The sequence below is a fragment of the Gigantopelta aegis genome, chromosome 2 (genome assembly GCF_016097555.1).
Source record: "Gigantopelta aegis isolate Gae_Host chromosome 2, Gae_host_genome, whole genome shotgun sequence".
NCBI lineage: Eukaryota > Metazoa > Mollusca > Gastropoda > Neomphalida > Peltospiridae > Gigantopelta > Gigantopelta aegis.
Window position 1 is genome coordinate 44,126,896 of NC_054700.1, and position 102,500 is coordinate 44,229,395.

At 38.0% G+C, this 102,500-nt stretch overlaps 2 protein-coding genes across 3 annotated transcripts in view; both read right to left on the reverse strand.

The window, feature by feature from the left end:
* Positions 1 to 33,152: 33,152 nt before the first annotated feature.
* On the reverse strand, positions 33,153 to 71,552 carry LOC121386105 (retinal homeobox protein Rx3-like). The gene is made up of 3 exons (XM_041516906.1): positions 70,464 to 71,552; positions 55,867 to 56,102; positions 33,153 to 35,839 (listed from the first exon to the last, which is right to left on the reverse strand). Exons 1-3 carry the CDS (start codon positions 70,678 to 70,680, stop codon positions 35,387 to 35,389), a joined length of 906 nt encoding a protein of 301 aa, XP_041372840.1. The 5' UTR covers positions 70,681 to 71,552; the 3' UTR covers positions 33,153 to 35,386.
* Positions 71,553 to 86,285: 14,733 nt separating this feature from the next.
* LOC121386114 (cyclin-O-like) overlaps positions 86,286 to 102,500 on the reverse strand; it is a 20,913-nt gene continuing 4,698 nt past the window's right edge. For both annotated transcript variants that reach the window (XM_041516915.1, XM_041516922.1), the window contains exons 3-5: positions 100,943 to 101,128; positions 96,721 to 96,917; positions 86,286 to 88,911 (exon numbers count right to left, since the gene is read on the reverse strand). In XM_041516915.1, the coding sequence (XP_041372849.1) occupies positions 88,629 to 88,911; positions 96,721 to 96,917; positions 100,943 to 101,128 (666 nt within the window). In that variant the 3' untranslated portion in view covers positions 86,286 to 88,628. The remainder of the gene's footprint in view (positions 88,912 to 96,720; positions 96,918 to 100,942; positions 101,129 to 102,500) is intronic.

Genomic DNA, 102,500 nt, shown 5'->3' on the forward strand with positions numbered 1-102,500 from the left:
TGGTGTATAGGTCGTACTAACGACGGTCGTTGTAACGAGGTCTGACTGTATATTATATAGTGAAATGTTAGTATTTCGTTATATACAGTATGGATACAATAATGTACGACATGTTTTGCATATACAGAGATGTTATTTAAAAATCCCTCAAACAAAACACATTTAGCTTTTTATCCGATTTAAATCTCTTTTCTTGTGTAAAATGGTTTTAATACTAAACTGGAATTTATGCCATGTTTGTAACGGAGCAAAAGAAATGGACAAGTACTACACGTACTTGTTTATATACTGTATTGAAACCTGAATGTAAATGAATGAATGAACGAATGTTTAACGACACCTCAGCAACCTGAATGTACACCATGTTTTATATAGATCATTTAGATTTGTATGTATGCCATGTATGCAACTGAGTAAAATAGATGTTTAAAGTTCAATAAACACTTTTGTATATTGTATAACAAGGGATCTTTTTATATATGCACATTCCCGAGAGACACTTTAAAAATGAGTGGAAGAGAAACCAAAATGGAATTGAACCACTTGAGTTCTTAACAACATTACCCATTTTAAACTTTATTGTCGTCCTTATATGCAATTAAGGTTCAAGCATGTTGTCCTGGGCATTCAGCTCGGCTATCTGGTCTGTGAAGAACAGTGGGTAACTATTAATTAGTAGTGAGAGTCACCCACTGACCCATTAGAACACAATCTAGCGCTCGCTTGATGCGCGGTCAGTCTGGGATCGATCCCCGTTGGTGGACCTATTGAGCTATTCCTCGTTCCAGACAGTGCACAACCCTGTCTGTGAGATGGTGCATATAAAAGATCTCTTGCTACTAATGGGAAAAACATGTGGTCTTTAAGACTATATGTCAGAATTACCAAATTTTCGACATCCAACAGCAGATGACTAATAAATTAACGTGCTCTAGTGGTGTCGGTAAAAAAAAAACTTTAACGTTTTTATCAATCTTGGTGGCAGCGGTTAACGGGATGTGAACACTAAACCCATCAGACCTCACGTCCATTGACAAAACCACTGCACCGTCGAAGCCAGTTTTGAATTCTTAAAACATTTTCTTTTAATGCGATGATTTAATTCAGTGTGTAGGGGAGAGGGGGTAAATGGGCGTTTATCGTGGTGGTAAACATCGGCCTATAATAGCCGCCATGTTTGTTTCATGTCGGTGATGTGACAGGTCCACAAAACTCGTTTTGTTTTCTGTTTGTTTTTATTGATTCTCCTTGCTGGTGACATAGAACGGAACCCATGTCCTGGCACACTGCAAGAAGTAGCACACTGGAATACAGATAGTATGAAGGTCGCCATTAGACAAATGAAGTTAACAATGCCGCACAAGGGAGATAATGTCGGAAACACGAATGAGAACATAATGGGAACTCTCCAGGAATTAAAACTACAAATGGCCTTGGACCAGGAAGTGCTATAAGTAGCGCTAAACCAAATAATTTCCGGCTGGGTCAAAGTTCGAGGTGCAACGAACTTTTGAGAAATTAATACCACAAGTCCTGTGATTGGTTATAAATGTGAGTGTGTTGGTTGTAAAAAAAAAAAAAAGGTTTCATCGGGGAAAAAATGTGTGCAATTTAATTTTATCTAGTACCACTGTGTCAAATAGCCTTATGCTTGGAACATGTATGGGGTACCTGTAAAAAAAAAGTACTAACATTTTGTGCGAAACTAGGGGTGTTATAAAAACATCTGGTTATACCGAAAATGAGCCATGGAAGGTACCATTTTCTTCAGTTAATACATTGATGTAGTGGTTGTAGTACTGACATTTATGGATCATAGTTTGGTTGATGTATTGCATATAGTGTTTTCAAACATAAAAGTTAAAAATGGTCGCCTATGGAATTTTTATTTGGTATAATCATACCATAATGGGAACTCTCCAGGAATTAAAACAACAAATGGTCTTGAACCAGGAAGTGCTAAACTGACAGCGTAAACAAACTGGATAAAAACTTCGATTACGTACTACACGTACTTGTACATAAATGTATACTGTATTGAAACCTAAATGTATACCATGTTTATATATATCATTTAAACTTTAACGTTTTTATCAATCTAGGTGGCAGCGGTTAACGGGATGCGAACACTGAACCCATCAGACCACACGTCTGCTAACAAAACCACTACACCATCGAAGCCGGTTTTGAATTCTTAAAACATATTCCTTTAATGCGTAAAAAAAATGCCATGGAAGGAATCATAAGGAAGAAATGGAAACAATTTCAGTTCATTTTGAGCGAAACCTTCACGCCAATGGCTCTCGTGGAGTCCTAGTTAGCGGCAAGAACATTACTTCCGCTGCGCCAGTAGTAGAAGTGGCGCGTTTCGCGCGCACAAGAGTCACTTGACGGGGGGCAATAATTGGGTGGACGGCAGACTGGCTTTACAATCGCCCTGAGCTGAACAGAATTTATTAAGTTTGTGATCCAAATAGCTTACCAATAATTACAGATGTGAGATGAATGAACACAGTCAATATCATGATGGTTAAATTGAAGAGACTGTCTTAATACAAGCACTGTTCTTCTTGAATCAACCCTCCAGTGACTCATTACCCAGACGTTGGGCAACTCGCGTTCTAGATGGCACCTCCAGCTACACGAGACAATGGCGACTCCCATATTGAATTACAGTGTAATGTCCCGCTAAATTGTCAATATTTACATTTAAATAGCGCTAATCACTATCTAAGCAGACCATTTTCTGTTGGAGAAATGAAGTTATTGGAGCGAAATTGGCCACTAACTTTATTAATCAAGTTTCTCACAAATATTTGCCGTAAGCCGAACAAATAACAATATCCGTCGATTCCCCCATTAACTACTCAGATCTCCTCCGGTGGAAATTTTCTAATAACGTGACTAAATTTTTTGGCCATTCGGAGCTAGTTACTGTAATTTTTCTGATGGCATTTGATTGATCTCGCGACGGAAGTGATTTTTTTCTTTGATCTAGGAAACCGGAGACGTCATCTGCCAATAATAAGTTGGGACTGGGAAAGGCCGGTGCTGGTGTGTGTGGGGAGTGGGGGGTGGGGTTGGAGTTGGGAGTTATGTTACCTACCTTATGCGATCAAACTCACTAGGATCGATCGTTAGCGTAGTCTGTTCTGAGTTCGCATCCCAATACCACCCAAAGCGTGTGTGTGTGGGGGGGGGGGGGGGGGGGGGGGGGCAGCTTAAAGGTGCAATATCAAAGTTATAAGTGCTATATTTTCCTGGGGGTTTTGGGGGCTTTTTTTACATTTAATTGTTATATATAATTACAACTAATCTATCTCACTCATAATGTCATCTACCAATAATACGTTTTGGCTGGACAAATGGGGGGGGGGGGGGGGGGGTCTGTTACTATATTCGATCAACCTCATTAGCATCGTTAGTCGGTTCCGAGTTCGCATCCCATCGTCGACCGTCACCAAAAGCGAGTTTTTACGGCTTAAAGGTGCAATATCAACGTTACAAGTGCCACATTTCCCTGTTTTTTATATTTAATATATATAAATGTAATTATAAATTATCAAATCCCACCCTTAGTCGAGAATATAGAAATTGTAATGTGCTTGTGTGCCGGGTGAACAGAGTCGCGCTCAGCTCGCTAGAAATCCTGTTTTAAAGGGACATTCCCGAGTTTGCTGCATTGTAAGATGTTTCCGACTGATAAAATAGTTCTACGATTACACTTACATATTAAATATATTTTCTTGTTTAGAATATCAGTGTCTGTATATCAATGGACAAAAATATATTTTAGGAATTAAAATGAATTTTAACCTATTACAAATATCAGAACGATCAGAAACATGTTTAATATACAGCTTAGACCCTAAGTGTTGTTTGCAAATGTTACGTTTAATTCCCATTCAAGCCTAGTTTTTTTCACATTGCATGAAAACAAACCCAAACCCGGACAGGTTTTATACATAATTCATAATCTGAAATGTACGAAGTTCACTTATTTCCATTTTACAAAAATCTCTGTATGTTTTGAATGCAGCTTCGTTCTTCTATAGCAACACTGTTTACTTGATGTATGTAGATACAGATGTGTAATTTAACATAAAAGCATGATTACAAAATCTTGTTAATAAAATCGATTGCTAAATAATAGTAATTTTTAAAGTGTCAACAATTAAATGTAATGAGCAACTTGTGCACATATGCATGTATATGTATGCAGATATCAGTTTATTTATTTACTTTTTTGTTCTTTTATTTCGTTCTTTCTTCTTTTATAGAAAGAAAGAAAGAAATGTTTTATTTAATGACGCACTCAACACATTTTATTTACGGTTATATGGCGTCAGACATATGGTTAAGGACCACACAGATTTTGAGAGGAAACCCGCTGTCGCCACTACATGGGCTACTCTTCCGATTAGCAGCAAGGGATCTTTTATTTGCGCTTCCCACAGGCAGGATAGCACAAACCATGGCCTTTGTTGAACCAGTTACGGATCACTGGTCGGTGCAAGTGGTTTACACCTGCCCATTGAGCCTTGCGGAGCACTCACTCGGGGTTTGGAGTCGGTATCTGGATTAAAAATCCCATGCCTCGACTGGGATCCGAACCCAGTACCTACCAGCCTGTAGACCGATGGTCTGCCACGACGCCACCGAGGCCGGTTTCTTTTATAGATTTAAACAAAATCATTTATTTTAATTTGTTGATAGTATTAAATGGTATACGTTCTACAAACAATACAAAACAGATAGTAATAGTGATCAGACAGTTTGCAATTACTAATTATGGCTTACTTGAATAATTAAAAAAACTATATATATAGTATGCATTGATACAATAATTATACCTATGGTTATGGGTATCTTTTCGTCAATAATTCAAATTTAAGAATAATAAATCTGGTCTTGAAAACTGATTCCCTCCCTGTAGTATACGTTCATAAATTTTTGATATCATTTAATAAACAATACAAAAATATCCATTGTCTTTCAATGAATGAAATCGGTATGGTTGTGAAAGAAACGTAAGTGAATAATTTCACGTTGGTAACATCATTTGTGCATATTTGTGGAAATGTAATCATGATTCCTGGACAATGTGTTAGCAATCGTAATCGATTACTTTCAATTTTTTTGTAATCGTTACATTATCAAGTAATCGTAATCGATTACTTTTGTCAAGTAATCGCCCCATCTGTCATTCGCCATTATGCAAGTAAGAGATTGCACCTTTAATGGGAAGGTATAAGGCCACTATACCGACGTCTTTCTCACTAACCACTGACAACTAACTCACTGTCCTGGACAGACAGCCCAGATAGTTGAGGTGTGTGCCCAGGACAGCGTGCCTGAACGTTAATTGGATATAAGCATGAAAATAAATTGAAATTAATAAACTAACCTACATACGCAAATTGTTATCGAGTCTCACATGGGTTATCATGCCACGATCTGGATAGATCAGGCCCTTATAATGGCCCCTATGGACAACCTAAGGAGACTTCTTAACACCAACTAGGTCCTAGTAACGAGCTATTCTCGGCAAACTAAGTTCCAAAACATATATAGCTTCCCTTTTTCCATTCGGTGGACCGATCAAAAATGCGCCAAATTTCCTTTTCTCTTTGGCATTAATCCTACGGGACATTCCAAACTCCTTAGCACCCAAACCAAACCTCCGCCTGCTACCAACCCCGGTCGGGGTGCTGGTGCTTACTTGCACCTGTCAGTGCAGGTGGTCCCTTCTCCCACCCATCCCAACCTTTCCTGTCCTGGACAGAGGAGCCGGCCGAGGCCGGCACCTGTGCCCATGACAGGCGTGCGCTAAAACAGCTTGCTCTGAATGTGCACGTTATACCATACCATACCATACCATACCATACCATACCATACCATACCATACCATACCATACCATACCATACCGTAGTAGTCGTTACTATGGTGTGCTGTGATGATACATGTTTGTGAATGTTGGTCACTTGGTGTTTATAATGCATATCACAATAATCACCGACAACCTAAAATCGACAAGCCACCCGCCATTAGGCAAATAACACAACGACAGGACTAATATCAAAATAAAATTATTTATAGTCGTAGACTCTAGTTTCAACCCCTGAACAAATCGACACTTAAGTTTAGTTAAATATACAAACCTGTAACACATTTGTATACAGTTACAATATAGACATGTTTTATTTAACGACGCACTCAACACATTCTATTTACAGTTATATGACGTCAGACATATGGTTAGGGACCATACAGATATTGAGAGAGGAAACCCGCTATCGCCACTTCATGAGCTATTCTTTCCGATTAGCAGCAAGGGATCTTTTATATGCACCATCCCACAGACAAGTTACTACATACCACGGCCTTTGATATACCAGTCGTGGTGCACTGGCTGGAAGTTACAATATAGAGAACTAAGAGTATGTGATGTTGAAACCGGGATTTAACCTTACCAATAGACTAGAGCTCGTCTATATAACCATTACTTCTCAGAGATAAGTGCGTTTCAAAATGCGAAAAAAAGTAATTTTATGGTGTTAAAAACACTAGGATGACAAGAAACAATTCGGATGTTTTGGAAGTGTCTGCTTACCACTGGTTAAACTAACTGACTACAGGTGGTTAGCGAGAGAAAGGAAAATCGGTGTAGCGGTCTTACATTTACGGGGGGGGGGGGGGGGGGGGGGGGGGGGGGGGGGGGGGGGGGGCTCAGTGGTAAAGCGTTCGCTTGATGCGCAGTCGGTCTAGGATCGATCCCCGTCGGTGGACCCATTGGGCTATTTCTCGTCCCAGCCAATACTCCACAACTGATGTAACAAAGGCCATGGTATGTACTACCCTGTCGGTGGGATGGTGCATATAAATGATCCCTTGCTGCTAATTGAAAAGAGTAGCCCATGAAGTGGCGACAGCGGGTTCCCTCTCTCAATATCTGTGTGGTCCTTAACCATATGTCTGACGCCATATAACCGTAAATAAAATGTGCTGAGTGCGTCGTTAAATAAAACAGTTCGTTCCTTCCTTTAAATTTACGGTATCAGGAAATGTTTGTCTTGTTTATAACGACACAACTAGAGCACACTGATTTATTAATCATCAGCTAATAATTTTATAATTTTGACATATAATCTTAGAGAGGTAACCCGCCACATTTTTTTATATTAGTAGCAATGGAATTTTTATATGCACCATTCCACAGATGAGATAGCACATACCACGACCTATAGTATACCAGTCGTGGTGCACTGGCTGGGGAAAGAAATAGCCCAATGAGCCCAGTGACGGGGATCGATCCTATACCGACCGCGCATCAGACGAGCGCCCGGGAAACGAGATAATATAGAAAAGTGTGTGATGTTAAGGAGAAGGGTAATTTTTGCATTTGCTCGAATCAATTACCATAATTTGACGCCCAATAGCCGATGTATTTTTTGTGCTGGGGTGTCGTTAAACATTCATTCATTCATTCATTCATTTTGCTCGAATCAAACTTCGGATGTATGTCAGCTGGCGATGTGTTACATCTTTAATGTATTTTGTTGCCATGCAGTAGACGGAAGTGAACTACAGCGATACCAATTCATTGACCTGCTTAGAAGCTAGTTTACCTTTCTGGGTATTCCTTACACGGATGGCCCTCTGCCAAACATAGCAATCTCAGTTAATTTCATTTCGTTTTAAGTTAACTTTAACTTCATGCTTATATCCAATTACGTTTAAAGTACGCTGTTCTTAGTACACATCTACGCTATCTGGGCTGTATTGTCCAGGACCACTGGGTTAATTGTTCTTTTTAATGGCTATTAAGAGAGATCAGTGTAGATGGTCGCTAAATCTCACAAAGTGTTGGTGCCAGTACCAGGATGCGAACCCAGTACCTACCAGACGTAGAACCGAAGGCTTAACGACTACACCGCATGACTGGTCGCTATCTCAATGCCAAATTATTCCATATACGATCTTTGGGTACGCTTTCAGTTTCCGTTGTTCGTTGTATTCTATTACATCGGTATCCAGACCTGGCAACCTTTAGTCAGCTGAAAGCAGGAGATGTGTGTTGAAAAAGCAGGAGATTTTGTAAAAAAAAAAAAACAGGAGATTTTTAAGCGCTAAATGCACACGATTTGACACCAAATCGCAAGTTTAAAAAACAAAAAACAGACTGTATCTTGAAATAACAGACGTTATTGAAAGGGGTATAGTATCCATCACCAGGGTACGAACCCTGAATTACCAGTCTTAGAGCCGATGGCTTAACCGCTGTGCCATAAAAAAAAACCCATTCACCTCGGATACTGGAAATACAGCGGTAGTCATCACCCAGTCACAAAAGGATCTTCTAACATGGACTTCTGATTTCGTCGACGTATAACTTGACCATCCACAGGATCACGAAGGTCATCTCTGGAGACGTCTACTGCTGTGTAGTGAAGCACCTCAGCTTGTGGTCGAGACATCTTCCCAACTACTCGTTCCAGAAAGAGATCGACTCACCTTAGATACCAATCTCCGGGCTTTAGGTACCACTAAACCAAATAACTTCCGGCTGGGTCAAAGTTCGAGGTGCACCGAACTTTTGATAGAGAAGTGAACACCCAAGTCCTGTGATTGGTGATAAATGTGAGTGTGGCAAAACATGTATGCAGTTTTATTTTATCTAGTACCACTGTGTCAAGTAGCCTTGTGCTTTAAGCATGTATGGAGTACCTGTAAAACAAAAACCGTACTCGATTTTTGTGCGGAACTAGGGTAGTCATAGACGCTACCCGTTGTCACAGAAATGAGCAGCTTGACCTCCAATTTTTTTCTGATTCACTTTAAAGGGACATGCCTGAGTTTGCTGCATTGTAAGATGTTTGCGACTAATAAAATAGTTCTACGATTAAACTTACATATTAAATATATTTTCTTGTTTAGAATATCAGTGTCTGTATATTCAATGTGTTCTGGTCTTAATATTTACAAGAAACGCAAACTGGATTTTGTCTTCAAATAATTTCGTACTTACGCAACAATATATTTTAGGAAATAAAATGAATATTAGAACGATCAGAAACACGTTTAATATACAGCCATTAATATTTTATGCAGAAAAATATATTTGATATGTAATTACAATCCTTAAAAAGTCTCTGTTAGTTGATAGCATCTTTAAAATTGCAGTGAACTCAGGGATGTCCCTTTAAGGGCGAGGGGTGGTAGTGTCGATTGATGCGCTGCAGGTAGGAGTTTTAGCCACATATGTTACTATTGTCGTCTATGGGATTTGATTTGGTAGTATACACCCTTTAGGCCTAGCTTCAACATTTTATGTTTATATTTTTATATAAACTGTCCGACACACTTTACTTTGCCATAGCTGTTTGGCTGAGCAAACAATCTTGTAAAAAAAAAGAGGAAAGAAATGTTTTATTTAACGACGCACTCAACACATTTTATTTACGGTTATATGGCGTCAGACATATGGTTAAGGACCACACAGATTTTGAGAGGAAACCCGCTGTCGCCACTATATGGGCTACTCTTCCGATTAGCAGCAAGGGATCTTTTATTTGCGCTTCCCACAGGCAGGATAGCACAAACCATGGCTTTAGTTGAACCAGTTATGGATCACTGGTCAGTGCAAGTGGTTTACACCTACCCATTGAGCCTTGCGGAGCACTCACTCAGGGTTTGGAGTCGGTATCTGGATTAAAAAACCCATGCCTCGACTGGGATCCGAACCCAGTACCTACCAGCCTGTATACCGATGGCCTACCACGACGCCACCGAGGCCGGTACAATCTTCTATTTTTGGCCACTAAATATTTTTTTCCAGACCACTGATCGCAGAGACTTTTAGTTTTAGGTTCTTATACTTATTTTCTAACTTGGTATTCCCAATTCCACTCACCTCAAACTTCACCCACCCTCAACCCCCCAACGCCTGCTCTGGACTCAATCACTAACATAGCCAGAGATTGGACCCAGGGTGGGCGTGCCTGAACCTTGAGAACCTTGAATAGGCACGTTAAGCAAGCAAGCATTAATAACCGTCGCTATCGTGATGCCACAGTATTCTATATATACAACGTTGACTACTCTGTACGCTTTCCATTTTCTGACACTCGTTCTTCCGTATTACATCTGTATCTTGAAATAACAGACGTTGGCTGGGGCCTCTCTTAATGCAAGTGGTAATTTGCTCTCTTGTTCCCTCCGTAATCACAACCACCAAATGAAATTAAAGCCAGCGCGAGGTTAGTCGAATTATATTCCTTTCTTCGCCATTTCAAGCCTCGTTTATGCTCCCTTCTTTGATAATTAGCAGTCACGACATTCGTTACCTTATTGATAATTTGCCATTGTTCTGCTTTTTTGCTACTTGCAATAACAGCGACGTGCTGTAACACAACATAATTGTTAAAATGGGATCCCCTTGGTAACGAGGACGCGACTGGAATCTTGAAAGAAAGCTGTCGTTTACACGTGTATTAAGTTAATTTATCAGCCGTAACACCTTTCCATATTACTCGCACGTCGCACGGTTTTGCAAAAATAATGTGCATGAGAAAATAACTGATATCATTCTTAAATCTGGTTATTCTGTATTCTTTTATATGAAATAGATTGATTTAACAAGACAACCTAATTTATATTTATTATTCTTTTTTTGTTCTTTTATGCAATGTTTTTTATGCCACTTTATTAAAAGATTATAATAGAGAGTAGCCATAGGTCAAACAATTCACCTGTAGTACTACTGTTGTGCATGAAATGAAAGGCGAAAAAAAACAAAAAAACCAACAACCAAACAACCAACGATAAAGGGTAATGGCATTTTAAAAATTCTTTGTTAACTAACATGGAATAAGTAAAATTTATTTTTTAAATTTAATATTAACACTATTCATATTATAAACAGATTTCAATAAAAATGAAATACACTTCATAATAAATAACCAACTTTTTCTGAAACTATTATTAATGGAAATAAGATGTAAAACAATATCGAATTCGGTATTTAAAAAGACAAGAAAAAAGTATGCTTTGTTAAAATATTAAAGAATGTGAAGAAACTGAAATAATGCCAAGATTGAATTGTTAGAACCAAGAAAACAGGAATTGGTAGATTTAAGACGAGAAAAACTGAAAGGTCGTTACGTCCGGGTAAAAGAGCCAGATTTAGCTCAATCAATACAGCACTCGCAGGATCGAACCTTCTTAGCGGACCATTATTTATTTTGCTTCAAAACCGGTGCCCACGTCTTGTATATCAAATACCATGGTATGTACTGTCATGTCTTTTGGGGGAAAGCGACTAATGGGAACATATAGCGGCTTTCCTCTGAATACTACTGTTCGTGTGAGAATGACCAAATGTTTGACATCCAACAGTGGATTATTTTAGGGACTATCCACCTAAAAGCTGTGGCCATTGAAAAGTGTTCACCGGTCTCGGTGGTGTTGTCGTTAAGCCATCGGACATAAGGCTGGTAGGTACAGGTTTCGCAGCCCAGTACCGGCTCCCACCCAGTGCGAGTTTTAGCGACTCAGTGGGTAGGTGTAAGACCACTACACCCTGTTCTCTCCCACTAACCACTAACATCAGACAACCCAGATAGCTGAGGTGTATGCCCAGGACAACGTGCTTGAACCTTAATTGGATACAGGCGCGAGAATATGTTGAAATGAAACTGAAAAGTGTTCGAAAATCATCGAATATTCATAATGGTGTTAGTGTTGTTGACATTGAAAGTCACAGCCCCAACAGTAATATGCAACAGTTAATATCACTATTCATGGGCTGAATAGAGAATATGTAAGATAGAAACAAAATGTACTCAAGTATTTTCAGCCCAAGAACAGGGTTTAAGGGTTCTAGGGTTTATCCCAGAAATAAATAGTACAGAGGTAAAAAAAAATTCAGGATAGATACGGGACATCATTAGTAATAACATATCAAAAGTCCCCAAGTTTCCGAGGTATGCTAACTTTACTACAGACGTAATGATATTATTATTGTCATGTTATCAGTTTACGGATAAAACCCATTATCGTTATCTACCTTAGCTAGTACATCCCGGTATCGGTTGCACATATTTGACATCTATTGCTTGTGACCCACCGCTAGATACTGACCCGTTATTAAATATTGTGCCCCTTACTCCAGATATCGTTGACACGAGTCTGCAATACATGTATGTTTACTTAACTTCATATTATAAAATGTATTATATATATTGTGGAAAAGAACCTTATTTATTGGTTGATAATGGATACTCTAATAATATGAGAGCGCACATAACATCAACATTTCTTTTAATGTGAACATTGGTTACACAAGGAGCATTTACACATTTAAAATCAGTTTTCTTCTTAAAGGAATTGATCAAGGCCTGAAACCTTTTTCGTTCATGGTCGTACAAATGATGCACCAGTTCCAGATCACCTCTGGTTCATCTTTAGTTACCGACCAGTCTGTCAAAGTTTAGTCATTTGTAAAACAAAAGCAAAGAAATTCTAACAAACAAATAATACATGGTTCTTGAAATTGTACGTAAAAAGCCCCAACCCTGTAACAATATACAGTCTTGGTTTTGTTTTGGACGCCGATACATAACCACTGTTAACATTTACACGAGCAGACGGCATGAAAAAAAAGAAGACGTTTAAAAAGAGAAATTAAGTTGTTGATGTTTTTCCTTTTATAGTGTCGTTTCGCTACTGTTCGTTTTGGAACATTTTGTGTGATAAAAAGAGAGAGAGAGAGAGAGAGACAGAGAGAGAGAGAGAGAGAGAGAGAGAGAGAGAGAGAGAGAGAGAGAGAGAGAGAGAGAGAGAGAGAGAGAGAGAGAGAGAGAGAGAGAGAGAGAGAGAGAGAGCCGCACTCCAAGCCATAAGCGTACGAGACAGGGACGGGGGAGGCAAATTCGGGCAAAAATTATACAAATATTCGGGCAAAATGTGCTAAACTAATATTTTTTTAATCATGTATTTCTATCATTCTTCCGTCAAAATTAGTTGTAATTCATGCAAAAATGAATAGTGAACCCTATGTAGCTGTTTGGTAGTAATGCTAATATGAATACACGTTGGTATTCAAATTCTGGCATTTTCGTTTGATTCAGACAAAAAACAGCGTGACCCCCCTCCCCCCCCCCCCCCCCCCCCCACCAAAATGGGAGTCCGCACGGCTATGCTTCAAACATCTGTGGATTCATCGTTTCAACCCCTAATTCACAATAATTCAACCCTGCATGTGTCAGCCCCATATCATAGTAGCCCTAGACTGTTTGTCCTATGTCCAGTCGTCCTCTACAAAATATTCCATTAGTCGTTGAAGTACCCTCTATTTTTCTGTTATTATTATTTTTTAACTTTTTACAGGTAATGACACTATCTATATAATGTAAAGACACGGTATTTTATAAACTGAAACTACGATTATATTTGTACATGCAGTCAATAGTAGTGCTAATATAAATAAATGTTGGGGTTTTTTTTTCTTCCACTTTCGTTTAATTCGGACAAAATCAGCCTTCCCTGCCCCTATAAAAAATAGCCTATGTTCGCTCACCCCACAACTCTGCTAAAATTCCTGCACACGTACGTGCAATCACACCTCTTGTATTTGTATTTTATAAGACGATTCATAGTGTTGTTGCCCCACACCCACCCCGCCAGTGTGAGAGCCCTTCACCCCAACGATTGATTGAAAAAACATTTTACTGTACACTGAACAAAACAATCGCCACAAGTTTGACAACTTATCAGACGACCTTTATAAAACCCTATCACCGCCAGTGGTCTGGGGCCAATTTCACAAAACATCGTAAGGTTACGTCTGCGACTAGCAGTTATACCGTCCATACGTTTGTTTACACGTGTTTGGCATCTATTTTACATGGAAAATTACATCATTACGGAAGATGGAGCATTGTAATGACAAAAGAAAATGAAATACGTGTACTTATAACTATATTTGTTCTCCCAAGTTCCCCATATAACAAAAAAATAGGCGTACCGTTTTTTACCGGCAATAATCGTCTAAGAAAATGTATATGAATATTTTCTATCAGTGTCATAACAGTGATAATATCAACCCCAACACATCCATATCAGGAGATTGTACAGCAGTGTGATTAAAGTCAGAAGTAGAATGTTTTGAGTGACAGAGAAGTTTAGGTGTTTGCGAAAGGTGAGGATGCCCTGCCCCACCGGTGGCACTCGTCATGAGACTTCTACCACAGCTGTCAAGTCTGCCACTTCATGAAGAAGCTTGGGGCGGGACGTAGCCCAGTGGTAAAGCGTTCGCTTGATGCGCTGTCGGTCTTGGATCGATCCCCGTCGGTGGGCCCATTGGGCTATTTCTCGCTCCAGCCAGTGCACCACGACTGGTATACCAAAAGCCGTGGTATGTATTATCCTGTCTGTGGGATGGTGCATATAAAAGATCCCTTGCTGCTAATCGAAAAGAGTAGCCCATGAAGTGGCGACAGCGGGTTTCCTCTCTCAATATATGTGTGGTCCTTAACCATATGTCCGACACCATATAACCGAAAATACTAGTAAAAATGTGTTGAGTGCGTCGTTAAATAAAACATTTCCTTCCTTCCTTCATAAAGAAGCTAAGGTTTTATTTCCTATATGCTCTTCCACTTCTTTCAGTATTTGAGTGACATTCCATGACTCGCTGTCGGAATTTTGTGATCATAAATAAAAATTCCAAAATGTTTTAATATAAAAGTATTCCCATTTTGTTTTGCACCACATGACCTCTCTACTGGTGTACCTAGTCCTGACCCGTAGGGTTGTAGTGATCTTATACAAGCAGACCTCTACACTGCGACCTATTTGGACCATTTTTTATATTTGGCGACAAAAAATTTCATACTATCACTGGTGTAGGAAGCGAGGGGGTGGGGGCAAGTGGACATATCCCCCCCCCCCCTTCTTGATCCAGTAGTAGCAGCGATGGTGTATATATACTTATATTTATATACATATATGTGTACCGCCCACCCCAAACACACACACTTTTTGGCACCTTCCTACGCCACTGTTATCTATACAGAAATACAAGTAGGGGTCTTCTGGTTCCTAGATGGAAAAGTTAATGGAGAGAGCTGGCAAATGATAAATGTGTATGTAGAGGGTGTTAAGCAAACTATTCTCGTTTTTTAATTTCCAGCTCCCAGACTATGTATTTATTTATTGCAAATTGAAGTCATAACGATGGTGCCAGGTCAGGTCAGGTCAGATCAGGTCAGGTCATAAGTTTTAACGTCTACATTCAGAGCAAGTTGTTGTAGCACACGCCTGTCATGGGCGCAGGTGTTGACTTTCGCCGGCTCCTTCGTCCATGACCCCGTTCCACGAAGCGATCTTAGCCCTAAGATCAACTTAAGTGCATAGGGTAGCTATGCGCCTAAGGTAGTCTTAGGGCTAAGGTTACGGAACGGGGCCCAGGTCAGAACGACGGTGCCATTATGTTCTCTCATTAAACCTTAGTAGAATGTTTGGTTGGATTCTTCCTTTAAAACTTTAGTATTCTTGTCATATATAGAAGTGTGTATAACAAACGTAGCTAAGATACTATGAGGTACTGACCCTTTTCGATGTTTGTCAGATGTTTCATGAGTAGATGTACACAAGACAGGTTTGTTTGCGGTCACTAGCCGAGGATATCACCAGTGTCCAACAAAACAACGAACTCTCCTCGTCATTCAAGGCCGAACTTGGTAGATTTGGATGTATGTTGCATACTGGAACCGGGAGGTGTGTGTGTGTGGGGGGGGGGGGGGGGGGGGGTATAGCCGCTTTAGTACTGTGGAAAATTCTCAAATTTGGGCAAAAACGATAGCGATATTGGGGCAAAATATGCTAACCTGAGATCTTTTTACCATGTTTTCCCATCATTCTACCCGCAAAATTAGTTGTAATCCATGTAAAAATGTGTAGTGATTCGTTTGTAAACCTATATAGCTGTTTGGCTAATATAAATAAATATTGTTATCTTGATTCGGGCATTTTCGTTTAATTCAAGAGGTTGGGAGGGGTATCAGATCCTATGACGTAAGTACATCAGGCGAGCGATCAACCCACTAAGCTAGATCCACCTTTCCACCAGTCTCAAGACCAACAAATCAACCATTGCATCTGTGTGATCCAAGTTGGACTAGATTATCTCAAGGAATAAAGATGCCTACGGTTAAAGGCGCAGAACCTAGTTTCAACCCGTAAAAAAGGACACTAAGTTTGGATAATCTACAAACCTGTAACACTTAAGTATTTTCTGTTGTTTCTTTTACGTTCATCGGGGTTTGAACAACAAAAACTATCTGCAAACTGTGTGAATCGGCGAATCCATTCACTTCACAGATAAATGAAGTGGATGGATGATTTATTATTATTATTATTATTATTATTATTATTATTATTATTATGTCTGGATAAATTTAATTATATCTGGATAACATTACAATGGAGTGAAACGAGAGTCGGTGAGGTTAAACCTGAGAAATACCCTCTCAAAATAGACTAAAGCTTGCCTCTGTAACCGTTACTTCTCAGGGGTACAAGCGTTTATAGAAGTATGAGCAGTATTATTTCTGATATTCCAAACATCTGGATGACTAGAACCACTTCAAGGTGTACGAAAATGGATATTCGAAATAACAGAATGTAAGTAATTTCCAACTTAAATTATTTAAAAAACACGATTCTAATAGTGAAAAAAAAATGTTGCAGTGTTTAAAACCTAGGGTCTGTCCCTTTAAGAATCACGTCAATTATACCTGTATGCTCAACTTCTCGTGACCACTGAAACAAATTGACGATTGAGTGGAAGCAATTTCCACTTGGCAACACAGTGTATGTATTGTATATAAGGCTGGTAGGTACTGGGTTCGCCTCCCGGTACCGGCTCCAACCCAGAGCGAGTCTGAAGACTCGGTGGGTAGATGTAAGGCCACTAAACCGACGTCTCTCTCACTAACCACTAACGAGTAACCCACTGTCCAGAACAGAGAGTCCACATAGCTGAGGTGTCTGCCCAGGACAGCGTGCTTGAACTTTAGTTGGATACAAGCTCGAAAAATATGTATAAAAGAAAGATAACGGTTTAGTCGCGTCGCGATTTGCTACACAAGTTTCAGAGATCGCTACACAATTTAAAACATTAAACAGTAGTTGGTAATCAATTTTCAGTTGACTAGAAATATCGCTATTTACGATTTTGAAAACAAAATGTCCCCTAGACGCTCCGTGACTTATGTGGAGATGGTATATGGTATATGGAAAATTACGAAGGTTGCCTTTAGAAATACAAGTAAAGTTACGAATGGTGTCATTTTGGAGTAAACTGGTTAAAGACGAAAATAAACGTAGTAGTATTTTATATAAATTAATGTTCTCTTTAAACAGTGGTGAAGGAAATCAATTTAAATGGTTGAAATTCATAAAAAGTATTTTCGATAACTCGGGAATGGGGTACATCTATACCAATCAAAATAATGATTTCAAATCGTATAAACAAGAATTAAAACAAAACCTCTGTGATCAATTTATACAACAGTGGTTCTCTTTTAGGGGTCAATTTTATACATTATTTAAAACAGAATTTTATTTCGAAACCTATTTGTCGAGATTATCATACCAAAATAGATGCTGGATAACTAAATTGTGTACATCAAATTTAAGATTACCAATCGAAACTGGCAGATGGTTTAACGTTCCTAGAGAAAATAGAATATGCAAACTTTGTAATTCCGATATTGGAGATGAATACCATTATTTATTTAACTGTAAAAATGATAATATTGAAAATATTAGAAGAAAATATATAAAACAATATTATAGAATTAATCCTAGCGTTTTTAAAATGAAAGGTATGCTGTCATTATGTAATGCACCATTATTAAAAAACCTAGCTATATTTATTAAAAGATTATCTTGTCTTGTGAACTGACGTTTCTCCGCGTATTTTAGCCATTTTGTTTGCATATCTTGTGTTCTGTTAATTATAGATACTTCTGTGTTGACGACGTCTCTTCTTGTCATGTATGTTAATTATAGATACTTCTGTGACGACGTCTCTTTTTGTCATGTATGTTAATTATAGATACTTCTGTGTTGACGACGTCTCTTCTTGTCATGTATGTTAATTATAGATACTTCTGTGTTGACGACGTCTCTTCTTGTCATGTATGTTAATTATAGATACTTCTGTGTTGACGACGTCTCTTCTTGTCATGTATGTTAATTATAGATACTTCTGTGTTGACGACGTCTCTTCTTGTCATGTATGTTAATTATAGATACTTCTGTGTTGAAGTCTCTTCTTGTCATGTATGTTAATTATAGATACTTCTGTGTTGAAGTCTCTTCTTGTCATGTATGTTAATTATAGATACTTCTGTGTTGGCGTCTCTTCTTGTCATGTATGTTAATTATAGATACTTCTGTGTTGGCGTCTCTTCTTGTCATGTATGTTAATTATAGATACTTCTGTGTTGACGACGTCTCTTCTTGTCATGTATGTTAATTATGTATTTGAGTGTCTGAGTGTTGTTTAATAAATCTTGAATGGTCATTGTATCATCGAACAAAGCTACGAGGTCAAATTCTTGAAAACAACAAACGTAGCATCTTTGGTCAACAACATTAGAGGTTTCCGGCAAAGGTATAGTAATAAATAAACATCCATACAAATATTATGTAACTTGTGGTGAAATTTATTTTAACAATTAAACCACGATCAAACATACGTTACTTTACACACAAATCTTTAAAGAAAACCACTTTAATAGCATAAATCCGTGCTTCAAGAGCCTATTTTAAATTTTTAAAGAAATATTGGTGATGTACTAAGCATACATGTTCATATAAATATAGTATGTCATATATCTCCGCCCTCTCTCCCCCCCTCCCCCCTCTCTCTCCCTCCCGCTCCCCCCCCCCTCCTCCCTCCCTCCCCCCCCCGCTCCCCCCCCCCCCCCCCCCCCTCCCCCTCCCCCCCTCCCCCCCCCCCCCCCCTCCCCCCCCCCTCCCCCCTCCCTCCCTCCCTCCCTCCCTCCCTCCCTCCCTCCCTCCTCCCTCCCTCTCCCTCTCTCCCCCTCCCTCCCTCTCTCTCCCTCTCTCCCTCTCTCTCTCTCTCTCTCTCTCTCTCTCTCTCTCTCTCTCTCTCTCTCTCTCTCTCTCTCTCTCTCTCTCTCTCTCTCTCTCTCTCTCTCTCTCTCTCTCTCTCTCTCTCTCTCTCTCTCTCTCTCTCTCTCTCTCTCTCTCTCTCTCTCTCTCTCTCTCTCTCGACTACCCCAAAGAATCCCTGTACCAAGTTTCAGAAATATCCAATCAAAATTCTCGGAACAAAATATACCATTTTAAATTTCTAATTTACAAAAAAACTAACTTATTTTGTAAATTAATTAAAAATATATTTCTTTAAAGCATTTCTCGCAGTGTTCTGGACGATTCCCCGGAGATTCCCTGCATCACGTTGCTAAACTGTTCACTAGAAACTCCAGGATGTCGATAAGGAACTTTTCAATGTTAAATTTCTCTCCTTTTGTTTTCATTAAAAATGGTTTAATAAATTATTATTTTTTATTAAATTTCTTAATGTTATTTATGGAAACTGCTCCAGAGAATTCCTGGATCAAGTTATATACAATAAAAACTGTAGATCATAGACGTCAAAGAAAATTTTACTGACGAGCTTTAACCGAAAACAAATAAACAAACAGAAAACAAGACAAAACAAAACAAACTTCTTTGGCAGGCCAATAGGAACGATATGAAGTGAAATGGCATACTTCAGGAGGGAGACAAGCATATTTTGGAGGGTTTATATATAGTATAGGTCATACAAAACGCTAATTTTTAATGACACTAAATTTAAAGAGACATACAACAGACTGTTCAAAAAAACTTTTATGCGATTGTTTTGTCTGTGATTAACTGAAGACACAACAATGGTGACATACTACTGAATAAAGCAAAATAATAACAAACAACAATAGTTAGTTAACATGCACATTACTCCCGGTACTGGTGTCGCGAAATATATTCGCCCCCCTAGAAAATCGCCGGCCTGCGATTCTATTTCGAAATAAAATCGCCCCCGGCGAATTTATTTCGAAATAGAATCGCCGGCCGGCGGATTTATTTCTCGCTCCCCTCCAAATATTTTCGCCCCTCCCCCCCCCCCCCTATATAATGTGTTATATATAGGGCGATGATCTATTTCTACCATAGTCCATACGCATACAAATTATGTGCTGTCTTTAATAGTCATCGAAAAAAGAGAGAAATATCCTTATTTATTACATATCCATTCAATCTTAGTATAGTAATAAAGACCATTCCGATCCGTGCAATTAAAAAATCTTTTATTGAACATATGTCCAATAAAAGCCTGAACTATTTTTGGGGGAATCCCCCATATTATTGTTTGAGAGTTAGCTCCCTTGAATGTTTATTATTATTTTATTAATTTTAAAATAAATAAATAAACTAAAGAAGGTATGTAATAAATACAGAACTTCACATACGTTTTTTTCGTTCCTATTTATTGCACTTGTTTATTGTGCGCAAGAATATATACCACTCGACCGCTACGCGGTCTCGTGCTATATATTATTCTTGCGCACAATAAACTCGTGCAATAAATAGGAACGAAAAAAAACGTATGTGAAGTTCTGTGTATATATTACACTTTTTGGAAACAGTTCTCAAGCGAATTATTCTCTAATTATACAACATTACATTAGAAGAATACCCTCTATTTTACCTTTAGTTTACACTGTCTATGATTATAATTAATTTCTATCTATAGTATAGAGACTATAGACGATATTTTATTTCTTTATTTCATTTGTGAATGCAGTGCCCCGATTTCCTCCATAAGGTATTCATACGTCATGCATTTTAAAACATTTCAGAAAGACATTAATCAATGGATATGATTTGAATAAAAACATATACTCTCCATCAAATATATAAAACTCGGATAATATGTTTCGCTTGTAGTGACGACTTCTATTGTAAACTGAATTATATAATTATAGGGGTCACTTTATTATCCATTATACAAGTGATTCTACTGATGTAGTGGCGTATATTTAGGAGAGTTTTGGGCTATCCTGGCAGTGTACTTATCTAATATGATGATGTATATACACACACAGGGTGAGCTTCTCTCGTTTCATTCTCCTGCTAGTGCACTATTATAATTTGCATAGTAGAGAAAGTTTGTTTTACTCCACCAGTAATATATTGGTCTACTATGATAATGTATTTAGCTCTCCGGTTAGTCTATATAATAAATAACTATGTGATAAATAGAATTTCACATCCGTGCTAATTTTATTACAGTGGGTGTGTCGGGGTGGGGTGGGGTGGGGTGGAGTGGATAGAGGATATATAGTGGGAACTAATAATTCCATACTTTCTCAGAAGCTCTTGGTATCGTATAACAACAAATGACATTATATTCAAATCAAACCATAAACATTTTATTTCAAATTAAGTATCCATCAGGGAACCAAAATGCAATACTTGCATAAAATATAGTAAATAAAGAGAACGAAAATACGAAGTTATGAAGTCCTATCATATAAACACGAGTCTTTTTTCTTCTTAGATGCACACGATTTTATCCATCGATTTTTTTTCTCAGTGACATATAATCGAATGCTCGCATCTTCCTGTCTTCAATACATTTTAAGATATGATTGCGCATATTGGCAATGTTATATTTCACTGAGGGAGACATATCCTGGGCCAACTGGAAGGCATTGGCTATTGCAAAGACCCCACAATCATTCCCATTCGGCTGAGGCTGAACATCTAGAACTGTCACTGTAAGTGACCCATCTGTGTTCAAACGATTCTTGAAAATTTCTTTCATTTGCCGTTTTATGTTGTCAGTAATGGGATGAGATGGAATGCTGTCAGCGAATTGAATTCCATCCTTACTCCCAGAAACAGTCACCCAGTGATCATGGTCATGTAAGATTTGCACAGTGGTATCCATTGGCTTGAATGCTGTCTGCTTCAGTAGTGTAGACTGATTTTGAATACCAGTAGACTCTGTGATGAGCATATGGCAAGCATCAATCACTCTGTCGCTCAACCATGCACCGTTGAGAATGTCGCATCGATCACTCTCGTTCAGTTTAAATTTTGGTACCCATTTCGACGACCTTTGTGGCAGCTCTTCTGTCCTGACAGATTTTGTTGCACTTTCAGGTTTGTTCCACCTCTTAAGATTCACGGCATTGTATTTGGTTTTCAGCACGGCATCACCCTTCTTCAATACGTAGAGTCCTTTCCCTAAAGTTTGCGTCACTGTATATGGCCCCTTGAATCGTGGTGCGAGTTTGTCTCCCTTCCTGGTATCTCGTCGACGGTTGACTATCGCCTCGTGATCGCCAATCTGGTAATTAAAATATATTAAATTTAGTAAGATGTAGTCATTGCAAACATTGATCATTTCGGTTGAACCCTGAGAAAGCCTACAGGCCTTGAATTTAACTTTTTACAGGTAGCCACCCGGGCTACCAGCTTATGCCTTTTGGTAGCACTGAAACAACATATTAAGTCGGTGATTTTAAAAATGCACTGGCTCAGACTGAAAATTCACTGACCCATAATATATTTTATCATTTGCATGTATACCAAAAATAATTTTTAAACTAATACAACTCAATACAAAATGTATCAGTTAATATACGTTTTGATAATATAATGCTCTTTTTTTACCAAGGAATATTTAAAAAAATATATTTTTTTAAGAAATGTTTCGGTTTTTTTTTTTTTAATTGTATAGTTTACGTATTACAGCACAATGCTTGTCTACGAAGCAACAAGGCATACCATAAATTAATTACCTCAAATATGGATCCTCTGTGCTTAATGTCGTATCGTTTCTTTTGTTTCTTCTGGGCATCTGATATGTTGTCCTGGGCGGTGTCACGATGCTTGGTCAGGTCTGCCAGCTGCTTCATTCTGGTGCCGACATCATCCATGTCCACATCACATGTTGCATCGTCTACCTGGTATTCTAGGTCGACGGGGAGTCGGGGCTTCTGACCATAAAGCAATTCAAATGGCAAATACTTTGTAGAACTCTGTTTGTTTGTACGGTAGGCGAAGGCTATGGCATGTATGTACTGATCCCAGTCGTTGCACTCATCGTTTACCAGCTTCATAAGTTGAGTAACCATGGTTTGATTAAATCGTTCTGTTAGACCATTTGTCTGAGGATGATATGCCGATGTCATTGTTTGGTCCATGTCCATGATATCGCACAACTCTCGCACTAGTTTATTGCAAAACTCCCGTCCTTGATCGTGCAGCAATACCTCGGTTGAGCCGTATCTGTATACCAAACTCAATAGAAAGGCATGGATACTCTCGGCAGATTTGTTTTCTAATGCTCCTACCTCGACCCATCTTGTCAGATACTCTGTTGCGACGATGACGTAACGCTTTCCGTCGGAGGTCTCCTTCAAGGGTCCTACAAGATCAATCCCCCACCTGTGAAACAGTCCTTTCACAGGAACAGGGTGAAGGGTGGCAACCTGCGGCTTATTACTTGCATTCGATCTCTGACATCTTTGGCACTGTTGACAAAATGTTTTGATATCTGCCGTCATCGTTTTCCACCAGAACCTGTCAGATAATTTCTTGATGGTCGCGTTTTGGCCAAAGTGACACCCTCCTATAAGGTGACTGTGAAGGGATTGCATTAAGGTCATTTTTTCTTCTTCTCCGATAACAACCTTCTGACGCTTTCCATTGTGTCCTATGTGGTACAGCGTACGGTCTTCAAGTGTAAACACCTTTGCCTTTTCTCGCAGACGTCGCTTTTGACTCTTGGTATAGTCTTCTGGATAGTAGGACGAAGCAAGATAGTTGATCAAAACCCGAGCAGCAGTGGAGTTCATATTGCGTAAGATAATTAGCTTCACATACAGCAGCAGCAAACGTTGGCAAAATTACATAAGAATGAGTGATGTATTGTGAATTTTTTTTTACCTTCCTTATATAGGAAAATATTAAATAAGTTTAGTTACACTGTATCAGTCATTATCCTTGATATTTTCTAATTACTACATTGTATATCTAACATCAAAGTGGACAGGAGTTTTCGTGGGTGTGAAATTGTATTTATTGTATCACGCTTTGGAGTCGGTACCTTTGATCTTACCCGTGGCGTATCCTATAGTTAAATGATGTGCGCGTCTAACCTATTTTTAACATTGTTTCAAAGTACTCTAGGAAGTCATGAATGAAAAATAACATAGTAATACAAATCCCATTGAACATAACTGAGACGTGAAATAGAACATTGCTTTTAAATGTAACAATGACACCGACATTGCACAACAATATAAATCGGTAAATGATTTATGTTTTAAAAAAACATTAAAACACAAAACATTCGGTCAGATGAAATCCAAAATTAACGGTAAACGAAAGTTCAAGGTTTAATTATTACACTTCAAACATTGTACATGTATTCAAATGTGATACTCATTTCCTCCTGTGGGTGTTAGAAACCATTCTTATAGTTCTCATTTTTAATATGTACTTTTAGTGCGCTACATCTGACCTTAAACAATACTCATGGAATTATACTTATACATGTACGCTGTAAAATATCATCTAAGAACATCATTTTAGTAGCGTTATAACAGATATAAAATGTTTAGCACCACCACATTAAGACAGGTGTTTACTGTTTGCAGAAAGGAAACAAACAATTCTTGAAGAAGTATCTAGCTATAAACTTTCATTATATTTGCTTACAAATATTTGACAATTCAAATGCATAATTAATAGGCTACATTATTCCAGTAACTGAAGTTGGATGTGTGCGTGTGTATGTGCGTGTGTTTATCTTTGCGAGGGTCTGTATCATATGTGTATATGTATGTATATGTGCGTGTCTATGTATGTGTGTGTGCGCGTGTGTGGCATGCTCACGTGTATAAAACATAACAGTGATATAAATATGTTCAACAATAATTTACCTGAATATTGTTCATTAAATGACAGAATAACTAAAAATGAGTAAGGGGCGAATATTTTATGGGGGTGATTCTATTTCGTGGGTTGGGGCGATTCTATTTCAAGGGGGGAGGTTTTATTACGAAATAGATTCGCCGGGGGGGCGAAAATGTTACGGGGGCGATTCTATTTCGTGACACCGGCACCAACCCAGAGCGAGTTTGAAAAAACAGTAGGTAGATGTAATGCCACTACACCGAAGTCTCTCTCACTAACAACTAACAAGTAACCCACTGTCCTGGACAGACAGTCCACATAGCTGAGGTGTCTGCCCAGGACAGCGTGCTTGATTTTAGTTGGATATAAGTTCGAAAATATCTATATGTATATGTAAGAAAGACAACGGTTTAGTCGCGTCGCCATTTGCTACACAAGTTTCAGAGATCGCTACACAATTTCAAAACATTAAACAGTAGTTGGTAATAAATTTTCAGTTGACTAGAGATATCGCTAATTACGATTTTGAAAACAAAATGTCCCCTAGACGCTCCGTGACTTATGTGGAATGGTCATTGTATCATCGATCAAAGCTACGAGGTCAAATTCTTGAAAACAACAAACGTAGCATCTTTGGTCAACAACATTAGAGGTGTCCGGCAAAGGTATAGTAATAAATAAACATCAATACAAATATTATGTAACTTGTGGTGAAATTTATTTTAACAATTAAACCACGATCAAACATATGTTACTTTACACACATTTTTAACATTACAGAACAAATCTTTAAAGAAAAGAAAAGAGCCTATTTTAATTTTTTAAAGAAATATTGGTGATGTACTAAGCATACAGGTTCATATAAATATAGTATGGGATATATCTCCGCTCTCTCTCTCTCTCTCTCTCTCTCTCTCTCTCTCTCTCTCTCTCTCTCTCTCTCTCTCTCTCTCTCTCTCTCTCTCTCTCTCTCTCTCACTCTCTCTCTCTCTCTCTCACAATCTCTCTCTCTCTCTCTCTCTCTCTCTCTCTCTCTCTCTCTCTCTCTCTCTCTCTCTCTCTCTCTCTCTCTCTCTCTCTCTCTCAATCGTTCTTTTTCCTAGTTTGTGGAGATTATCCCAAAGAATCCCTGTACCAAGTTTCAGAAATATCCAATCAAAATTCTAGGAAGAAAAATATACCATTTTAAATTTCTAATTAAAATGTGAGGGGTTTTTTGTAAATTAATTAAAAATATTTTTGTTAAAAAAGAGCATTTCTCGCAGTGTTCTGGACGATTCCGCGGAGAATCCGTAAATCAAGTTGCTAAACTATTCACTAGAAACTCTAGGACGTCGATTTTGAACTTTTCAATGTTACATTTCTTTTCTTCTTCTTTTTCACTAAAAATTGCTCAATAAATTATTATTCATTAAATCGCTTTCTGTTATTTATGGAGACTGCCCCAGAGAATTCCTGGATCAAGTTTCAAAATATAAAATCAAAACTGTAGATCATAGACGTCAAAGAAAATTTTACTGACGAACTCATATCGGAGCTTTAAAGGCATACTGTCACAGATTTAAGAACCTTAGTTCTCAAAAAATTTATAATAAATAAAAATTGCATTAATATTTGGAAACCAAATCTAGCTATCGCATTAACTGAACCACGATGGGGTGAAATCCATGTCAACCCTGTTGACAATATTAGTTTTTGAATTATAGACCATTGCCATAATTTAATTATTTTTACAAATATCATTAGTAAGTGGAGTATGGTTGCTACGTAGATGGTTGAATAAAGTACATTTAGGGACAAATCAAAATTATGTATTTTTAGGTAATACTTTGTTAGGCTATTTAATAGGTCTGTGGTCTGTGACAATATGCCTTTAACCGAAAAATCAAAAACAAACAGAAAGCAAAACAAAACAAACTTCTTTGGCAGGCCCATAGGAACGATATGAAGTGAAATGGCATACGTTATACTTCGGGAGGGAGACAAGCATATTTTGGAGGGTTTATATATAGTATAGGTCATACAAAACGCCAATTTGTAATGACACTAAATTTAAAGAGACATACAACAGATTGTTCCAAAAACCTTTTATGCGATTGTTTTGTCTGTGATTAACTAAAGACACAATAATGGTTACATGCTGTTGATTAAAGCAAAATCATGACAAACAATAGTTAGTTAGCATACACATTACTGCAATTTTCTACTAAATTCAAGATGTCTGTAAGCTGCATAACGACAGGATTCGTTATAAACATTATTTCAGCTGATCCTACACCTTAAAGGGACATTCCTGAGTTTGCTGCAATTTTTAAGATGTTATAGACTAACAGAGACTTTTTGACGACTGTAATTACATATCAAATATATTTTTCTGCATAAAATATTAGTGGCTGTATATTAAACGTAAATTTCATTTGATTTCCTAAAAAATATTTTTTTCGTACGTACGAAATTATTTCAAGACAAAATCCAGGTTGGGCTGGTTACAAACATTAAGACGACTAGAAACACATTGAATATACAGACAGTGATATTCTAAACAAGAAAATATATTTAATATGTAAGTTTAATCGTAGAAATTTGTTATTAGTCGGAAACATCTTACAGTGCAGCAAACTCGGGAATGTCCCTTTAAGCTTGTTCTTCTCGGGGTTTGTTAAAGTTCTATGTTGCTAATATGTCACTTATTTGGATTTCGCTAAATTTTAAGATCGCTAATATTTTACGATTTACAGTATATGTGTTGAGGCCTCAAATGGGATGGTACAGTCTCCCCCCCCCCCCCCCCACCCCTCTCATTCTCCCGTTTTCTACGGATCTGTTGAGGGATGGGTCACAGTTGTGTTGTTTTGGAAAGGTTCGCCGACATAGATTTAAATTCTGACATGGGGATGAGAAGTGAAGGTAAATTCTTATGCGTATGAAATGACACATTAACCCGATACAATACTATGGAAACAGAAGAATACGATGTATCAGAAGTATCTTTCATTTCATTTCAACTTATTTTTCGTGCTTATATATTAAGGTTCAAGCACGCTGTCCTGGGCATGCACCTCAGTTATCTGGGCTGTCTGTCCAGGACAGTGGGTTAGTTGTTAGTTGGTTAATGGTTAGTGAGAGAGAAGAGGATGTAGTGGCTTACACCTACCTACCCATTGAGCCCTTAAGAACCTGATCTGGGTTGGAGCAGGTACCGGGCTGCGAACCCTGTTCCTACCAGCCTGTAGTCCGATGGCTTAACCACGACGTCACCAAGGCCGGTTCAGAAGTATCTACGCTGACAGTATTTGGAATTGGGGAAATTGTTTAACGTGCACATTCAGAGCAAGCTGTTGTAGCGCACGCCTGTCCTGGGCACAGGTACCGTCCTTAGCCAGTTCCTTCGTCCAGAACAGGAAAGGGCTGGGGTGGGTGAATGAGGGACCGCCTGCAATGGCAGGTGCAAGGGAGCACCAGCAGTCCAACCGTAGTTGGTAACAGGCGGTGGGTGGTATGGTGCTATGTAATTTGGAATGTCCCGTAGGATTAAGCCAAAGGGAGCTGACAGTAATCATTCATTCATTCTTTATATTCGTGTTTATAAATCAATTAAGGTTCAAACACGCTGTCCTGGACACATACCTCAGCTACCAGGGTTGTCTATCCTGGGCAGTGGGTTGTATTAGTGGTTAGTGAGAGAGAAGTCGGTATAGTGACCTTAAACCAACCCACTGAATCTTTAAAACGCATTCTGGTGGCAAGCCGTTACCAAGATGCGAACCCAGTACCTACCAGCCTTAAATCCGATAGCTTAACCATAACAGACAGGCCAACCGCGACCTCGTCTCGTTATTTCTTTTCGGCTTATTTTCGTGCTCATGTCCAATTAAGTTTAAAGCACGCTGGCCTGGGCACACACCTCAGGTACCCGGGCTGTCTGTCCAGGACAGTGGGTTGGTGGTTTAGTTGTTAGTCGTTAAAACATGCTCTGGGTGTCCAATGGCTGAACCACGATACCACCGAGGCCGGTTTCTCGTTATATACTGAGGTTCAACAGAGCCTTGCCCCGTGTAGATATTTTGCTCTGATCCAAGTTGCAGTAACTAATTGGTGTTGGGGTGTGGGTGTGGGGGGGGGGGGGGGGGTCTTGGGGTTTGTTTGGGGGTGTGGCATTGCGGGTTGTTACTTTTTGTGTTACCAGAGTTTTTTTAACTGTTTTTTTTGTTTGTTTTGGGTGGGGGGTTTTTCAAATGGATGGGCAGGGTGTAGTAAATACATCGATCAGAGAAACAAAATTTGTTCTGTCTTGTGATGTTTTACAACTGTTAGGGTTGCTGTTGACAGTGGAAATGTTTTAAGGGGTGTGTGGGCCTTTTGGGTGAACGGTGGGTTTTTTGTTGTTGTTGTTCTAAATTATGCGTTAAAATTACCTTCAAGAAATTACGCAACATTTTCTATTTATTCTATTGTCTTGTTTAACGACACCACTAGAGCACATTGATTTATTAATAATCGGCTATTAGATGTCGAACATTTGGTATTCTTACATATAGTCTTAGAGAGAAAACCCGCTACATGTTTTTGTTTTTTTCCATTAGTAGCAAGGGATATTTTATATGCACCGTCTCATCGACAGGACTGCACAAACCACAGCCTTAAATTGATACCGGTATATACCGGTTGTGGTGCAACTAGACCGACCGCACAGCAGGCGAGTGTTTTACCACTGGTCCCGGTTGATAAGACTGTGCCGTTTTACAAGATACTTGCCTCGCATGAATATGAAAAGAAAGAAAGAAAGAAAGAAAGAAAGATTTTATTTAACGACGCACTCAACACATTTTATTTACTGTTATATGGCGTCAGACACATGGAAAGAAAGAAAGAAATGTTTTTTTAACGACGCACTCAACACATTTTATTTACGGTTATATGGCGTTGGACATATGGTTAAGGACCACACAGATATTGAGAGAGGAAACCCGCTGTCGCCACTTCATGGGCTACTCTTTTCGATTAGCAGCAAGGGATCTTTTATACGCACCATCCCACAGACAAGATAACACATACCACGGCCTTTGATATATATCAGTCGTGCTGCACTGGCTGGAATGAGAAATAGCCCAATGGGCCCACCGACGGGGATCGATCCCACACCAACCTCATGAATATGACGCCTACCAATATTATTATGGAGTCTCCATTGTAAACGTCGAGGTGTTGCTATTTCAAAACAAAAAATTAAAACACAAACGCCAAACAATTATTACATGTAAGATATTTACTAGTATGTAAAAGCAGACACGCTGTGAGGGTACAATACACAACATCCAAATAGTTATACTAGAAAGTCATACTCCATTAATAAGACATAATATTCTTCTTATTTTTATTTATTTATTTTTATTTGAACAAAGGAATCTGAGACAATAACTTCAATACAGAAAAGTGTTTTTTTTTTCTATATTTATGTAGGTAAATGGTATATTAGAGTTTTCAGCAATTTTCTACAAAGCTGGTCATAGCAGGGGTTACAATGTTAAAAAAATTGGAAAAAAAAAAGGAAACGCCTTTTCAGGAACGGAGACGTTTACAAACTTTTTTTTTTTTTTTTTTTTTTTTTCATTTATCTATGGCTCTATGCCTGAACGGTGATCGCAATACTAACTACTAAATGAAAAGACTGTGCGTCACATTCTGTTGCTCAGTGATATTATTCTGAGACCTACGTGGATTTGTACATAATGTATAGTACAAGTGAAATTAGATCTTACTGATTTCAGGTCTACGCCAGACGATCTAACCAAAGCCAAATTTACTTATATCTGAATTAATGGAGTTCCTCCAGCATTTCTCGCCTTTAACCTATTAGGGTAACTAAAGATATTTTGCCCTTAAGGAATTTGTTTCCTAAGAGTAAACGATAATAAAGTTAACGTTTGTTTAGTTTAACAACACCACTAGAGCACATTGATATATTAATCGTCGGATGTTGGATGTCAAACATTTAATAATTTTGACTCGTAGTCTGCAGAGGAAACCCGCTACATTTTTTTCACTAGCAACAAGGGATATTTATATGCCTTTTCCCAAAGACAAGACAGCACATACCACGGCCTTTGATATACCAGTTGCGGGACACTGGATTGGAAGGGGAAAAAACAATCAGAGAATGGGTCCACTGAGGAGGTTCGATCGTGAGATCCAAGCACCTCAGGCGAGCACTCTACCGACTGAGCTAGTTCCCGACCGTTGACGATAATATGCAATACATAAAAACAATATAACATGTTAAAAGTGTTTAATAGAGTCCGTATCATGTTAAAAGTGTTTAATAGAGTCCGTATCATGTTAAAAGTGTTTAATAGAGTCCGAACATGTTAAAAGTGTTTAATAGAATCAGAACATGTTAAAAGTGTTTAATAGAGTCCGTAACATACCCGACGTCTGGAGAGCAAAATACCTTTAATTAGCAAGGTTACCATTACCATTACCAATATTTATTTACATGCTCATATACCACTAAGCATGTCTGTCCCGGGCCTGGTCTCTGGATAGCCAGTGATCTGGTCCGGGACAGAAATATGTGAGGCAATTTTGAATCTTAATACCAAAATTTAAACTGAGGGACATTAATAATTTGTGCGCAATCCTAAAATTAAAAATTTCGTCTACTTCATTTAAATTTATCAATTTAGGCGCATTTTAGGCTGGGCTATCTAAATAAAAACCATTTAATTACTTAACCTTAAGCCCTTACTGGTTAGGGAAAAGGAGGTTGGTAGGAAAGGTTAGGGCTCCAATCACAGGAATTATTTAGTGGTAGATTAAGAGAGAGGCAGCACTCATATCGGTAACTTTGGTGTGGCCGGCCGAGGATCAGCAAGGGGAGGGGGGGAGGGGGGGGGCAGTCCCCCGGACATACCTAACTCACCCTACGGCCAAAACCGTCTACGCCTAAGCGTCCTACCCCTAACTTCCGGTGGTATACCCTCCCCCACCCAACACATCCCCAGTCGGTCAAACCGCGGTGCCCTCCACTCATGGGGCTCCTCATAATAGAATTGAATCCCTCGTAGCTGCCACTAGTAGAGTGACAGGCCACTAGGAGAGTGGCATAGTAGTATGCTTTAAATAGTAAAAGGAGGAAAGGTTCAAGAAAGTTTTGCGTCTGGCCGGCCGAAGGTGTGGAAACGCACTCAGGCTGATCACTTGAAATCGTGGAGCCTCGCTGTCACCTGCGAGAACAATAACGTTATGTCATTCACCAGACGCTGTCAATTAGCAAGGTAAACCATTATTTAAAAATAAATAAATATTAATATTTAAGATTTGTGATGTTTGTTATAAAAACTTTTAATAGAATCCGTAACATACACGAAGTTTTGAGAGCAAAATACCTTTAATTTGCAAGATAATCCATTTTTTTTAAATAAATAAATATTAATATTTAAGATGTGTGATGTTTCTTTTACATGACACAAGCATAAATGAAGCGAAAAACAAAACAAAAACAGAGTATAAAATGAATCCAAATGGTTTACTTGTCGTTTTTTCCGTGTAATTAAACTTTAAAAAATCCAAGTAATTATCTGCACCTCATGACTAATTATTTTCAAAAGCATTTCATCTTTTATATATAACAATTTAATAATATATTATGATATAAAACATCATATATATAATAATCGGTTTCCTTGCAAATTCAGTGGGTTTAAATCTAAGAATGGGTCTTTAAATTAACGCCAAGCAAGAAAAGGGCCGCAACTCTAATCAATGTTTAACAATTTTTAATTTAACATTTTCCAATACATATTTTATTTATTTTGCATATTAATCATTCAACATTAAATCCATCAATTTAATAAAATTATATCAATCTAATTAGAACTTTTAATGTTATCAGTAATGGAAACTGAATTTTATCAACACGAAATAGTACAAGAGTTCAGTCAAGGGACATAATCGACATTGCGTCCCTTGTCCGTAAATATCGTATTTTTTATAATTATTTTGAGAAACCTCTTTGTTTTTATTCAAACAAAATTATTGGAAAGGAAAGAAGATAAAATTCCACATAAAATAATACTTATCTGACACCGCGAGCATGCGCTTTAGTGTCCATTACAATTTACTTTGAATTTCTCATTAATTGTTTTATCTGTTTATCTGTTTATTGACTACAAAACCTATATTATAATGTTGACAAACTTCGATTTCCCAGCAGTCTTTTACAGTCTCTTTCCATGATTAAGATGACCATAATAAGCTGTAGTATGCACAAGTGTAATAAGGAATAAATCGTCCAGAAAATAGTCCATTGCCTCACAGCGACCGACCACAGCGCAAACTGTCGTCATAGCTCATTACAATTTACTTAGAATTTCTCATTAATTGTTTTATCTGTTTATCTGTTTATCCCAATTCTTTTAGCGCACCAGATTGTTTTTTGCCCGAATTAAACAAAAAATAGCCAAAACTGAATAACAACATTTATTCATATTAAGCATTATGACGAAACAGCTATACGGCGTTATAAACGAATCACTACCCCCTTTTTTACATGGATTGTAACTAATTTTTCGGATAGAATGATGGAAATATATGGTAGGCCTAAAACGGTATGACATTAGCACATTTTGCCCGAATATCTCTATTGTGTTTGCCCAAATCTGAGTACTTGCTCCAGCATTAGGGGGGCAGTTTCGTTTGTTGTTCAAGATATATTTAGTTAATAAACTGTGCTACCTACGACATCTTTTACACCACTAAAGAACCTGTAATATTCACGATTTAAACAGAGCCGGTTTATCCTAGTAGCACAGGTAGCACATGCTACGGGCCCCGCGCGTCAGGAGGACATTTATTGTACATTTATTTTTCCCAGGTCATTTTCCCCCTCTCCCCGAGGGGGTTGCAAAATATATATTCTGTTATTTGTGATACAGGCCCAGCGGATCCTTAAACCGGCTCTGGATTTAAAGTCTTGTCTTCCTTAAACGAACATAATAATAGGTAAAGTCACAATAGTTCCTTCTTCGTCCTGATTTAATAAGGTGTAACAAATGATGGAGCACAGGAATGAAAAACGAAAAACCCAAAGAAACAAAAAATACCCCCAAAAACCCCAACAAAACCCACGAAATTTGGAGGAAATGAAAGAAAAAACAACTTGATATGGCGTAGCTGTCGACGTCAACATCATAATAGATATATAAGACGACGGTAACGTCAACATTTAGTACAACGCCGGTGTCGGTATCGCTAGGTCATTCGTAACGTCATATTAAGGTCGTAGTTGTCAATAAGGGGCGGAATGTAGCTCAGTGGTTGCCCGAAGTACAACAGATTGTGATACTGTCGTAACTACTGAAGTAGTTTTTAAAAATAATTATTAAAGTTTCGTCTTTTATTTAAGACTTACTGTTGGATAACTTACCATTAATCAAGTTCGTATAAGTTCATATAACTTTAACATTGCAAAACATGTTACGCATAATAACGAATTTCTTTCATTAAAAATTTAAATTGCGACTGTACGGCGAATTGCAATACCAGTTATTTTTTTCAGTTTCGAACGCATTTTAAATTTATTACTCATGTTTATCTGTTGGCATATTTTTGTTGCTATAATTCTTAAATATAGGTCTATAATTGCTTTATTATTAGTTATAACTGTAAGTTATAATATATTTTTAAAATATTTTATTACCGTAGTTCAATCGCGGTGCCAAGATATTTAGTGAAATTATAGCTACGACAGTACCAATATCCGGTGTCGATCCTACATAGTGAGTGTGCCATAGGAACGACTGCCCGCCTCCGCCCCCTCCATGGAACTGTTGGTGTGTACCCATCCCAACCAGTACCTAACGACTGGTATATCGAAGGCCGCGCTGTCCGGTATATGGAAAATGCATATAAAACATCCCAAGGCAGTAGCGGATCCAGGGGGAGGGTCCAGAGGTTCGGACCCCCTCCCCCTTTTTGGAAACCGCACATAACCTTTAAGGAGAAGCGTGATTATATTAACTGTTCTAATTGCTTAAATAATATTTTTTTTTTTTAAATCACATTTGGACCCCCCCCCTTTCAGATTTGGACCCCCCCCTTTCAGAAATCCTGCATCCGCGCCTGCAAGTTAATATACTTGAAGATATAATCGCTTCATTTTAAAACATAAAATATAATAAATACTTTTGGTCATCATATACATAGCCTACATTTTGCAATTTTGATGGAGTCTCTTTATGTAGTATTTTCCCTACATCATTTTCAGCACTTTGTTACTGTACAGTTTCAGAGGATATCATATGTACGAACACTAATTAAAAACTGTTTTTGGCAATATTAATTTAACAACATTTTCAGCCAAATGAAATATTCTCACAAAAGATGACCCGGATGTTTCTTTTCTATCGTGTCCAAATGTTCTCGGGCTTTCATTCTGAGGGACGCAATACTTGTGTTCCTTGGGTCCGATTCGCATAATTTCGCCGTGATGGGGTTGAACATTCGAGAAAACGGATGAATTTTCGTGTTTATTGCACTATTTGCTGAGAAAGCAGGAGGAAAGAAGCCCGGATATGATGTCATGTTGGCTTGCGTGAACACGGGCGATAGTGACGTCAACGCTGACGTGAGTTGTTGCGTCACTGCATTGTTCATATTGCAGGCGTTGGCAATGGGTGGGGTGAGCCAGGGATCGAGGGGTAACGTTGACATCAGCGGACTCGGGTGGTGTTTGCTCACGGAGGCGGGAGGGTAGGATTCCGCCATTTTCCCTCCCTCCAGTTTCTCTTGTCTGCGCCATTTCGCTCGTCGATTCTGAAACCACACCTGTGGAAAATAAAAATATAATGTTATTTATTACAGCAGTTACAGCAATCTATGTATGTATGTATGTATGTATGTATGTATGTATGTATGTATGTGTGTGTGTGTGTGTGTGTGTGTGTGTATGTGTGGTGTATGTGTGTGTGTATGTGTGTGTATGTGTGTGTGTATGTGGTGTATGTGTGTGTATATGTGTGTGTGTGTGTGTGTGTGTGTGTGTGTGTGTGTGTGTGTGTGTGTGTGTGTGTGTGAATATATATTTGATTGATTGCATGCCTGTCCATGTATGTAATTCATAATATGTAATTCATATCCAAATAATTTTTAAAATTTGGCAATCAATAGTACTCATTTACTGCATATTATAGAGGAACAATAATGTTATAAGTAGTAGTACTGGTAGTAGTAGCAGCAGCAGCAGCAGCAGCAGCAGCAGCAGTAGTAGTAGTAGTAGTAGTGGTAGTGGTAGTGGTAGTGGTAGTGGTAGTGGTAGTGGTAGTGGTGGTGGTAGTGGTGGTGGTGGTGGTGGTGGTGGTGGTAGTAATGGTGGTGGTGGTGGTAGTAGTAGTAGTGGTGGTGGTGGTAGTAGTAGTAGTAGTAGTAGTAGTAGTAGTAGTAGTAGTAGTAGTGGTAGTTATAGTAGTAGTAGTAGCAGTAGTAGTAGTAGTAGTAGTAGTAGTAGTAGTAGTAGTAGTAGTAGTAGTAGTAGTGGTGGTAGTAGTAGTGGTAGTAGTAGTAGTGATAGTGGTAGTTATAGTAGTAGTAGTAGTAGTGGTGGTAGTGAGGATGGTAGTAGTAGTGGTGGTAGTAGTGAGGATGGTAGTAGTAGTAATAGTAGTAGTGGTAGTAGTAGTAGTAGTAGTAGTAGTAGTAGTAGTAGTAGTAGTAGTAGTAGTAGTAGCAGTAGTAGTAGTAGTGGTGGTGATAGTGGTGTTAGTGGTAGTTATAGTAGTAGTAGTAGTAGTAGTAGTAGTAGTAGTAGTGGTGGTGGTGGTAGTAGTAGTAGTAGTAGTAGTAGTGGTAGTAGTTGTAGTAGTAGTGGTGGTAGCAGTAGTGGTGGTGGTGGTGGTAGTGGTGGTGGTAGTAGTTGTTATTGTTATTGATTGTAGTAGTAGTAATAATGGTAGTAGTAGTAGTAGTAGTAGTAGTGGTAGTGGTAGTGGTGGTAGGGGTAGTAGTAGTAGTGGTGGTAGTAGTGGTAGTAGTAGTAGTAGTAGTAGTAGTAGTAGTAGTAGTAGTAGTAGTAGTAGTAGTAGTAGTGGTGGTGGTGGTGGGGGTAGTAGTAGTCGTAGTGGTAGTAGTAGTAGTCGTAGTAGTAGTAGCAGTAGTAGTAGTAGTAGTAGTAGTAGTAGTAGTAGTAGTAGTAGTAGTAGTAGTGATAGTGGTAGTAGTAGTAGTAGTAGTAGTAGTAGTAGTAGTAGTAGTAGTGGTAGTAGTAGTAGTAGTAGTAGTAGTAGTAGTAGTAGTAGTAGTAGTAGTAGTATAGTTTAGTAGTAGTACGTAGTAGTGGGGGTAACTGGTAGTAGCCCCAGTAGTACCCCAGTAGTAGTACACAGTAGTAGTGGTAGTAGTAGTAGTAGTAGTAGTAGTAGTAGTGGGCAGTAGTAGCGAGTAGTAGTAGTAGTAGTAGTAGTAGCCTGTAATAGTGGTAGTAGTAGTCTAGTAGTAGTAGTAGTAATCCACGTAGTAGTGGTAGTAGTAGTAGTAGCAGTAGTTTAGTAGTAGTAGTAGTAGTAGTAGTGGTGGTTAGTGAGGATTCGGTAGTAGTAGTGGTGGTAGTGAGGATGGTAGTAGTAGTACTAGTACATAGTGGTAGTAGTAGTAGCCTTTGTATCTTAGTAGTAAGTAGTAGTTCAAGACAGCAGTAGTAGTAGTTTGTGGTTGTGATAGTGGTGTTAGTGGTTTAGTTATAATAGTATTAGTAGTAGTAGTAGTAGTAGTAGTAGTAGTGGTGGTGGTTAAAGTAGTTAGTGTTGTAGTAGTTTCAGTTGTAGTTATATGTAGTAGTAGAAATGGTAGCAGTAGAACTTAAGGTGGTGGTAATGGTTTCGTGGTGGTGGTGGTCTCAGTAGTTATTGTTATGGGTAGATTAAGTAGTACACCGTAGTAATAATGGTAGTAGTAGTAGTCCTAGTAGTAGTAGTAGTAGTGGTGGTGGTGGTGGGGGTAGTAGTAGTCGTAGTCAACTAGTAGTAGTAGTAGTAGTCACTAGAGTAGTGGTAGTAGTAGTACTAATAGTAGTAGTAGTAGTAGTAGTAATAGTAGTAGTAGTATATTAATGTATATATTTTATGAACATAACGTACGAGACCGTGCGGGGACAACTGCCCCCCACCCCACCTGGTTGGAACGAACAAAAAACCCAATCAGTTGAATGGATCCACCGAGGTGGTTTCATGTAAGCAAGGGAATAAGTATAAAATAAATAACGGGGTAACTGAAAAACCTTTCATTTAATTTCAACTGATTTTCGTGCTTATATCCAATTATAGTTAAAGCAAGCTGTCCTGGGCACACACCTCAGCTATCTGGGCTGTCTGTCCAGGGCAGTGGGTTAATTGTTAATTGTGAGTGGTTAGTGGGAGAGAATAGGGTGAAGTGGCCTTACACCTACCCATCTGGGTGGGAGCCGGTATCGGGCTGCGAACCCTGTATCTACCAGCCTTATGTCCGATGGCTTAACCACGACGCCGGTAAAACCTTTCAGAAATATTTTCCAAGGTGATCATCAAATGTCGTGACCGGAACACTAACTCTTCCGAGGGTAGGCCGATCAGGAGGAGGCCTCTCATTGGTCACTTTTCCAAGAGGTGCTTCACCTGGTCAGGTGTGTTTAGAACAACAGGATGCACTGACATTTGGAAAAATCTTCGCTAATTTATGACTACGTAAAACATGTACTATTATCCAATATAGGGGAAAATTTTACATTTTGCTATTTAATTATTTCCACACAAGCTGAAATTTTTAAAATTGAAACTAAACTTAGAAAGATTTTATTTAAAAAAAAATGTTTTAAAGACCATGGTATCAAAATGTTCTTGAATATATTATAATTGCCTTTTTTTTTTTAAAGTATATATTTTATATTTCATATTTCTTTTGTAGAATATCTATAGCGGCCTTGTTGATTAATCTTTAAAATATAATATTTAATGCTGATTATATGGCAGTTTACAAATTAACTTTTTTTTTCATTAGTTATCATATCAAATGTAATAGTTCTTTTTCGGGCTTGAGTCACTGCAGTTTTCTTCAACATCCTGGTTTTCGTTTCTTTTCATAAATTATATTTCCTATATATTTATAAAATAAGTGCTGCAGTTGCTATGGTCCTAAGCTGAAAAATAGCCCAACAAAACAAACTAAAACAAAACAAAACAAAAACCCACGAAAAAATTATAAGCATTTGTAGATACAGACAGACAGACAGATATGTTTTTTTGTCTCATCTAACATAAGCAATCGAGAGAAGTTTATCACATCATACGAGTTGCGCATGCGCGACTAGTGTACTGTGATACGAAATTGAAAACTATATGATCCCGTCTTGAGACGAAATGATGATCCCGTAATTAGATAACAAAACACACACACACACACACACACACACACACACACACACACACACACACACACACACACACACACACACACACACGCACACACATACACACACAAACAACAACCCCACCCTGAAATGATCATGTAACGAAAAAATCAAGCGAAAAAAGCAAACATGAAAAAAAAAGTAGATTAATTTCGTCATACATGGTTAAGTATTAAAGTCAAGTATTACTAGAACGATAGTTGCAAATTATTTAACAGTGTTCTTTGCATGGTGGGATCTACTAAGTGTTGTAACTAGCAGCCAACGGTTCTATTAGTTGACACCCCCACCCCCAAATAAAAAATAACAATAATAATAATAAAAACAAACAAAAACCTAAGAGCGAAAAAAATTCGGAAAAGTAATCTTTTAATTGAGATATATTCTGTTTTTTCTAGATCCTATATTACTGTGTCATGGTTGTTCTTTTTTATTATTATTATTTGTTTTTGTCCCTACTCACATTTTCAATTAATACGGCCCTATGATTAAATATCTCCACTTTATACATCCCCGACCCTCACTCTATAATAATATCTGAAACAGTCCTTGGCCTGAAAAGTATATTTTGTTGAACGACACCACTAGAGCACATTGATTTATTAATCATGGGCTATTGGATGTCAAGTATTTGGTAATTTTGACGTATAGTCTTAGAGAGGAAACCCGATAAACTTGTTCAATTAGTAGCAAGGGATCTTTTATATGCACCACCCTACAGACAGGATGGCTCATACCACGGCCTTTGATATACCAGTTATGGTGCACCGACTGGAACCAGAAATAGCCCAATGGGCCCACCGTCGGGGATCGATCATAGACCGACCGCACATCAAGCGAGCGCTATGCCACTGGGCTACATCCCGCCCCTGTCCTTGGACTAATTACGATAGTTTGTGTACAAGTTAAAACTCCTGACAGTACGTCTCTGTACAACTTAAAATTCCTGACAGCAAGTCTCCCAAAGCAAGGGTTTAGTAATGAGGGATTTCAGTTTCTCCTTGGAACAGTCATCGCTCGACACGCAAAATCATTTTTGACCGATAGGTATCGAACCAGTCTATTCCCAGAAGCAGCCGACTTCCGGAATAATCCGCCCTAATAAGGCATTTACCCAAACGTCCAAAGTCATAAATTCGACCTAATGAGAATTAAACGAAGTGTACTTTAATTAATTTAATAACACGAGATTAAATTAGGAAGATCAGTTCGTCTCGGGACCTATTACCGAGCTGTCCCTCGTCCGACTCGAAGACAGACGTCAAGAGCCTTTAAGGTAAATCTCGGCAAATCTCGAAAACCTCTGGGATCTCGTCGGAGAAACATCTGTTTAATGTTGTTACTTTGCGCGAGAAGATAAAAGAATGATTTTGGCGTGAAATGGGATGGTTAAAAATGCGGATTGTGTAATGGATGGCTTAAACCGCGGTTGATTACACGGGTAGTTGTCATAGGTTAATTCGTTTTTATCATTTACAAAAATGGCAAAACAAAATTAATTTGGCTTTTCTTTCATTTCATTTGTTATTCAAATGTAGTGAATATAAATATTTATAAAACCTAGTCAAATTATCTGCCAATTCTAGTTTTAAATAGTAGATGGTCTGTATACAGAGTTGTAACAATGAATGAATAAATGAGTGACTGAGTGAGTGAGTGAGTGAGTGATTGAGTGATTGGGTGAGTGGGTGGGTGAGTGAGTGAGTGAGTGAGTGAGTGAGTGAGTGAGTGAAAGTGAGTGAGAGTGAGTGAGTGAGTGAGAATGTTTAACGACACCCCAGCAAGAAAAAATACATCGGCTATTGGGTGTCAAACTAAGGGGCCGTCCATAATTTTCAACATTTTTACGAGCGTACAAACCGTACACTTTTGCCCCCCCCCCCCCACCTTCCCCCTCCCCTAAAAGTGTACATCCCCAAATGAAAAATGTTGATCGACATTTTTCATTTTCAAAAAAAGCGTACGCTGGCCCCTTAATCCCCTCCCCCCCCCCCCCCCCCGCGTACACTCGTGAAAATGTTGAAAATTATGGATGGTCCTAAGGTAAATGCGAAAATGAAGTGATGATCAACATCAATGTAAAAATTCCGAAGTCAAATTAAAACAGTGTATAGAGCTGTGCCAAACTATAAATACGACAAGCATCGAGTACGTGTATGGATTATACAATAATTCTTCCACTCCCAGCCTGTACGACGAGTGCAATCGGATTAACAACTAATCGGTCGTAGGAGTTGTATACAACGAGAATCGAGTTGTAAGAACGCTCAGACTAGCAACTGGACAGTCGTAGAAGTCGTGAGATCGTCGAGTTGGCAACTCCGTCGTGAGAATTGGTAACTTGAAACTAGCATTAGACACCGAAAAGTCGTAGTTGAAAATGTGCTGAGGTGTCGTTAAACATTTTCGTTTCTAGTATCAGTAGTCTATTCCGTTGGTATGTTTTTCTTTTTGTACACATGAATATAAAAACCTCAACCTCATCATAACTTTCTACTTTGATTAAACCAAATTTTACGGCATGGAAATATTTCTACTTTTACTTATAAAAAAACCCGTTAAAGGTCATATGTCAAAAGTTGAAACTAAAACAATTCGTTATTTTCACATTTACATGTAATAAATAACTACAAATTAATCGATCCTCATAATAATCTTTCCATAATTAACTCTAGAATAATAATTTAAAAAAGTCTTGTACAGGAATATTGTTTGGCTAAATACAACATGGCCGCCATGTTTATTTCTTTTGTCGGCTGACCGCAAAGAATTCTGGATAAATTTAGTGTGTTGAATTTGAACGCATAAAACAGTGACGACACACTCTCAAGATTTCTCTTAAAATATTTTTGCTCTACTAGTAAATGTAATTATTTGGTTGTCATTCTTATAGGCACAGAGCTGTAGGTATAAACTTCATGTTTCAAAGAAAAATTTAATAAATAGTTTTGGCCGGAACCACCATTATTGCAACATGGACAGAGCACCTTTAACTGTTTGGTTTATGGCGGAGGTTTTTGTTGTTGTTTTTTTTGTTGTTTTTAGGGGGGGGGGGATGGGGGTGGGGGAGGGGGTATAAATAAATATTATGGCGTCGAACATCTGATTCAGAACCACGCATACAACTATGATCCAATGTACCAATGATCCGTTTGGCACTGTCGATGTGATGATCCATGATAAAAATCTATAATCAATAGTGTGAATAAAAAATGGCGACTGTAATTATTGTTCTTCCAGGTTAGATGTTGGAATTGTTACGATGCGATATAGGAATTTAATCTTACTGAACGCGTATCTGTTTACATAGCATGCTAGCACGTCATAATTTTCATATTCACGAATTATTTTTACAAAGCTTATGCGAGGATTCGAGTTGTTTTTTTGTTTTTTTTACTTATTTATGATAAATAAATGTAAAAAATATCGGAAAAAAGCATGTTATAGAATATAGTCCATGAGTCAGTGTGGTCGGTCGGTACCATCTGGGGAGACGAATGTTCATAGTGGCTTTTGTCAAGGCCTACATCCTTAGGGATGGAAAATTTATGATGGCATTGCAGGATTTACAGCTTTCTGTGTGTATCTACCCGTTTTGTGACCCTACCCTCATTTCCACGACAGTTATATTTTTACAGAATTGCTAAAGGGTAACTATATTAAAAGCATTGTAAAATACTTGTCAGAGTATTTAGGAATCCAAAACTTGGAGGACTGGAAGTTAATGGATTGGAGAATCAGATATGTTAACAATATTTAAATCCTTTGAGGATTAGGGTTTCATATAACACTTTTTCTGTAACGTTACAAATTATAGTTCACACAGTTTTATTTTTCAGTAGAAATTTGACATAGGCCTAACGTTTAGTTTTCTTGGAAGTGTTTCTATGTAACGACCCTTTTGATAACCCTACCCCGTTTACTGAGTATCCGCACCCGTCGTGAACTGTGTGAGTGTGGGTAATTTTTTGGCATGCTTCCATTTAAGAACTGTTCAAGCAAGCCTGTTGTGGGCAGAAAATCCATTAGGGTGGGGGGGGGGGCAGTGACATGAGGTGGAATGCCAAGAGAACTTTGGGGGAGGTTTGGAGGGGGATCGTAAAAAAATTAAAATTAATATATAATAAAATTATAACTATCGCAAAATTAGGGGGGGGCGGGCCCCTGCCCCCCCCCCCCCCCCAAATCCGTCTCTGGTGGGAACAACCTCTGACTTCGCCAGAGTTCTATCCATGACAGGGACGTTGTGAACTCGCTGGTTTCCGACACGTAATCACACCTTGTCCTGTTGCTGTGGAGACTTTTCACCGAGTTTTCGTGAACTCATATCAGCGACATCCCCACGACTTAAACTGTGATGACATTTTAAAGTCGCAGACCCCAGTTTCAAACAATGAACATGGACACTAAGTTTGGTTAATCTACATTGAAATTAGCACACAAGTACCCGTGAGAGACGATTTATCTTACGAGTTAGATAATTTTGAACAGAACAGAACTTTACTTCTCTCAGATCACCAAACGGCGGGATCGTAGGCTTGGGGTGGTAGTGGAGGGTCGGGGGGGTCGGAAGAACATCCCCCCCCCCCTCCACCTCCGCTGAAGCAAATAGTCCGCTTTCAGAACTAAAACATACAGGTTTATACATATGGAGTTTCTGGTGATGCAAAAACAAAATAATAAAAGGGTCCACTTGGTTCATATTCGAACCCCCCTGAACAGTGATACACTGAGGTGGTTTACAGACAATAGCTGATAAATTTGAAAGTGTTAGGTCTGTTGTAGTAGGCCTATCTGTTTATATATGTTGATCTTTCATGTGTGAAATAAGGACACTGAAATAAATAATGATATTCGTCACTTAAAGCAGTGTTGCAAAGAGGACATATTCTGTCTTGTCTTTCAGTGTTTTGCCATCGGCCAGTTTCAAATGGTAAATACTGATTACTAGTCCGGAATCGAATGTAGACAGTCCATAGTCCCCCTGGTCAATGAGTAAATAGGAACCATGAGGTGTAAAATAAATCGCCCCCAACGGGTAGGAGTGTATTATTCTATTTCTTACACACCCTTAAAAAGTAATTTTTAATACCTGTTGAAAGTGTTTTAGTTAATGACGTCATAGTCATAAATGACGCATTAAAATGACGTCGTCCGTTTATGGTTACTTGAGACACCTGTAACATATTTGGATAAAGTTACAATACCGGTAGAGTAAAACAAAAGTCGGTATCCTTGAAATGGGGAAATGTCCATAACAATAGATTATAACTCGAATCCATAACCGTTACTTCTCGGAGGTGCGTAAGTTTTTTTAAAACATGAGGAAAAAAAATAATTTTGTGGTATTAGAAACACCAGCATGCAACAGAAAAAGTTTGAATGTACGGTATTGGAATAATTTAAATTATCAGTTACGGCTAGGATCGATTCCGGTCGGTTGGCCCATTGGGCTATTTCTCGTTACAGCCAGTGCTCCACAACTGGTGTAACAAAGGCCGTGGTATGTACTGTCCTATCTGTGGGATGATGCATATAAAAGATCCCTTGCTGCTAATCGAAAAGAGTAGCCCATGAAGTGGCGACAGTGGGTTTCCTCTTTCAATATCTGTAATCTGCCATATAACCGTAAATAAAATGTGCTGAGTGCGTCGTTAAATAAAATCCTGGATCCGCATCTGCACGGAATTTTAAAAACTAGGATCTGTCACTTTAAAGGCATACTGTCACGGATTTAAGGATGTTATTTCTCTAAAAATGGATAATAAATAAAAATTACATTAATTGTTGGAAACCAAATCTAGCTGTTGCATCACCTTAACTGAACCACGATGGAGTGAAATCCATGCCAACTCTCTTGGCACATTTAGTTTTTGAATTATGGACCATTGCCATAATTCAATTATTTTTACAAAATATCATCAAGAAACGGAGTATGGTGGTTATGAAGATGGATGAATAAAGTATATTTAGGGACAAATCGAATAATTTTGTTCAGGTAATACTTTGTTAGGCCATTAAATAGGTCAGTGGTCTGTGGCAATATGCCTTTAACTGTGTAAAGAGAGAGTGGCCCGGGTTTACTTTCATTGTGAGATTTTTCCATCTAAATCATTTTAACAACTAACATGATGACATTACATATAATAACTATTCTGACACTAATTTGTTTGTTGTTGTTTTGTTGTTGTTGTTGTTTTTTTTTTGGGGGGGGGGTTGTGGGGTTGTTGTTGTTGTTGTTTTTGGCGGGGGGTCATGTTTAGAATATGAACATCAGTTTACTCATTGTGTTTCAAGTCGTTCTAATGTTTGTAAAAGCTGAAAATTCATTTTACTTTCTAAAATACATTGTTTTCTTGCTTGTAAAATTTTGAATACCGGTAGGTAAAAACCAGTTTGTGCTACTACATTTACATCAGGACACCTAAAACACTTAGCATGTACCGACACTGATCTTCTAAACAAGAACAAAAAGTTAAAAGAATGTTCGGTTTACCGACATCACTAGAGTTAAAGGATTTATTAATCATCGGTTCTTGGATGTCGAACATTTGGTAATTTTGACAGTCTTGCAGATGAAACCGCTATATTTTCCCCATTAGTAGTAAGAGTTTATTAACCACTAGAGCACAATGATTTAATGTCGAAGATAAGGTAATTTTGACATATAGTCTTGGAGAAAAAACCCGCTAAATGTTTACATTAATTGGTAGCATGGGATCTTTTATAATAATATTACGCACCATCTCACAGACAGGATAGCACATAACACGGCCTTTGATATGCCAGTCGTGGTGCACTGGTCTTCAGAGGAAACCAGCTACATTTTTTTATCAGCAGCAATTGGATTTTACATTCAGTTTCCATAGACATGACAACACATAAATAGGCCTTTGAAATGTCAGTCGTGGAGCGCTGGTTGGGATGGGAAATAACTCAATGACAGTATGAGTCCATCGAGGGAGTCCGATTCTACGGTTAAAAAATCGTGTTCTTAGCTCTTTACCATAATTTGGCACCCAATAGCCGATGTAGTTTTCAGGCTGGGGTGTCGTTAAACATTAATTCATTCATTCGTGTTCTTAGTTGAAAACAGTGTAACAGCGAACTCGAGATATCCTCAATAACAACTTTAACACTGTCGATAAGTAGGCGATCATAACAACTAAAAACAGATGACCGCGCATATTCAGAACAACAAACCAACTGGTTATTAACCTGGAAAGCAGTCGATGAGCTTTAGACAGTGCTTACGTTATTTCCAAAACACTTTTACTTTTCTTCTTACGTCAAACCAAACCGATTTTTTTTTTTTTTAATAAAAACCAGAACGTTTTATAGCAGGATGGGACGGACTATAAAATATACTGTTAAATAACCTTTATTCGTGGTGGTCTACTATTGGTTAATGTTTCGTCTTCACTTTAAAGGTTTTTCTTGTTGGGCAGTCACAGATCGTATTCATCTAGTATTTTGACGGCGATAAATATTGTTTAAACTTGATCTAGCATTGCATAGTTCTAGACCGGCCTCGGTGGCGTTGTGGTACGGCCACTCGTATTATTCTCAATGTATCAAATATATATATATATATATACTGAACAAAATAAGAAACTTCCGCTAACTTTGCTTGAACATAACTTGATGAAAACAAACCGGGGGAATAATTGTTATATATGCGTTTAAAGAGTGTTCCATGGTGCATCGTTTGGTGCAAAAATCATGGCCATAGGTTAACAGAAACTGGGAGAAAGTTTGACCAAGTGTGGTAGGGGTTATAAAAAAAAACACCCACTTAATAACGGGTATGGCCACCTCTTGAATTGACCACTGCAGTGCATCGCAGACGCATAGAATTGACTAAAGTGTTGATTTCTGCCTGTGGAATATTGTTCCATTCCTGAATGAGCGCTTGACGAAGTTCGTTGACGTTAGCGGGTGGGTTGGGACGACGCCTCAATCGTCTGTCCAGACTATCCCAGACATGCTCGATGGGATTGAGATCAGGACTTTTAGCGGGCAAGTCATCAATGAAATCAATGTTATTTGTCCTAAGAAAATTTACAGTGTCTCTAGCTGTATGAGAGGTGGCATTATCATGCTGAAATATCGAGATGTTGGCGTTATCATGGAACAGAGGAATGACGTGATGAGCGAGAATGTCATCGCGGTAACGTTGAGCATTTAAATTGCCATCAATGACGACTAGTGGTGAACGATAACCATGGGCAATGGCTGCCCAGACCATGACACAACCCCCACCCCCGAAACGATCTCGTTCAAGAACACAACAGTCAGCATAGCGTTCATTTCTCCTACGGTAGACGCGCACCCTGCCATCACCACGTTGTAAAGAAAATCTGGATTCATCCGAAAAAAGAACGGTATTCCAGCGTCGCCGTATCCAACGAGTGTGTACACGTGCCCAATTAAGACGATTTAGACGATGACGTTGCTTTATAACGCATCCGACGTAAGGACGTCGTGCATGTAAACCGTTCTCCCGCAGACGATTACGAACAGTTTGCCCACTGATTCGGTTATTATGAAGCCCATGTGTGTTAGCAGCAGTAGCAGTGGCAGTTTGGAATCGATTGCGCAAATGCGTGTTCATGATATAGCAGTCTTGACCACGCGTTGTAACACGCGGACGTCCACGACGTGGCAAGTCGTTGGTGCTTCTTGTCGTTCGAAATCTTACGCGAAGATTTCGTATTGCTCGACTAGAACTCCCAACATGCCTTGCAACGTCTTCTGTCGACATGCCAGCATCAAGCATGCCAATCGCCCGTTCGCTTAAATTATTGGGTATTCTTGGCATACTAAAAATGCTACAATGTAGAAAACGTTAATTTTTTTTACAAATTTTGAAGCGTTTTCGTTCACTTGACAACAATGTTAGTAAGACAACTAAAACAAATTGACCGAATACTACACGGGACATGTCGAACCATGCATGCACGTGCAAATTGAATTTCACGTTGTCGACGATTAACAGTGCAAAATTAATCGATAACATTCATGAATCCTGATAATACAGCTCAAGGCTAATACTACCTATATAATTTCATTATACAATGAATTCTTTAACACAACAAATACTATATGTACAAATCGGAAGTTTCTTTTTTTGTTTAGTATATGAAGTAAAATGAACTTTCATCTACTTCAAATATTAAGACGACCAGAAACACATTTAATACACAAACATTGATATTCTGAACAAGAAAATGTATTTAACGCGTAATATTGGTCGTTAAAAAAACCCTGTTATTCATGAACATTTTGCAACGGGAGAAAACTCAGAACAGGCCCTTTAAATAAACCAAGAAGACACTGGCTGTACACAGACGAATAATTAACAAAAAATAGGTTCGAACACAAGTATCATACAGTCTTTTTAGATGAATCTTTAGATGAGTCTAACGTTTTGTTGAAAAACACCACAGTTATAATATATAACTGATATTTTAGCTCATGGATAAATAACTAGCACGCGTAGACCTATACGTGCAAGATTTCGTATGCTGCTCTTGGAATTCGTAACGATCAAAAGGGGGGGGGGGGGTACTAAAATTTTTAAATATTTATTTTATTTTATTTTGTTTATTTATTTACCTTAATTTTAAGAACAAATTGTGATGACTCGATCTTTTCAGATTATTTGTACACATAAAACGTCTACCGGATAATATGGTTCCTACTAAAAATTGTTTACAATAAAATCAAGATGATCATCTATAGTTTTAGCCATTGTAACATATTCTCGCCAACAAAACCTTGTTTTAAAATATTACAGTGACAATGTATACCAGGCGTGGATCTGAAAGGCGTGTGTATGTGTGTGTGTATGTGTGTGTGAGTGCGTGCGTGTGTGTGTGTGTATGTGTGTGTGGGTAGGCGTGCGTGGGTGTGTATGTGTGTGTGTATGTGTGTGTGTGTATGTATGTGTGTGAGTGCGTGCGTGCGTGTATGTGTGTGTATATGTGCGTGTGCGTGCGTGTGTGTATGTGTGTATGTATGTGGGTGTGTGAGTGCGTGCGTGTGTGTGTGTATGTGGGTGGGTATGCGTGCGTGTGTGTATGTGTGTGTGTGTGTATGTGTGAGTGCGTGCGTGTATGTGTGTGTATGTGTGCGTGTGCGTGTGCGTGTGTGTGTGCGTGTGTGTGGGTATGTATGTGGGTATGTGTGCGTGTGTATGTGTGTGTGTGTGAGTGCGTGTGTGTGTATGTGTGTGTGTGAGTGCGTGTGTGTGTATGTGTGTGTGTATGCGTGTGTGTATGTGTGTATGTATGTGTGTGTATGTGTGGGTGGGTGGGTGTGTATATGTATGCAGGGGCGTGCGCAGGAAATATTGCGGGGGGGGGGGGGGCGAGGTGTCTGGGGCTATTCTGAAGTCTTTTCTGCGGCTAGCCGAGCTGCTTTCTGACCACATTTGTTTTCACCTTGAGCGGGGGGGGGGGTTTGGGGGCACGCGCCTGGTATGTATGTGTATGTGTATGTGTGGGTGTATGTGTGTGTATGTGTGTGGGGTGTGGGTGTGGGTGTGTATGTGTGTGGGTGTGTGTGGGTGTGTGACAGAGAGGTGTGTGTGTATGTGTGTGTATGTGTGTGTATGTGTGTGGGTGTGTGTGTATGTGTGTGGGTGTGTGTGGGTGTGTGTGGGTGTGTGTGTGTATATGTGTGTGTATGTGTGTGGGTGGGTGTGTATGTGTGTGTATGTGTGTGGGTGTGGGTGTGTGTGGGTGTGGGTGTGGGTGTGTGTGTGGGTGTATGTGTGTGGGTGTATGTGTGTGAGTGTGGGTGTATGTGTGGGTGTGTGTGTATGTGTATGTGTGTATGTGTGTGTGTGTATGTGTGTGTATGTGTGTGTGTGTGTGTATGTGTATGTGTGTATGTGTGTGGGTGTATGTGTGTGTATGTGTGTGTGTGGGTGTATCTGTGTGTATGTGTGTGTGTGTGTATGTGTGTATGTGTGTGTGTGTGCATGTGTGTGTGTGTATGTTTGTGTGTATGTGTGTGTATGTATGTGTGTATGTGTGTGTGTATGTCTATGTGTGTGTATGTGTGTATGTATGTATGTGTGTGTATGTGTGTGTGTGTATGTGTGTGTGTGTATGTGTGTGTATGTGTGTGTGTGTGTATGTGTGTATGTGTGTGTGGGTGTGGGTGTGGGTGTGGGTGTGGGTGTGGGTGGGTGTGGGTGTGGGTGTGGGTGTATGTTATTGGATGTCAAATTCTGACTCGTGGTCAACAGAAGAAACCCGCTACATTTTTCCTAATACAGCCATGGATCTATTATATGCACCTTCCCATAGACAGGAAAGCACATACCTTTGATATACCAGTCATGGTGCACTGGCCGGAACGAGAAATAGCCCAATGAGCCTACCGACGGGGATCGATCCCAGACCGACCGCGCATCAAGCGAGCGCTTTACCACTGGGCTACGTCCCGCCCTTGCACACCATTATTATGAGAGTTGGACACCCTTTCAATATTGCATAACCTAACAGTTAATACAGGTCTGATTCCAACGAAATAAAATAAAATGGGTAACTCTTTCCAATGGAACTCTATTCTGTATTTTCTTGAAACACAGCTATAATCCCATAAGCTGTTTTGTAGACATTTTAAACTACAAGCGTTCTTAGTTACGAATTAATTATTTTACCATTCTGTTTATTACAATGTTTTTTGTTTTTTTTATTCTCCTATTTTATTTTATTTTATTTCATTTTATTTTAAGTCATTGTCGATGTATACGAAGTTTTAAAACCATTCTACATACTTAAGTTCCCAAATGATCTAGTGGTTAGGATTCCGTGCTCTCACCGCGACGGCTGGGGTTCGATTCCTCGCTTGGGATAATAGTATTTTTAGGACAGGACGTAGTCCAGTGGTAAAACGGTGGAACCCAGCCAGTGCTCCACAAATGATGTAACAAAAGCCGTGGTATGTATTATTCTGTCTGTGGGGTGGTGCATATAAAAGATCCCAATGCTGCTAATCGGAAAGAAGTGGCGACAGCGGGTTTGCTCTCTCATTTCTATTAACTTTTTTACTAATTGCTATTTTCAAAATTCTGCCCATTTTCAACTCTACCCCCACCCCCCATCTTATCTAATTTCTTTTTGACCACCCGATCTAATCTAGCGACCAAATTTAATGAGTAGAATTTTCTTTATTAATTATATTAGAGATGCGCATCAAAATTTTAAAGGCCCACTATTTAATTTTTGGATGTAAATTTCAAAATTGTCCGCTTAATTTTTTTCTGTCCCGGGACAAGCCCCTGGCTATCCAGAGACAGGCCCCGGGACGGACATGCTCGAAACTCTAGTGGTATATTAGCATGTGGAAATTATTCGCACTCGCACTCGCACTCTCTCAATATCTGTGTGGTCCTTAACCATATGTTTGACGCCATATAACCGTAAATAAAACTGTGTTGAGTGCGTCTTTAAATAAAACATTTCCTTCCTTCCTTCCTTCCTTCCATCAGAGATGGGTGGGATCTACTTCAATCATCGTGCTGGGCGCTCATCTGAGATGCTACCATCGAAGGATTGAACCCCCTTCGGTGAAACAATGCTCGGTGTTTTGTCCCGTTATATCCAGTGCCCCATGACTGGTATACCAAAGGTCGTTGTGGTAAGTGCTGTCTTGTCCCTGTGGGAAGTGCATATAAAAGATTCCTTGCTGCTAAGGGGAACAATGGTAACGGGTTTCTTTTAAGACAATGTTTCAGAAAAATCACTTTTGACATCTCATAGCCGATGATTACAAACGTTATCAGTGTTCTCCAGCAGGTCCGTAGCCAGAATTTTGAGGGGGGTGGGGGGTCGTGTAGACTTATGGTGAGGCACGAGGGCGCGAAGCGTTGACGTCACCGGTAGAGGGGGGGGGTCGACCGACTCACCCCCGACACCCCACGCCCCTCATTGGCTACTGACCTGTCCAGTGGTGTCGTTAAACAAAACAAACGTGTAATTTCCATCAGAGAATCGATTGCTGAAGCCAATGTCATTGTCAATTAAAGGCATGCTCAGTTTCATTTAGGTGACATCTTAAGTCAAAATTACTATTGGCCAGTAAGCGCTTAAAAATACCCAACGGAATAACAGAACGACCAACCTAGGTGGTGTAGTGGTTAGGCCATTGGACTTAAGACTGGTAGGTACTGAGTTCGCACTCCGGTACTGGCTCCACTATAAGACCACTATATCGACTTCTCTGTCACTAACCCATTGTCCTGGACAGATGACCCAGCTAGAGAGGTGTGTGTATGTGTGTGACCTGGACAGCGTGCTTGAACCTTTTTTGAATATGAATGTTTAACGACACCCCAGCACAAACACACACATCGACTATTGGGTAAATATAAGCACGACACTAACTATAAATGAATGGGGGAAAAAAGTACGTCTCATCAATGTGCGATAATTTCTCACTGAGAAAATATGATTTTTATTTCCCCCGGTTATAAGTACCCACTGGGGTAATAAAATCGGTTACTTGTTTGGATTGCTAATGATATCATATCTATGGCAGATGGCTTTCTAAGTGAAACACTTGGCCGTGCACGGCTTTCACGGTCCTGGTCATTTTACGCATTTCCAACATCCTTTGTCCAATTTCCAATTCATCACTGAAGCCCAAAGATGTCGATTAAACCCATTTAAACGGTATATAGAGACGGACAACAAAACGTAAAGAAAGAGAAAGAGACTGGGCCGAGTTTGACAAATTGTCTCATTCTTTGAAGCGGCGCATCGTCATTCTTCGAACCTCGTTCTATCGGCTCCGCTTTTGTTGGCACTAAACCTTTTGATTAGCCAATTGGCTTCTTCAGCCTGGAGTCCCGCGCCACAGGAGAATGCATGTTCGATTGGAGATAATTGTTGACAGAGGGCGCTAATTCCATTGTGTGATTTAATGAGAAGCCAATCGGGTTGCCCATTGCTGACACTAAAATTTGCGAACGATAACCGGCGCTACACGATAACTACAAAGGGCATGACAGAGCTGAAATAATGTCGTTACAGGGCGAAAGAGTGGTGAAACGAATTTAATTTAGATTAAGTAATTCGCTAAAGAGAATGCGATGAGTAAATTACGGAATCAGAGAAAGTGGCTGATGGCTTGTCAGCGTTATTTTACACGCATGCGCCGCCATTTTCCCTCTCTTACGTCCATTAATGACACTTAACGTATTTTCGCTGTCCCCAGAACGGTCGGATTTGGTATATATCATAATAATTACGATGAGTGGAGCTGAGCTTTTTTTATATAGTTACATTAATAAACTTGTGAATAAAAATACTAATATCATGCCATTGATGTGTATTTAATTTAATTTAATCCGCTAGATACACACGCAAAATAATCAGCAAAACAAAACAAAATAGTCCGGGTAAAGTAAAGTAAATAATAAATGAATGTTAAAAAAGTAAAAGTTAGAGTATATAGATTTATTAATCATCGGCTATTTGATGTCAAACATTTGGTAATTTTTACACACTGTCTTTGACAGAAAACCCGTTACGTTTTTCCATTAATAGCTAGGGATATTTTGTACGCATCGTCCTGCAGACAGGATAAAAGATGCCATGGCTTTTGATATACCAGTCTGGTGCAGTGTCTGGGACGAGAACTAGAACAACGGGTCAACCTACTGGGATCGATCCTAGATATGACAGCGTGTCAGATCAGGAGAGCATGTGAACAGATTTGAATTTTTTGTTTTCATTCCTACCGACATTCCACGCATGGTATATCAAAACTATGGTATGTGCTGCTTTGTCCGTTAGTGCAACAACTACAAAACATCCTCTTAAACTGGTTGGCAATTCGTATGAGTGGTCTCTTTGGCGACAACGGGTTTCTTTTCTAATTGTTTAAAATAAGAGTCTCTGGTGGCATATTTCTGAAACCTAGTGGCCGTTCATCCGAAACAGAATATTATCATACGTTGTTAAATAAACGTTTCCCATATTTCCACTCCTATCCTCTTGTCCATACCACCAGGCCCACGATCTCCTCTAATATACCCCTGTATTTGTTTGACCAAATTATTTCCAATTCCCGATAATGTTATTTTTTTTAGTAAGACTGATAAACACACTTAGTACATCTTTAAAAGTCTAGCAGCTTACGTTTAAAGTATTTTTTTTTTTAATATTGTTGTCACGTGTTATTTAAGAAATCTAAAAACTAATTTTGGCATGAAATTTTGTTGTTTTTGTTTTGTTGTTTTTCTTTCTTGTTTTCGTTTTTGTTTGTGTGTTTGTTTATTTATTTTTATTTTTATTTTATTTTTTAATTGTTTTGGGTTTTTTTTTGTACACTATACTAGTTTCAAACTTTGGTGTCTACAACTGTATATTAAATAATAACATACTTTGACCATAGTTGTTTTTATTTATTTATTTATTTATTTATTTATTTTTACAGTAGTAGCTAGTCGAACTACCAGGTTACGGAATATTAATTTACTGGGAACAAATAGTAGTATTTTCACAAATAAACAAAGTCACAAATTATATTTCAACCAATCAAAGTTGCAGCTGATTTTGTACTCCGTAACTATCATGAACTTTGAAAAAAAAAATCAGGTCTTACAACACAGTTCACTTCACTTCATTGATCACGGTCCACTATAGTTCCTAATTGTGACATATGTTGTGGTTCACATATTCACTTCTAGTAAATGTAACCTGCAACATTTGTATGTTTAATAGTAAGCCTTCTCGCTGGGTTTTGCCCATGTTATTTTGTAATATTGTGCATTGACTTTTTGGGACATGGGTGTATAGCGGAAGAGACAACCGGAGTGAATCGGTTAATGAACCACCTGTTCGGACCAGTATTGCAGCCAGATGCGGTCATTTAGCAAAAACAGGAAATGTTCTCAATTTTGGAGTGAAAATAAATGCTTATATAGTGTATGTTCGCAATGATGTATGTTGTTAGTGCCAGCAAGAACCCGTTCTATTGCCAATTTTCATTTCAAGTTGGACAATTTAACATGGATTTCAGTGGCAGATGACATCTGTGTAGTGTGATCTCAGTATAATGCGGGCGGGACGTAGCCCAGTGGTAAAGCGCTCGCTCGATGCGCGGTCGGTCTGGGATCGTTCCCCGTCGGTGGATCCATTGGGTTATTTCTCGTTCCAGCCAGTGCACCACGACTGGTATATCAAAGGTCGTGATATGTACTAACCTGTCTGTGGGATGGTGAATATAAAAGAACCCTTGCTGCTAATCGAAAAGAGTAGCCCATGAAGTGGCGAAAGCGGGTTTCCTCTCTCAATATCTGTGTGGTCCTTAGCCATATGTCAACCGTAAATAAAATGTGTTGAGTGCGTCGTTAAATAAAACATTTCTTTCAGTACAGTGTAACCTAAACCCACGTTACCTGAACTCTGACCTCCGGCAGGTTTATCTTGATGGCCAGCTCCTCTCTGCTGTAAACATCCGGGTAGTGCGACTTCTCGAAGGCGCGCTCGAGCTCGTGCAGCTGGTACGTGGTGAACGTCGTCCTGTTGCGGCGGTGTTTCTTCTTGGCGCCGTCCTCCGAGTCGTCGTCATCGCAGATGTCGATCTCCTCCAGGTCCCCGTCCCCATGGTCGTCACACTTATGAGTCTTCTTTCCTGGTAAAACAAAGTCAGAGTTAGAGCTTGTTGTTGTTTTTGTGGGTAATAGTCAACTTGGTCCTCACAACAAAGTTAAAGCTAGAGTTAGAGTTTGTTGTTGTTTTTGTGGCTAACAGTCAACCTGGTCCTAACAACAAAGTTAAAGCTAGAGTTAGAGTTTGTTGTTGTTGTTGTGGCTAACAGTCAACATGTTCCCCACACGCGTGAGTCCTTTTTCCTAGTAAACAAAAGTTAAAGTTAGAGTTAGAATTTATTGTTGTGTTTGTGAGTAATAGTCGACCTGGTTCTCACAACAAAGTTAAAGTTAGAGTTTGTTGTTTTTTGTGGGTAATAGTCAACCTGGTCCTCACAACAAAGTTAAAGTTAGAGTTTGTTGTTGTTTTGTGTGGGTAATAGTCAAACTGGTTCTCAAAACAAAGTTAAAGTTAGAGTTTGAGTTTGTTGTTGTTTTTATGAGTAATAGTCAACCGGGTCCTCATACGTGTGAGTCTTTTTTCTTAGTAAAACAAAGTTAAAGTTAGAGTTTGTTGTTGTTTTTGTGAGTAATAGTCAAACTAGTTCTCACAACAGAATTAGATTTTGTTGTTGTTTTTGTGGCTAACAGTCAACCTGGTCCTCACAACAAAGTTATAGTTAGAGATAGAGTTTGTTGTTGTGTTTGTGGGTAATAGTCAACCTGGTCCTGACAAGAAAGTTAAAATTAAGAGTTTGTTGTTTTTGTGAGTAATAATCAACCTGGTCCTCACAACAAAGTTAAAGTTAGAGTTAGAGTGTGTTGTTGTTTTTGTGGCTAACAGTCAACCTAGTCCTCACACGCGTGAGTCCTTTTTCCTAGTAAACAAAAGTTAAAGTTCGAGTTCGTTTTTGTTTTTGTAGGTAATAGTCTACTGGTCCTCATACGTGTGGATTTTTTTTCCTGGTAAAACAAAGTTAAAGTTAGAGTTCGAGTTTGTTGTAGTTTTTGTGGGTTCCCGACACACTGGTCCTCACATTTGTCAGGCGTCTTCCTTGTTGAAACAAAGTTAAAGACAGACAGACACATTCTTTATTTACTTCTCACCTTGTGTACAGATTGAAATAAGAACAAGAGTTCAAGAGTAATAATACAATAATACAGTGGTAAAGGTACACAAGCCACTCCTACGGAGTTATGAGAGACTTTAAAACTATTAAAATACTATAAACAAATATTTACAAAGTATTGTATTTACAAGAAGTAAAACTAAAAACCCTAAAATATGTATATATGTATATGTATATATCTATATGTATATATCTATATGTATATAAAAAAATCTTTGACGACATAATAAAATAAGATGGCAACTTTTGGCTGTAATTTTAACAATTAGGCGTAGTAACAAAACATTCAGTGGTAAAACCATGTTTAAAAATTCTGTAAGTACGGAGTTTATTTTCTCCATTTTTGTTTTAGTAGACATGTCACGTTCCAAAACATTTATCCATTTAATTTTGAATCCATCTAATGCTTTTCTTTCCGTTTCTGTTATTGAAATTGGATTATTAAAATTGTTGCTATGATAAGTTCTTTATTTGCTTTGAGGTTTACAACTCATCAGCTGAATACATGACATAAATAATACAACATAGTTATATAAAAAATATCCATTGTATTATTAAAACACAGAGCATTAAATTTTCTGTGAAATCTATAATGTCAGTTTTTACAATGTGAACCTGATGTATTGTTCGACCATTCAAAAACTCTAAAATTCAGCTTATTAAAATTACGTTTCAGTGTTAGAGACAGTGAGTTAGATGGGTGCTGAGGAGGCAGACAGAGAGACAGACAGATACAGTGATAGGTAATTAGATGGATGGATGGATGGATGGATGGATGGATGGACGGACAGGCATTGGGGAGGAACAAATACAGAAAAAGAAAAAAGCAATAAATAAATAAATATATAACGGGATATATAACGGGATATATACAAGGTAAGAACACCTTTAGGAATGAACGAGAAACGTAATGGGTATCAAATAAATTCAGACGCACAAAATAGTGTGTATATAAAATATACAGAAACTATACGCCTTTATAAGAAAACATTCAACACGAATGTAATAATACACATACAGTTAAAGTCTATTTTGTTTAGAGCACATTGATTTATTAATTATAATGGTCATAGAGAGGGAAACCCGCTAAATTTGTCCATTAATAGCAAGGGATCTTTTATGTGCACTATCCCACAGACAGGATAGCACATACCATAGCCTTTGATGTACCAGTCTTGGTGCACTGGCTGCAATACATATAGAGTAGCATATACGATCCACGTCACTGGTTTTCATAATCGTAGCTGTACATCGTGGATTCGCCACTTGGAAAAAAAAAAAACGTTTTGTACATACAGAGCTGCATTACATACAAGACGCCATACGGGTAATCCGACGCGGCTTTGCCCCGCCCCTTCTATCCGGCGCGTGCACCCCGCTGCTCACCCCCAGGCCAAAAATGTTCCGTATTATGTTTTACACGAGTGGCAACTCGATCGTAGCTATAGCCGACCACTCGAGCACGAAATTCACGTTTATTTAACTATTTACCATCGTCTAATTTAATTACGACCATCATAGTGGAACTGTATTTGAGCATGTCCAATACTCCCAGCCCCCATTCAAGCGCAAGTAATTCGCTTCAATACCAGCGCTTAGAAAAAACTTAGACGGAATTATAACGTTTTTGTGGGCTATTGAATAGACACTAAAATCATTCTTAAACATACATAAAGGATCCCCGCGGCTGTGAAATTAGCTCGTGTTTGCCGGGTGACTATATATAATATTATACACATATATAAGCCGCCAATTCGGCTTAAAAATCTTCTCCTTTTTTTTTTCTTTTTTTTCTTCGTCCAACAGCCTATGGAAGGCCCCCATACCCTTGGGCAAGATCCCGCAATGAAGGAAAACATAGCATTGTATTTAAATTGAGAGCTGTATTTTGTGATGGTCGTTGAAATTAGGGTAATTAGGGGTATTGTTCATCTGACAAGTCTCCGTGAACAGTTTACAGTGTTTAAAATATTAAAAGAAATCTTGTGTAGATTCATGAAGAAGATGTGCGCCATCTGCTTGTCATGGTGTTACACGGATCAAGTTTCACATCTAATAAAAAATTGATGTCTTCATTTTGAAAAAGTATTAAATTGGATTTTTTTTTTTTTTTTAATGCTAATTTAATTCAGTGGCGGTTCACACATGTGTTTTGGGTGAGACGATTATCGCATTGCGTTACGAAATTTAACAGAAATTTATTACATAGAGATTATTATACGAGCTTGTGTGTCGTACTGGTTTTACGAAACGGGTGTCAGGATTTGTATTGCCAGAGCAAGAGCGAGGGTAATACATGATTCCTGACACGAGACTATATGTCAAAATTACCAAATGTTTGACATCCAATAGCCGATGATTAATAAATCAATGTGATCTAGTGGTGTCGTTAAAGAAAACAAACTTTTTTTCCGACACGTGTGTTAGGGATACGTGATCATGTGTTTAAATTTGTACACTATGAATATGATTTAAAAAAAAAAAAAAGTTCGTTTTGTTTTATGACACCACTAGAGTATATTGATTTTCTTTTTTAATCACCAGTTATAGGATGTTAAACATTTGATAATTCTGACATATAGTCTTAGAGGAAACCCGCAAAACAAAAATCATTAGCATCCGTGGATCATGTATATGCAACATCCCACAGACAGGATAGCACATACCACTATTTGATGTTAAAATTTGAAAATTCTGACATAATTTCATAGAAAAAAAACGCGCTACATTTGTTTGTATTAGCATGGATCCTTTATATGCACTATCCAAAAGACAAGACAACACATACCACGGTCTTTGATATACCAGTCGTGTGAACCAAATCACTAATTCATACCTCCATGAACTTCAGAAATTGTCATGTTCAGTTTTGTTCATTTGTGTAACTATTTCATCAATACAGTTATATCACGCGTCATTTTAGAAATAAGCCATGTATCAAAATAGAAACTTTATCATCAATACACAACGTAAAAATTATTTTAATAAACTAGTTTTGTTCTAAATTTTTGTGTTCTGCATTACATCATTTTTACGGTATTCAACTTCAAAAAGTGGAACTTTTTTCTTTTCTTTTTCTTTTTTAATGTGTGTGTGTGTGTGTGTGTGTGTGTGTGTGTGTGTGTGTGTGTGGGTGTTATTGTTGTTTTGTTTTGGTTCGGTTTTGGTTTTTTGCGGCGGAGGGTGGCGGTAATCACCTGATACAAGTATGCAATACCACATTTAAAAAAAAGAAGACACGAAATAAGCTCTGTATTGATAAGCCTATATATTCTAAAACAAAAATGTTTCTAAATCTTTATTACCCCCAGATCACTGGCAATGTCAAGGTTAGGGTGCCTTGAATCATCGTCTTACAATATACAACAATAATAAAATTATAACATGATTATGTGTACCTGTATAACGGTACGGTAAAGGTTTTATATTTCATATTATGTATATAAACAATATGTATGGGAGTTATATTCATTACATTTTTTATCATATACTGCACAACCATATTCGTATACATATATATACATACATACATACATACATACATACATACATACATACATACATACATACATACATACATACATACATACATACATACGCATTTTAAAATGATCTGAGGGTCAAGAATGATAGGTGAAACGAGCTTGCATAGGAGAAAAAAAAGGGGGGAACAGAGAGGAAGGGAAAAAACCCCATAAAGAAAGGTGAAACGAGCTTGCATTGGAGGAGAATATATATATATATATATATATATATATATATATATATATATATATATATATATATATTCTAATAATATTAAAATACAATAACAAACATTAAAAGAACAACATTTCATCATCGATCATAGGTTATAATCGGTTGGCACAAAACGATCAATTTTCAATTTTCGATTAAATTACCGGTTAGAATTATATGAACATAAGAAGGACTTGAATTATAAGGACCATATACCTGTTATTGTGTTCAACGGAATCTAGGCCTTACAAATAGCTAATTTTGCCTGTAATAAGTATTTAATATCTTTATTTATCTTTACGTGCACATAAAAACAAACACCACATCAAAATATTTGCTATTGTTGTTTTAATATTTAAATTCAGGCATTCCCTGCTTACTCGATTACCCAGCTCAGATCACTTAAAGAGACGAGTGGGAGATGTATAGAAATGTATAAAAATAAATAAATAAATAAATAAATAAATAAATAAATAAATAAATAAATAAATAAGTAATAAATAAATAAATAAATAAATAAATAAATAAATAAATAAATCATATATAGAGAAATGTATACAAATAAATAAATAAATAAATAAATAAATAAAAATAAATTAAATAAATAAATAAATAAATAAATAAATAGAAAGACAGACAGATATATAGGCTGATAAGTGGATAGATAAAATAAAATATCAACATAAAAACGAAATGATAACAACACAAACAAATAAACAATACATAATAATTAGTGTTGGAAACCGGTTGAATTTATTCCTTGATTATCAGTGGCATCAACCGACCAACTTTGGAGTATACAATCGATTAGAATTATATGAAAGTAAGAGGAACTTTAATTATAATGAGCAGGTACCCATCATCGTGTTCACTGGGAGGTGGTTACCACAAATACTTAATTTTTAATCTGAACGACAAAACTGTTATCCGCAAACGATAAATACATTCAGACAGCATTTTTTTGTAAAGAATAAAAGGCCCGAATATTAGCACAATACAGAGTCGAATGGGTAGATGGAAAAATAGCGATTGATTCTATGAATTTCTATCTAGTATCTCGTCTGTAGGAAATGTTTTTTAAAATTATATTACGATGCACTCAACAAATATTATTTACGGTCATATGGTGTCGGACATATGGTTAAGGACCACACAGATATTGAGAGAGGAAACCTGCTGTCGCCACTTCATGGGCTACTCTTTTGGATTAACAGCAAGGGAACTTTTATATGCACCATCCCACAGACAGGATAGTACATACCACGGCCTATTTTACAACAGTTATGTAGCATCGATTGGAATGAGAATTGGCCCGATGGGCTCACCGACGGGGATCGATCCTATGTAGACCGCATGTCAGGCAAGCGCTTTACCACTGACCTACGTCTCGGCCCTAGAAGACGAGAGTTCCGGTTTTAATTAATATGAAGTGATAATTAACACATACCACGGCCTTTGATATACCAGTCGTGGTGCACTGGCTGGAATCTCGTCTGTAGGAAAACAGCCAATCACGACCATACATTCTTCCTACACCACTCAAAAGAAGACTGCCACTCTCAGACAAATTTATTAAATCAAGCCTAGCACAGGACAGAGTTCATTGAAATAAATATATATGTGTGGACGTGCACTCATGACTTACTGTCAAAACAGTATTGATGTCAGGTGTTCGTGAAAGGTGAGTATACCCTGTCCCACCGGTGACACCCGTCATGAGTACTGTCACCACAGCTGTCTAGTCTGTCACTTCATCTAAAGCAATTTGTTTTAAAGTGCAAGAGTTTCACCAGCCACCTATTTGGTCAGTTATGCATCTTATTTAGTACATATAGCCCCCCAAATATCTACCATAAAACGTTTTGAATACCATTACAAGTCGTTGTTTAAAATGTGCATTCATAAAGTATCTTATAAGAAGCTGTGATATTTAGACACCAAAAGCTGGAGCAGAAGGTATATTGCTCGACATAAAGGGAAAATGTACTACAGCTTTTGTTTGGAGACCAGTGTCGCTTCAGATATTTCTAACGCGTGTGTGTAAAATCAGTGGAAGGTAATCTCTAATCTTGATATCATTGAATGATATAAGGTATATAGCGGAAAGTAAAGCTAGTTTTAGCCAAATTCCTTGGTTTTGACTTAACCAGGTTGGTAAGATATTCTTGTTCATATGCATACAGAAACAAATCGGCGAGTAGTGGAGCACAGCTGGTGTCCATGGTGATTCCTATTTCCTGTTTGTGTCAATCCCCAAATATAACATACATGTTGTCAATGAGGAAGTCCAGCATATCACATCTGTCTGTCTCGGTATACTTTAGTGTGGATTCACTCTCGGTCTTTACGAATTATCAAAATCCGTGAAAGATTGTTATTTATTATATAATATTTTGTGAAATATATTAAAATATCAGTGACGATAGCACATTTTAGAGTGAAATTTCACTATTTCACTCTAAAATGTGTTATCGTCACTGCAGAAAGTGTTATATTCACTGTAAGAAAGCCGTAACTATTTTGCTGCTGGCATTTTAAAAATAAAGGTAAATTATTATATAATAAATAGAATATTTCATGAAGTTTGCAATCATATCACACTCATCGCGCAAGCGCGACTCGTGAGATATGATTGCAAACATCACTCGATGAGATATAAATCATATTTGACAAAAAACATGAAATATCCTCTATGTATTTATATCTTCGTTCACCGTTCTTTGCAACAAATGCCCCGTTGATTAGGTAATAGATTTTCCTTTAAGTTTATTGTGGGGGATTGTTATGTGTAAGTGAAAAATCAAATGTTTTAACATCAGTTAACTTTGATCTGGGTTGAGCGTGAATGATTTCAAGAAACATTTTGCAGTCCTTGAGTATTCACGTGTGGTTTATTAATACCACTTGTATTGAAGACTTTTTGGCAATACCTAAAAAGGCCACCCTTGACATGGATAAAGGTCAATGTTTGAGACAAGGATTTGGTGGTGCATTAGCTGTACCCTGCGATGTATCTCTCTCGTGTTGTGCATTAGCTGTACCCTGCGATGTATCTCTCTCGTGTGGTGCATTAGCTGTACCCTGCGATGTATCTCTCTCGTGTGGTGCATTAGCTGTACCCTGCGATGTATCTCACTCGTGTGGTGCATTAGCTGTACCCTGCGATGTATCTCTCTCGTGTGGTGCATTAGCTGTACCCTGCGGTGTATCTCTCTCGTGTGGTGCATTAGCTGTACCCTGCGATGTATCTCTCTCGTGTGGTGCATTAGCTGTGCCCTGCGATGTATCTCTCTCGTGTGGTGCATTAGCTGTGCCCTGCGATGTATCTCTCTCGTGTGGTGCATTAGCTGTGCCCTGCGATGTATCTCTCTCGTGTGGTGCATTAGCTGTGCCCTGCGATGTATCTCTCTCGTGTGGTGCATTAGCTGTGCCCTGCGATGTATCTCTCTCGTGTGGTGCATTAGCTGTGCCCTGCGATGTATCTCTCTCGTGTGGTGCATTAGCTGTACCCTGCGATGTATCTCACTCGTGTGGTGCATTAGCTGTACCCTGCGATGTATCTCTCTCGTGTGGTGCATTAGCTGTACCCTGCGATGTATCTCTCTCGTGTGGTGCATTAGCTGTACCCTGCGATGTATCTCTCTCGTGTGGTGCATTAGCTGCACCCTGCGATGTATCTCTCTCGTGTGGTGCATTAGCTGCACCCTGCGATGTATCTCTCTCGTGTGGTGCATTAGCTGCACCCTGCGATGTATCTCTCGTGTGGTGCATTAGCTGCACCCTGCGATGTATCTCTCTCGTGTGGTGCATTAGCTGCACCCTGCGATGTATCTCTCTCGTGTGGTGCATTAGCTGCACCCTGCGATGTATCTCACTCGTGTGGTGCATTAGCTGCACCCTGCGATGTATCTCTCGCGTGTGGTGCATTAGCTGCACCCTGCGATGTATCTCTCGCGTGTGGTGCATTAGCTGTACCCTGCGATGTATCTCTCTCGTGTGGTGCATTAACTGTACCCTGCGATGTATCTCTCTCGTGTGGTGCATTAGCTGTACCCTGCGATGTATCTCTCTCGTATGGTGCATTAGCTGTACCCTGCGATGTATCTCACTCGTATGGTGCATTAGCTGTACCCTGCGATGTATCTCTCTCGTGTGGTGCATTAGCTGTACCCTGCGATGTATCTCTCTCGTATGGATCAATCTCTCTTATGAAGTTTTGGAATCCAGTGCAGGAGGAGCGGGGCATAGCCCAGTGGTAAAGCGTTCGCTTGATGCGCGGTCGCTCTAGGATCAATCCCCGTCGGTGGACCCATTTGGCTATTTCTCGTTCAAGCCAGAGCTCCACAACTGATGTAACAAAGGCCATGGTATGTACTATCCTGTCTGTGGGATGGTGCATATAAAAGATTCCTTGTTGCTAATCGAAAAGAGTAGCCCATGAAGTGGCGACAGCGGGTTTCCTTTCTCAATATCTGTGTGGTCCTTAACCATATGTCTGACGCCATATAACCGTAAATAAAATGTGATGAGTGCGTCCTTAAATAAAACATTTCCTTCCTTCCTTTCAATGCAGAAGGGAAATGCTTTGTCATCGGAGTTTAAGTTCCAGCCAAATGTACGAAGGTCAGATTCTTGGATTTACCACATAGTGGCCTTATATGTACCACTACTTGAATTATCAACCTCAAGTTAGTTTAGGAGACAATTAATATAATAGTTCTTACATATGATGGTTATCCTATTTGATGTGGGCACTACCACAAACTTCAATAACTTTATTGACTATAATATCTTCCTTTTGTTTCTTTATGTGCACATGAAAACAAACATGAAGACCAAAATATTTACATCACATTTAAAGGGACATACCCTAGTTTCAACCGTGAAAATTAACACTAAGTTTACTTAATCTACAATGTACGGAAATTGATCATATAAACAATAAAATCTAAGTAAAGTATGATTTAAGTTATCAAAAACGGTTATAATAGTCAAATTATGCGTTAGTGTTTAAAAACTAGGCTATGTCCCTTTAACCACACACAATAATTCTTAATAAAACAGGAAAACAACATATGCTGCTGTTTATAATGTAAGGACATAAAAATATTACAAATATATAAAGATGCCCGGGGGTGGGGCAATTTTTTTTTTTTTAAAGTTGGGAAAGAACCTCCGGATCCGTAAATTATTTGTTTTGTTTTTTTAATTATTATAATTCGTATTGGTCACTGTGGTATTTACAGCCATTTTGTTTCCTTGGAAGTTTGGGCATAAATGTTTTGTATTGCTATTAAAATTATTGAAATTAGCTTTACATGGCCAACTAAATTATAAAATGTGCGAAATAAAGCCTCGCCTACAATGTCTTCAATGATTATCAGTATACCCTTGCAATGCATTTTAAATTTCAATTCAACTTTTCAATATGACCACATTATATAAGATTAATATACAACAATGGGATATAAGAATTAATTTATTTATTACAGTTTGTAAAAATGTTAGTGCTATATAAAGAAAATTCTGCTTTCTTTAAATTTACAAAATTAATACTGACATATGAACATGGCCAAACATGAGTTAAATGTTATGTGAAACAAAAACAAATAATTATGTCTACGTTATGTAATGCACTAAAGTAATGTAAGAAATTGTATAAGCAAAATTAAATGTTTTATTTCATTTTTTATAAATACGTATTGCTTAATAAATCCATATTAGTTTACTCTTTATTAATATTCTTAGAGTGAAATATATGCTTAATTTCACTTATAATTTTGTGTTTTTTAAGTGTTCTTTTAAACTAGTAAACCTATATCATTTTACTGAACTGTGTTCGTACATTTTCATTAATTTTACATTAGACTCAAATCAGGTAATTCAAACCATAATACGTTTATTATAATACGTTAATTACAATACTTTTATTATATATTACTTTAAATTTTTTTATTTATTTGTTTTTCGTTGGTATATGATTTTACATATTTTTGTCATTAATTGTATTAATTTTATATATTTAAAGAAAAAGAAAAAAAGATGTTCAATGTTCTTTTACAAAATATTGAAGATTAATCAGTTCTTCTTGCCATCATGGCACTATCGTTTTAGCCTCGTACATAACAAATATATACACCAACAGATATATTTCCGGTAAATGATAAAAAAAATTAAAACATTTGATAATAGAAGTCTTTATTTACAACAAAAAACAAATTCTTAAATGTTTTATCCATATATTGTTGACATCACCAGGATCGAACCACCTCAACCATTGGGGTTTTTCTCGTTTCAACCAGTGCACCACAACTGGTCAAATGCCGTGGTATGTGTCTGTTGGAAAGTGCATTAAAATATTCATTGCTGTATTAGGAAAAATGTAGCGGGTTTCCTCTGATGACTACGTGTCAGAATTACCAAATGTTTGACATCCAATAGTCGATGATTAATTAATCAATGTTTTCTAGTGGTGTCATTAAAACAAAACAAACTTCAAACTCATAAGCAAAAGATTCGCCTGAACCAGTTTTCTACGATTGGTATATCAAAGGCCGTGGTATATGCTGTCCCGTCTGTGGGAAAAAATGCATATAATGGATCCATCGCGCTTAACAGAAACGTGGTTTTCCTCTAAAACTGTATACCACAATTATAAAATGTTTTACATCCTATAGTCGATGATTAATAAATCAATGAGCCCTACCTAGTGGTGTCGTTAAACAAAACAACCTTTGACGTTTCGTCTGGGAAAGACTGAACTTAAAATCAAGAGTGTAGCATTTAAACACACACAGCATTGTTCGTCTAACTTTAGTTATGCGTTTGTTATTGGATTTATTTTACGTTCAGTCTTTTCCTGGTGATCTTCAACCGGCCTCGGTGGCGTCGTGGTTAGGCCATCGGTCTACAGGCTGGTAGGTACTGGGTTCGGATCCCAGTCGAGGCATGGGATTTTTAATCCAGATACCGACTCCAAACCCTGAGTGAGTGCTCCGCAAGGCTCAATGGGTAGGTGTAAACCACTTGCACCAACCAGTGATCCATAACTGGTTCAACAAAGGCCATGGTTTGTGCTATCCTGCCTGTGGGAAGCGCAAATAAAAGATCCCTTGCTGCTAATCGGAAAGAGTAGTAGCCCATGTAGTGGCGACAGCGGATTTCCTCTCAAAATCTGTGTGGTCCTTAACCATATGTCTGACGCCATATAACCGTAAATAAAATGTGTTAAGTGCGTCGTTAAATAAAACATTTCTTTCTTTCTTTCTTTCCTGGTGATGTTAATATTATATTGACAAATCATAACAATAATCCAAATAATTCTTTGTTGATTAAGTGTAGATTGTACGAATGTGTCATGACAATCGCTGTAATTAACGGACCAACTTTGAACTTCGTGGTTCTTCGATTGTTTCAAATCTAAATTCTACAGATAAATAGTATTTAAAAGTAGTTTTGCATGTTTAATCAGCTGACTACGGGCAGTACGAATCAGATAGGATTATAATAGAATATAAAACTACAAGTTCTTCAAGAAATTGAACTTGTTCATAAAACAACGTGACAGCACAATAATGTCCGAGACACAACATACATTTGTTTGAATAAAATATTTTGGCTGCCCGGTATCCCTCTAAATTAAGATGTTTATTGTATGATGTATTGCAGGGTAATGCCAGTATATTATGTACAATTAAAGTAGCAGTAGCAGCAACAACAACAACTACAACAACAACAACAGCAACAGTAGTAGTAGTAGTAGTAGTAGTATGCTGGAATAATTCCTTCAAATGTTCTGAGTTTTATTTGTTTAGGAACACCGTACGGTTTGCTTAAAGGAACATTTCCGACTTGCTGCAATTTTTAAGATGTTATCGACTAACAGAGACTTTTTAACGATTGTAATTACATATCAAATATATTTTTCTGCATAAAATATTAGTGGCTGTATATTAAAGGTGTTTCTGATCATTCTAATATTTGTACTAGGTTAAATTTCATTTTATTTCCTAAAATATACTTTTTTCGTACGTATGAAATTAAAATATACTTTTTTCGTACGTATGAAATTATTTGAAGACAAAATCCAGTTTGGGATTCTTACAAATATTAAGACGACCAGAAACGCATTGAATATACAGACACTGATATTCGAAACAAGAAAATGTATTTAATATGTAAGTTTAATCGTAGAAATATTTTATTAGTCGGAAACATCTTACAATGAGCAAACTCGGGAATGTCCCTTTAAAAACTTCTAGTATTTACAGAATGCTGTGTATCATCTTAGGATTGCATATGTTTAGAAAATCGTCTACCACATAGAACTAACTAAGCGTGTAAAGAATTAAGTATACCCTTAGGATAAATTATCGCAAGAATACACACGCAAAGAAAACTATTTACAATTCAAAGGTGGCCTAGTGATATACCGTCAAGCTAGTTTACGAATAGACAAACAATATTTCACTCTGTTACCACATATGTTAAAAGTATGTTTTGTTTATCGACATCACATTAAATTGATTAATCATTAGCTGAAACATTTGGTAATTTTCATTCATAGCCTTAGAGGAAACCCGCTATTTTTCCATTAGCAGCAAGGGGTACTTTATATGCACTTCCCCCCACACAGAACAGCACATACCACGACCTGGTGCACTGTTTGGTACGGGGAAAACACCCAATCAGAGAACGGGTCCACTGACGTGGTTCGATCCTACGACGCAAGCACCTACGGCGAACGCTCTACTGACTGAGCTATAGTATTTCCCATCATTCTATAAAAATGTATTTTGTAAATAATTTCAGTTTCGTTTAACGTAAGAAGAAAAGTAAACGGGTTTTGGAAATAACAAAATAATACTATTTTTGTGTTCAATTTACAAATCAATCTCCTCAGAAATAAATAACTTGTAGTAAATTTCATAGTATGAAAAACGGCGTTTCTTGTGGGACGGACGGTAGATCCCCATGGCTTTTCCTGTACATTGCCAAATTAGTCAGTTGCTAATTTGTATATAAAACGGCAAATAAGATATTCGTCAAATTAACCACATTTTAATAAATTTCAAGGAAATATACTGCATTTGTCAAAACTGGCTAAACCAAAATGTGTTCCAGTGTGAGCCCTGGATCATCATCCTGCCATTGTCACAACATATAAAACGTTTTAAAGAGTTAGACCCGTGAAAATTAACACTAAGTTTAGTTAATCTATAAACCTATTAAAGTTACAATTGAGTGAAACGTCAGTCTGTGACTTTGAAATAGTCAAATACCCTAAAAAAAAAACTCGACTCCATACCTGTTACTGCTCAGACGCACGTGCGTTTTTAAAAATTTGAGAAATGCATCTTGTGATATTAAAAACACCAGGATGACCAAAAGCATGTACGGAAATTGATAATCTAAGCCATAAAATCTAAGTAAAGTATGACTTCAGTTATCAAAAACGGCTATTATAGTCAAAAATATGCCTTAGTGTTTAAAAACTAGGGTATATCCCTTTAACTCGAAAAAACAATGTCTACTTACTTGTCACGTTGTCTGTCTGTACGTGGTGTGGACCCGTCATCGTGCGCTCGTCAAATCGAAAGTTACTGTTACCCCCACAGTTCCTCTCTTGCGCTGTACTCAGACCCATAATCCTGTCCGCGATTCCTGGAGGATGACCACACCCTGCTTCGTCCTCTCCCCCTTGTCGCAGCCCGAGGATGGAGTCGATGTGGAAATTGGCCGTCGAGACACTCATAGATGTGCTGTTGTTACGGTCATTAAAACTACTCCACTCCAATTCCTTATACCAACTTGTTTAATTTCTCTTTAAAGCATCGTCTCATAAACACCTCAAACCACGTGATAGGGCCATTCTTTAAGCATTTAGGGGTGCATATCGGAGAAGACGGAAAACGACTTATCGCGGAGTTATCTCCCCTTGAGTCTTGGTGGATTAACTTCGAATGAGGTCCCGCATTCGTCTGATGCTGTGTTATTTAGGTTTTTTTAAGGGTTTTTTTTTTTTAAGGTTTTTTTTTTAAGCACACTCGATCATGCGGTAACCTTACTCCGTATTGTCAGTCGTCTAATTCGGTTTAATCTAATCCTAAGAAAGCGGGCGAGCGATGACAATATTTCTTGCTTCGGGGCCTCGTCTCCTGGGGAGCCCGGGTAAAGACTGCCTGACAATGCACGCGGTGCCTAACAAGGTGGGCGGGGCATCGGAAATTAATTGCTGATAAATAAGCTCTGTGAGAGCCAATCAAATCGCGGGTGATGTCCCAGCGTTGGACAGGCAAACAAGCGCGAGTAATTGCGAACAAAGGTCATGTCTGCCATTCCACTGCTTAGCGACACCATTACTGCTGAAACTGACAACCATTCACAAAAGTTTTTCAAACGAGAGGGCGCTCCGCTGCGCAAGCTGTCTAGTGCGCGCGCTCCGTGACGTTGCGGCCCACCGTGTCTTGACAGAGTAACTTCCCTCGGAAGCGGGGTTCTTTCTGCCTCCCTCTCTCCCTCTATCTCTCCCGTCAGAGCTGTTGATTATTTATACCTCGATGATCGCCTGTCAAGATTACTTTTGATTGTGGACATTCCGTGGAAATATGAGAAATTATTCCTGTCTGGTTGGCCTGGCGGCCTTCACACCTGATGTTAATGCGACGTTTTCAAAATAGACCGATTTGCACCTCAGTAAATATACACCGCGCCTTAATATAGTTCGTGCCACAGCACTGTATTTTTTTTTTTTTAAACCAACATGATACATCCACCAAGGAATCTCCGAGGTATGCCCAAGACAGTCGTGCTTGAAACTTAGTGGATGTAGGCACGAGTAAAATGGTTAATTGATTGATTGATTGACTGACTGACTGACTGACTGACAGACTTACTGACTGACTGACGGACTGATTGACTGATTGATTGATTGGAAACCATTTCTGGCCCGTAGGAACAGGGGTGCCAGTGGGAGGGGGGTCTGCGCCCACCGTTTTAAGACGAAAATTAGTACCATAGTTTTATCTTATAAAATAAAAAGAAACCCCCCAAAAAAATTTCACAACCAAAAATTACAACATAAAAACACAAAAATATGTCTTCCTAGATCTGGGAAATTCAGTTTGAGGTCACAGACAGGGTAGCACACGCCACGGACTTTGATATACCAGTCGTAGTGCACCGAGTGGGGAGAGTAATAGCCCAATGGATCCACCAACGGGGATCGATCTTAGACCGATCGTGCGTCAGGCGAGCGCTTCACCAATCATTATGAAGACGACAATCATTCCAATCATCGCATAACAAAGCCAAGGTAGTATTAATTTAATTAAGTTGAAGATAGATGACATCAAATTAGTGGCTCCTTGATACCAGTTACCTTACAACGAGTTGTTGGATTCCTTTTTAAGCAACACATTATTAGATAAACATTATGAAACGACCACAACAATATATATATTATTCTGTCTGTAACCAACCTACAGTTGTATCGTGGTATTTCTCGGAATCTCGTGTCATATACAATATAAACTTCTACGATTCCAAGACCTGAATTTACTGACATAGGAATACATCAGTTCATCAGCTTTTGTACTTGTTTTACAGTCAGAAGTACTTTGACACATCCACCGGGAAATTCGGAGGTTGTGCCTAAGACAGGCGTGCTTGAACCTTCAGTGAATATAAGATCATATTAAATAGTTGATTGATTGATTTATCAGAAGTCTACTTCCGCGAACTTATAAATAACTCATTATAGACATAGTAGATAATTGTAAGAAAAAAAAACAAAAAAACAACAACAACATTATTTTTGAAAATATGAGAATATCCATTATCTTATTCCTATATGTTCGACGGTGATGTAAGGTATCCTAGGCCTGTTTGTTGATACTATATGAAAATTTTGTTTTATATCTTAATTCTATACCGAGTTTAGAATGAAACCACACACAAACTGATGTTGATTCTAGACTGAAATCACATTCAGTTTGTATGTTTGTATAGACTGAAGACTCAAGACATTCGCATTATATCGTTTGACAGCACATTAGTCTGCGTTCAAGCCACATACTCGTAAACTGATGTTGATTCTAGATTCATTTCATTTTATTTGTTGTTAGGGTTCACCACCCCGTAACACGAAGAGTGGCGCTGACATGTATACATATAGTATATCAAACATTTGACATATAAAAGCAATCACGGTTATATAATGCATGAACAAAATATATACACAGTAAAACCATTAACCGTTACAAAATACCCATCGAGATCAAAGTACTTCACAGATAAATGTACTTACAGTCCATTTGTGCAGACATTTGGAATTTAACAAAATTGCCTTTTAAAATCTATTGGGATCATACCTGTGTTTTGGAGACAGATAATTAGTTCTTAGAACAGTGTATACATGTGTATATATATTATGTAAAGGATATATAAACATAAAATGTATTTCATCTTTAAATGTTCTAACATGAAACCATATAGAAGTTGACTATAGATTTAAATCATAGCCTCGACTGAGTTTTGATTCAAACAGTCTATAGATACTGACTGAATGTAGATTATAGATTCTCAATTTCACATCACATACAAATTATATCTAGAGTTTACAAATAAACTGCATTGATTTTAGTTATCCAAAACATATACATATTATCTGTAGAGAACAGTCAAACCATATACAGTTTATGTGTATAGAATAAAGTCAAATCACATACAGATTATGTGTAGAGAATAGAGTCAAACCACATAAAAAATATGTGTAGAGAATAGAGCCAAATTACATACAAAATATGTGTAGAGAATAGAGTCAAATCACATACAAGTTATGTGTAGAGAACAGTCAAATCACATACACATTATATGTAGAGAATAGAGTCAAATCACATACACATTATGTGTAGAGAACAGAGTCAAATCACAAATATCACATTCATATTGTATGTAGAGAACAGTCATATCCATACAAATCATGTGTAGATAACACAGTCAAACCACATACAAATTTTGTGTAGAGAACAGTCATATCACATACAGATTATGTGTAGATAACAGAGTCATATTACATACAAACTATGTGTAGAGAATAGAGTCAAAGAAAATACAAATTTCATTACATTCAAATTGGGTTGAGTTTATCTGGTTTTGTAATCTCGTCAGAACACGATATCTGGATGCGAACCCAGTACCTAGTAGCATTATTAAAGTCGATGGCTTTAACACTATGCCACCAAGGTGCATAATGACGGGTTTTGCTGTGAAGTGACGGCCATTATAATAATTAACTGTAACAGGGTGATCATCCAGATAGAGGTACACGTCTGCTAAACGTACACAATGGTCTCACACCAGACTTTGTGTTTACCAGTGCGCGTGGCTAGCCTCGTTGCGGTGTGTCACACGCCACGGCTGTCGTCTGGATAATTCGCCACCAGTCCTGCTGTATCTTGGTTAATGTTTTATAAACACAGAACTGTCTGAAGACAATAGTCTTCGATATTATCGGTCCTGGTGGGATTAAGATCAGAATGATATTCGATAGGGGCTAGAGTGTCTTGTGCAGACGTGTTGGTACACATTCGTAATGCGATACGAGTACGAATATTGCATGTGGATGATGTGATGTAAAACATGAGATTAAAAACCAAAACAATAATTAAAATAATATTTCCCCTTCTCTTTCTTCTTCTTCTATTTCTTCTTCTTCGTCATTATCTTCTACTACTTCTTCTGTTTCTTCTTCTTCTTCTTCTTCTTCTTCTTCTTCTCTTCTTCTTCTTCATCTTCATCTTCTTCTTCCTCGTCTTCGTCTTCGTCTTCTTCTTCATCATCATCTACTACTACTACTTATTCTTCTAGGGTTTGTTCTGCTTTTTCATTTCGTCTTCATCATCATCATAATCTACTATTTCTTCTTTCTTCTGCTTCATCTTCTTCTTCTTCTTCTTATTATTATTATTCCTCTTATTCTTCTATGTTTTCTTCTTCATCTTCTTCTGTTACTTGTACTCTACTACTTGTTCTTTTTGTTTCTTCTTCATCTTCTTCTGTTACTTGTACTCTACTACTTGTTCTTTTTGTTTCTTCTTCTTCTTCATCTTCTTCTGTTACTTGTACTCTACTACTTGTTCTTTTTGTTTTCTTCTTCATCTTCTTCTGTTACTTGTACTCTACTACTTGTTCTTTTTGTTTCTTCTTCATCTTCTTCTGTTACTTGTACTCTACTACTTGTTCTTTTTGTTTTCTTCTTCATCTTCTTCTGTTACTTGTACTCTACTACTTGTTCTTTTTGTTTTCTTCTTCATCTTCTTCTGTTACTTCTTCTACTCTTTTTGTTTCTTCTTCATCTTCTTCTGTTACTTGTACTCTACTACTTGTTCTTTTTGTTTACTTGTTCTTCATCTTCTTCTGTTACTTGTACTCTACTACTTGTTCTTTTTGTTTTCTTCTTCATCTTCTTCTGTTACTTGTACTCTACTACTTGTTCTTTTTGTTTCTTCTTCATCTTCTTCTGTTACTTGTACTCTACTACTTGTTCTTTTTGTTTTCTTCTTCATCTTCTTCTGTTACTTGTACTCTACTACTTGTTCTTTTTGTTTTCTTCTTCATCTTCTTCTGTTACTTGTACTCTACTACTTGTTCTTTTTGTTTTCTTCTTCATCTTCTTCTGTTACTTGTACTTACTTTGTTCTTTTTGTTTCTTCTTCATCTTCTTCTGTTACTTGTACTCTACTACTTGTTCTTTTTGTTTTCTTCTTCATCTTCTTCTGTTACTTGTACTCTACTACTTGTTCTTTTTGTTACTTGTTCATCTTCTACTACTTGTTCTTTACTTGTTTTTTTGTTTCTTCTTCATCTTCTTCTGTTACTTGTACTCTACTACTTGTTCTTTTTGTTTTCTTCTTCATCTTCTTCTGTTACTTGTACTCTACTACTTGTTCTTTTTGTTTTCTTCTTCATCTTCTTCTGTTACTTGTACTCTACTACTTGTTCTTTTTGTTTTCTTCTTCATCTTCTTCTGTTACTTGTACTCTACTACTTGTTCTTTTTGTTTCTTCTTCTATTGCTGCTGCTCCTGCTGCTGCTGCTTTTTCTTCTTCAAGTTATTCTGCTGGTTCTTCTTTTTCTGTTTCTTCTTCGTTTTTCTGCTGCTTCCCTTTTTGTTCTTTTCTCATTCTTGTTTCTTTCAGGAATATTATTATAAAAAATAATCGGGATTTTTTTTTATAGATGCCTATCAAAATTTCCTATATCAATATACGCATTTAAAAATTGAAATGGAGCATTACTAGAATCGATAAAACAAAATTTCTATTATTTCTGCATTATGGCCATCTTTACGAAAGCAGTTATCTCCCCATAAACGGTGTAACGTGACTGCTGCGATACGATTACTAGACCTGCTGAGTTTTATGTATATGATACACGTTTGATTGAAATTCCCGAGACAAAATGACAAAAATGTACTTTAAAAAAAAAAAAAAATTGTACATTTAGTGTAACATCTGTAATGCAATACCTATATATTTGGTGGAATTTGACAGAGAAGCAAGTTATTTGTGCAAAACATATCGGAGGGGTACAGTGATACAAACAGTATTCTTTACAATCTGAACGGCATAACCGTACTCCGATATCAATATCGTATCTCTGCACAACGCAGAGTCAAAATGATGTTTGGCAAAGTCGTGATTGCTTCCATGATCGACTATCAGGTGGTTCACTTTAAAGTAGTTATCACTTTCAAAATGTAACGATGGATTGTAAAGGAACTATCTTGAGCTATTAGCTATTTTGACACCTTGTGGGCCATTACGCGTATATGTATATGTATATGAATATGTATATCATATGTACATGAATATGTATATGTATATGTACATGAATATGTACATGAATATGTACATGAACATGTACATGTATATATATATATATATATATATATATATATATATATATATATATATATATATATGTGTGTGTGTGTGTGTGTGTGTGTGTGTGTGTGTGTGTGTGTGTGTGTGTGTATGTATATGTATATGTATATGTATATGTATATGTATATGTATATGTATATGTATATGTACATTAATACGTTACAAATACTTTATAATTCAATGATCCTTGGTATTGTCATACTGATCTGGGGCAATATAAAATCACTAACAAAAACTTTTCTCTTCTTACAGTAGTAGCTATAACCATCTTGTAATGAAATAAAACAAAAACATCATTCTTTGTTATAATATCATGGATTATAATAGAGATGAAATTGGATTATGAAAGAAATTAAGTTGCGCTCTTTTTCACATGTTTAGAAATCTGTTAGTGGAATGGTTTGAAGTGTTGTGTATCAAATATGAAAACAAAAGAAAACAATTTCATTAGGCTTATACACTCCAGGTATATATATTCCAAATGCAAAACAAAAATGGCCCTGTGACGGAACATGCACTTAATTTTGTTTTCGCCTGTGGCGATATAAATTGTTTTAGAGGGCCGTGTGCAGTTCCATTATGCACTTAAGCCAGATGGGCACTTTGTTACGTAATACCTTTGCGCGACGGTCGTCGAGCTCTCTCTAATACACACCCAGTCCAGTTGTGGAGGCCATTTGGCCAGTAGTTACGTAATACCTCTGCGAGTGCGGTTTTGACGACCGTGATTTTGGCGACTAGGCGCCAGCAAGTCTGGTGATCTAAGAAAAATATGCCGGCCTGGTCGCTGTGGAAAATTCACATGATACGTGAGGTGCCGCGTTGTACCCCAAGGCAATATTCGGCTTTTATGATATATAGCTAGGGTTTTAGAGATATTGGGGAGAAACATAGGAAGGCTGCAGGGGAAACGGACGTCGTCCACTGAACGAAATATATCAGTTCAGCCCGGACGTGGTAATTATATATTATTTCTGCTCTGTTGTATAACCTTGATGTGATTGATGTGACTTTTTTATTTTTATTTTAATACTGTATTATACCAATATTATTTAGACGGTGCTGCCGGTCATCTGACGCAGTATACTGTAGGCTCACTGTTCTAAATAATTATTAAGGCTTAGCCAGTCATCCTAGAGGACCTAGGTAAACTGTAGGTTATTGTCTTTATTGTGATAGGTACCAGTATTAATTCTGTGTTACAAGGTTACTGAATGAGTAGTTAAGGGTTAATTAAAAATTAACCAGTTAGGAATAGAGTTGTAATTCCTTTATTAATTAAGTTCCCCTGGCAGCGTTTCTCAATTATCACACGTTACTGAATGAGTAGTTAAGGGTTAATTAAAAATTAACCAGTTAGGAATAGAGTTAATTCCTTTATTAATTAAGTTCTCCTGGAAGCGTTTCTCAATTATCACACGTGTGGGTGTTGTGTCACGGTGAAGTGTTTAGCATATTGTGTAAACTAGACACCTAGAGATTAACTAATTAAGTGATCAGTTCTGGGTTGTTATTATTTGTTGTTGTTAATTAACTACTGCGGCAGTACATTTGTCAGCGTAGGTTAATACAGATTCCAAAGTGTATTGTGTTTTTGTTGTGTTTTCTAGTGAACTAAACGTGCTATAATAATATATACCTTATATAAGATCTTATCTCTGATCATACCTAGACGAGCCACGCGGGTATAACTGCCTGTTACAGAGAGATCTAATAGATATACAGTTAGGAGAGATATTTGGACAATCGTGTTTCATTCAGTTACGGGTATTATAGGATCCCCGTGACAGGCCCTATGGGGATAGTTACGTGGATTTGACCATATACATGCAAATATATTTGTATATACTAGTATAGGCATATTTAAAAAAAATTTATTTGAGTTGGTATGGGTTTAAAAGTTAAAGGGACATTCCTGAGTTTGCTGCAATTTTTAAGATGTTATCGACTAGCAGAGATTGTTTAAAGATTGTAATTACTTTACTACTGCTATTTCATGGGGATTTTTTCTAATACAATTTTTATGTTAACAAGTAGTGTGTGAAAACTATATTTTTACGAATTGCGAAGCAAGGAGTAACAAATATGGTTTTCACACATCACGAATTAACATAAAAATCCGTACTCGAAAAAAAAAACACCGTTTATTATACATATTTTTCCTAATATTGTTTTTGGGTTTTTTTACAATATATTTCGCTTTTTGTTAATATATTTCGTTTATCCTATCGAAAACACGTAACGCGATGATATATTTGTTCCATTGGTACCTTTGCAGAAAATGTGCTTGATCATGGACTTTTTAAAACAAACATAAATTAAAATTAGCTTTATTTAATTAATAATTATTTAATAATACCTGACAAAGCGATCCTCCCAAAATACCCTCAAAAACAAAAGGAATCGAACGCCAAGTTAAACTTTAACTTGCACTCAACAACAGGACATCGTGTCATCATTATTTAGCTTCGTATTCAATTTATTTTTACCGTAATTGCACTTGATATGAATTTTTTTACAATTGTTTAAATTATATTTTTTAATTTATTAAATACGATTAAATGCATTGGTAATCATATAACTCAGCACGAAGAAACGACACTGGCGTCAATAATTAAAACGTAATAATTTATAAGGGAAATAATTGAACCATAAATTTGTTCACAAAAATATATATATGGTTTTCATATTTTTACTGGAACTTCACTACAGGGAAAATATGACTTTTCACCGAATATCACATTTATAGTTTCTGTAGATCTATATATTGCATTGCTTTGTATATAATAAGTTTTTATATGAATTTTAACGTTATTTATTATAAGTTGCATGGCAATGCACAAATAATTATGTATAAATATAAACGTTTGAGAGAAAATTTCTATGTAAATAAAAATGTTTCTTTACCAATTAACATCAAATTGTATAAGTTAAATCTTCTCTTTTTTCTCTTTTTTCTCTTTTTTTGATATAGGTATGAAGGTAACTGAATGTAACAGCTAAACTAAAGTACGCACAATGCTACCTTTAGTCTCCGAGTACTGCATTATTGATTATTTCAGTGAAAATGCACGTGACGTTGCATTATATTGGCTGTTCTAACATTTTGTTTTCACCTATGTATTAAAAATGAAATTTCATTTATATAATTTGATGGTAACTTGTCAAGAAACTTTTTTTATTTACATATAATATTTAAAAAAAGTATATTTGAGTTGGTACGGGTTTAAAATTTGATATACGAATTTTAACTTTATTATAGAGTTGCACTGCAATTCATTGGTTCTTTTACGCAAACGGCATCTCTCTCTCTCTCTCTCTTCCTCTCTCTCTCTCTCTCTCTCTCTCTCTCTCTCTCTCTCTCTCTCTCTCTCTCTCTCTCTCGTCTCTGTGTCTCTCTCTATTTGTGTCACTCTCTTTATCTGTCTGTGTCTGTGTGGTGTGTGTGGTGTGTGTCTGTGTGTGTCTGTGTGTGTCTGTATGGTTTGTGTGTGTGTGTGTGTATGTTTGTGTGTGTGTGTATGTTTGTGTGTGTGTGTGTGTGTGTGGTGTGTTAATGTTTGTGTGTATGTTTTTGTGTGTGTGTGTGTGTGTGTGTGTGTGTGTGTGTGCGCGCGCGTGTACGAAAAGGTGGTCATAGCTAGTTCTGATTGTTAACCCTCGTATTACAACCCCCTGCAGTTCTCTAAGACTAGTTCCCGCGGAGTACAATTTTAGCTCCCTTAGCTTGTGAATAAAAAAAGTAGTACCAAAGTGTTAAATATTAATGCTCAATATGCTATTATCTTAAAATGGCTTCCTATAATCTAAGTTGGAGTTTGTTTGTTTTGTTTAACGACAACACTAGAGCACACTGATTTATTAATCATCGGCTTTTGGATGTGAAATATTTGGTAAATTAGGAGCAAGTAATAACTCCTCTGTTTGTATTTTTTTCGGGGGGGGGGGTATTTGTTTTGGGGTTTTTGGTTGGGGGAGTTTATGGCGAGGTCTGTATTATTATTTCCAGTGAAGAGGATCGATCCTGCTTGTTGACACACACGATGTTGAGACTTCTCGGGTAAATTTTGTCCGTGTTATTGTCTCGTCCGTCACCGGGCGAGCTGTCACGACGAATCGCCATCCAGCCGAACACTACCGAAGAGCGTGCGTCGATTTGTTAATATCTTATAATTGAATCTCCGGGCTCTGGATAAACAAGGCCGGCAGTACAGGTGGGAGCCAAAAGATTTGAACGCAGATCCCACTGTTCTTCCAATTACCACTTTATCACACTGTGCGCGGATTTAGCCGGGGACAAAAACGGGTTTTCATTTTGTGTCGGTTTATCTGTAAATGGTTTCATTGAAATTAGAATGACCGTGTCAGGTTTAGTGGAGTCCATTATGATTCTCCCCGGACATTTCCTTTGTGGTTCTGACGTCTATATCCCGCTGATTAGTGACAAACCTTTTGAGGTGTTCGTGCTCAGGGGTTTGAATTAAAGACACACTCGCCGGACATGCGTGAATGCCGGTAATTTAAAAGTACATCAGCGATCGAAAACTGACAACGCAGTAATGAGTAGTGACACCGCAAAATAAGTTGCAAAATCGATTTGTAGAAAATACTTTTCCTAAAGTATTAAGTATTTATTAAGTATTTATTGAGTGTTAATATCTATAATAAATTGCGGTCGCGAAACAATTTAAATACGTATCTAGGGTTAGCTCTGAAGTACGGGTATATTTCAGTTGATTGTGAGATATGTATACAAGAAAAGAATAGTACATGTATATACATACATCTCATGCTTAGCGTAGTGTATAGGGGGCGGGATTTAGCTCAGTCGGTCGAGTGCTCGATTGAGGTACCTGCGTCGCAGGATCGAACCATCTCGGTGGATCCATTTAACTCATTGTTTTGGGGGTTTTTTTTGTACCAACGAGTGCACCACAACTGATCAAAGGCTGTGGTATGTGCTTTCCTGTCTGTGGGAAAGTGCATATAAAATATCCCTTGCTACTAATAGAAAAGTGTATCGGGTTTCCTCTGATGACTATGCAATTCCTGCGACCCTAACATGATGATGTATCTAAATGTTTGTAAGCATATTGCGGTAATATTTTAGAACGGGGCAGGTTTTTTGTATGATGTTTTTCTTTGGGATGATCATTCAGTCCGATTCTTACTATGACAAACTGACCGAATTATCTTCCTCTCATGCTCCTGAAATTGCTAACAACATTTACTATTTTAAGATTGCTTTGGAGTGCATGCTGCGATAGTTTTGTAAACATATTTTGTACTTATATATATGTATAGCTATTTTTGCATCCCTCTGTTACTGCACCATAAGTCATCGTTTTCTTCTTCTCTTTCTTCTGTATATCTTCCCTCTGCTCAACCCCCATCTCTATCTTTCCTTCTTCTCTATTGCTCCCCCATTAATATCAATGAATTCATGTTTCTTTTGTGTGTTTTTTATCAACCTAAATGTATGTAAATAGAAAGCATTTATGTCTAAAAATATAAAACCAACAATATGCAAAGCATTGCAATTTAAAAAAATAAATAATAATAATAAAAATAATGATGAAAAGTATCTATCCATTGTTATCTCTGTCTTTAAAAATAATTAAATAAGACATTATTAAAGGGACATTCCTGACTTTGCTGCATTGTAAGATGTTTCAAACTAATAAAATATTTCTACCATTAAACTTACATATTAAATATATTTTCTTGTTTAGAATATCAGTATCTGTATATTCAATGTGTTTCTGGTCGTCTTAATATTTGTAAGAAGCCCAAAGTGGATTTTGTCTTCAAATAATTTCGTACGTACGAAAAAAAAAAAAATTAGGAACTAAAATGAAATTTAACCTAGTACAAAACAAATATTAGAACGATCAGAAACACATTTAATATACAGCCACTAATACTGTATGCAGAAAAATATTTTTATATGTAATTACAATCGTTAAAAAGTCTCTTTTAGTCGATAACATCTTAAAAAGTGCAGCAAACTCAGGAATGTCCCTTTAACAGTGTCCTTGTTTATACGATAGGTTAAACAAACATAAGTCTTTTTTTCACAACCACAATTATCTAAACAAATGTTTTAAATAAAACGTTCAAACATGTGCCATGCACTTCATTTTCTCTATAGGAGAACATTGGTAATGTATATTTTTATATTATAGTTTTGTATCTACTTGATTTTCATTCATGACACATCCTTACAATGCGTATTACCACTGAAAGGCAATGATTCAAGTCTCCCCAACCTTTGATCTGGCTTAATAAATAAAAATTTTAGTCTGGTCGCAGTAATACTAGTATTGTGATTCCCAGTTTCTATGGTAATGTATGCATGAAGAAACTACTAATACGTATTACGTCATAATCCAAAGGTGTAAAATGTGTCCAAGAGCACGTTGATTTATTCATTGTCGGCTTCTGGGTGCCGTACATTTGGTAATTTTGACGCATAGTCGATTCAACCCACTACATTTCTTCATTAGCAGGAATCTTTTTCCACAGACAAGATACCGATAAATGAAAAATGTTGCACCTAACGACTTTATAATTGGTACGTAATATTATGGGGGTTTTCTTCGTTTCGATCAAACAAGAAATGTTTTATTTAACGACGCACTCAACACATTTCATTTACGGTCATATGGCAAAACCGTAAATAAAATGTGTTGAGCGCGTCGTTAAATAAAACATTTCCTTTTTGATCGAAACGAAGAAAAACCCCATAATAATTACATCGCGTGTGCGTGCTTGTATGTGTGCAAACATTACACTTGCTACTTGTATATTCTGGCTCTGTAACCACACACGTATAAAACGTTTTGAAGTAGCCAAAGACATTTTGTGAGCAAATAATCTGGACATTTCGAAAGTAAACTAAAACGTGTGTTTAAATAGGTCAAGACGTGTCCAGGAAATGTCAGCGTACGTTACGAATGTGACATCTTAACGCAACGTATACGTTAACTCATACCATGCAATAATGTCCATTGTAACACTACATGTCTTAACCGCCAATAGTTCACACTACTACATTGTCGCCTTACATCTCTTCAACCAAGACCCTACTTTCAAGAAGCTTAAGAACGTACATGATAAATTATTGTCCCTTACTTGAAGAATAATGTGCATTACAAATTATTGTCATTTTACAAGTGTATAAAAACACATTAAATGATTTTGTCCCTTTTGTGTCAAATCCTTCTCTATTTTTTTCTTTATTAATAATTCAATGTATCCAGCGACCGATTTATAACCTTTGTGGTTTGTACGAGGCGTTCCGACATCTTCTGGCTACTTAAACAAGTTAATTTACTCAAATACACCATCGCCATTCACGGTGGAGCAGTACGCCATCTTTACAAACAGCACTCGTCTGGCTCTTGAAGAGCTCTTGCGGTTGCCTCATTAACTGATCATTAATTGATTCCTATGAGAAATGGAAGGCGAGTTAACAAAGTGTACAAATGGTCACTTAACAAAGCGCCTATGGAACTAAGCTGGTCGCCCGAGGGTCATAATCTGTAGGTGGGTGTAAGGGTCAATCAGAAGCTGTCAGGTCCAGCCAATCAGATCAATAGAGAATATTAAGCCCGATACTAATTGGCGGCCGCGGAAAACCGTGCTGAAAAGGTCAAATGTCATACAGTGTCTTCGCGATAGCATCAGTTAAATAAAAACATTGTCTAAAGAGTTCTTTAATTGTGAAAAAAAAAAAATCGTTCCAGTTGAGAATTATAACTTTCTGGGTGATGGTGCATAGAATACAGCCTCCATGCATCCCTCCCCTATAATGAAATAATAAAGATGGGCGTGGAAGCGAGATTTGTTCCATAGTTTTCAAATACACACTGGGCGGGACTGATCCACGGAAAGATTGTTTTGAAGAGCTCTTGGACTCGGTGGCAGAACTTGAGCCTGAGCTCAGGTGTGACAGGTCATGGGATCGATCCCCTCCCCCAAATTCACACAAATTTGCTGCTCCATCTAGCCCAGTCGTAAAGCGCTCGCTTGATGCACGGTCGGTTTCGGATCGATCACCGTCGGTGGGCCCATTGGGCCATTTCTCGTTGCAGCCAGTGCACTACGACTGGTATATCAAAGGCCGTGGTATGTGCCATCCTGTCTGTGGGATGGTGGATATAAAAGATCCCTTTCTACTAATGGAAAAATTTAGCGGGTTTCCTCTCGAAGGCTATTTGTCAAAATCACCAAAATAGTTTTATTTATTTATTAATTTAATGAATATTGTATCAAATTATCACATACAAATATTTGTGATATAAATCGCCACAAAAATAGTGTTCTTTGTGCGGTGGTGAAAACTCCCACTTCAAGTGATAGCTGGGTTAATAATATATCCGACAATAAAATGAGTTACTAAATATCGTCGTTTTGTCTCGAATAAATTAATCACATCCACGCGACTTTTAGCGAGCTTTGGCGAGTGACAATTGAAAATAATATTCATGAGACCTAAATAAATCAATAACCGACACATCCAATTAAATGCTTCGTTTTATCCTTGATGACGAGCTGGATCTCAAAACCAAACGAGTCTACTGAGCTTAACAGAACCGAAATCGTTGGTTTGGGGTTTTTTGTTTTGAGTATAGTGTCATACAATGTATGTGGATAAATGAGCAGTGACTTCTGTGTTGATTTGTGCAAACTTGGGTTGTATTCATATGGGCAACCGAAGAGTGTTTTCACAAGAATTGGGGACAATAAGAGTTAATCACATACATTGCTTGTTTGATAAACTGTCCAAAGTTACAGACAGAATTATTCTTAAAAAAAATATATTAAATGGTCGATTAAAAACATCCCAAACTCAACAATCCTATAGATGGAAGTACATGTATAATTATTTAAAAAAAATAAAATCATTTTACGTAGTTCTGCAAAAATACTCTTCAACCAATCATTGGAAACGTGATTCCATGCACTATAAAGTACAAAGCACGTTAAAAGGTGTACGTAGACGAGTACGTTGTTTATGGGTAGTTATGCCCCTGGTGCTTTGTGTACTCGTCATTACATTAAAATTTCAACACAAACAACCAATGCAAAATAGTATAATTTACTTGTACCTTTCAGCAAAATGATATACAAAATACACATTGTATAATTAATTAGTTACAGTGCACATGTCTAAGGGCAATTACAGAAATAATCACATGGAAATGCGTATGGATTAGAGGCTTAATTAACAAAATTATGGTAGTTGCAACACTTATACACTTGGTTTGCAGAAATGGAGATAGGAGGGATTGAGAGATAGACACACACACATATACACACACACACACACACACACACACACACACACACACACACACACACACACACACACACACACACACAAACACACACAGAGAGAGAGAGAGAGAGAGAGAGAGAGAGAGAGAGAGAGAGAGAGAGAGAGAGAGAGAGAGAGAGAGAGAGAGAGAGAGAGAGAGAGAGAGAGAGAGAGAGAGATACTCCCAGACAAACACATAAAGAGATAGAGAAAGAGTCGTAGTTAAGACAATGGGAAGAGAAAACCTGCTGCTATCAAGATAGGTTACTCATTTATTCTCAAGGTCGTCCGTACGCTTCTTTCTTATTGTGGGGGTCACTGGGAAGAAGAAAATTACTTCTGCTCACCTCCAATGGATCATTTTAAGAATAGCCCTCTGTTTTCATAAATCAAATACCACATAATTTGCTATATACATAAAACACAGACTCTCATAGCAGTAGATATCATCTAACATTACTTTTACCTGGTGCTTCGTAAGGCCCAAAACACACCGAGTCTGTGTCTGTGTCTGAGTCTGGCGAGTATGGTACCAGTCAAAAATGAAACGCACTGAATCGAATGTGACAAAACACACCGCATCTGCGTCTGTGTCTGGCGAGTATGGTACCAGTCAAAAATTAAACGCACTGAATCGAATGTGACAAAACACACATCTGGGTCTGGGTTTGGCGAGTATGGTACAAGTCGAAAATGAAACGCACTGAATTGAATGTGACAAAACACACCGCGTTTGTGCTGGCGCGAACTAAAGATCTAGCAACAGACGACATAGAACATGCGCTATATTTTAACACTGCACATTGTTTGAACTTTACTCATTCATTTTTCTCAATAAACAAAAGAAAAGGTATATATTAATCAATGTGGATTTTTCATGCTTATTGTTGATGTTTATATCAGTAAAGTATAAGATATGATAGCATATTATATATAGATATAGATATAGATATAGATAAGATAGATAGATAGATAGCACATTGCAGTTACAGACACACATTTGACTTTGCCACATTCTGCCACACTCGCCAGACCCAGAGCCTCAGACCCAGACCTAGACCTAGCTTCGGTGTGTTTTGGGCCTAATACGGACATTATTTTATTGCTCGGTCATATTACTCACAGATCCTGGGATAAAACTTCACTAGGGGCCGGGGGTAATTAGTACTGAAATGTTTTTGAGGTGTTCTAATTTCTACGTAAGCACTTGAATAAATAAATCAAATACAAATTAGCAAACATTCGGATTTTTAAGTGTGTTTCCGGGAACATGCCAACAAATTAGGTCGGGGGGAGTCCTCTTTTTCCGTTTAGAACTTTTACTTCTTCGTTTTTAAGTGTTGTTGAGTATGGTTTTTTTTTAAATACATTACCTTTACAAGTCCAAATAAAATACATAATAATAAAAAAAGAAGAAGAAAAAAGTTAGAGCCGGCCCTTTTTTTTCTTTCTTTTTTAGGTAGAGTCGGTTTCCCGGAAAGAAATTTCTACGCCCCACCTCAATCAATGTTGCTTCTTTCGCAAAAGTGAACGAATATAAGGTATCAGAATCCCCGAAAATCTCCCAGGTTTTTTCTTACCTAAATGTTTTTGCACACATTTTTATACTTCAGCATTCTATATACACCTAAGAAATACACATTGTAGGCACTTACTTTGATAGAACCAGGGTCAAGTAATATACAACAAAGCTTCATAATTTCATTGCTAAACAAAATTTCATAAACCTTTTTTGAAACAAAAATTAACTATTTATCAACGAATTTGCTAAACGTTTGGTATTGTAATGTTAAATTACCAATTTTTTTAAACACTGGGGTCATTTGCATAACAAAACAAAAATTAATTCCAATTTTGATTTTTGGCCTGTTATTTCTGTGATAGAATCTAATAATATTATTACAACTTCTGAATAAATAGCAATGTGATCAATTCTATTCATAACACAGTAGCAATGACACAATCAACCAGTTGGCGAGAACTCCAAACGACTGTCAATCAGCCAGTGCCAGACAATCGGACATGACGTCATACAGCTGGCTGTTCAATCAGAATCATTGTTACATTACGCAACGGGCAGAACACGAACTTCTTGCAGACGACACTTTGGGTTAACACGTCAACTTCATGCACCGCATGTTGATGACGATGATGATGAGATCGTTGTATATTAGCACTAATTGTTTTTCCACTCATAGAGAAAACTGTGCGCATGCGCCATTTTTCAAAACAGCGTGCGCATGCGCGTTATTTTTTCCTTTGAATTTTTGTTCTTTTAACCTAAGCAGTGTTCCTTAATCGACTCTCCCATGGACCAAACCGCTGGCCATGCCAGGGGTAGGTAAGGGCCGGGGAAGACATGCCTGAACACTGGAAAGGACATTGGCTAGGCATGTAAAAAATAAAGTAGAAAAAAATGTAACGCCTAAAGACTTAATCGACGCCCTGCAGATTGCGAAACTTCTCGCTGATGTTAAAGATGTCCGGGTAGCTGTCCATCAGGGCTCTGGTGAACGACTTTACTTGGGACAGGCACTTGTCGTAGCGCCCCCGCGTGCAGTAGATGCCCGACGGGTAGTACTCGCCGTCGGACACCCCGATCTGCCGCACCGCCGCCTTCCACATGCACAGAGCGAGCAGGGAGGGGCGGAACTGGCACAGGTCGTAGTCTTGGAGCGAGAGGTGTAGCACACAGCGGGCGAACGCACGAGCTTGTCTGAAAAAACAACAACAAAAAAACAAATATACATGTAGTATTAAATTGTATATAGCTAGAGACAGGGCGGGGTTAGCTGCCTCCAGGAAATACGAAAACAAAGGATTTCCGTGGGTGGGGCGGGACGTAGCCCAGTGGTAAAGCGCTTGCTTGATGTGCGGTCGGTTTGGGATCGATCCCCGTCGTTGGGCTCATTGGGTTATTTCTCGTTCCAGCCAGTGCACCATGACTGGTATATCAACGGTATGTGCTTTCCTGTCTATGGGAAGGTGCATATAATAGATCCCTTGCTATTAATGGACAAACGTAGCGGGTTTCATCTGACTATATGTCAAAATTACTAAATGTTTGACATCCAATAACCGATGATTAATAAATCAATGTGTTCTAGTGGTGTCGTTGAACAAAACAAACCTTAACTTACATTTCAGTTAAAATAACGACTGTAATTACATTATTGAATATAGGGCGGGATGTAGCTCAATGGTATAGCGCTCGCCTGATGCGTGATCGATCTAGGATCGATTCCCGTTGGTGGGCTCATTGGGCTATTTCTCGTTCCAGCCAGTGCACCATGACTGGTATATGGAAGGCCGTGGTATGTGCTATCCTGTCTGTGGGATGGTCCATATAAAAGATGACTTGTTGCTAATCGAAAACAATAGACCATGAAGTGGCGACAGCAGGTTTCCTCTCTCAATATCTGTGTGGTCCTTAACCATATGTCCGACGCCATATAACCGTAAATAAAATGTGCTGAGTGCGTCGTTAAAGGAAGGGACAATTAAGGCATTTGGCCTGGTATGCATATTCAAAGATAAATAATGCACATTATTGCTTAATATCAACAAGTATAATCGTATAGTTAATTAATAAAACGGTTAAATGTGACGGCTATTATATATAACGGGCACAGCCATTTTGTACCATCTCAGTGAGTACGCCCTCTGGCGAGCTGGTGGTTAAGTTATACTTAACGCGTAACGTCAGGAATGAGCCTTAGAACTAGAGAAACACAATCTACCTGTTTTTTTCGGGATGATAAATAGTCATACATTGCAATGTTCTGTAATAATACACATCCCAGTAAGCTAGCAGTAAATATATCCAGCACTATATATATTATTTTTCAATACAAAATAAAATACCATTGTCAAAGTGGCTACACAACAAGTCGAAATAATTAACAATGTTTTGTCCATGCATTAACCTACGTACTGAAATGATACACGGAGTGTTTTCTTAGTTAATTGGTCTATGCTGATAGTTGCTTCTACCTGTGATTCCTGATTGGCAGGTGTGTATTTGATTGGTTACCAGACGAGCCAATTAATTGACGCTGTCTAGACACAAAAACACATACCGGTATTGTGGAATATTACCTGTCGCCCCTAAAATGGTAATGGACATGGTTTATTACTGTAAATAGTTCTGTAAAACTATTGATTAAGTAGACTTTTCCATCTAAAACCACAGAAATGACCAATGACGTAGTCCCAAAGAAAAGAAAATTGTCACTTGGTTATCGTGGGTTGTCGTTTTTGCTCCAACGTAGCATATCAATAGGCCTAATAGTGTACATTTTTCCTTTGGATTATTTAACAGAAAAAAATACCATAACCCCATTTTGTTCCGTTAATGCAACTTGAAATATATTTAGTTAAATAGTTTATTATATTATTACGTCATTTATGCTGTTTTACAAGTCAGGTTGATCAAAGAGAAGCGCCTTGTCGAAAACTACTGCTTTTGTTTACACTGCACATACAGGAGATGGTCAGGAGCTGACGTCACTTCGCCCCAAGCTATCCCACAGGACGTCACAAAAACGAAACAAAATGGGTGCCCCCAGTTAGCAGGAATAATCATGGGTTTTTTATTAACTCTAAAATTACGCGTTTTTCATTTGCTAAAGTGTCAGTATGTGTTGGTGGTCCGGGTATGCATCTTTCCAACACATAAGGCTCTTGTTTGAGTTGACCCTACCTTTAAATAAAACATTTCCTTTTATTAAATATAGGTTTCTAAATACAATATTAGTGGTTGTATATTAAACGTGTTTCTGGTCGTTCTAGTATTTGCACTAGGTCAAACTATTTTTACTGGTAGACCAGTAGAGCTAATTTTAATCAGATTAAAACCGGCAAATACGCTTCGAAACACCCAGAATAGAATTAATCTCCATAACCGTTACCTCTCAGAGGTCCGTGCGTTACTTAAATTCCAAAAACACATTTTGTGATATTAGAAACACCAGGAAGACCAGAAACACTTCGGATGTACGTAAATGACAATCTCAAAGAATAAAATTCAGTGGCGGATCTAGAAAATCCATTTAGGGGGGCTCAAGTGACATGAGGTGGAATGCCAAGGGAAATTTGGGGGAGGTTTGGAGGGGGGGCTGTAAAAAAATGAAAATTAATATATAATAAAATTATAACTATCGCAAAATGTAAGGGGGACCGGGTCCCTGGGCCCCTTCCCCCTAGATCCGCCTCTAAAATTTGTCTGATTTCTGATTTCAGTTATCAGTAATGGCTCTAAAAATTAAAGATATGACGTAGTTTTTAAAAACTTGGACCTGCCATTTTAAAATAACTCAGCATATACATGTAGTTGGAAAGACGATTTATGAAAACCAAATACTTAAAGGGACATTCCTGAGTTTGATGCAATTTTTAAGATGTTATCGATTAACAGACTTTTTAACGATTGTAATTACACATCAACTATATTTTTCTGCATAAAATATTAGTGGCTGTATATTAAACGTGTTTCTGATCGTTCTAATATTTGTACAAGATTAAATTTAATTTTATTTCCTAAAATAGTGTTTTTTCGTACGTACGAAATTATTTGAAGACACAATCCAGTTTGGGCTTCTTACAAATATTAAGACTACCAGAAACACATTGAATATACAGACACTGATATTCTAAACAAGAAAATATATTTAATATGTAAGTTTAATCGTAGATTTTTTTTATTAGTCGGAAACATCTTACAATTCAGCAAACTCAGAAAATGTCCCTTTAACTTTTCGCGGGGAGTATACAAAACAGCATGTCCAGAACCGAAACGATACACAAATGTTGTTGAGAAAAAACGCCACTGTGCAAACGTGCCGCAACCACGTCGAACTGTATAATTAATTGACAGTGCTTCTAATACATCGCAAGGCGAACTCGTCGGCTGGTAAACCCCCAACAACAACAATTCCCGGCCCGACTACTCGAAAATGGGCGGGCGGGTCGGATATGGCCATCAATGCAAACACGGGGTGTACAAATCTTGTCAAAAGTGCACAAACAGCGACAACAATCGCTTATTGGGTATAAATTAAGAGCGCGGGGGTGAAGAGCTCCGCACAAAGAAGGGAGATAATCACACACGCCGAAGTGACGGCAAATTGGACGGCCCGAAACACGGAGTCCACAATGGCGGTCGGACAATGTTTGCCTCGCTAGCGACTTTTGTTCGCAATATTTTCGTTATTTCATTCGCAGCTTGACTAATTCTATTACTGTGCATAAACAGAAGGGGTCTCCGCGGATGGTGCGAGGTCTATATATTTTATAATCTCTTATTTTTATGTCGCCAGAGGCGGATTTGGGGTTTTCAATGCAACAGGATTCAAACGGCTTACACAATGCATATGTATTTTTTTGTGGAAAATTGTGCCATAAAATAACAAGGTCTTTTGAATGCAAACATCTGCTAAATACGGTCATCTAATATGTTTTTAACATTGACGGGGTGTTATCGTTTTCACGTGTGACAGAATAGCCATTCAGTAGTCCTGTTGAGGGTTAGGGACGTCCCAGAGATAACCTGGGGTGGGTGGGAGGTAGTGTTTTTCCAATGTCAACCACCGTTTAAATAAAAGTAATTTATTTGACATTATTTATATTAAACGATTTCACGCAAACCAAATCCTCATTAAAAAGTAAATTTGTTTATCTTCTGTATAGGCGCTGTTTCTTTATAAAGACCTATGGAATTAGATAGATAATTCATTGTACTTAGAACTTGCCACGATTATAATATTACCAATGAAATGCGTACAAGCTTTTTTATCTTTAAGTTCTGTGACTGAAAATAAGTTTTTGTAACATGAAATAGTATTTTTGCGCTTTTTGTGTTGTTGGGGGTTTTTGCGCATTTTTTTTTTTTTTTTTTTTTTTTTTTCACTTTAGCTCTGTATACATTGTTTTATAAAAATAATTACGGAAGTTTGATTTTATATTCTTTTCATTTCTCCCGACTCTATATAACCGATTTCTCGCTCTAGCCAGTGCACCACGACTGGTACACAATGGCCATGGTATGTGCTATCCTGTCTGTGGGATGGTACACATAAAAGATCCCTTGCTACTAATAGAAAAATCTAGCGGATTTCCTCTCTACGCTATATGTCAAAAATTAACAAATGTTTGACATCCAATAGCCGATGATTAATAAACCAGTGTGCTCTAGTGGTGTCGTTAAACAAAACAAACTACATAACCGTAAAAAAAAATGTTTTGAATGCATCGTTAAATAAAACATTTCTTTACTTTGTTCCGTTTCTTTCTTTCATTATTTCTTTACTCTTTTATTTCCTTATACCATCGATATATCCAACTACCAGCTGTTTACTGGGGTATTGATAAACATTCAGTCATTATTTCTTTACTCTTTTATTTCCTTATACCATCGATATATCCAACTACCAGCTGTTTACTGGGGTATTGATAAACATTCAGTCATTATTTCTTTACTCTTTTATTTCCGTATACCATCGATATATCCAACTACCAGCTGTTTACTGGGGTATTGATAAACATTCAGTCATTATTTCTTTACTCTTTTATTTCCTTATACCATCGATATATCCAACTGCCAGCTGTTTACTGGGGTATTGATAAACATTCAGTCATTATTTCTTTACTCTTTTATTTCCTTATACCATCGATATATCCAACTACCAGCTGTTTACTGGGGTATTGATAAACATTCAGTCATTATTTCTTTACTCTTACTCTTTTATTTCCTTATACCATCGATATATCCAACTACCAGCTGTTTACTGGGGTATTGATAAACATTCAGTCATTATTTCTTTACTCTTTTATTTCCGTATACCATCGATATATCCAACTACCAGCTGTTTACTGGGGTATTGATAAACATTCAGTCATTATTTCTTTACTCTTTTATTTCCGTATACCATCGATATATCCAACTACCAGCTGTTTACTGGGGTATTGATAAACATTCAGTCATTATTTCTTTACTCTTTTATTTCCTTATACCATCGATATATCCAACTACCAGCTGTTTACTGGGGTATTGATAAACATTCATTCATTTCATTTCATGCAATATAGACTTCTAATATTTAAATAAACGCCAAGTAAAAAGATTAAAACTGGAAGTGATCACCCGTAACGAAACTATTTCTTGTTCATACTACGAGCTGTCAGAAGAAAGGAAATGTTTTATTTAACCACGCACTCAACACATTTTATTTACGGTTATATGGCGTCGGACATATGGTTATATGGTTAAGGACATAGGCGTACGACCCGGGGGGAGGGGGGGGGGGGGAGGGGAGGCAATTGCCCCCCCCCCCCCCAAATTCGGGCAAAACAGTGGGAAAAATTCGGGCAGTTTTTATCTGGGTAAAATTTCGGGCAAATCAACCCCTCCAGCCCCCCATAATCAAAGAGTCCCCATACGCTCATGACTACATATATATTGAGAAAAAAACCACTCGTCACTTCATGGGCAACTCATTTTGATTAGTTGCAAGGGATCTTTTATATGCACCATCCCACAGATATGATAGCATATACCACAGCTTTGATATATCAGTCGTGGTGCACTGGCTGGGACGAGAACGAGCTGTCGGAGTGAAGACAATAAACTATGATATTCTATAAATACATGGACTGCAGGTCACACAGACAGACCGAAAGGCAAACAAGAATGAATGAATGAATGAATGAATGAATGAGACCAATTTTGGGCCATCAAATACACGTATCATCACTTCCCAGACCATCGAATGCTCTACTGATTCAACTAGATTCCAAACCAATTCCAGTCAAAAACACATCAGTCGAACGCTCTACCGCCTGATCTAGATACTACCTGGTTACAGCCAAATACACATCAGTCGAACGCTCTACCGACTGATCTAGATACTACCTGGTTACAGTCAAAAACACATCAGTCGAACGCTCTACCGACTGATCTAGATACTACCTGGTTACAGTCAAAAACACATCAGTCAAACGCTCTACCGACTGATCTAGATACTACCTGGTTACAGTCAAAAACACATCAGTCGAACGATCTACCGACTGATCTAGATCCTGCCCAATTCCAGTCAAAAACACATCAGTCAAACGCTCTACTGACTGATCTAGATCCTACCCAATTCCAGTCAAAAACACATCTGTCGCACGCTCTACCGACTGATCTAGATCCTGCCCGATTCCAGTCAAAAACACATCAGTCGAACGCTCTACCGACTGATCTAGATCCTGCCCGATTCCAGTCAAAAACACATCAGTCGAACGCTCTACCGACTGATCTAGATACTACCTGGTTACAGTCAAAAACACATCAGTCAAACGCTCTACCGACTGATCTAGATCCTACCCAATTCCAGTCAAAAACACATCTGTCGCACGCTCTACCAACTGATCTAGATCCTGCCCGATTCCAGTCAAAAACACATCAGTCGAACGCTCTACCGACTGATCTAGATACTACCTGGTTACAGTCAAAAACACATCTGTCGCACGCTCTACCGACTGATCTAGATCCTGCCCGATTCCAGTCAAAAACACATCAGTCAAACGCTCTACCGATTCAGCTAGATCCCGCCCGCCCTAATTTCAGTAACCCCCCCCCCCCCCCAAAAAAAAAAGAAGAAAAAAAACCCAACAAAAAACCAACAGGCGAACGCTTTACCAAATCAAATAGATCGTACCCGATTACAGTCAAAAACATCCCCTCCCCTCCCTCCCTCCCTCTCCCTCTCCCCTCTCCCCCTCTCTCTCCCTCTCTCTCTCTCTCTCTCTCTCTCTCTCTCTCTCTCTCTCTCTCTCTCTCTCTCTCGGAAAACCCCCAAACCCTGACCTCTACCGACTCAGCTATATTTCAACCCGATTTCAGATGAAAACACCTCAGCCGACCGCATTATGGACTGAACTAGATCCCGCTCCGATTTCTATCAGTCAACAAGAGAACCAGTGAGGTGCATGATACGTCCATCAGGAGTTTGATGGAAAACCATATCTATATTAATGAATATGTTGCGAGTATGATTCAATTCTAATTATGTGAATGTTTTGCAATGGCGATGGATGAAGAGTTTGTTTTGGACCAACCACCATCCCAAATTCTTCCTACATGTGTTTGATGGTCCTGTATGCATCTATATGCAAGATATGGTCCGGACATAGATTTACTGTTATGTGCAGTAGACTGTGAAAAGTAGGTCACAGTGACATAGTAATAGTACGCGACACACCGCCATCCCAAGTTGTTCCTACATGTGAGGTTTGATGGTCCTGTATGCATCTTTATGCAAGATATGGTCCAGACAAGAAAACGTTAACAGAAGTATGGATGGACGGACGGACGTACGGATGGACGGACGGACGTATGGATGGATGGACGGACGGACAAACAACGCCATACCATAATACGACCTATCATAAATGGGCATATTAAAAAACGCCTCAGGGGAACGCTAAACTGAATGAGCTAGTTAGATTCCGCCCTGATTTCAATCAAACTGCAGTGATGTCTCACCTGAGGTTCTCGATGTCGGCGTCGGACGATGTGGCTGTGCAGGCCGCCGCGAAGAACTCGAGGAAGAAGAGCGACGTGGGCACCATCAGGTCGAACTTGATCGCCATCAGCACCAGCTGCTCCAGCTCCTTGACCGAGGCTCGCGTGTACGTCATCCCCTCCACCAGATCGGCAATCTCCGGCGGCGACACCTCCTCCTGGAACACACCACACACAACTGTCTTTAACACGCAAGACGTAGGGGTTTTTTTTATAAACAAAACAAAAAAATACCAAAGGAACTATATGTATCATGGCACCCCAGCACATGGTTGCAGGATGCAGCGCAGTGATAGAGAACACTCCAGAAGACTGGGGGCAGTTTAAGGGGATCTATCACTCTGGCTCTTCATCACTCTCCCGGCACTAGCTAGTTCAAGGAAAGGAAGGAAGGAAATGTTTTATTTAACAACGGTTATATGGCGTCAGACATATGGTTAAGGGCCACACAGATATTGACAGAGGAACGGGCAGACAATAATGGTGAAATCATACTGATAGTCCATTACGAGTTATCTTCCTTAAACAAGAATTAGAGGAATAGATCTATCACAAAAATGTAATGTTAAACTGAGCTGAAATTTACATAAAAATCCAGTTATTGATGTACGATTTTTAAATACTCCATTTATAGCAAAATAATAATACATTTTAACAAGGTAGGAAAGGAAGGAAATGTTTTATTTAACGCACTCAACACATTTTATTTACGGTTATATGGCGTCAGACATATGGCTAAGTACCACACAGATATAGAAAGAGGAAACCCGCTGTCGCCACTTCATGGGCTACTCTTTTCGATTAGCAGCAAGGGCTCTTTTATATGCACCATCCCACAGATTGCATAGTACATACCACTGACTTTGTTACACCAGTTGTGGAGCACTGGCTGGAACGAGAAGTAGCCCAATGGGTTCACCGAAGGGGATCGATCCTAGACCGACTGCGCAACAAGCGAACGCTTTACCACTGGGCTACGTCCCACTTCAAATTGCAACAAACCACAAAAGTATATACTGTATACACAGAGAAATGAACACATATGTCTGCTAATGCTGTTAAGCATTTTGCAAATAACAATCCATTTTTAAGAAGAATAAACCAAAAATGATTGAAGAAATTCAATTGGACTGAAGTTTATACTGTTTTCTAACAAACAAAAATACACACATTAGCGAAATAAATAATTATTGACAGTCACTAATGTGTCTTATAGCACACATAAAAGTTATCTCAAGTAGACCAAAGTAGTGGTATATATAGTCCGGTTCTGGAAATAGTTCCTCATAAAATAAATACAAAATTGTGATATGATTACATGAAGGTTGATCTCTGTAGTATTTAAATAACCCACTGGTTTGAAGTTACTTGTTATATGTAGTACTAACTGATAACAACTGTGCAAGTGGTATAGTGCCACTTGTATAACAGCACCACGAGGCGGTGCTCTGACATGATGGCTGTTAACTTAACGATTTTGTGGTCGACCTATGTTGATTTTTTACACGGTACTTGTCAGTTGAGAGCACTCCCTAAACTTAGTAGTCACATGACCCTCTTGACAGTGTTGTATTTTTTACAGAATATATTCTGATATAGAAATCGTGGTGTGTAACCTTTAGTGTTATACAGTAGCCTTAGTACTCTGCCTTTCCATAGCTAAACGGACATTTGGATATTTGTAATCGCCCTCTCGTCATAGACAAGTCTACTAGTATATTAAGATCGTTCAAAATGTTCCTACCATGCGGCATATGCGGTATACCATTATTGTAATTGTCCAAAAGACGTCTAGCTCTCGAAAGGTAGACAACTCGGGCTAGCTATATGCAGGTGCGGATCCAGGCTTTAGTAACAGCGTGGGTCGCAAAACTCCAAAAAGTGCAATTTGAGTGTCAAAGACAGACGGGTCATTCCATGTCAAATGTATCACTTTTTTTTACCCTTTTGTGCACTGACCCCCTCAGATTTTACTGAAACGTTATACACTAGTAGGTGACTCGGACACAACATCTCAGCCAAACATTTAGACCCATCAGTCAAACCGTTTCCAAGATATAGGTCACCAAAGTTTTACCTAATTCATAAAAAAAAAATGAACCGGGTCATGTTAATCAAAATGTGATAACTTGGCTCCAGATTAAGCTAGGAAGGTCATTGAACTCATTTTAAAACTTTTTTTAGAAGAAGAACAAATTCCAATGGAATCAATAGCTCTAAAAATAATAATACATATTTTTAGATTAACGTTGACCTCCCTGAAATGAGTAATTGCGGATTTTTTTTCAAAAAGTTCACAAAACATAGATATATATGTGTAGAAACGTCCCTATGAAGCTCAGGATGTGCACTTAAAGGATTTCTGAGATAGAGCCAGTTATGTACACATGGGTGCTCTGCACTTAACTGAATCACAGTGAGTACTTCACACAACAGCTTTTTTAGCCAATTGTTAATAGTTCAATTAAGCTGTAGGCCACCCTGAAAACTCTGTTTCCAGTATTCATTTCAACGTATATATATTTTCATGCTTATATCCAATTAAGGTTCAAGTACGCTGTCCTGGGCACACACCTCAGCTATCTGGGTTGTCTGTCCAGGACAGTGGGTTAGTTAATTGTTAGTGGTTAGTGAGAGAGAAGAGGGCGTAGTGGCCTTACACCCACCCATTGAGTTGCTAAAACTCGCTCTGGTGTGGAACCAGTATCGGGTTGCGAACCCTGTATTTACCAGCCTTGTGTTCGATGACTTAACCACGATGCCACTGAGTCTGGTTGTTTCCAGTAATGCTTTTTAACTCAAAATGTTTATGATGAAACAATGTTATGTAACATACACAATTTTGGAGTCCTTGCTTTCTTCAAACTAGTAAAACAATAATGATAGTATTCAGTATTGGTGAGTTGAAAGGTAATAGAAAAGAAGTTTTTTTATGCAAAATCAAACAGCTGTTGTGGAGTGATAATTTGCTGATCATAAGGCATTTGCATGCTAGCTTTTGCCACCAGTCTTTTCACTGTTCCACCAACACCATTACATGGACCCTATCCATGGGATGTAGAAAAAAAGTGTGTTGCTTTGTCTTCATTCCAAAAGCCTGTTTGTGGTAGCACAAGTTAATGAAATTATTGCAGTTCTTATATTGTCCTCTACACCCATTTGAGGAGTATATATACTTTTCACTTCTAAGAATCTGTTGCAAAGACTTATGGAATAGGTGGACAGCAATGGTGTCAAGAATGTTGCATTCAGAAATTATAACATAACTTACATGGAATGCTTTTTCTTGGAGTACAAAGGAATAGTTTTCCACGAAATCTACGACGACTAGAAAATGTCCAGGCTTCAGCGACTCTTGGGTTTTCTCTGAAGAAGGCAAATTGTTGCTTGCCAATAAAATCATGGTGTTGCAGTGCCTTAAGATGTCTACATAAAGTCATCTGAACTCCACTGCTTATACTCTAGTGTGTCAATCATGTGTTCAGCAAACTTTTAAGATTAATGGACTATAGGCTACATTTGGAGTACCCATGTATACATAATTGGCTCTATCTCAGACACCCTTTAAGTGTCCATCATGAACTTCACAGGGACTGTCCTACACATATATATCTATGTTTTGTGAACTTTTCGAAAAAATCTGCGATTACTCATTTCAGGGAGGTCAAGGTCAAGGTCAATGTCAATCTGAAAATATGTATTACTCTTTTTAGAGCTTGCATTGCAATTTGTTGTTCTTCTAAAAAGCTTTAAAATGATAATTGAATGTTCCTCCTAGCTTAATCTGGAGCCAAGTTATCGCTTTTTTAATAACGTGACTCGGCCCATTTTTGATGATGGGTGTACATTTTTGGCTTAAAGGTTATTTCCTGGGCCCCTACTAGTGTATTAAGTTCCATTGAAATCTGAGAGGATCAGTGTTTCGGGTGACAGAGTTGACATGGAATGACCCAGACGAGCTCCCAAACAGAGCGAGATCTGTAGGAGGGTCCGTGGACAAGCTCCTCAAACCATTTTGAAAAAAGTTGTTCGGAGCTGCGTTTTCAGGACAATTCAGTGCATTTTGTGGATGATGAATTAAAAACACACACCAAAAAGTCATTAAAAGGGGCAAATGAAACGCAACCCATGTGTCAACTCCCGCTTCCCAACCCCCCTTGGATCCGCCAATGGATATACATACCAGTTTCGCTGCCACGAGTAAGGACGTAATTCCCAGCAAGGGGAGACAATCGCTGGCGACGAAGATGACGGAGAAGACTCGGTCGATGATGTTGACGCTGAGGAACAGCGTGCTCTGGCTCAGCACGTTCTGCTGGCACAGTGACGTTACCCAGTTCACCAGCAGGCCGCGCAGTACCGGGCTGATCTGGAAATAAAGGGTGGGACGTGAAACTGGTTTCTCACAAGACCCCATTTATGGTTCTATCGGACCAAATCAATTCCTATTACCGATAATGTTAACGTTTACTAATAAAACGGATATAAGCAGCGTATCAACACACCCAGGCAGGACTATACACCAATAAAACGTGAAGCACCTCACATTTAATCTACCTGAAAGAAAATAGGGAGTCATATACCATTTAAGAGATTTAATTAATGTTTTTATTAGCAACCGTCATTTTTGCTGCGTCAGTGGGCCCATTGGGCTATTTCTCGCTACGACTGGTATATCAAAGGCTGTGGTATGTGCTATTCTTTCTATGGGATGGTGCAAATAAAAGATCCCTTGCTGCTAATCGAAAAGAGCAGCCCATGAAGTGGCGACTGCAGGTTTCCTCCCTCAATATCTGTGTGGTCCTTAACCATATGTCCGACGCCATATAACCGTAAATAAAATGTGTTGAGTGCGTCGTTAAATAAACCATTCCCTTCCTTCATTTTTGCTGAAAATTGCAGTTTCATTTTTGGGTGTACCTTGCACTAGTTTTAACCTGTGGTGTATACTGCATAACTTCTGTATAATAAACAAACATGTATTTATTTATTGCCAATGGATAATGGTATTGGCCCAAATAATCAATGTCACATATTACTACCAATCATAGCCGCAGTTTTTTTTACTCCGAAAATATTAGACTTTGCACCTGGAACTTCGTATTTGGTACCATGCAACCTTATGGAGAGAACACTGAGTGGGTTTTTGTGGTATCACATGTCCCACATGTGGCAGATAGATTTAAGGACATCAGTGACGCCAAAGCCATATCGAAAGTGAGGACAGTAAAAGTTAGTTTGTTTTGTTTAACGACAACACTATAGTACATTGATTAATCTTTGGATACTGGATGTAATGTCAAACATTTGATAATTGTTTCATATAGTCTCTGAGAGGAAACCCGTTTTTCCATTACTAGCAAGGGATCTTTTATATGCATCATCCCACAGACAGGATAGTGCACACCACGGCCTTTGATATACCAGTCATGGTACACTGGCTAAAAGATAAATAGTGCAATGGGCCAACCGTTCGGGAATCGATCTCAAACCGACCGCGCATCAAGCGAGCGCTTGACCAGTGGATTACATAACCTGCCCCTTCCACACACACACACAGAGAGAGAGAGAGAGAGAGAGAGAGAGAGAGAGAGAGAGAGAGAGAGAGAGAGAGAGAGAGAGAGAGAGAGAGAGAGAGAGAGAGACAGACAGACAGACAGACAGACAGACACACACACACACACACACACCTGGTTCGACGGAGGAGGGACTGGGGTGGTTAAGTATTTTAAAAAACCCAA

Bases quoted from the DNA above. Each gene is read 5' to 3' on its own strand.
- LOC121386105 (XM_041516906.1), bottom strand. From the start codon at position 70,680: ATGAGTGTCTCGACGGCCAATTTCCACATCGACTCCATCCTCGGGCTG. The intron at 56,103-70,463 runs GTAAGTAGACAT...TTGTTTTACCAG, and splicing joins ACAGACAGACAACGTGACAA to GAAAGAAGACTCATAAGTGT. The intron at 35,840-55,866 runs GTAACGTGGGTT...TATTTTCCACAG, and splicing joins TGCCGGAGGTCAGAGTTCAG to GTGTGGTTTCAGAATCGACG.